This window comes from Hakea prostrata, chromosome 1 (genome assembly GCF_041222555.1).
Source record: "Hakea prostrata isolate BN-2017 chromosome 1, UWA_Hpros_2, whole genome shotgun sequence".
Lineage (NCBI taxonomy): Eukaryota > Viridiplantae > Streptophyta > Magnoliopsida > Proteales > Proteaceae > Hakea > Hakea prostrata.
In genome coordinates, this window is record NC_142600.1 from 16,777,825 (window position 1) to 16,920,048 (window position 142,224).

General features: G+C 37.8%; 11 protein-coding genes across 17 annotated transcripts; 5 read left to right on the forward strand and 6 right to left on the reverse strand.

Moving 5' to 3' along the window:
• Positions 1-526: 526 nt before the first annotated feature.
• LOC149027910 (BTB/POZ and MATH domain-containing protein 4-like) lies at positions 527-13,586 on the reverse strand. Its single transcript, XM_089167013.1, has 4 exons — positions 12,744-13,586; positions 11,324-11,669; positions 10,927-11,197; positions 527-984 (listed from the first exon to the last, which is right to left on the reverse strand). Exons 1-4 carry the CDS (start codon positions 13,136-13,138, stop codon positions 800-802), a joined length of 1,197 nt encoding a protein of 398 aa, XP_089023139.1. The 5' UTR covers positions 13,139-13,586; the 3' UTR covers positions 527-799.
• A 607-nt stretch (positions 13,587-14,193) lies between these two features.
• On the reverse strand, positions 14,194-20,415 carry LOC149027911 (uncharacterized). 2 transcript variants are annotated; one of them, XM_089167023.1, is made up of 9 exons: positions 20,243-20,415; positions 19,845-20,058; positions 19,588-19,745; positions 19,345-19,487; positions 18,194-18,259; positions 17,925-18,086; positions 16,756-16,850; positions 15,594-15,679; positions 14,194-14,821 (listed from the first exon to the last, which is right to left on the reverse strand). In XM_089167023.1, the coding sequence occupies exons 1-9, from the start codon at positions 20,328-20,330 to the stop codon at positions 14,505-14,507; spliced, it is 1,329 nt and encodes a 442-aa protein (XP_089023149.1). In that variant the 5' UTR covers positions 20,331-20,415; the 3' UTR covers positions 14,194-14,504. The 2 variants fall into 2 exon arrangements, with proteins under 2 accessions (XP_089023149.1, XP_089023154.1); XM_089167028.1 differs by lacking the exons at positions 17,925-18,086; positions 18,194-18,259.
• A 2,921-nt stretch (positions 20,416-23,336) lies between these two features.
• Positions 23,337-52,804, forward strand: EGY1 (Peptidase M50 family protein). The gene is made up of 10 exons (XM_089167032.1): positions 23,337-23,927; positions 24,407-24,871; positions 25,007-25,147; positions 27,383-27,484; positions 28,768-28,979; positions 50,063-50,113; positions 50,203-50,272; positions 50,682-50,750; positions 52,227-52,277; positions 52,392-52,804. The coding sequence occupies exons 1-10, from the start codon at positions 23,601-23,603 to the stop codon at positions 52,548-52,550; spliced, it is 1,647 nt and encodes a 548-aa protein (XP_089023158.1). The 5' UTR covers positions 23,337-23,600; the 3' UTR covers positions 52,551-52,804.
• Positions 52,805-53,217: 413 nt separating this feature from the next.
• On the forward strand, positions 53,218-53,691 carry LOC149027913 (uncharacterized). The gene has a single exon (XM_089144478.1). It carries the CDS (start codon positions 53,218-53,220, stop codon positions 53,689-53,691), a length of 474 nt encoding a protein of 157 aa, XP_089000604.1.
• Positions 53,692-56,415: 2,724 nt separating this feature from the next.
• SDG20 (SET domain protein 20) lies at positions 56,416-60,403 on the forward strand. Its single transcript, XM_089167041.1, has 2 exons — positions 56,416-57,155; positions 59,147-60,403. The coding sequence occupies exons 1-2, from the start codon at positions 56,465-56,467 to the stop codon at positions 59,533-59,535; spliced, it is 1,080 nt and encodes a 359-aa protein (XP_089023167.1). The 5' UTR covers positions 56,416-56,464; the 3' UTR covers positions 59,536-60,403.
• Positions 60,404-64,854: 4,451 nt separating this feature from the next.
• LOC149027915 (uncharacterized) lies at positions 64,855-65,737 on the reverse strand. The gene is made up of 2 exons (XM_089144596.1): positions 65,342-65,737; positions 64,855-65,199 (listed from the first exon to the last, which is right to left on the reverse strand). The coding sequence occupies exons 1-2, from the start codon at positions 65,735-65,737 to the stop codon at positions 64,855-64,857; spliced, it is 741 nt and encodes a 246-aa protein (XP_089000722.1).
• Positions 65,738-70,473: 4,736 nt separating this feature from the next.
• Positions 70,474-85,757, forward strand: LOC149027916 (ubiquitin-conjugating enzyme E2 2). The gene is made up of 5 exons (XM_089167047.1): positions 70,474-70,875; positions 70,993-71,018; positions 80,907-80,996; positions 81,145-81,233; positions 85,292-85,757. Exons 1-5 carry the CDS (start codon positions 70,751-70,753, stop codon positions 85,418-85,420), a joined length of 459 nt encoding a protein of 152 aa, XP_089023173.1. The 5' UTR covers positions 70,474-70,750; the 3' UTR covers positions 85,421-85,757.
• A 1,620-nt stretch (positions 85,758-87,377) lies between these two features.
• Positions 87,378-94,163, reverse strand: LOC149027917 (putative inactive leucine-rich repeat receptor-like protein kinase At3g03770). 5 transcript variants are annotated; one of them, XM_089167058.1, is made up of 9 exons: positions 93,839-94,163; positions 93,184-93,406; positions 91,407-92,894; positions 90,671-90,804; positions 90,006-90,246; positions 89,379-89,584; positions 89,232-89,284; positions 88,711-88,822; positions 87,378-88,508 (listed from the first exon to the last, which is right to left on the reverse strand). In XM_089167058.1, exons 3-9 carry the CDS (start codon positions 92,737-92,739, stop codon positions 88,239-88,241), a joined length of 2,349 nt encoding a protein of 782 aa, XP_089023184.1. In that variant the 5' UTR covers positions 92,740-92,894; positions 93,184-93,406; positions 93,839-94,163; the 3' UTR covers positions 87,378-88,238. The 5 variants fall into 5 exon arrangements, with proteins under 5 accessions (XP_089023184.1, XP_089023187.1, XP_089023191.1 ...); XM_089167061.1 differs by lacking the exon at positions 93,839-94,163 and adding an exon at positions 93,490-93,825; XM_089167065.1 differs by lacking the exon at positions 93,184-93,406.
• A 9,265-nt stretch (positions 94,164-103,428) lies between these two features.
• NOL (NYC1-like protein) lies at positions 103,429-112,495 on the reverse strand. Of its 2 annotated transcripts, none has more exons than XM_089167076.1 (14): positions 112,189-112,495; positions 110,661-110,729; positions 110,352-110,413; positions 110,131-110,217; positions 109,373-109,440; positions 109,247-109,295; positions 109,090-109,175; positions 108,396-108,453; positions 106,901-106,951; positions 105,964-106,014; positions 105,835-105,876; positions 104,598-104,708; positions 104,383-104,431; positions 103,429-104,291 (listed from the first exon to the last, which is right to left on the reverse strand). In XM_089167076.1, exons 1-13 carry the CDS (start codon positions 112,436-112,438, stop codon positions 104,384-104,386), a joined length of 1,032 nt encoding a protein of 343 aa, XP_089023202.1. In that variant the 5' UTR covers positions 112,439-112,495; the 3' UTR covers positions 103,429-104,291; position 104,383. The 2 variants fall into 2 exon arrangements, with proteins under 2 accessions (XP_089023202.1, XP_089023197.1); XM_089167071.1 differs by having other exon boundaries at positions 104,378-104,431.
• A 3,158-nt stretch (positions 112,496-115,653) lies between these two features.
• LOC149027919 (plant cysteine oxidase 2-like) lies at positions 115,654-119,268 on the reverse strand. Its single transcript, XM_089167082.1, has 5 exons — positions 118,589-119,268; positions 117,683-117,804; positions 117,414-117,573; positions 117,092-117,295; positions 115,654-116,423 (listed from the first exon to the last, which is right to left on the reverse strand). The coding sequence occupies exons 1-5, from the start codon at positions 118,812-118,814 to the stop codon at positions 116,293-116,295; spliced, it is 843 nt and encodes a 280-aa protein (XP_089023208.1). The 5' UTR covers positions 118,815-119,268; the 3' UTR covers positions 115,654-116,292.
• Positions 119,269-126,326: 7,058 nt separating this feature from the next.
• LOC149027920 (HSP20-like chaperones superfamily protein) lies at positions 126,327-140,457 on the forward strand. Its single transcript, XM_089167088.1, has 6 exons — positions 126,327-126,586; positions 128,385-128,568; positions 129,636-129,798; positions 139,172-139,203; positions 139,302-139,344; positions 139,566-140,457. The coding sequence occupies exons 1-6, from the start codon at positions 126,582-126,584 to the stop codon at positions 139,595-139,597; spliced, it is 459 nt and encodes a 152-aa protein (XP_089023214.1). The 5' UTR covers positions 126,327-126,581; the 3' UTR covers positions 139,598-140,457.
• Positions 140,458-142,224: the final 1,767 nt, after the last annotated feature.

Here is a 142,224-nt window from a genome sequence, read left to right on the forward strand (position 1 = left end):
CACTGAGAGCGGATTAAGGACAAAATATTCTAGATCCAACTAGGGCCAAGGATAGGCATGTAATTAATATTTGAAAATTAATAAAAAAAAATATACAAAGAAAATGTTATACACATCCCGAGGGAAGACGAGCCACACCATATTCATACGCCAGGGCGGGAATCAATGGGACGCACAAAAACAGTATTGACAGCAATGAACGTCTCATTTCCATTTCTATCAACAAACAAAAAAAACAATGAATTTTCAAATTTTCTAACCCACATCATGACGAAGGTTTTGGAAACCATATCAGTAAATTCACACACCCTGGAAACGAGGAAATGCGTAAAAGAGATTCAGAAAGAAAATAGACCGCTACCAACTTTACAACAAAGCTTGATTATAAAGAAAGAGCTTGGCCAATCCGGCTAACAAAGAGTTTCTTCGGTTCCTCTACCAGGTTCGCAGGGAGCTCCAGTGACGTGCACAACCCCCCCCCCCCGGCTCGGCAGCAAGCTTTGCTACCTCAACGAAGGAAGCAATAGAAAATCGCTAGTTTTCATCCCTAAATATCAGTATTTGTCAAAAACCTACCGCATCACAGCACAACCTTGTAACCGAACAAACACTTGACAAAGGATTCTCAGAGGAAGTAAAATTTTTCATTCTTTTCTTTTTCAAGTGCTCCTACCCCCTTTTCTTCCAAAAACACATAAAAACCCCCACATTTGACATCCCACGCCACCACCAAATTTTTTGGAAAATGATTCCATCATTTTACATTACAAAAACTAGACTTTGTGTTCTCAACCTAATATCAGGTCCGTTGCCTAACCCTCCTGCCATCCGTATCACCTCCATCTGAGAGCTGGGCCCACACACTGCGGCTCTTCCCGCCACTGCTACATTCCTCCTCGCACCCTGCAACTGTCTTCAGGAGCTCAGACTGCAAAGCTGGACAATTTTCTTTGAGATTCTTAAACCCATCTGATTGAATTACCGCTGCATCCAGATTTCGCAAATTAGAGCATGAAGAAGTGAAATTATTCACAAACATTGAAAACAATATCAATTGAAACCTCAGGCTCCATTCTTGGTTCCCGAATATTCAATTACTTGGGGGAGTTCCTGAAGAATGAAAAAATTCATAAACATAAAATGTAGCCAGTAACTAGTTCATGACTGTCAAAATTTATTTTCATGCCCATTCTTCAGACCTCCAACTTAAGAGCCACCCATTCCTAAAATAGATAGTACCAAACAAACAACAATCACAAAAGAAATGGAATGCCAAAATTACGAAATGAATCCAGCAACTGGATTAGGCTCAGATCAGGCATCCACTTCTTTTTTGGGGTCAATTATGAACTCTAGACAAAATCAATTCCAACCTTGTCATAGGAATAGGATGGAAGCATTATGTACAGAGCCTTCTAGAATCAAAAGCTGATCAGAATAAACGGAAATGACACCATATAAAGTATCAATCAACACAATGCAACTTGGCAAAATAAAAAGATCCGTCACCCGATTTCCCTGAGTAGGTGGCAAAACTGCAGAATAAAACAAACCTAACACGACAAGGATCCTGCTACTACAGTCAAAATAAAGGAGTTGTGATGTCTTCTGATAAAACCTAAGCATAGAATAAGAGTTGACTGTTGTTAATAACCTCTAAGAGTATTACTACAGACATAATCTTATGGGAATGCAGTTCCATGCTCATTATCTCCACATAAAGCATATGTTTTTGTTTTTAATATCCCAGCGGATTTGGTTCTAATTGCTGAATTCATAAATGCCCAATTGAAGTAGGCACAAAAGCTGTTTGTTCCAAAAAAGTGAGGTGCCACGATGTGCTTAGAAATGAAAGTCAAAATGTTAAAGGGATATTCAAGATCATTATCCATGCAAACCAGACCACCATATGTCTGCTGCAAGGTACGTGCTGAGGCAATCAGAAAATAATTCAACATTTAGCAGGTATTTTCTGTTTTTCATAAAATAGAACAGAGCAAGTAATTTTCATGCCTACGGTACTTAGATCTGGCGAATGGTCAATTGATCACTTAAGCCTTATGGTTCAAGTGGAGTAGATTACTTACATCATACTATCATATAAGTAAACCTCAAATCAGTTATGGAAAATCATTTACCGGACCAAAATACCCTTCATCCTAAACAACATACCTTTTCCTCATTGAACAAACCCTTTCAAGCCAGCCCAGTGTAATATTCATTAAATCACGCTACCAACAAAACATCTCACCTATCCTTAATGGGTTCTCCCAAGAGATACATCTCTTCAACTTACACCCCCCACCCACCCACCCCCTTTTACCTCAAACCTTATGTCTCTTCGCCCACCTCCTTATTTTTCTCCTCTAAATATTATTCACAACCAAGAAAAATACTCACTGTATTTCACCCCACGCCGAAAACCCACCCAATATTTTATTTTCAAAAAACAACTTTAAAGAAAGGGAGAAAAAAAGGTAAATCCCTAAACAATTAACACTTCAATCAACATTAATAATTCATAAGCCTTTAAATTTTTTTAAAATGATAATGGAAAAAGTTATAATTTAACCTTGACTCCTAATCTGTTCTCCTAAGAAAAGGTTGATATATTTAAATTATTTAAGGAAATAACTTGCTATAAGTGTCAGAAGCTTAATAGAATCTTAATTCACAAGACTAATATCCTCCCACCCATTAAAGTAAAAGTAGCTTACAGACTTTATTTATGTCCCAATAATCAGAAATTTTATAAAACCATAACAGACTACTGGATTAACACCCATACATTGAAGAAAAAGAGTAAAGTTCACAAGGAACTTTTTTACGAGTAACCAAGAGAACTTACCTTGACAGGATATTGAATGATCTGTCACTCCATGCAACCTCAAAACAAAAGAACAGAGAGGGGAAGGCAGAAGGCATGAGAAAAGAGGAGACTGATGTAACTGGAGAAAGCTGAGGTGAGCTCAGGAAGGTCTTAGTAAAACAAACACAACGCTACTTCATCCAAAAACCCTATTTAAAATAAAGTTGGCTAGAACCATGCTCTAACAACACACTGACAAGGAAGAAACATCAAATTAGTAATCATCAATTCTAATCTGTTCCAGCAAATGTATTTTGATAAACTGAAACGAAGTGATCACAATGAAATAATCACATTCACTAATCAAAGGGATTGAAATAGATACTGGCACTGCAAGTATTAGGGCATAAAACCATCAGAGTCATGCAAGATATCAGTTCATAATAGACCAGCCCTCGAGAAAACTGGTGTTCATTCAAGAAACCAAATCAAAGGATCATAAAGCCAATGCATTGGATGAATTCAAATTAAAGTATTGGGGAATGAATGAAGAAGAGTTAAGGTGGGCAAACTCATAATATAGAGCTGAAAATAGAAGAATAAGAAGTAACCCAAAAAAGAAGGGGCAAAATTGGAAATAGATCAGAAAAGGTAAATAAAGGGAATAGATGAAAGGGAGGGACAGTTTGGGAAAGGAAAGACATTTCCTTTTGAGTCTTTTAACAAAAGAAAATGGCAGCCATTTTAGAGCTTGACTTCAGCATACTTTTTCGAACCTTCATCAAGCGACACATCCAAGATCAAGGAATCAGGTAAGACAGACATGCTTCAATCAGTTGGTGGAACGTGAGAAAAGCATTGAGATAGCCGAGCTAAAGCTAAGAAGTTCTCTCGCTTTGCCAAATTGGTCACTTTACAGGTTGAAAGAGTAAAGACAGCAATGGAAATATCCCCAAACTGAGGAAAGTCCCCTCTACTTGTGGTACTGTCAACTGATGAAACGAAGATGTTCACTTCAACAGAGCTTGTTTATCCCAGGTATGTTTTCTTCAGACCTTTTCTTCGTCTGATCTATCCTTCTTTTTCTTTTCTCTTCTGATTTTGCCTCTCAATCTTTTCTCCACTGTTCTCCCCCTCCCCCTCTTATTCTGCTTATCTTGTCTTCTCCATTCTTTTTTTCTGGACTGCCTCTCTTGCTATTCTGTTAATCTTTTTTGTTTCTTCAGGATCTCGTCCCTCGCTTCTATTTTTATTTTTTCTGCTTCTTCTCCGCTTTTTTTCTTTTCCTTCCTCACTAGTCTTCTGCTTTCTTCTTTTCTGGACTTTGTGATGTAACCCTCAAATAGAGGGCCATTCTTCAAGATCAATTCAAGTGAACCACAAGTACAATAGGGCTTTCTGAACCCTGCAGTTATGGTATAAGGGCTGTTTTGCTGTACTTAGGTTTTAGGAAAGGGCAGGCAAGGATTTGGTTAGGGTTTCGGAGCTAGGGTTATGAAATTCATATCTAAACCCTTGCTGTAATCTAAAATTCAAAAAATTGAATTCCAAGTCTAGGTTTTAGAAAGTTAGGGTCCTAAGGGTAGCTCGGCTAGGGTTGAGGTCAAAAGTAAAAGGAGGTGTTGGGGATGATGATTCTAAAAGAAAATAGGATTTGGGTGATGGGTGATGGGTGATGGGTTTGAACGATGTAAGTAAAAGAAGGCTAGGATTTTTAGGATTTTGGGAATTTAGCACAGCAAGGTAATTAGGGTTTAGACTAGGGGTTGGCTGGTCAAATTGGGCTGAAATTGGGAGTGAAGGTCATCAACGTTAGGGGGTGATGTTCCTAAAGTTTGGGACAGATCTAATGATTAGATTGCTGTAGATCTGACCTTGAAATTTGGGTCCCTATAAAAGTTCGAAAATTCAAGAAAGGTAGAAAAGAGAGTGATAAGGGAGTTTTTCCTTTTTTGGGTCAAAGGGAGATGAGGGAGTTTTGCTTATGGTTTTAGGGTTTGGGGGGGTGAATAGGGCTGCTTCTAGTGTTCGAGGTATTAGGGAAGGGGGAGGGTGATGATTCCCTAAAGGAATTGGGTCTTGGAGAAGACTATGTCTGCCGCAAATTAGGGAGGGAGGAAGAGGGCTGCAATGGAGAAAGAGGAGGAGGAAGGGCAGGGGTGCTTTGTTTACTTGATGTAGAGCTTGAAGAAGACAATTCGCATGAACAAAGAGGCCACAACTAGGATGCCCCAGGCTTCCTCCATTGACATCCCACACTCCAATTGATGATCCTAAAGTTTGGGATAGGTCTAAAGGTTAGATTGCCGTAGATCTGACCTTGAAATTCGGGTCCCTATAAAAGTTCAAAAAATTCAAGAAAGGTAGAAAAGAGAGTGATAAGGGAGTTTTGCTTAAGATTTTAGGGTTTCGGGGGGTGAATAGGGCTGCTTCTAGTGTTCGAGGTATTAGGGAAGGGGAGGGTGATGATTCCCTAAAGGAATTGGGTCTTGCAGAAGACTATGTCTGCCGCAAATTAGGGAGGGGGGAAGAGGGCTGCAATGGGAAAAAGAGGAGGAAGGGCAGGGGTGCTTTGTTTACTTAACATAGAGCTTGAAGAAGACAATTCACATTAACAAGAGGCCACAACTTAGGTTGCCCCAGGCTTCCTCCATTGACAGCCCACACTCCAATTGATGATCCTAAAGTTTGGGACAGATCTAATGATTAGATTGCTGTAGATCTGACCTTGAAATTTGGGTCCCTATAAAAGTTCGAAAATTCAAGAAAGGTAGAAAAGAGAGTGATAAGGGAGTTTTTCCTTTTTTGGGTCAAAGGGAGATAAGGGAGTTCTGCTTATGGTTTTAGGGTTTTGGGGGATGAATAGGGTCGCTTCTAGTGTTTGAGGTATTAGGGAAGGGGAGGGTGATGATTCCCTAAAGGAATTGGGTCTTGGAGAAGACTATGTCTGCCGCAAATTAAGGAGGGGGGAAAAGGGCTGCAATGGAGAAAGAGGAGGAAGGGCAGGGGTGCTTTGTTTACTTGACGTAGAGCTTAAAGAAAACAATTCGCATGAACAAGAAGCCACAACTAGGCTGCCCCAGGCTTCCTCCATTGACAGCCCACACTCCAATTGATAATATGTCCTTTAATCAAATTTTATTAATCATCAAGACTGATTTCTTTACAAGAAATGGGCTATATTTATAGCATTACATGAAGGATTCATAATAGGAGTCAACATTAGAAAGTAAATCAAACTAGGACTTCTACTTAGATCAAATTAGAAAGCAAACAAACAAGGACTCTTAGCTAAATAAAAGTGCAAAGTTCTAATTAAAGAAGCATCCCTTTTAAGATGGGATTCCAACTTAGAAACACAAAGTGGGACTTCCACTTTACCTAGGACTCCCACATATCTGATCCTAGGATGATACAAATTACAAAACAAGAGCAGGACTTACTCCTTGTAGAAATTCACATACAGTAAAGGGAATCCCTCTCTAATTGGAAATTCTATCTTGAGAGGGACTCTTCAATAACTTGACCAAAACAAAAGTAGAACTAGTGTGCCAATAGAATTTGGGCTACTAATAGAGAAACCTCTTTCTAATTATGACTCCTAGCTAGACTAGGACTCTTTAATACCCTAAAAACCAAGGACTCAAATTCAATTCAAAAATAAAAGTAGATCTAAACTCCTAACAGGACTCTGAATTAAACTAGGTCAAATTGGGTTTGAGTAGGGGACCCAAATCACAAAAATACCCCTGCCCAGGTTTGGCTTTCCTGGGTTGGCCTTTCTGGTTATTCACTGTCTCTCATTACTCTGCTTTTTCCCCCTGGGCCTATGGTGGAATCAAGATGGATTCTGGATGCTGCCGAAACAATGATCTGTTATTTTATTTTATTTTTTGAACTGCAGCATTACACTGCTAAAACAATAAAGAAGGAGAAGGAATAGAGGAAGAAGAAAGTGGTTTTGGCTGACACCAAAGTCATGCAGGCCCTGAGATAGTGTTGCAATGGAGGTAATGTAGTATCGTATTTGAGTGATCAAAACAGTAGCCAATCAGGATCTTTCATAGGTAATAAATTTCAGATTTGGCACAGGATTCAGATGTAAAATAAGGTTGAAAACCAGAGTGACATTAAAAGGAAAATAACATAACAGTAAGGCTGAAGTAGGGGCAAAACTAGGAACCAGATTTGAGTTAGGCTGAAGTGTAGGTTACTGTTATATAAGAAAGATCCCCTGAGATCTGATGTTGAGTAGATGGCAGATCTGAATGGTAACTGACACATAAAATGGTCACAAAAGTAGGCTAGTTAATAGAAGAAGAAAAGAGATAATATGGGGGAATTGACAAAATAATAATAGCAAGAAAGCAACACCGAGCTTCAAACTGCAAGGTGGATCGATTGGATCGACCACCAACCTACCTTGATCAAACACAACAAATCTCCATATAGAAGAAAGGCTAACAAAACAACTTTAATTTCAAATCATAAGGGACTTCCACCCTCTTACATTAGTCTCTTTATATAGTAATTCTATAAGACAAACATAAAATACACACCATCTAACCACAAGCTAACACCCACCTAATAATGACTCAACTACTACCTAACTCTTGACAAAGGAAAACTCCTTTGACAATGAGTTTTTTATTTTCAAAGTACAACTCCTTTTGTTGACTTTCTCAATAATTAAACTTGGGCTTGGGTCTAGTCCATGGGATCATAATATGTCGGCTGACTTTGACCCACTAAAACAGCCTTAGCCCATGAAAGCCATGGGCTGATTTGGGTTATATCCTTAGGCCGTTAATGGACATGACCATTGGGATTTTCTTTCTAGTATACGTCTTCAGTTCTACATCAAGAGGCCTGCAAAAGAGGGAGAATTAGAAGAATAGAGAGGGGAAGAAAAGGAAAGTAGGGCACGGAAAGGAAATCTCAAAAAAAAAAACTTCAATCTATTCAATTCAAAATTTGTCCCCTAATACAAAGCTATTTAAAGAAAATAAAATGCAAATCCTAGTTGAGAACAAAATCCAAAACAAAGTCTAAAACCACATCTAGGAATACCAAAACAAATAGAAGATTAAGACTAAAAGTGAAATAAAATAATTATCTAAATCCAACTCCTGTTGGATCAAATCCCATGAACCGGTTCTTCTGGGTTAGATCGGAACCAGTTTAAACAGTTCGATGTTGCATCACCATAGGAGTCCTCCTAGGATTCAAACTCCTAATTAATATATTAGCCACATTTCACACCATATCATCCTTAGGACCTGCATACATATCCCTTCAGTTTCATTTAAATCCAAGAATCTGAAATACCCAGAATTTCCCTTTACAACCTAGTTCAAAAATCTAGTTTTGAACTGATTTCATCAAAGATCTTGGAAGTGTGCTGCCTTTTTAAGACTCACCAGTTGAGAGGCAGCATCAAGGAGATCTTGGGATTTCAGTAGGCCATGTGAGTCATCTGCCAGCAGTAAGCAAATAAACTTGGTGCAGCAGCTGTAATATTGTCATGAAGGGCAAGATGGTGGCATTTTATAATCCCCCTACCGTGGCAAAGTAGAGTGCAAGGGAGATGGGGATTTCAAGTTTCATGTCCACTGTAACTGGATGACAACAACAACAACAACAACAATAAGCCTTGTCCCAACTAAATGGGGTCGGCTACATGGATTCTTGCCCTCCAATCAGTTCTGTTCGAGGCCATGCTAGATACAAGGCCTAAGCTATACATATCCTTTCTCACCACTTCTCCTAAGGTTATCTTAGGTCTACCCCTAGCTCTTCTAGTTCCTTCAATATGGATTATATCACTTCTCCGAACAGGAGCATTTATAGGTCTCCGTTGAACGTGGCCGTGCCACCTCAAACGACTTTCTCTAAGCTTATCACTTATGGGAGCAACTCCCAGCCCAACTCTAATATGATCGTTTCTTATCTTATCCATCCTAGTTTTGCCACTCATCCATCTTAGCATCCTCATTTCTGCTACACTAAGTTTATCTATATGATTCTTTTTAACAGCCCAACATTCTGCTCCGTACATCATAGCTGATCGAACAACGGTCCTATAAAATTTTCCTTTAAGCTTTAATGGAATACGCCGATCACATAAGACCCCGGACGCACCTCTCCACTTCATCCACCCTATTTTAATTCTTTGGGAAACCTCATCTTCCAAATCACCTCTTTTACTTATGATTGAACCTAGGTACCTAAAACAATCACTCTGAGAAATCTCTTTATCGTCAAGTATCACCACCTCATCATCTAGCCGATCATGACTAAAGTTACAAACTAAATATTCTGTCTTCGATCTACTAAGTTTAAAGCCTTTTGATTCCAAAGCTAATCTTCATGATTCTAATTTGGTATTAATCCCCACTTGGGTCTCATCAATCAACACAATATCATCCGCAAAAAGCATACACCAGGGGACCTCATATTGAATGTCTTTGGTTAATTCATCCATTACCAGTGCAAATAGATATGGGCTTAAAGTTGACCCTTGATGTAGCCCAACTGATATCGGGAATTCATTACTTTGTCCCCCCACTGTTCTAACACTAGTCACCGAACCATCATACATATCCTTAACTATATCTATATATTTACATGCAACACTTCTTTTCTCTAGTACTTGCCAAATTAACGCTCTAGGGACTCTATCATAAGCTTTTTCTAGGTCAATAAATACCATATGAAGATCTTTCCTACATTCTCTATACCTTTCCATAAGTCTCCTAATTAAGTAAATAGCCTCCGTTGTAGATCTTCCTGGCATAAACCCAAATTGGTTCTCCGTAACTGTAGTTAAGTGTCTCAAACGGGTTTCAATTATTCTCTCCCATAATTTCATCGTATGGCTCATCAATTTAATGCCCCTATAGTTATTACAACTTTGAATATCTCCTTTATTTTTGTAAATTGGAACCACAACACTTCTCCTCCAATCATCTGGCATTTTCCCTGTGCTCATAATCTTATTAAACAACTTAGTCAACCAAACTAGTCCATGGGTTCCTAAGTTCTTCCATACTTCAATTGGGATTTCATCAGGACCTTGTGTCTTGCCGAGTTTCATCCTCCTTAAAGCTTCTTTTACTTCGGACATCGAAATTCTACATATATAAGTTCGGACCTTGGTGCCTTGGTGAAAAGTGTAACTGGATGACAATAGGGTATAATTGCATGGCCTGGTCGCAGTGGAACAATATTTTCAATCTCTCATTTATTTTAAAAATTAAATTCGCCTTAGATACAAAACTTACCTCAGATTCCAAGTGAGTTATTTCAGATTGTAAACAGATTATGGTATTTCTTTTATCCTTATTAAAAGAAAGGAAATGAATTCCATTTATTTAATTTTTGCCATCCACCAAAAACTAATACTCTACTTAATCAAAGTCTAGCATGTATTTTAGAATTTTCTTTAGCTCATCTAAATTTAAAATCCTATTTGAGCTTTGCCTTTTTCTCAAAGGCATTCCATTTCTATTCAAATTATATCAAAACCCACTCTATATATTGCACTCAACGTCTCAACCCAAAATATAAAGAGTGTGATAATTGTCAAGTTCGTGAGGGTATCTATGGTTGATGAGGCAACATCTGTTTATTTGGCCCAAAATAACCCACATGGATTAACCTTAAAACTATCCAACATCACAGTTTTTTCTTTGGGGGAAAAAAGGGTCGTTCCCAGTGAGTGCATTTAGCAGGTTGCAGGGAGGGTCAGCTGTACACTGCCTTATCCCTGTTCCTTAGAGAAACTGTTTCTAGAAATTGAACCCCTGACCAAGTGTTCAGTAAGTGAGAACTAGACCAACATGCCATGCATACCCTTAATCCAACATCAGAGTTTTAATCCTCTTAAAAATAAAATTTGTTAAATTAGTAAGAAATTGTAAATATAAATTTAATAAGAGCAGTCTCTAATGGGCAAAAGCAAGGGTTTCGCAATGTAGCTTAAAAATCATATGGGACACAACCGCATGCACATGTGAGACAAATAAATAGACAGGCTAGTTCCTCTACAGAGTTAAAAGTGAAAATGCGATTGCAAGACAAAAGAAGAATTTCTAAATGGCGGATTAAAAGCATACCTCCAAGATTTTCAGCAGCAAATTTCAGACACACAGCTTTTAGGTCCATGGCATGACAAGAGTCAGCCAAAGCAAGAGTATTGGCAACAGAGTTCACAGAGATATCCTTACACAAATACGACTCGCATATTACTCTCAGCCTTATCAAATCATACTTGGCAGCCGCAGCTAACAACTTTGCAGCTAGTGTTTCAGATACAGAAGATGAACTTGATGGGACCAACTCATCATCTTCTATTAGAGTATCCATGTAGATAAAATGTAGCATAGCCTGCCAATACATAGGAAGGATAAGTTCACACAAAAGGAACAAAACAATAAGGATATAGGCATCCGGCCAAAGTAAGCCAGACTATTTGTAATAGAACCACAAGCATAGGATGAGAGAATTAATCACCTTAAAGACCTTAGGTTCAATATCTGTAATGAAAATTTCATGCTTGTCTTCCTTTAACTCATCATAAAATTGTGCTCGGAATATAGGGGATCTCGCAGCCAAAACCAATTTATGAGCATGAAATTTCTCCCCAGAGACATCAAAAATAACATCTGAACCTTCCTCATTCTCCAGCAGCATACCAAAATGTTCTCCAATATCAGAATCAGGGACATGTATTGGATGTAAACTTGAACAATCTATTGCTGAAACTACAACACCAACAGTGCAATTAATTTTCAAACAGTCATCCTTGAGGAAATCTGATGTTTCAAGCATAGCTCTTCTGAAGAAGCGCTTGTAACCCCTAGGAGACAAATACAAACAGATTAACCTTCTAGTAATCGAAAATACGAAGTCAAGACATTTCTTTAGAAGGAGAAAAATGGGAAAATAAGTTAAAATGAAAAACAGACAAATTCAAAGGAAAACCATGTTGGATCTATTCTTCTATACCAAGCAAACATTCTATAAGAATTTCAGAAGAAAACAACAGTTATAAATATAATAATGATACTGGCAGAGGCTGTAATAATAATTATTACTTCTAGTATTTAGAAGTAGCATTGTTATTATTATCAGTCAAAGATTTTACCGAAATGCATAAAGAATGGTAAGAAACAAAATATGAAGGGCAAAAGCCAATGTAAGGGAAATCACTGAACAGACTCACATTGGGAAAGAATTCCCAAGAAACACATTCTCACTCTTCTTTTCATGGTCATATATATGGAGTTTTTCCTTCACGCGATGCACAGTAGTAGTCAATTTTCTGTTTCTCAACAAACCAGCAAAGCTTTGCCCCAAGTTTTTAACCCTGTCCTAAAGTAATAACAATAGTTTGCACATCTAATTAGTAAATGACCACTACATTCCAATACTTCAGCGAGAGAATGTGTATATAAAAAGAAAATAACTTAACAAAGTATGTACAATTTTCTCCAAAGACAACAAATCCTAAAAAGGATATGATCCCATATTATGACAATTCAAGACTTCATGAAAACTCAATTGTGAAAAGAACTGCAAATATCATAGGAAAAAGGAAATCCACAATGGCCTCTATTAAGAAGAGCCTGACATACAAACCAGGATATAGATACATTTTCTAGGATCAGTACGAAGGAGAAGTAGAAAGAGAAACTATGTTCTAAAAGAAAAATGAAAGCCCCACACCAGAAAGTGAAGCAGCGAAAAACCCCTGAACAACCTTAATCTTAGACCATATAAGAAGTAACTAAAAAGATCATACACGAAGCAGCCAATAAAAATAAAAAATAAAAATCAATAACAAAATCAACACAAATGACCAAAGACCTAAACTTTCTGAAATTCAGTTTCCAACATGGGATAGGGTAAATGGATGAGTGATGAAGCTCACCACATACTCCCTCGGTACTTCAAGGTATATGGCCCGCTCTCCAAAGACCGATCAAAATGACTATGCACCTTATGTTTTCCCTTTCCGCTTTGATCAACAAGCGTAAGCTCGAAGAGTGCTCGGACGTCCGTCCCCTCACTCGCCAGTGCAATGAAAACAGACACATAGGTCGAATTATCCTCGGGGTTTTTCCCATCGGGATAAAAATATATCGCCCATTGATATCCTCCGACGCTGAAATTATCGCTCGCAATGTGCTTGCCGATTCCCATCCCTTTCGCGAGGGAATAACCTTGGATCACAAACTTGTGGGAGCCATTAACGGTCTCGGTCACAGACCGAGAACTGGTAGGAGATATCGAGACGATATTATCCACAGTCGCACCCTCCAACATCTTTGAAGAGTATAACCGTTAATTTCATGGAATATACCGACGCATCTCAAAGAGAAACCCTAAGTCGACAAACCAGACCGACGAATTTATATATGCACAAAATTAATTTGTCGAAGCTTCAATCGACTGGTGGATTACGATCACTGCCTTGGTAAATTAGGAAAGAGTATAAACGAAAACCGAACCAACCGAGAGGAAATTGCACAGCTGAGATAAGAGATCGAATCAATTTCCCATGCAAGTGAAAGGATTTAAACTTCTGATCCTTCTCTGTCGTCTCTGCGTTTAAAATTCAAAGTTTCGTTTATGGAAAAGAGTTCCGCTCTCATACCTGATATCCCCAGTGCAAACGAGAACGGAACGAAAACACGAAAAACTGCTGGATTTTAAATACGAACGAAAAGTCTCAAATAGAGGAAATGTTATACGGGGTAGTTCACGTAGTATTAATAGTGTTCAGTGTGCCAGCTTCCTGTATTTAAAAAGGAATGTCTAACAGAGACATTTTTATTTTCTGGAAACCTCATTCCCGATTTCCCGTTGGTGTAGATACTAGAAAGTGGTGAGACGGAAAGGTAGTCTTAAGTAATAACGCACCGATACCGATACCGATACGAATAGGTGAAAGAATGGAAGAAATTAGGTACCTTATAGTAATTTGAAAAATTACAGTAATATAAGAGGTTGGTTCAGTTAACAAAAACATCAATGTCTATCAGGAGTTTGCATCTTTGTAGGATGAAGGACGAGATCCCACTGTATGTTTATATTTATATTTATAATAAAATTAATTCCACCATTACACGAGGGTTGATCAATTGATCATGGACAATACCTCTTAATGAAAAGGTTGTGAGCAACACCTTTATGATCAACAACTCCTAGAAGCCACCTTTTGTGGGCATCTCCTATTTTTGAAGAGGCACCTGCTTCAATTAAATTAGATATATTTGTTTCTTTAGAAATTGGAAGCTTTATAATAGAAAATAGGAACTATTACATATAGCACAAGAAGGGCTGTGGTCACAAAAAGCATCAACCCATGATCTATGTTTTGAGCATAAAGAAAGAAAACCTTAATTTCAATATTGGGTTGCCCATTTCCATGCACGTTGTTCCTCATCTTTCTCTATGGAGTTTCTTTGCTTTTCTCCTCTCCGGTCCTTCCCTTTCACTATGACATCGTCATTTCTAGATTAAAAATGCCATATTCTATTCTAAAACAATAAAGATGGTCTCTACCAAAAAAAAAAAAAAAAAAACAATGAAGATGGTCAAATTCGCCTTTCCTTTTGGATGATCTACAATCATGTTATCATTGTTCATCGGTTGTCACTGATTTATGTACGACATAGTTACCCACAGGTTAGTACCACTTGAAAAGGTTAAGCCCACCACCACCTTCTGCGACAGCCTCTTCTGAAGCCTCCGACTCACTCTCCGTGCTGTAATCTGGGCTGTCAGCTGGAAGAAGTTGTATTCGGCTAGCATTTTCAATGATCCAATTCGCGAAGTCTTGTGAAGATGCCAACTCTGTAAGGGCATCTCTAGTAGATCCACTGGTAAAATCTTCATACTCAACTTTTGAGTAACACTTACGATTTGGCACCTTGTGGAAGGTTGAATAGTAGTCCTGCTCCTGTTTGTGTGATGGTTCCTTAACAGAGGGTGATATAACCAGACCTGCAACACATAAAGTCAACCTATATTACTATATAAGAACAATAAGGATGCGAGTCCTCATTGCAGGAACAAGGACAATAGAAGGTAGTAAGAACAGACTATTTGGGGATGCCAAGTGCGATGAACCTATACTGATACTAGTTCCAGTTACAATAACTAAGAAGTAGAATGACTTCCAGAATCAGAAGAAGATACCAATTGGATTGACAACCATATCCGAATATGGATTTTAATCTAGTAGATGTTTGGGAATTGGGATTTTATTATTTATTTTCACAGGATATTTAAAAGTAAGCAGATTTGTATTTGGATAAGATGCATAGAGTGGTTCTAATCTATTTTAAATTGCTAACAGTCCATCAAAGTTTGTTTATTTTATTTCATTTGTTATAATCAATGTATTGATGATGACAGACTAAATTGAAACCTGAGCTTGTGTGTCTTCTTCCACCACCCTCTCTTCTTATGAGATTTCTTCTCTCTGTTCCCCAGCAAATGTGATTCTTCTCAGTTTTCCCCACTTTTCTATTTCTTCTTCACTTTCTGACCATGAGTTGCTCAAGCATTTTCATGTATTTTAGTACCATCCATGAATTCCTATGGTATATATATATATACATGACAATCCTCTAAAAAAAATGCTCCATCTGGTTGTCCATTCAATGTAGTTACACTTATATTTAAGTCCACCTTAAAGCCTTGTAAGCTCTAAAATACGTGTGGGAAAATCATACGAGATAGAACCACATCTACAGGAACTAGAAAAGTTTACCTTTAATCAAGCAGTTAGACAAAGCAAATGATGTGTGTTCAGCACTTCTTGACCACAAGCTGTTATTCCCAGGATATAAGTGCTTCCTGCATAAAGAAATAATGCTACACTCTCGTTTTGGGAATATTATAAAACTATGAAGGCAGTGAAGTGAATGAGATGAACAAAGGTACCTATTTTTTGGTCGCCTGCATAAGATTGTTTAATTACATCATGGTATGTGACATACAAGAGGCTACATGATTACAGTTAAGTGCTTCATGAATCCCTTTGGAGCCACCTAAAAAATTTGACTCCGCAGCCCCTTGTGAACTGTGACTGAGTCAGGTTTTGAGTTTTGTATATCTATGGTACTGGATATCTCTCAAAGCTTGGTTCCCTCTTAGAATGCTCTGGTACTTGCGGCAATTTTATTGCTGTACTTTTTATGTTCTGCTTCATTCAATTTTTTTGTTACTTCTTCAATTCTTTTACTTCCCGACACCTCAACCATTAATGGGAAATTTGACCAATCACTGTCAAGTTTCTCTTACATATCCTCCAAATATTTTTAAATTTGGGAAGATTGTATTGATAGACTGGACAGCCTGTATCACATAATCAAGTCAACCTCTGGGAAACATCCCACAGCTATGCTCAAAACCCAAGCTTGCCCAACTTAACTGATGGGTTGGGATTTCCAGCCCATGGGACTGCCTAGGGCTGATCTCTGCACCTTGATGCTCTATAGACTGGCTTAGGGGTGAGGCACTGGGCTAAGCCCTGCATGGCTTGAGTCTCTGGTTTACATACACTTTTACGTTACTGGGTGTAACATTACACATGTAAATGAGTATTCCTATACTATGAGAGATAACCTCTGTAGAGTGTAGACTACTATACCAAATCCAAGGTCAATACTTCCTTTTTTATCACCACAATGAATGTCTAATATTTAGCTCACTCAGGACCAGCCAGCTCAGGCATAGGTGATTTCAAGCTTGTTGGGTTTTCAATACCCCAGCTCTAGCCCAATCCACACTAGTTGCAACCTATGTATCCTGATTAAGAGCTCCTAAATAGTAGCAAGTGTGGTCACATATATGATGGACAAATATTCAGTAAAACTGGGTTGAAGAAAACAGAAAGCTGATGATAGAAATTTTGGTAATAATGAACTTACGGTGATGTTGAACCTTGCCACTTGAAAGAAGATATTAGGCAGATAGCCCAAGATGAAGCCAGTGCAGCCATAGCTAAAGATGTATCAGATGAGCTCTGATTAAGAAAACAAGATCAGAATCTTCAAATCACCAAAATTTTCATTACAGCAATATGATAACCATGCATGTCTGGTAAAGGAAACCAAGAGACTGCATTATTCAACATGTGTTAATCATAGGGACAAAGATGAGTACTGCAGCCAACCAACCTATTATTCAACATGTGTTAATCTTTCCAAAAAAAATTTGAAGTTTTAACTGGGGAAGAATAGGCATTACTGCCACAGGTTGGGCATCAAGTGGAATTGCATTGCAAGGTCCATAAACAAGGTCGCAAACCAAAACCAAGTCCAACAATGTACATTACACTATAAACATGTCCATAACAAACATCACCAACTTGATTATCAAATGTTGGAGATAGCTCTCCAGAAATGGTTATTTGTAGATACAAACTCTTATCATTAACAGATTCTCCAAAGAATTTGAACTTTACAACCTACTGTGAGCCTAACACCAACTAACCTTATCCAACCAAGTTTTGGTTGAGCAATCTGTAACTTTTCCTGATTTCCACAATTTCCATGCAATAAATTTTCCTAATTTCCACAAATTCCTTTTTGGGGCTGCGACTGGTAAGGCTGCATATTATTTGATTTCCTAGCTCCACCCAAAAGAAGCCAGATGTTGTACCATATGTGTCTCATGGGCAATAAAACCACAAAAAACTACATTTTGAAATAAACAAGTTTTTCTACTCGTACCCATTCAATGAAATTGCTGATGCAGCTCTATATGCATCTAAAGGACAATAAAATCATAAAGACCCACACTTTATTATAGTAGCAAATTTTCTCCGACTCCTACACATTTTTTTTGGTCATTATCAAACCAATCACAATGATTGGGGGCCCATAGACACAGGGGATGAGACATGGGGAGGTGTGGAGGGACAGAGGTTTGAAACTAAAACCTCCTTGGTCTTATTGCCTCTACATAGAAGGATGTCACCACTGTGCCAGAAGCACATCCACATCTCCTACAACATTTTATGCAATAGTATAACCTTTTCAATTTTCAATATGTATATTCAGTCTCAATCACTATGAATTTCAGAGAGAAATTATACCATTACAATAAATGTTGTTGCCACAATACGTATTGCCCGCTTTGCAAATTCAGCAACACCAACATCAACAGCTCCATCTTCTGAAATTAAAAATTTCTGCACAATCCAATAACCTAGTGCCGCTCCTGCAAGGACAATTGCAACTAATACCACCATTGCAACCTATCATCCAAATCACAACAGCAAATTGATGAAGTTTTAGTGTATGGTTGACCCAAAATCAACAGTAGAACCAGAGATTGTTCAACAATGGTCAACAAAGGACTTACAGGGTTGTGCATCTCCTCTCTAATCCCAAAACTCACAAGAATGGGATCCACCAGCATTGAGAAATACTGCACAGGCAAAGATCCAAAACTGAGCGGAAAACATCACCAGAGTGTAATGTCATAAAGCAGTAAATTATGCATGACTAACGAGAAATATGAATGGTTGCAAGCATATTGAGTAATTAGGAAATCCTAACACTGATCCATTAATAGTAATGTATATACATTGTTCCTGCTGGTTGATAATAACTTTACGCCCTATAAAACAGTGAAAAGGCAATGCTTGATAAGATGGTATTAATTAGATGAGATGAACGTTTAAGTAATAATGCAAAAAGCATAGGTGCAGGAAACAAATGTACAGGAGACCTAATGCACTGCAACAAAAAATACGCCAAATTGTATTTGATTTTCTTTCCTTCTTCCCTGATTGGCCCTCTAAAGGGCTCTCTGAAGGCAAACCAGTGACTGGATAAACAGCACGGTTTATAGCTCTAGCTAACACAACCAGGATACCCCTCCCTGAGGGGGGGAGAGCAGGGGGTGCGCAGGGGGGGGAGAAGAAAATCAGTTGCTGGCTCACAGTAAATCAAACACCTAACACCTATAATCATTCCACTACTAATGGCTGTAAAGAAGAGAATGTCGATAACATGTAGTCCTCTCAAAAATGAAGGTTATTTTCCATTTCTTTGAGTAATATTTGGCCCTATTTTCACCCTTTAGACAAGGCTCAGTTTTTTTTTTTTTTTTTTTTTTGTAGAATCAGACAAGGCTCAGTAAGCATAGCAGTTTATTGACCAACAAAATGATAAACTAATCTTGCACAGAGTTGCCAAAACAGCCCTTCCATTCAAACTCTGATGGGCATAATCCCCACATTTCAAATAGGCAGAAAACCATACACATTAGGTGGAGATTTCAGTATGATTGTGAGAGATATATACATGTGTGGAATTTTTTACGATGTTAATTATCTTCACCTGATTCATAGAACTGGACCAAGTACCCTCATATTGGACTCTCCAGATCCAAAGATCCAAATTAAACCATGGAATGGAAAACTTTGGAGTGCCTTGTGGGGTTTGGGGTGGGTGGAAGGGGTTACATGGAGAAACTGAGCAGTAAAAGCTACAAAGAGTAAAACTTACCTGAAGCAAAAGGATCAAAACTACAAGAAAGACTCCTGAGATTGAGCTGATATAATAGAATGGAGCCCAATTACTGATTACCGGTACCAATAGCAGTAAGATAAACCCAAAAACAAGAAGAATAAAACGCCATTGATGGTGCTCTGCACAATTAGTCAAACATTTTCTTACGAAATCCGTAGAGACACGATAGAGTAGAAAAGAGAAGAAGACTATGAAACCATCCTGCGAATAGGAACTAACCTTCTTTAATAGAAACTGCAATAAAACCTGTAACTTCACAGTTAAACTTTACGTCAATGTATCTGTCATCATATGGTGACATTGAAGTACTCCACAACCCCGTCTGGAAGGATTGCCATTCGTCCTTCTCACATTGGCATAACCCAAGAGAAGAATTCCTACATAGATTTTTGGAATTAGAAATGACTGTTGGTTTGTAGACGATGCAAAAGAAGCATGAAAAAGGGTAAAACGAAATCTATGACGTTAATACGCACCGGTGGGAACAAACCTCTATTTGGCTATACAGCATTTCAGGAATCAGCACTGAAGGAGTCAGATTGACCCGAAATGTAGTCGAATAACTACTGATTTTCCATCTTGAAAGACTAGCAACTCGCAAACGGTCACATGAGAAGATATATCCATCAAGACGAGAAGGTGTGAGGCGATTCAAAGAGAGTAACGACGAATGATCCCCTAAATGGATCTCTGTGAAGCAAAAAAGGAAACGATGAACAAGCTTCTAGCTAGACACTATTAAGAAGTCAAATTAAAGATAAAGAAAGTTTTTCTCCTTTTTCATTTGCTTTCATTAACTACGTAGTCTACATTGTCTATCTTGTAAACTAAACTGCACACATGCTTTCTTTTCTACAGGAACGAAAAAAAAAACCTTTAAAATTCGTATCTTCACAGGAAGAATGGAAGATGACCACTAAAAACGAGAGAGCAAACACAAGCAGAGACGTTGAAGGGCCCATCGCTATCCACAGATTCCAGCATCAAGTAAATGGAGGTAACTTGATACAGAGCTTCGTATTTTAAGTGAAGGAAGGAACTTTTCAAATTTCAAAAATCCTCTGGATGGAAAGAGGCCGCGTGAAAGTAGATTTTGTTCTCCGCAATCTTAAATGCCACGTGTTATTTTATATAATTAACCGTCTATCTACATTACTTTAATTAAATTAAAGAATTATTATCTTCATACGTTTCTTAATTGCTTACCAGATCATCTAGGCTGCTTTAACGCTTTGTTTGCTTTGTTTGGTTGTACGGGGAAGTTAAGTTTATTGAACAAAAATTTTCATACTATATAAGTCATAAATAGAGTTTGGGCGGGAAAAGAAAACGGAGGTCTTTATACCCCCCACCCAAAAAAATGGGTAATTTTCATATGGACCCTGAGGTTTGGTATATGTCATTTTTAGTCCAAAAAAATTATGACTTTGCATATGCCTCCCTCTCCTAGAGAAAAAATCAATTTAAGAACAAATTATCGTTTCTATGACCAATTTGCGCTTATTCATTTTTTTTTTCTTAGCAACTTTCATTTGGGGCCCCAGAGGTTTGGTTTATGTCATTTTTAATCTAAAAAAACTGAGATTTTGCATTTGCCTCCTTTATACTATATAAAATGTCAATTTAAAAACAAATTATCATTTTTATGACCAATTTGCCTTTATTCTTTCTTTTTTTTAATTTAATTTTTTTACATATACATCCTACCTGTCATAAAACTCATGACTCCCTCTTAGTCCAAAAATTATAGAAAAATCTTAAAATTTAAAATATGACCAGAATACCTTTATATGTTAAAATCACTCAAGTACCGCTTAGCTTAAATCTATTTTTGTACTAAAAGAGGAATCAAGAGTTTCGTGGAAGATAGGATGTATATGCAAAATTTTAAATAAGTAAATAAATAAATAAATAAATAAAAAAAAAAAGAAGGGCAAATTGACCATAAAAGTGATAATTTGTCCTTAAATTGACATTTTCTATAATACAGGGAATTTAAATACAAAGTCTCATTTTTTTTTTACTAAAAATGACATAAACCAAACCTCAAGGTGTCCAAATGAAATTTGCAAAAAAAAAGAATAAGGCAAATTGGTCATATAAACGATAATTTGTCCTTAAATTGACTTTTTCTATAGCACAGGGGAGGCATATGCAAAGTTTCAATTTTTTTGGACTAAAAATGACATAGACCAAACCTCAAGGGGCCCATATGAAATTACCAAAAAAAAAAACATCATACTAAAAAGATTCCCATCTCTCACTCATGTCTCCCCAATTTAGACTTCTCTCCGTTTCATCTTTAGAAATAAAAGAGAAAATTATAAGTGATAAGGGAATAATTATATCAAACCGGGTCTACTCTTGGTTCTGCCATTAACTTTGATCGAATGCAGCTCAACCACGATCGGGTTAGAAAATCCAATAAGGATTGGTCCGAAGTTTGAACCGGACAGTTACGTAAGAAGGAAGGAACCTTGCGGCTATGGAGACAAATGTGATCCTAAATAATCCGAGCTATGTGATTGAGTCATAACTGTTAACTACCATTAGTACGAAGTTGAGGATCGTGCCAGGGAAGGTAACTGCCTTCATCTTAAAAAAAAGGGTAAAACTCTATGATCGAACGGCCATCAGAAGGAGGCACAAACGAATCCAACAATCGAGCATTAAAGGTATAACTTATATAAACTATAAATCTATGCACGATGAAAGTATCTTAATCATTTTCCCCCATTACTATACTCAATTCAAGCTTTGCAACTCATCAAAGCTTTGTGATAAGTTCTATTATTAACTTAGTTTTCAAAGGTCGCCTCCCGACCCCACGATTGGGCCACACCTAACATTATGTTGCAGGTCATTCATCAAGGATCTAAAGGTTGAGTAGATTTTGGACGCATCAATAGGTTGCACGATTTTAGTAGGGCTTAAACTCTAGGTTGTACGCTCTAGTGCTCTAAATTAAAAATTACACGCTCTCAAAATTACAAGTTACACCCTCCTATGACTCCTATCATTCTGGTAAATTAGTGACCACATTACCCTTATTAAGTCATTAGTGACCACATTACCCTTATTAGAGTCAAATGACATAACTATCACATTTAAACCCTCCCATGCCCAACTTCACCCATCATCGACTCATACCTCATTGGAAACTGCCAAATACCATAGCTGAAAACTACCTGAACCTCTTCCCTTACTAGTGACCATCGCCTCACCTTCCCCTGCCTCTCTCTCTCTCACATTCTAGGATTACCATAAGCCTTGAGTAGGTGCGGGATCGAGATACTAGTCACACTCTTAACCTGAGCAATACCATGAGAGTCCCAAAGAATAACACCAATCTGTGACGGAGTTAACCCCTTCTTGGCGAACTTGTAAATGTCGTCATCCACCTGAAAACCCACGAATCATTAAGAAAATAAACAGTAAACTAATTGGCCTGTTTGGTTACATGAATCCAGAGATTTGAAATCTCTGGATTCATGAATCTGAGAATTATACCCGTTTGGTTGTAAAAATATCTAGATTCATGAAACCTAGAGATTTACCTTTTTACACTAAAAACGTGAATCTGTAGATTTATGGGTAAGGGGTGAAATCCAGATATTTTAAAAAAGCTATACGTTTGCACATTCACAAAAATCACGTCGATCAAATAGTTTTTTAGGATGAATCTACAGATTTTATTCCACAACCAAACATCTAATTTTATAAATTATAACTCCATAGATTTGAAATCTCCAGACTCATGTAACCAAACAGGCCCTTAGGTTTTTAGTGGCATCTACATTGAATATAATGGAGAGGAAAAAAATGAAGATTTTATGATTTATTACGTATTGGCCTAATATCTTAAACCTGTCTACTGGACTACTCGGTTTGATGTAAAGCCGATACGGTGAAAACCCGACCAAAAATGGACCAAACCTGCTGTTCTTTTGACACCCCTATCCGGTTATCCCCAAGCACTACTGCCCTCAGGGCTCATGCCACTCCACAGCCGAACGAGAAAAACGGTCGACGAACTTTCACCTTGTCAACGAAAACCTTAGCAACTTCTCTGCAAATTTTATTTAAATTCCCGTAATCTTTGTCGTAGAAATCTTTTTCTTTCTCCCCTGTTCTCAGTCCGATTCTATCCGTTTCAATACTCACTCTCAAAACAGCAAGTGAAGCGTCTTTGAATCTTTATTTTGAGAAGACATATTGGGTTTGTCCGAGCGATGGGAACCCTCACTAGCTGTTCACTCACTATTTTGAACTCCAGATTCCGTGTTTGTCATACAAAGGGAGCTTTCAGTGGGAGAATTCGACAATTGGAGCACAAGAGCTTGAAGAACATTTGCTTTTTGTGTACAGAAAGGTCGAAGAGGGAAATTTCTGGAAGGCGTGTTGATAGGTTTACTTGTTTTAGTTTAGACGAGAGTGAGGGAGAGGAAAGTAGGCCTAAAGGTTCCAATTTGACGACAACGACTTCTTCAGAAGAGGCGGAAGAGAGAAACACTGATGAATTAAAGTCAGAGCAAGCGCCTGCATCGGTTTCTTCCAGGGTATAGGAGCTGCTTTTTTTCTGTGTTTTTCTCCAAATTCAGTTTTATCTTTAAATGAGGTTGGTTTCCATGACACGAGCTGAAAAAAAATGAATTCGTTGGATGTCTCATGAAACATTCATTAATCTCTCCATCTCTAAGCTATCCATGTAAACTTTACATACTCTTAGGAGCAATTATTGCATTAGTAGGATGATTCTTAATGGAATATGTGTTATATCTATATTCTACATGCTAAAAATTTCGCGATAGAGAAAGACGAATAAGGAAAAATGAGATAGGTTAAGCTGAACGTATATGGTTGTGTCTATATTCTACATTCTAAGAATTCAATGTGGACGTGATAAAGAAAAACGAATAAGGAAAAATGAGATAGGTCAAGCTAAAACTGCTGCATTTTGGACTGAATCTGAGGCATAAATATAGTTCTGGGTAATCTCATTGCAACTTCCCATAATCTGTTACATTCTCTTTTTCAGTCACCAAATGTGGCTCCTATGGGACCAGCATATGATAACTTCCAGATTGATTCATTCAAACTCATGGAACTCATTGGGCCTGAAAAGGTTGATCCTGCTGATGTGAAGGTTATTAAGAAAAAGCTCTTTGGTTACTCTACTTTTTGGGTGACCAGGGAAGAACCATTTGGAGACCTTGGTGAGGGCACACTTTTTCTTGGAAATTTAAGAGGTAAGAAGGAAGAAGTTTTTGCGAAGCTCCAGCATCAGTTGGCTGAAGTCACTGGTGACAAGTACAACCTGTTTATGGTGGAGGAACCCAATTCGGAGGGACCAGACCCACGTGGTGGGCCTCGAGTAAGCTTTGGTTTGCTTCGGAAAGAGGTTTCTGAACCAGGACCCACTACACTTTGGCAATACGTGATTGCGCTACTGCTATTTGTTCTTTCCATTGGCTCCTGCGTGGAATTAGGAATTGCATCTCAGGTTTGCTAATATTAAATGGCACCGGGTCATGACTTCCAGTTCTTTTGTTACTACATCTTATATATAACTTGGATATTACCAAAAAACCATCTAGTTTGTTGATAATTTCTTAGTTTTTGTTTATTCCTCTATCAGATAAACAGGCTTCCACCAGAGGTTGTGAAATACTTCACGGATCCAAATGCTACCGAACCTCCTGATATGCAGCTGTTGCTCCCATTCGTGGAGTCAGCTTTGCCACTGGCATATGGTGTTTTGGGAGTTCAGCTATTTCATGTACTCACTTCTTTCTCCATATTGTGTTTTTAGTAGCATTATGTGTGCTTAGATTATAATCGACCCATAATATATCTTGGTTTACAACCTGCATTCCATGCAGATTGTATTATGCTTTAGCTTCTGCTATGAATGACTATTAATGAAAGAAATATTGCAACCATTCCAAACCGTCAATCTAGATTGGATTTCTTTTTAACTTATTTGTATATTGAATGCATTAATAACTTTTCTGAAATTTGAGACGGGATAGCCTAGTAGCTCAATATGCTCATGGCTGTCAAACTTGAGCTTTAACAAAAACAATTCATACTCCTGCTTCCGTCACACAACATATATAGATTATATCATAGTACATAACTCATGGATCCCTCACCTTTGTATCAACTTCTTTGTTTGTTCTTATTTTCCTTTAAATTCTCTGCTTCAGCAACACTAAGAATGCTAAAATAATACAGCATCATCATGTAAATAATACCAAACAACAGTGTGGCATTCCCACTATCATACAAATATAAGAAAAAATATATATTCCTTTTGATATAAAGGTCAATAAACTTATCATAAGATGCATGCAGGGTGTTACACCTTTGTTGTCACTTGCAGCGGCTATTATAGCAACCTCCCACCAAAGCAATCTACCTTGGGCACTCATGAAAGAGCACATATCTGAGTCAATCTGCTTGACCATTCTGAGTGCAAAGCTGATGGAAGGGGGGGGGGGGGAAGCAGTCCCCATTTTATTTGCTACACCACTGTGGAAGACGATCTATTTTATGCACTTTACAGCACATGAAAGATATGTTTACTATCAAGCCATTTTCTGCTTTATGTGGCACAAACGAGTCATTTTTCTCATCTATTACTCTCTTGAGATTAGGTGGTAAACCATAGGTCTTCTCCAATGTAGTTATTCAAACAAAAGATACCCCGCCCCTTCTTTTGAGGAATTGGGGCCTCCAAAGTCACAATTGCAAGCGGGCCTTAATCAACAAGAGTGTAGAAGACGAACCAGAGTCTCAAGAGGGCCTTATTAGCCCACGAGGCCAGTGAGAATATTGTCCTTCCAATTGGTTGAGTGTCTTCCAAGTTGAAGGTCCTGAGTTAGCATTATCTGTTACTACTCCAGACAGTCCCAAATGGGATAAATTTCATTTTTGACATCCTCTACAATGTTGTGAGAACTGTGAATGGGATGAACTTTCATTCAAAAAATCTGATCTATGGGCAACCTTCCACCTCTGTAGGGTTATTCTTGTATAGGTAGTCGAAGTGGTTGTTCTGGTTGGAGGTAGTTGCTTCTTAAATAGGAATGCTAATTTTACGTGGAAAATGATTTAAGAAAAATGCTGATAATTATTTTGAAGAATTTCAAATATCTATTATTAGGTAAGTTAGAAACTATGTAGTTAAAACTTTGTCTGGTCCTTTTCATATGCTTGTGATTGTCTCAGATACTCATTAGACAGTGTTCAAATTTGTTCTTCCTACAATCTACTGGTAAAAATTTATTAGTTGTTAGTCAAGTATTCTGTGTACGATTTACACATGATGTAGATACTTGGACTTTATGCTTCATGTTTTATATACATTCTTTTTTGTTGTCTAGTGGATATTTTCCTAAAAACTTTAGCATAAGATGGTAAATATTATTGCCCGTATTCATTATTTATTTGGTTTCTTGTCTATCATTTATCTCTCTCTAATGGGTATGTTTGCTAGAACGTGCCAAAGGTTTTAAAAAAAATTAAATTTTAGAATTGTTTAATCATGGAACTTCTGTGATTTTTGTAAACTAATGTTACAAGAATCTCTACTTCTTTTTTTTTTTTTTTAATAAATATATCAATGCTAGCTATTGGCCAGTCAGCTGTTGCCATAGAAAGGCAAGATGAATATTCATCAACTATCTTACTCTACTGCATTGGGTAGATATTGAAAGCAAGATAGCCAAATTGGAATTTATATTTTTGTGAGTTGCATTATGGATTCCTTTGTTTCAAACATTTTGGTTGCATGGTTTAGAATAGGAATACTGAAATGTAACTGCATAGGAATTTCTTCTGGGTGGTTGTGGCTGTTTTCATCAAAAGTTGTCTTTGTCAGTTTGGTGCCATTTTCCTAACTGAATTTCATTTATTCTTCTATGTCATCTTTTTTCATGGCTGTGCGGAGGCAAGCTTCCAGTTTATCATACGTCTCTTTACTTCCTCACACCTCCTTTTTCACATGCAGGAGGTGGGACATTTTCTGGCTGCTTTCCCTAAGAAAGTTAAACTGGGTATCCCGTACTTCATTCCTAACATTACACTTGGCAGCTTTGGTGCAATCACACAGGTGATTTCACTAACTGTGTATAAAAAGCGCATGTTTAACATTGAAACAGTTTAGTATTGATAGTTCTCTATAAGTGATATTTCCCCCTGAATGTTCTTAACTTTCTTTGTAGTCTAAACCTCTTGGTTCAGGATGAATGTCATATCAATTTTTTTTTTCTTTTTTTATTGTCACTTTTTGTTTCTGTTGGTATGATACTTTATTATTTCTGAAGTGGGATACTGGAAGCCTCTCAGGATGTTTATTGCTACACATGCAACAGACACAAACAGGGCCTATCATAGGGATATACTGGACCATATATTCTATCATATCATGAACGTAACCAGAACTGTAAAACCATTCTTATCTTTTTGATGTTAATTCTTATCTTTCTTGCTATCCTGAGAATCTAATGAGTTAAATGATTATTATCATTTGATTGGTTCATAGAAACTTAAGACTGACACATTAGATCTTCTTGCTGCATCTTTCTCATTTTTTTTTTGGAGGCGCGGGTTCTTGTTGTTCTTTATGGGTTTGTTTTTTTTCTTCTTTGGGGGCTGGGGAGGGGGAGGGGGTGAATAGCAAATTCGTTACCAAAAAAGGCTTTTGCATAGGGGGAGAGGCAACAAGAATTTTGACTAACCCCTATTTCCTTGGCAGACAACACTATGCCCAGGAGACCCGGAAATCTTGGATTTGACTTTGAAGATATTGAAGTTCCAAGTTTTCTGAAAGGATCTAGATTTGGATGTCTACCTTCTAGGGTTGCACTCAAACCACATATAGGAGATGGCAGCAATGAAACTGATTTCCCCACCAAATAACAATAGGATTTTCCTGCAGAGGACATGTCTCCATCAGAGGGTAGAATGATCTGGGTTGACATGGGGAGGTTTCAAGGTTTTATATATTCACCATGTAATTTCCCAAGGACTGGTGTAATTGATTTGAATGTCAGACATTCTTTTTGTTGGGAGTAGCTTGTCTATTGGTTTCCAGAGGGACTGATCTTTGTATTCTAAGAGTTGTACTGGTTTATGAATTTGAATGTCAGACATTCCTTTTTGTTTTATTATATGGGTTTGACCTACCACTACATTCTTTCAACTAATATTATTAGTGCTTAATTTCTAGCCCTAGACTGTTAAACTTCTTCTGTTTTAGTGCTGAGGGCAACCTGGGATAAAGAATCTTGTTGTTTCATCTACTCATGAGAATGCCATTGGTTGTCAAATTTTGAGAGAATTCCTATTTCTTTTTTCTGTTATATTGCTAATTTTTAAATATTTGCTGCTCAGTTCAAATCAATTCTTCCTGATCGAAAGACAAAGGTTGATGTTTCCCTTGCCGGTCCGTTTGCTGGTGCTGCACTTTCTTTTCCAATGTTCTTTGTTGGCCTGCTGCTTTCATCAAACTCAGGTGCTGCAGGAGATCTGGTACAAGTGCCTAGCATGCTATTCCAAGGTTCCTTGCTTCTTGGAATCATCAGCAGAGCCACACTTGGTTATGCGTATGTCTCCCCTTTATTTAAATTAAAATTCCTAATAAAGGATCTGCCCCAGCTCTTTCCTTTGTGTCCTGGTTTTATATGGTTTAGTGAGTCTCACCTCATTTTCTATCAAAGTGTTCTCACTGGGAACAAGTGGAAGCAAAACCTATCCAGCTCAGGGACTGTTGTTCTGTTAAGATGGACAAAAGTTGGGATTGCTGTACATAAGGTTCACATGCTGATGGTAATGTGATCCAGTTTATGTCCTCAATGGTCAAGGTGTCAAGTATAAGTATTGGCCACCATATCAGAAAGCTGTTTTTAGAGACATATTGGATAGATGCGTTTGCGTGAATATGCTTATCATACATGCAAAGTGTTTTAAGCTTTCTACACATAATAAGCAATAAATGCTGATATCCAACCAAAATCAGGTTATCTCTTTAATGCAATCTGGTTGATCTAAAAGTCAGTTAAGATGGAAGCCACAAGTAAGTATCACAGGACTAAGCCTAAGGTCCAGAATGAGAAATCTTATAATGCTGTAGTCCTTGGAACAGGGAAATAGACGCTCATGATATGGTTCCAATCCAAAGGTTGGATTTGGAGTTGGGGTAGTCACAGACATAGGAAGAATTCAATAAGAATTACGAACTATGGTGTAGCAGAAAATAATCCCAGACTTTAGAAAGTTCAGCTCTTTGATGATGTGCTGATGATTGAGAGTAGAATCCAAGCAGTAACCGTGGAAGTATGAGTAGAATTCTGGACCCAGTGATCAGCATGTGCAGGCCACTTTGAGAAACACTAGCTGATTTCTAGAAGGAAGGTATTGATTTTTGCATAAGCAGAATAGAAATCAGACCTGAGAAAAAGGTGAAACAGAACTGGAAATAGGAGATTAGTAGAATTCATTGTGTGAAACCAATAATAACCACCCAACAATATATGTTCCACAGCAAGAATCAATGAAGGAACTCTTTCCGATTGTGGGTCTGAAACCAGTGACTGATCTTTGATGATTAAAAAAGAGAGGAGTACATACTAAATAGAAGGATATGTTGGTCTCCTACCAACTGCTTAGAAGGGCTTCTCACCAGTCTCCGCTTGGTGTCCGGCAGATCTCCTGTCTCGTGCATGAATTGATTGCCTCTCACTACCAGAACTTGCACCAGCTAGAGGTTAGTAGTGCCTTCCTTTATGGCTGATTAGAAGACGAGGTGTAAGCCCTTGGGTTCATTCATGCTACTCATCCCAATCATGTCTTTCAGCTTCATTGTTCTTTATATTGGCTGAAACAAGCACCACAAACTTGGTTTCTGCACCTTTACCAGTTTTTTCACTGCATGGCTTCCATGGCTCCAAAACCGACAGATCTCTCTTTATTCATTGTCAGGGTGGCGTGGTTCGCTATGTATTGATCTATGTTAATAATATTTGCAAATTGGTAATGATCCCCGATTCCCCGTTAGTCTCCTCTCTTCTTAGATTATTGTCTCATGAGTTCTCTATTAAGGATTTGGGTGATTCGTATCTTTTTTCTTGGGTATTGAGGCATTACCCCCATCAAAGGACTTAGTTCTCTCTCAGTCTTGCTACATATCTGATTCTTTGGCTCACGGTATGCGTGAATGTAAGCCTGTTAACACTCCCATAGCCACTACTCTTGCTTCTGAATAAGGGGATGCTTTGCTCAAAAATCCAACTGAGTATCATTCTATTGTTGGTGCCCTCCAATAGGTAACCCTGTGATGGAAACCTAATTTTAGGGTTAGGGTTCCTAGGATGGTTTCCCTAAAATTAAGGGTTTGCCCAGGATAATCTTCTTTTGAACCAGCAAATAATTGTCAAGTCTGGATGGAATAGATAATATTGTTTAAATAAAAATGGGGATCTAAATGGGCAGCGTTTGGGCAAGATTTGGCTTAACAAAACTAAATTGGATGATAGGGAAAATTTTAGGGTTTTAACAAATTCCCATGGGATGATTTCGAGATATCCAGAATCAATATGGGATGTAACAAAGAGACATAGGGTGTATCAAAAGATTCCTAAGAAGTGTGTGGTTGGGTATGGCGAGGTTTAGGGATGGCTATGGGTTGTGGGATTTGGATAACATAAAGTGCAGAATTGTTAAAGAAAGTTTAGGGTTTTTTCAAATCAAAATAGAAGTGAATTTAAGAATGGATCTTGGGCAATCTTCTTGGACCTTTCCTTTCCTTTTCTTTTCTTCTTCTTCTTTTCTTCTTTTTTTCTTTTTCTTTTTTTCCTTCTGTTTTCAGACATGCTGCAAGTCAGAAAAGAGGAAGGGGAAGGTTGCGATGAAGGGAAAGAGAGAAAGGTGGCATCAGGGCAAAGAGAGGTGGGAGAGGGGCAGGCAGTGTTGTAGGGGGTCGGGGAAGGTTTTAGGGTGTCATGAGGGCCTGGGGGGGTGCTGCCAGTGGTGCAGCAGTAAGGGGAGGGGAAATCTAGGGCTGCACTGGTTAGGGGAAGAAGAGAAATTGAAGTGGGTCTGGGTTTGGGGAAGGGGATTACTTTTTGCAGAATTTCTTTGAGGGATTGTTGCTGGAATTTCTTGCTGGATCGCAGAAAAGGCTTGGCTGAAATAAGAGAGCTAGATAAGGTTCTACCCAATAGGACCTTGCCACACTTTTCTTGGCTGCAATTCTTTAATAAATTACAAAGAAAGAATGGGCTTATTTGTAACCTACTAAAAGACTTCATCCTAAGTGGGTTTCCTTTATAGATTAGGATCCCCTCACAAATAATCTCAGTCATCTAAATAAAGGCTTAAAGATCTAATATAATCTCCTTGAAAATAGATTCCGCCTAAGAATAAAGGAATTCTTCTTGTGAATAAAGACTTGCAAGAGTCTATCTTTAAAGAAGACTACGAAGGACTTAAGAACTCATCTTTCTCTTAACCAAAGATTCTAACTAAGCAAGACCTCTTTTTATTTTAAAAAAATATATGAAATTTAAAACCAGCAACTATTTAGGGCTGGATTTGACCAAACTACCCCTCTAAGAGGGGTTGGTCAGCCCTAGGTGCACCACTTTGGAGTGGTCTTGGGGCCCACTCCAGGGTTTCGGCCAGGGGTTGATTCTGGTTTACATTACCCTAACTCGTTTAGATTTTAACTTGGTTGTGAACTGGGCTTGTTAGTATTAGGCCTGTAAACGGACCGGATTCGGCTCGGATACACCAGTATCCGAATCCAATCAGCAAATCCGCTATCCGAATCCGAATCCAGCAAAATTTAGAGAAGGCATCCGAATTCGAATCCGAAACTTTATCGGATATCTGATAATAATCCGATCTGATAAAATATCCGATTATTGATTGATAATTGTCACTTTTTTACATTTTTATTATAAATTTCTAATTTTCGATTACTGAATACCTCTATCCGAATCCGATTACTAGTATCCGAATCCGATTATCATCTATTTTGAAAGAAAAAATGTTAAATACTTTACTCTATCCGGATAAAAATTTATCTGAATATTATCCGATCCGATAAGCAATTATCCGAATCCGAATCCGGTTGCTTAGCGGACGGATATGGATATTTTCCGGTAAGAAAATTTTCGGATACGGATACCCTTAAACGAATACGAATGCGAATTTGGAGGCGGATTTCGACTATCCATTTACAGGTCTAGTTAGTATATAATATGCATGCTCCTATATAAGCACGCTGGCAACTTGTTAAGCGCATCCTAAGGTACTTAAAGAGTAAACTGTCCCCTGATTTTTAAATTGAGCGGTCTTCTTCATCTTCTTTTCAGGCCTTCTCTGATGCTAACTAGGCTGGAGATAATCTTGATTGCAAATCTATAGGGAGCTTTGCTATTTTTCTTGGTCCAAATCTTATCTTCTAGACCTCTTGGAAGCAACGAACCGTAACCTGATCCTTGATTGAGGCTGACTATAAGGCCCATGTGGAGTTAATTTGGCTAGAATCTTCTTTGAGGAACTTTTTTTTTTTTTGGATGAATAAATAATTATACTAAAGAAACAAGGCCTTCAAGAAGGACACCGAAATGAAGAACTAAGACCCCAATAGACAACAATAAGCCTGTTCCTTAGGGTATCATCAAGCGGGGGATGGGGAATAGCTAACAATTTGGAAGAAACATAAAAATAGATGGCATTCCAAATCCTATCAATAGAGTGGGATTTGGAAGTCCACCTTCTAAGGTTACGCTCCCACCATAGGTGATGAATGCATGCGCAAAAAACTAGCTTGCCAATCCGATCACAGATAGAATTACCTGAGAAGGTTCTCAAAGTCCAAGACCAATCACGAGAAAAATTGAAAGACCATCTTGAAACATTCCAACAGAGGATGCAGTTGGGATTTGTAGGGATGTGGCAATTAATAAGGAAGGACTAGGTAGGGAGGGCAAGGTTAAGGGCTCTCCAAAGGGTAAGGGAATGACGGGGGATGAAGCCTTTGAACCAAACTAAGGGGGGCCAGGGGGTTTAGGGTTATGGGCTCTGAGGATGTTCCAGGCTGAGGCTATGGAGAAGGCTTTGGAGGGGGAGGGAAGCCAAATGGGGGTATCATTGGTGGAACCAGAAAGAGGGGGAAGAGATTCCCAAACCTGTGTAGAATGGGGAGAGGGGCTGGATTCCCGGATCCGTTTGTGATGAAACTGGACAAGGGGGTGGATTTGGGGATGCAGGAGTTGTAGACAGCACGGGGGCGGAAAAGATTATAGAGAACGCCCATTGGATGCCATAGGTAAAGCCAAAAGGAAGTGGAAGAGCCGGAAGAGATAGTGGTAGAGATTGCTGAGATGGTGCAGGGGCGCAACAAGAGGATTTTCCTCCAAACCCAAGAGGGGTTGGAGGGCATGGGGCAAGTCCAAAGGGAATCAGACCGGAGATAATAAGAATAAACCCATTTGACCCAGATGGAATCATGTTTTGAGGCAATTTTCGAAATGAGTTTAAGGATGCAAGCAAGGTTAACATCTATGATCCGGCGGATTCCAAGGCCTCCCTCAGAAGTAGGGCGGAAGATGGTCGACCAACTGGTCAGATGAAGGAAACACGAGGTTTCTTGCCCCTTCCAAAGGAAGGCACAAAACAAGGATTCTATAACATGGATGGTGGATTTGGGAATGGAAACGATCCCACACCAATAGAGATAGGAAGATTGTAGAATGGAGCGGATGAGGACCACTCTGCCAGCAAAGGATAGAAGCTTGCCCTTTTAGAGCTGGAGCTTCTTACGAATATGATCAAGCATAGGGAGGCGGTGGTGGCGGGTGAGCCTACCGGGGATGAGAGGGAGGCCAAGATAAACAACTGGGAAGGTGCCAGGCTTAAAGCCCGAGAGCTGGAGGAGGGAGGCACAAAGCTGATCAGGGATCCCTGCAAAAAAGATGGTGGATTTGTTGAGGTTAACCCGAAGGCCAGAGAGGGATTCGAATTGTGAGAGAGAGGAGAGAATGGAGGATATGGAGAGGTGATCTACTTTGGAGAAGATCATGAGATTATCATCAAAGGCGAGATGGGTAAGATTGGGGGATTTGCATTTGGGAATGGGAGAGATGAGAAGATGGTCAGTATTAGATTAGAGGATGTGGGAGAGGACCTCCAAGGCTAGGGAGAAGAGATAAGGGGAAAGGGGACAACCTTGGCGAATAACAACCCGAGAGGCGAAGAAACCCACAGGAATTCCGTTGGCGATGATGGAGAATCAGGAGAGGAGAATCTTGTATTCGATCCAGTGGATGAAGGGAGGGGGAATCCCATGGAAGAGGGACCTCGCTAATGAAGTCCCAGTGGATGGAATCAAAGGCTTTGTGGAGGTCAACCTTAAGGAGAGCAGCCGACGAGTGAGCTAATCAATCGAAGTCTTGGACAATTTCCACACAGAGAAGGATGTTATCCGCAATATTCCGGCCCGAGATAAAAGCGGATTGGTTCTGGCTCACGAGGGAGGGCATAACCTTCTTAAGCCTATTCGCTAGGACCTTGGAAATGAATTTGTAAAGGAGGTTATAGAGGGAGATGGGGTGGAAATCAAAAGAGAGGTGGCTCCTTGCTTTTTGGGAATGAGGCAAAGGAAAGTTTGGTTGATGGAAGAAATTTGAGAAGGGTTAAGAAAGAAGCTCCGGATGGCCCGGACGAGGTCATTCTCAATGAGGTCCCAAGAGGCAAGGAAGAAACCCATACTGAAGCCATCAGAACCCGGGGCCTTATTTGGCTTGTGGGAGCAGATAGCCAAGAGGATCTCTTCCGAGGAAGGGATAGCATTGAGCGAGGAGAGGATAAAAGGATCAACAAATTTATTAATGAGGTTGGGAGGGAGGGGGGCGAGGAGGGAGGGAAGAGGGGTAAAGGAGATTAGAGAAGGAAGAGACGATTTCAGCCTTGATGCTAGGGGGGGTCCAAAATCAGAGAGCCAATGGAAGAGATGAGAGAAGGGATGGAGTTGAAGATTTTCCGAGCTTTGAGCGATCTATGAAAATAGGCAGAATTGGAATCTCCAAGCTCGAGCCATTTGATTCTGGCTTTCTGGCAAAGAAAGCTTTCTTCCAAGGAGAGAAGGGATTGAAGCTTTGAGGAGAGAGATTTTTCATCATTAGCAAGGGAGGGATTGGAAGGATTAATTTGGAGGGATTGGATATGTAAAAGATTGGAGCGGCAAGTGGAGACCCTAGAAGAGATATTGTCGAAGGTGGCGGAATTCCAAGAACGAAGAGCTTCCTTGGTGTTGCGGAGCTTATGGGCAAAGGCAACTAGGGGAAGAGAGTGACAATGGACAGGTTTAGACCAAGCTTCAATGATTGTGGACATGAAAGAAGGACTTGAAGTCCACATGTCAAAAAATTTGAAAGGCTTTGGACCGAAGGAAACAGAGGGGGGGGCATATGGACAAAGCAAGGAGAATGATCTGAAATGATGGATTGGGAGAAAGAAGCATGGGAAGAAGGGAAAGAGGAGAGCCAAGAGTCATTCGCAAGAAAGCGGTCAAGCTTAGAGGTAATCCGGGAAGGACCCGCTTATGGTGTGATAACGTTGGCGCCACCTATCTCTCTGTAATCTGGTATTCCATGCAAGGACAAAACATGTAGAAATTAATTTTCATTTTGTCTGCAATCATGTTGCCAAGAAACAACTTCAAGTTCAATTTATTTTGACCAAGGACCAATTGATTGACACTTTCATTTAGGCTCTTGACTCCACTCGATTTGCATTTCTTCGCGACAAGCTAAAGATTCGCATTCCAGAATCTCTACCTTGAGGGGCTATGTTGAGGACATTATAGTGTTTTTTCTATAGTATCTCACTCATGATATAAAATCATCTATCAATGGAAAATGAAATTACAGAATCAGCAACACATGGAAACTTCAATTGATTTTGATATGGATCTATGCATATGTGCAAAGCAATCACTCTTAGCATAGCATGTTTAAACACTGTTTTGGAATTGCATATCACGTTTCCTCTTGACTTATGTTATCCACTTGGACCCCTAATATAGTACTGTATTTGAATGATCAAAACAGTAGCCAATCAAGATGTCTTCACAGAGAATGAATTTCAGATTTGACAGACTAAGTATGAAACAAAGTTCAGATGTTAAACAAAACTAAAACTTGATATCACAATGAAAATAACATAACAACAAGGACAAAATAGCTCTTCAAAGTAGAGGCAGAACTAGGACCCAGATTTGAGTTAGGTTGAAGTGTAGATTACCATATGAAATCATAAAGATACCCTCAGATCTTATATCCAGTTGATGTGTCCAGAAATTGTTAAGCCTCTGGATCTATGAAGATAACCTGCAAAATATGGTTAGACGTGGCCCAATCGCTAGGGTCGGGAGGCCACCTCCGAAGCTTAAGTCAGTTGCTGAACTGATCACAAAGCTCTGGCTAGATGCAGACGTAAATATGAATATGAGTATTAGGGAAACGATTCAGATACATTTGGAGTGAGTAAGTCACTTGTTTATATAGATTTTACCTCCAACTCTCGACCATGAGATGAGTTCGTGATCTTTGCGAATGACCATCCGATTGTAGGGTTCTTCCCTAGATGTTCGGGGTGCAGGTAGCTGCCGACCTTAGCACAATTCCCTCTCCGCCTTGACGATAGTTGCTTCCTATAAGTTAGCTTCGCCTAACGCAAGATTCGGGAGGTCTTTCGTGACTAGTAACAATAGTGCGGTGCCCTTATACGATCGTGAGATTAGGTTAAAGTGGGTCCCAATTATGGTCTAACCGGGACAGAGGGTGTGAACCCGGTTCGATGGATTTGGTGTAATTTCCTTTGTATCATTTGCCCTGTAGACTGAGCGTTCGAGCAAAGCCCTTGCTTGAATGCTTGGTCTAGCTTGCTTTTTTATCGAACATGAGTGGAGACAAAAAGTCTTTTCATGTTAAGATATCTTCGCATTTAATGCTTCTGACACCCACTTCCAGCGAGGTGCCATCGAGCCGTCTGAACTCCTCGCTCCCTGTGCGAAGTGCGCCACGTGGCAATTGGGGAGGCGCGGGCATTGCATCTTGTCGTTCGAACCGTCGTGTCTTAAATTTTTATCATCATTACTAAACCCTTCGAACCATCAGAGATTAAAGACCATTGATCGTCTTTGATCTGGGTCGTCCATTCGTTTCATTTGAACCGTCTTGGGCTCTCGTTGGTTGATTAAGTTTTAATCTCGTTCGTCCGTTTGAATTTTGAACCTATAGAAGGTTCCTCCTGCTTCATTTCTCCTTTCACTTCTCTGCACTTCTGCTTTCGCTCAGGAAATTGCTCTTGCTTTGAAGTATTCCTGCTTGTGTTCGTTTCATTCACGATTCAATCTTTGCTCTTTCAGTTTTTCTGAGATCACAAGTTTATTTTCCTTGCTTTTGTTATATCTTCATTCTCGTTCTTCTTTGTATTCGGGCTATCTACTTCGTTTCTGCTAGTTTTCTTTTTCCTTTTTCGCTCCAAATCCTTCGCGTTCTGTGTTTTCTTTCTTTGAAAATGGGTAGTGGTAGGACTTCAAACGACGATTCTATTGATTGTATGGTCGAGGGAGAGGGTTCTGCTGAGCAAAGACCTCCCACTGCCTCAGTTGAGCTTTCCAGTGATCGGGACTACAAGGTAACCGATCACTGGCTGCGATCTGCTCCTGCTAGCCCTAGGGATCCACCTGAGAATGCACCTGAGATTCAAAGGACTTCCTCTAAGAAGAGGAAAGCTCATAAGAAATCGACGGTTGGGAGTTCCCGACCTTCAAAAAGACCTTCTACCAGCCCCTCAGACTATGTATCTGAGATTCGCCCAGCTGACCTTAAAGGTCTTTATTTTGATTATTCGATTCCGCCTTCCTACATTCTTTGTGTCTTGAACCTGGATGAGAGAGTTAACTCCAATCCTCCAGGGGAGTTCTCTATTTATGTCGAGTCCTTTAAGAGTGGGATTCGGCTTCCTTTTTATTCTTCCTTAATCGCCGAAATCCTCGACCATTGGGAGATTTGCCCTGGTATGCTTCTCCCGAATAGCTGGAGGCATATCATTGGTTACCTGGGGCTCTGTCATGAACTTGGGTTAACCCCCTCCTTAGGCGTTTTCTGTGATTTTTATAATCTGAGAAGTCGAATCCTCCCAAATTGGTGTTCTTTTCCAAGCGCCCGAAGAATGACTTGAAGTGGCAAAGGGGAATTCTTGCCGAAGGCACCTGCCCTTCCAATCATAAGGGATGACGGAACGGATTTGTCTTCTGTAAGGCTCTTAAATCCAATTTGAACTTCCCGATCGGGTGGACCAACCTGGACTCCTTTACTAGCATCAACCGCCCTTCTTTTCTTTATGATTTCGATAAAGATGCGGTTTGGGTCATTAAAGCTATTCCTTCGCGCATGGAAATCCATGGGTACACCATGGAATACAAAGCAATGCTCCGTTACTGGGGCTTGAGTCGCGGTGAGCTCTCGAAGCCCTTATCTTTTTTGCTCCATATTCCCTTATTGTTCTTATGATAATTCTGACTCTCCCCTTTGATCTTGCAGTGCCTCCCAAGTTTAACTCGAGCGCTGTGAGGGCCTTGGCGCAACAGAAATTTGCTGCTGCGGAGGAGAGGGTTCCCCAAAAGGGGAAAGATAAAGACGCTCCCGAGGGTTCTCCTATCCCCAAGGGGGATTCTTCTGCTGCTGCCCTGAAGGGAGTTTCTCCCGGCCCCGAAGGGGCTCTGAAAACAAGGCAGGACCGTGCTGCCAAAGGGAAAGAAACGGTGGAAGTCGAGGAGTTCACCCGTGACGATGCTGCTCTCGTTAAGAGGAAACGGGAGTTGATAGATGATGCTACTTCCAAAAGAAGCAAAATTAACCAAGGAAAAATTTATGTCCCCAAATGAAAAGTGAACATTCGGGACCTGATCCTTCTGGATATAGAGGCGTCAGTTGACTGGGCAGTTAATGCTTGGGCCCCAAGTGATTTGAAGGCCTTGAACAAGGTGTCTGATGATGAGTTGGTGAATTCCAACAACAGGTATATCTCGAATCCTATTCTTCTTGATAAAATTCACTGTCCTTTACCGACCCATTCTCGAATGTTTCTTTAATGCAGGGTCCTTACTGAGAACTTCCATCGCGAGATAGTAGCGAATTTGAGGGTTGGCCGCCTCAGCGCTCGGGCCAAACGTAGGTATGCTAGTGCCGATAAAAGGCAAGAAGAGGTCTCCAAGCTGAAGGAGGAGATCGTTCGACTCCGTACTGCTGCTGGGGAACTTGTGGTGGCCAAGTCCCGAATTGAAGAGATGGATAAGTAGCTAGGACAGCTAAGGAACGTCGTCTCGACCTCAGAGTCCAAGATTGGTAATCTCATTCGGGAGAGGCAAGAATTGGAGGACAAGCTGGGCTGCGCTGTTACTCCCAAGGGTCCTGAAGATCTGAGACCAGAGGTTCGAAAGGCTTGCGTCAACAAATATCTGAATAGTAAGCTGTTCTGTGATCTGCTCAACCTGTATAACTTAGTGCCGTATCGGGAGGGCATCCATGACATTTGGAAGAGCATACTGGCGGCTGATCCTGCTTTCCCGATCGAGGAGCACAAAGATTTTATTTATGAAGAAGTCTTTGAGACGTTGCAGCTGCCTACCCCCAGTTGGGTTTTGGAGAAGGATAACCCTGCTCCAACCAATCCGAACGTTGAGGGGTATCTTAGCGATTCTCCTCTCATGACTTCTGAACGAGAGGGTACGGAGGAGAACGTTGCTCAGCTGAACGCCCAGAATCAAGCCCCTGAAGACCAGACTCCTGAAGCCGTCGGTGATCAAATCCCCTATCCTTTAGCTGACTTGTAATAATTTTAAAATTCTTATAAGAATTCTTGTATTTTCTTCTCTTTCTGTAAGGGTTGGCCCTCCCTTTCAAGCCTTTTGTGTTAATGAAACTGTCTTTCTGGGATTTCTTTTCCTTGTCGTAATCAACTTAAAACGTAACCATAAGATTTTGGAGGACTCATTCGTGCATGCACTCCCGATGCCTTGTTGTTAATGTGTTCGTGGAATTCCTTTCCAAAGGAATCCGTTGGCTTTCGGTAAACGTTACTTAGCTGCTCGTCCTTGAATTTTCTTTGATCATGTACCTGATCCCTTCAACAACGAGTGAACTTTTGGGATTTCCTTATCGAATTCGTTCCTTGGTGTATCGTTCGTGTATTTTGCGGTTGAGAATTCCGAACCTTTGATTTCCCGAACGGCCTATTTGCGTAATCTTCCCTAGGAAGTTTAAATGTTGCCTTGCATTAATTGCTCTGATTGACGATTCACTTCTCGAGTCAGCTGTCTTCGTAACCGGCGCCGGAACCACCACGTGGCTGGATTTGACAGGTTTAGATTCTTTTTTCGAAATTTGAAGGGTTGCTCATTGGCCACCATTGATCTTTTAGCATTTGAACCGTCATTGATTCTCCACCCTTGATTTGCTTGGTGCGAGCCTCCTCATTTCTTCCCTTGAGATTATTTAAACCCTCTTCTTCTTATTATTTTTCTCCTTTCTTCATTCTTCTTACTTGCCAGTTGTACGAAGTTCCAAAACTTTTCTTCCTCAATGACTGAAAATTTGCAGAATCGTAGAAGAATTGGTCCTTAGCGATTGAAGAAGTAAGTTTGTTCCTTGGTTCTCTAAGATTGCGTTCCTGATTTTCTTTTAAAAGTTGCAAAGGTTTTCTTCCTCCGCCAACTGGTTCTGTCGTTTTGCTTCAAGAGGGTTGTAGGCTCTATTAACCCTTTACGAATTTTAGAGTATAAGGTTCTCCTTCTTCGTAGACCAGCGAACTGCTTGGGAATACCTTAAAAAGAGCATTGGAAAGTTCTTTTGATCTGAAATCTGACTTCGTAATGCTTTTTACTTCTTTTGCACCGTCTTCGAAGCGTAATCCAGAAGATGTTCGGGAAAGCGCTTCCAAAGAAGCTTTTACCCCGAAGATGTCAGCTTCCTCTGCACCAAAAAGGCGTTCGTGTTCTAACAAAGAAATTTTTAGGCCCTCTTGGAAGTTGAAGAGGTCCGACCGTGTGACAGGTGACTTTGACAAAGCGCTAGAATGGTGCACCTTTGCCCAAACGCCAGCTGAAAGCAGAGCCTTCAATTCTGTTCCCGACGAAGCATTCGTGAACTCATTAGTAATGTAAGTTTTGATTTGAACTTCCTTACTTTTTTTTTTTGTATTTCCTACTCCCGAACGACTCTCTCGATGCTACAGGAGTACTGTTGATAACTTCCACAAACAAGTGGAGGCGTCTTTTGACTCTTTTTGGATCGGGAGAATGAATTCTGATCTTTCAAGGCTTCGGGCAGAGGTTGCTACTAAAGATCGGGAGATTGAGCACGTTCGGGACAGACTTTGGGAGGAGGTCAAGGTAAGGAATATCGAGATCAAGCGTCTTTCCAAGGATCTGGATGTTGCTAAGGGGATCATCCGTGGTTTCGAGTGGAGGATTGTGAGGCTTTCGGGGGAATTGAATGATTCCGAAGCGAAGGTCGCCGAACTACGGAATCAAATAGTTCCTCTTGATCTCGAGTGTATTCCTACCGACACCCGGAAGTCTTGCATTCTCAAGTATTTGAACAGTAAGCCTTTTTATAACTTGTTGGACATTTTCAATACTCAAGCTTATCAAGATGGTCAGAACGAGGTTTTAAATCAATTCTGAAGAGAGACCCGAACTTTGATACGGCTCCTCATCAGAAGCATTGTCATCGCCAAGTCTTCTCCAAATTACAACTCCCCCTTCCTGATTGGGCTTAGGACTTTGTAGATCCGCCCATTCCCGATCTGGATGTAACGCTCTATTGTGATGATTCTCCTCCCATGTCTCCGATTGAGGAAGAGGTTAAAGAAGAAAGGGAAGAAGAAGCCGTCCCGAACGCCAATCCTACGAGTGCCAATCTTTCTTCCACATCGATTGAAGAGGTCGCGGAAGACAAGGTCTAGAGTTCGTCGTTCGTCACGTTCTTCATTCTTCTTACCTTTAGTTGGCGGGAGCTTACAGAACTCTTCGCAGCGACTGAAGATGAAATTTTTACGCCAGATGAAGGGTATGGAACCTGGAAAAGCTAGACAAAGGGTATGGAATTGTTCCTCCCAGAGAAATGTTCCTCTTTCAAGATACTATATCCTTGCCCGAACAAAGCATCCTTAACGACATTCGTTTTTGCATCAGAAGCATCTCGTACCGACCAAAGAAGCTAACTTGTTGACATTCGTCTTTGCATTAGAAGCACTTTGTAATTGAGATACAAAAGTATCCTTAGTTTTGTTAAGGTTGGCCCCTATTGGCTCTTCTATGAATAAAAAGAACTTATTAAAGAACTTTTATTTTCGTTTTACTATTGCCCGATTGTGACAAATGTCTTTTACCCTTCGGGAAGTCAGATTGACCGAACTCTATTATTGGTTTTCCAACCCAAGACTTCGGTCTAACAATTCCTTAGAATTTTTGTGTTTGAAGGACTCATTTAGTGTTACACGAAGCCTTTTACCTAAAAAGTTCCTTAGAATTTTTTCGAGGCATTCGAAGGATCCATTCAGCGTTACCCGAAGCCTTTTACCTAAAAAATTCCTTGAATTTTCTAGGCGTTCGAAAGTTCTGTTCGGTGTTACCCGAAGCCCTTTACCTTAAAAAATTCCTCATAATTTTTTTCGAGGCGTTCGAAGGACTTATTTATTGTTACCCGAAGCCTTGTACCTAGTGAATTCCTTAATATTTTTGTAGGCGTTCGAAGGTCTCATTCGGTGTTACCCGAAGCCTTTTACCCGAAAATTCGTGGGAATTTTTCTAGGTGTTCAAAGGTCTCATTCAGTGTTACCCGAAGCCTTTTGATTCTAAATATCATTCCTTATGCTTATATATTGCCCCCAATCAAAAGATTTGGTAGTAAAAAAAACTTGAATTTGCATTAAATAACTGTAGATCTTTTACATCAAAATTGAATCACTTAAGAAAAATATTTCTTCAAATGTCTTGCATTCCACGATCGATCAAGTTTGCGATCAGTTGCCAAATGTTTTAACTTGTAAGCTCCCGAACCTGCCTTCTTGACAATCATGTACGGTCCTTCCCACGCTGGGTCCAGCTTTTTTTTGATGACGTGGGTCTGATGCTTGAGTATTTCTTAGAATCAAATCTCCTGCTCGGAATTGTCGATGCTTTACTCGAGCATTAGAATGAGATGCTATCTTCTGATGATATTGCTGAGTTCAAGCAACCGCCTTTGTGCGAACTTCATCCAATAATTCGAGGCTAACTGACAAAACTTGTTTGTTCGCCTTTTCTTCAAATTTCCTTTCCCGAAGGGTTTCTGCCATTACCTCGACTAGTGCTAGCGCTTCTAAACCATACGTTAATTTGAACAGAGTCTCTCCAGTGGGTGTCCGGACAGTGGTTCGGTATGCCAGAGGACATTTGGTAATTCTTCTACCCATAAAGTTTTATTGGCTTCGAGCCTTTTCTTTATTCCGTCCAGCAATGTTCGGTTCGTCACCTCCACTTGGCCGTTACTCCGAGGATATGCTGCTGATGACATTCGGTGTTCAATCATGTAAGTATTGCAGAAGAGCTCAAACTGGGGATTATCAAATTGTGTTCCGTGATTGGTTACAAGTATTTTTGGAATCCCGAACCGATGGATGATTGATTCCAACACGAATTTTTCCATCTTTTTCTCTGTGATTAAGGCCAAAGGAGCTGCTTCCACCCACTTGGTGAAATAATCGATTGCTACGACTAGGTATTCTCTTCCTCCAGATGCTTTCAGGAACTTTCCCATTAAGTCAATTCCCCACATTGCGAATGGAATTGGGTTAAGAATTGATGTTAGGGTCGTGGTAGGCAGCTTTGGCACGTTCGAATGCATTTGACATTTATTGCAAAACCGAACGTACCTCATGGCATCCTCTTGTATCTTGGGCCAATATAACCTATGCCGGAGGATCTTATAACGCCCGACCACCCATATGCGCTCCGCAGATTCCTTCGTGAACCTCTACCAGGGCAGTTTCGGCTCCTTCTTGTCCAATACACCTAAGTAAAGGTCCAGCGCAAAGGACCTTCGGTATAGCCTCCCATTCTGAATTGTGAATCTTGCCGCCCGAATTCTAATGGATCGAGCTTCTTTTATATCTTCGGGAAGTTTGTTATCTCGAATGTACTCAACGATCGGGTCCATCCAGCATCTTTTAGTTTCTATATAGGAGATCTCGTTTGCCCGAGCACTCGGGAAGCTCAATTCCTTGATGTAGACCGATGGCCCTAAGGTCTTTTCCTTAGCATTGGCCAATCTGGAAAGCTCATCCGCATTAGTGTTTTCCTTCCTCGGTATCTGTGAGACCTTAACATCTTTGAATTCTTTTCGGAGAGTCTGGATTAGCTCTTGATACTTCTAGAATCAAGGCTCTTTTATCCCGTACTCTCCTTCCACCTGGTTGACTATGAGCTGGGAATCGCTATATATAGTCATTTCGGTTATTGCTCGAGCTTTTGCAAGTTGAAGGTCAGCTATGAAGGCCTCATATTCCGCCTTGTTGTTACTTGCCTCAAACCCGAACCGCAGAGCATATCGAATAAGAAAGCCTCAGGGGCTCTTTAATAAGACGCCTGCCCCAGATCCATATTTATTGCTAGAACTGCCAACGTAAATATGCCACATACTCGAGAGAGTAGGTTCGTCTTCTTCCTCGATCGAGGTCATAGATTCCACTATAAAATCGGCCGGGCCTTGTGCTTTTATAACGGTTCGGGATTTGACGTCCACTTGGAATTCCCCCAGTTCTACCGACCATGTAACCATTCTTCCAGATAAATCAGGTTTAAAAAGAACCTTTTTGAGAGGGAAATTGGTCAATACCTTAATCACATGAGCTTGGAAGTATGTTCTTAGCTTTCAAGCTGCTGTCATAAGTGCCAAAGCCTACTTCTCGATTGTCGAATATCTCGTTTCCGCATCCAAGAGTACATGACTGACATAATAAATGGGCCATTGCTTCTTTTCTTTTTCCCGAACGAGGACAACGCTTACTGCCGATCGTGAAGATGCCTGATATATCTGTAAGGTTTCTCCTTTCTCAAGTCGAGAGAGTAAGGGTGGTTACCCCAGCCTGATCTTTAATTCCTTGAACGCTTTTTGACATTCGTTTGCCCATCGAGCTTCTTTATTCCCCCTCAGGTCTTTTAAAGCTTTAAAGAATGGCTAGCACTTGTCTCCCGATTGAGAGATGAATCGATTCAAAGCAGGGATTCGTCCTGTTAGGCATTGCACATCCCGAATGGTCTTTGGAGGCTCCATGTTGATCAGGGCTTGTATCTTGATAGGGTTAGCTTCGATTCCTCTATGAGAAACCATAAACCCTAGGAATTTACCCGAAGATACCCCGAAGGCACATTTATCTGAGTTCAGCTTCATATGGTATTTTCTTAAAACATAAAATACTTTATTGAGATCGGTGATGTGCCCCGTTCTTTTGAGACTTTTTACTAGCATATCGTCTACATACGCTTCCATATTTTTCCCGATCAAGTCATTAAAGATCTTGTTCACTGCCCTTTGGTAAGTAGCTCCTGCATTCTTTAACCCAAACAACATGACTTTGTAGAAATAACTTTCCCGATCGGTTATGAAGGCCGTGAATCTCTCATTTTCCTTGCTCATCAGGATTTGATTGTATCCTGAATAAGCATCCATAAAACTTAACGTTTCATATCCTGCGGTCCCGTCGATTAAAAGATCTATTTAGGGAGGCGGATAACAGTCCTTCGGGCATCCCTTGTTAAGATCTGTGTAATTAGTACACATTCTCCACTTCCTATTCGATTTCTTTAGCATCACAACGTTTGCCAGCCACGTAGGGCACTCTATGGTTTTAATAAAACCCGAACTTCTTAATTTCTCACCTCTCCTCTGAATGCTTCGTGTTTTTCAATCGAGAAGTTTCTTCTTCTCTGAATTACTGGCTTAATGTTTGGGTTGATCCAGAGCTTGTGTTTGGCTACCGCTCGATCAATACCTGGCATATCATCGGCTGACCATGCAAACACATCGATGTTTTTCCGAAGAAAAGCCCTTAATTCTTCCTTGAAATCTTCTGGTTGCTCAGACCCAATATGGGTTGCTTTTGCTTCATCTCTTGACTGCAACAGAATTCGTTCTAACTTTTCCATGGGTTCGGGTCTTTGCATGGCGTCCTCATCCCGATCATCCTTTACCTCAATTGGTAAGACCGTGGCCTTTTCGGGTCCAATTTTATCTTTGAGATATGCAACATAGCATTGTCGGGAAAGCCTTTGATCCAAAGTTACTTGGCCAATTCCCTTTTCAGTTGGAAACTTTATCTTCATATGTTTCGGTGAGACTATTGCGCCCAACTTTGTTAAGGAAGGCCTGCCGAGAATGACATTGTAAGTAGGAAGATCCCGAACAACTAGGAAATTAACCCGAATAGTAGCTTTTTTGGGAAATTTCCTACCGAAATGTCCAATTGGACAGATCCTTCGGCTATAGTTGACGAACCAGTGAATCCGTAGAGATGCATAGACAATGGCTTCATTAAATCTTCTTCAACTTTCAGCTTTTGATAAGCTTCATAAGACAAGAGGTCAGTTGAAGATCCTATGTCAACCAAAACTCTATGCACTTCTCGACGCCCAATCTCCACTTTGATTACTATTGCATTGTCGTGAGGCTTACACACACCCTGTTCATCTTCTTCACTGAACGTGATAGGATTCTCTTCTAATTTCTTCCGTTTCTGGGATTCTCCCAATCCCACGAATTTGGACCTTGCCTTCAGCTTTTTAAGGGATTCGGGTTCGGGGCCGCCGAATATCGTAAGAATGGGAGACTGGCTAGGCCCGACCACATCTTTCCCCTTTTTCGACTTGGGAACTTCAACCCGGCGTTCTCTATTTCCTGAACGATCTCTCTTTTCAGCGTTCGTCCTCTATTCGTTTTCCCGACCTTTAACATAACTGCCCAAGTGTCCCTAGTTTATCAATCTTTCGATATCAGCCTTCAAGTGTCTACACTCATTCGTGTAATGCTTGTAATCTTTGTGAAAACGGCAGTATTTCTCCATATTCTTTTCTCCCGATTTTGCTACTATTTTTTGTGGCCATTTCAAAATGTTTTGGTTCTTGATTTGCATCAAGATTTCCAATTGGGGAGCGTTCAATGGCGTGTAGTCATCCTGGTCGAGAGAACAATGCATCCATGTCGAATGTGGTTTTCTTGCCCGATCGTGGATGGGCAGCTTCTTCTCTTGGCTCCTTTCGGGAACCTTCGGCTCTTTGCTAGGAGTCTTTGACTCTCCTTGATGTGCGTCAAGTATCTCTGTTACTTATGCTTGTTTTTGACACCGTTGCACCAACTCTGAGTAGGTGGAAGGCATATCTTGAAGTAGTAACTCCAGCAGCTTCCGGTTAGTAAGCCTAATGCATAAAGCGGTTTTAGCAACCTGTTCGTCCAAATTTTCGATCTCCATGGTGACCTTGTTGAATCTCTTCAGGTATTCCTGAATCAACTCGTTCTTTCCTTGCTTGATTGTGAAAAGTGTTTCCTCCGTCTTCTTGATTTGGATGCCACTTTGGAAACGACCAATAAATTTTCAGGCCAATTCCTCAAAATCGACAATTCTTCCCGAAGGAAGATTTGAGAACCACTTCTAGGCTGCCCCAGTTAGGGAGGAACCGAACACTCTGCAAAGAATTTCGTCAGAGTTTCCCGCTACTGCCATAGTCTGCTGGTAGTAACTAATATGGGCGATGGGATCTCCCGAACCATCGAACGAGGTAAACGTTGGGAGTTGAAAATTATGTGGAAACTCGAACCCGGCAATAGCCTCAACAAATGGAGTCTTTCTAATGACCGAATAGATGTCATTGGTCCTTCTTCTTCGGGAAAGTTGTCCCAGCCTCTGATTTATATCAACAAGTTCTCGACCTAAATGCACTGATTGTCCTCCAGCGGTTCGGATGCTTTCTCTTCCCGAATGTCTAGAGGTTGGAGAGTGAGTTCGAACCCCTCTGCCCAACCTCGTTATTGTTCCGGTTCGGCTTGCTTGCGGCCGATCATGCTGATCGTCCCTTCTGGGTAGCTCCCCAGTTCTCAATCCTCGGGTTCACCCTCGGAGATCCTTTTGAGTGTTCTGGCCATAATTCTAGCATTCGGCTGGTTGTCTATCTCCTTCGTAGGAACGTGCTCGTGCGGGAGGTATAATCCCATCTACTTCCCCTACACGTCTTCTAGCCTCCACTTGATTAAGAGGCTGAGGAGCAACCATTTGTCTGACCAAAGTACGGAGTGTTTGCTGCATCTCTAAGAACTGAATCTGCATTTGTTCCAATTGCTGTTGAAGAGGATTCGAATGGTCTTGGTGTTCGTTACCACCTACTCCTTTGTCTTCGTGAACCTCTCGAGCACGACTTCCTTCAGGATATCCAACGGATTATTCCCCTTTGAAGGACGAATGCTCAATTCTCGTTGAGCTGCCGCAGCTGCTACTGCTGATCTGGTTACTATGACTTCTCGAAGCGTTTCCCATAGACGGCATCAAATGATGTGTCCAGAAATTGTTAAGCCTCCGGATCTATGAAGATAACCTGCAAAAGATGGTTAGACGTGGCCCGACGCTGGGGTCGAGAGGCCACCTCCAAAGCTTAAGTCAATCGCTGAACTGATCACAAAGCTTTGGCTAGATGCAGAGCGTAAATATGAATACGAGTATTAGGGAAACGATTCAGATACCTCTGGAGTGAGTGAGTCACTCGTTTATATAGATTTTACCTCCAACTCTTGACCGTGAGATGAGTTCGTGATCTTTGCAAATGATTGTCCGATTGTAAGGTTCTTCCCTAGATGTTCGGGGCTGCAGGTAGTTACCGACCTTAAGCACGATTCCCTCTCCACCTTGACAATAGTTGCTTCCTATAAGTTAGCTTTGCCTACCGCAAGATTCAAGAGGTCGTTCGTGATTCATGGGATACTTGGCAAAAACAAGCAAGAAAAATCAAGGAAAAGAATGGCAATGCCCAGTGGATGAGGATGAACTTCAAAAAAAAAAAGAAGGGGTTTTAGGGTTTGGTGGCGTCCATGTTGAGTGCATTGGCGTATCAGATTGTATCACTACAGTATCTGTTTGTATCGGTTCTGTACATAATCTTTTATGTATCAGTTATATATTATATTGACACGGCTAGTCTCGAAATTGATCTTCCTTATTGGTCTGCATAATAGTGGTACATGATAACATGGGTCCCATTTGTGCTGGCATGTGCATCCTATTTGTGGCTGTTTGCTAGTCCTAGGACATTATAGTTACGGTCCCTTGGATTTTCAAGGTTTTTCAACACCAAAATTTTTGTTGCTAGTGGTTTTAACTTCATGTTGGAAATTCATCTAATTATTTGGAGATCAAGCATTTTGAGGAATGTCTTATATACTAGAAATGCATTCTTCTTTCTTTCCATTTGGGGCATTGGTATTTGGAAATGACATTCTTCATTCGTCCAAAAAAATAAAAAAATTGGAGTTAGTTTGCCTTAAGTTTATGTCCAAATTTTGTTTATTCTTTTTTAAATGTACATGTGCAGGGCCATGCATGCAGCAACAGTCTCGATCCACCCTCTTGTGATTGCAGGCTGGTGGCGTATTCTTCTTTTTCTCTTTTTTTATCTTCATCCCTGTTGATTGGGCTACATGTCAAATTCATGACATATGTTTTTATTTGCAGGTGTGGTTTAACAACATCAGCCTTTAATATGCTTCCTGTTGGGTGCCTTGATGGTGGAAGAGCTGTGCAGGTTTCCCCTTTGCTTTATTTCCACTGTATGAAGGAAGGAGAGAGAGAGAGGGGTGGGGGTATACATCTTTAGGCCTTAGCATGTCAAATGTATTTATACTCCTACAGATCAAGCGTATTTGCTTACTATCAATGCCCCACCCCCAAAAAAAATAATAATAATCTTGGAATGTATGATAACTTTTAATGAATTGATAGCTCTTTTATTCTGCGGGGGGTTATAAGAACCAAAATTGTGAATCTTTTTATCTGGACTCTGCTAACAATATATGTGAAATTTTCACCAAATTATTGTATCATCATTAATTTTCCAGAAGAATTTCGTGTTGGATGGGTGAACTGGGAGTATGTTGGCACACCTTTGCAAGATATATATTGATTATTAGCTCTTCGCTTCTATTTGTTAACAGGGTGCTTTTGGAAAGAATGCTCTGATCGGCTTTGGTTTCGCAACTTACACATTGCTTGGACTGGGAGTGGTATGCATCTTTATCCTTCAGTGCATTGTTTTCTCGTTAATAGAACTCAATAGCATTCAACTTTTATGTTTGCTACCAGTTGTTTTTAGGTTATTGCTTATCTTATGAAGAAATAGCCATTTACATTAGTGATGGCTTTTGAAGATGCCTTTACTGTCATTGTCAGAATGCTTGAATTTTGGGTTTTCAAAAGTAAACTGTACCTCTGCTCTTCTTCTTCTTTTCCTTCCTTCTTTTCTTGGGTTGGGGGGTGGAGGTGGATAATTTTCCAAAGATTACTTTTTTGAAAAGAGTTCAAAAGATTTCTGATAATTTTTAGGATTGTTTTGGCGTAGTTGTGAGTGAGTTGTGTAAAGTCACTACACACTGGCTTTGTTTTATTATTATTATTATTATTATTATTTTTTTTTTTTTGGGGGGGGGGGGGGGTGTCGGGGGTTGGGGAGTTTGGAAGCAAGAAAGTACTTAATTGACTAGTTGTTAATTGTCATGAATGTCTTTATCTTGATATGTGAAGTCATTTTGGTTTGGTTTTTGGAAGTTCTATTAAAGGAGTTATTTGATTCAAATAGAATGAATTAAAAAGGGCTTGGGGAAGACCTAAACTGACCTTGGAGAAGTGTTGAACAAAGATATGCATAGCCTTTAGTCGGTATATCAAGTCTGACCTTGAATAGAGTTGATTGGAGGGAAGGGTCCATGTAGCCACCCCCGCCTAGTTGGGATACGGCTGTTGTTACTATAGATATTCCTTTGCCAATTAAAATGTTTGGACTTCTCTTACTGGATACTAAAGTTCCCCTGCTATGTCAGGGACATTCTTCTTTAGAATTATTTAGATGTAATTGATAAGGCTCACAAGATTGAGTTCCAAAGATATGTAATAATGAAGGGAAAAAGACCCCTGCCAGGCATCATGGTGCCAACTCCCAGAGTCAGGGAGGGGCAAAAAACCAACCCCCCCCCCCCCCCCCAAAAAAAAAAAAATCAAAAAAAAAAAGATAAAGTTTGACCCCTGTTGACACACCCATGCATGCTCTCATTGGCCCCACCACTTGTGCAGGGACCATGCAGGGACCACACAGCCTCGCAGCAACTTGATCCAATACTTAATTAGTCCCAGAAATGACCTTCAAAATTTTCAGAATATCCCATAGATACCATTCTCCTGTTAATTCGAAACATAGAAAGAAATTTCCTTTAGGCCATAGATAGCCATGACGAAGAAATAAAAAATTTATCCATAGGGTAAATGACTTAATATCTTGCCCCTGTATTCCTTCTAAAACAAAATTTATCAAGTTTTAAAATGCTTTCTATAATGCGACAATGCTATAGATATCTGTTTATTGGGTTTACCAGTTGCAGCGCATTCTGCTTAGGCTATGAAAAAAGGGAAGAAAAAAACAAGAGAAACACTTTTAGGGGAAATGTGGGTATACACAGCGTTGCTATTGACCTTTAAATTTTATGCAGCTTGGTGGACCTTTATCACTTCCATGGGGGCTTTATGTACTGATATGTCAGGTATGCAAATAATAACCCTGAAGGTGAAGAAAAAAATCCACTGTACCACTATATGGTATAGTTTAGTATTTACTTTTATATTTTACTAATTTTTCTTGTGAATCAAATATTCAGAGGACCCCAGAGAAACCATGCTTAAATGACGTATCTGAGGTAGGAACGTGGAGGAGAACAGCATTGACTGTTGCAATACTTCTTGTTGTGTTGACACTCCTTCCTTTGTGGGATGAACTTGCTGAGGAACTGGGTATAGGTCTTGTAAGCACATTTTGATGTATAATTCTAACATAGGCATACAAATCTCTAGAATAACCAACTTTATTTTTCAATTTTCTTTTCCAAGTTCTGTTACATAATAATTGATCATTGAGATGAGTTGGTCATTTTTATTTCTTCCCCATTATATCTGTAATGTCAAGGTAATGATTCTTTACCATTCTATATAGAGAAAAATGTACCACTTCAGAAGTGCATTTGTGTTCAGTGTATCAGATTATTGGTATTCATGCAAGTTGATCGCCTTCTTAAGGTGAATTTTAACTCTACAGACATAGCCATTAAACAGGTTTAAGTTATCACACTGAATCAGCCACTTTAGGCGTTCTGGTCTGTGTTGATCTTCAAATGATGCTCATCATATAACTTTTATTTAGGTTGATTAATGGGTGAGAAATGAGAATCAAATTAAGCACACACTTTACAGCCAAAAACCGCTAGCCATTTTTATTTCTGAATCGACATATTGCCTTACAGCTTCAATTATAACTTTAGAATCAGACTTTTTATCAGAGGCAAAACAAGAGTCTGAGATTCCCTGAGAAAGTTGATGCGTTGAACCTCTATGTTATCGATGTTGTGGAAGTTCAACTGTCTCGTATATATGAAGGATATAACTTGTCCAAGATGTGGATTATCTGAAGAAACAGAAGATCATATAATTATGGATTGTGCATTTGCAAGAGCTGTTTGGTTTGGGTCAGATTTCTCATATATCCCTCCATTATTGAAACCTGAGTTTACTAAATTTGTGTCAAATTGGTTAAAATTGGATATTGAAGCTCAAAAGAAAGGGCACCGAGCTGGTTTAGCCGCACTAATTTGTTGGAACTTATGGCTGTCTCGTAATGATCTCATCTTCAATGGAATGAATTCGACACCATCCCAGGTGTTCACGAAGGCTCTCGCTCAGTTTGAAGATCTTTGTAGTTCCCAGCTTCTCTCAGTTAAGCCTTCGATATTGGGTGATGAGAGAGGAAAAAAGAAGGAAGTAAGGTGGTCTAAGCCTTTGAGTGGGGTTGTTAAACTGAATTTGGATGCAGCTAAGGTAGGATCAAAAGGGGGACTGGGGTTTATTATCCGAGATTGTAGAGGGTTGTCGTTGGTAGCGGTGTCTATTTCAACGAGCTTCACCTAGGCAGGGGCGGACCTATGAAGGGGCCGGAGGGGGCCATGGCCCCCCCCCCGGATTTTTAAAAATTTTATCCATATTCCCCTAATATTGTGAAATGTCACTATTTGGCCCCCCCCAATATTGTGAACAATTTTAAAAAGTAAAATGATGGGTATAAATGTCATTCCTAATAAAAAACTAATCTATCAATCCCTATTTATTCTCCCCTCTCTTCTCTCTCATTTTTTATTCCTATTTATTCTCTTCTCTATAAACGTGGGTTAAAGGAAATTTTTGAAAAAAAAAATCTTATTAGATATTTAAAAATCAAAATGTTATTTCTAATTAAAAACTAACTCTTCAATCCCTATTTATTCTCTTATCTCCTCTCCTCTATCCTCTTTTTTTCCTATTTATTCTCTTCCCCTTCTATAAGCGTGGCTTAAGAAAATTTGAAAAACAATCTACTCCACAATTAAGTTTCTTTCTCTTTCTCAATTTATTCATTGTTTCTTTTTTTTCTTTTCTTTTGTTATTCTTTTTAACTTGATTTTATATTCTATGTTAAGAATGAGAGTAAGTGAATAAAATGCATAAAGAGGAAAAAAGATGCACTACCAAAAAATTTTGGTTGATAACAGGGTGAAGAGGTATATTTTAATTGTGCTTAAACAATGGGAAAAAAATATCATATAAAATTTATCATTTTCAAAGTGGGGCCCCACAAAATATATGTGGGTCTATTTTTAATTTAATAAAATAATTTAGCGGTGGGACCCAAATAGGAAGGTTATAGTTTCTCTGCCCCATATTGCATCTGGGTCCGGCACCTAGGTGCTTGAAGGAGAAGCTCTAGCGCTAAGAGAAGGATTACTTCAGTGTTTGGCTGAGGGGTTCGAGATGATTGAAGCTGAGATCGATTGTTTGCAACTTTACAATGCTCTTGAAGACAAGACTCCAACCCCTATTTGTGTGGACAATTTAAAATGGGATATTAAGTACTTAGCTAGAAAATTTGTAGGTTGCAAATTTCTTTTCTCTCCAAGGGAGACTAACAGCGTAGTTGACTCTCTGGCACGGAAGGCTGTCTCCTCACCGGGGAGGTTGACTGGCCTATTTCCACTACCTGGATTTTCAGGCTTTGTAGCTCGGATATATCTCCTTTTGTTTCAGTTGAATGAAATGTGGTTTACCAAAAAAAAAAACCTGTCAGATTTGTCAACCAAATACACTATGGTATACAATTATGATTGTTTATCAAGAAAAATAGAGATTTTTACGTGTGTGGTTTTCGAATCCCTTCGGGGCAAGGGTGAAGTTCAGCCTATATTAATTATATAAAAAGCGTATTGAGGAGAAGAGACTTCGGGATGAATCTCATTCAAAAAAAAAAAGGGAAAAAGTTGCCCCCTACTTGGATTTTATTACTGATAAAACCTTTTTCTTCGTAGAAAATTCACGTTGCCCCCTTCCTTATAGCGGTGTTAAGTAGCCGTTAAGTTTGAATATGTAATGTCCACTTTGTCCTTCATTAAAATTAAGAAATCAAAAGACGATACTACCCCCATTTATAAAAACCAAATTAAATGTCAATTTTACCCTAACTTCATTTATTTTGAATTAAAAAATATTGGTTTTCCACCTTCACTAAACTTATTTATTTTGAATTAAAGAAATTGACAAAATTCAAATTCGATTTGGTTTCCCACCTCTCCTCAGCAACGAGGGAAGGAAACCACAATTTTTTTTTGGGGACGTGCTTTTAATATTGGAAACGAACGAACACCTCCCCATGGGAGTTTAGACTTTAACCGCTTTACAACCCACCATTGACGAAACCACAAAATCTGCCAAAGAAGGAACGAAGTAGGTGATATTCGGTTTCCAAATTTGAGTTGAATTATATCTTCCCTCCTCTTGGTTTCTATTTAATTTTATTCAATTATTATTTCTTTATTTTGGTGATTTTTTAGAGTAAAACAGATATGATTATTTTTCTCACAATTAATTAAGGGTATTACAGAACTTGACAAAAGGTAAATAAGTAAAGAGATAAGTAAAAGGGTATTTTGGGATTTTTAAAAAATATGGAGATGCCACATCATCAGTAGACTAACGGAACGTAACAGTAGGGGGGCATTAGTAATTATAGACAAAGTTAAAGGTTGGATTAGTAATTTTGCAAAATACAGGGGATACATTAGTAATAAAATCAAAGCACAGGGGGGCAATAGTAATTATCCCAAAAAAAAAACTAATGTTGGGTTCTCTTTTAGTGCAATGTATTACATGTGGGTCCTAACCAAACTAACACTGTGAATTGCCGTTAAATGTATTCAAATTTCAAACCTAGAGGGGCCAAAATACTCTGTAGGTTATTTAATATAATGTGTTATGATTAAAATGTCATTTTACTATTCACAATATAATTTTTCTTAGAATATATATATTAATAACCTTTTTTTTTTAGATATATTAATTTATTAATGTTTTTTTATCATTAAGTGTTAATTAACCCATTGAAGGGTATTTTAGTTCCTTCAGGTTTAAATTTTAAATACACTTAACGTCTAGTTGGGATATAAATTTAATATATTGCATTAAGGGACAGACCCAACATTAATTTATGGTCCACTAAGAAAACCCACATGTAAAAATCGCATATATTAGTCGGACCTGAATCAACCCAAGCACAATACCGAAACGCCGGTCCTAAATTTTAACCCAAAAAGGCCAAAAAAAAAACCCCAAAATATCGGTCCAAAGCACACTTCCTGGTTCCCTCGTCCTCCATGAGATGTTGCAAGGGGCGAAGCGGATTTGTGAGCGTTCACGAACCGCAGACGAAGCGGAACTGCTACTCGAATGCGCAGAGCTAATCCTTCCATGGCTTTCACCGCCCGATCTTGCTTCCGTCTCATCAACCTGCAAAACCCTCCACCAAATATCCCGAATCATCAACGCCAGGAGAATTTCAGATGCAGCGAGAAGCTTCGAATTGAATCCCATCCCATTCCTCAACTCTGTCGATGAGCAACCCTACTCCTATTTCATTTACTCCCGTTCTCAAATTCTAGGTTTACCAGACTCTTCTCCCTCATTCCAACAACCATGGGGATTCTGTCTGAATCCATCTTCAGATACAGGTTTCGGTCTGAATCCGATGTGTCTCATCTCAACAACGCTCAAAATTGATTCTGGTTGTGACTGCCGAAGCTGTTCTCAGTCTCATCAAGGGAAAGAAACTGGGCATTTGGAATACTGTCCATGTTCGACTATCAGGCCCGAACTTTGTGGCTCGAGTCCGGATACGGAGATGGTGATGACCGAGTGTGGACCGAGTTGCGGTTGCGGATTGGATTGCAAATACCGCTCGACCCTGCGAGGAACTGCAGTTCGGCTAGCAATCGTTAAGGACCGGAAGAAAGGTTGGGGCTTGCACGCCGCTCAGTTCATTGGGCGCGGAGAATTCATCTGCGAGTACGCTGGTATGTTTTGTACTGAAATTTTGGATTCACCGTCTCTGTTTCTGTAAATTTTGTTATTACCTGAAGCACTGGTTTAGTTCAGCATGTTGTGTTTTTGCATTCCAGCCCTTTTATTCAACTGAAAAAGTCTATTTGAGGGTGGGTTCACGGCTAGGTCATGCTAGACCATTACTTATATTAGGAGCCTTGAAGATCGAATTTTGCAATACTGTATATAATGAATTTTCTCTGATAAATAATATTAAATCTAACAGCATGGGTAGTCACTCAATTGAGTTAGGAAAGAATGGTTTTGAATTATTAACAAGGCAAATATACATAAAAGCGACATAGTCTAATTATATTATCATTCTTATGGTGCTTATCGTTGGGTCTAATGCTCTTGTACTCAGGAAAGTTGTATAAATATGGTAATTAGCAGTGAGTGCAATTGTGTTATATAGAGAACAAGCGAGAAGTGTTGAAACTCAGATGTTGGAAAGATGCAAGATAAAAATTGAAGTGGGCTTGAATGGCTAAAAATCGTACTTGGCCACCTATTTCGAAAACTTATATTTGCATGGCATTTTTGACCACCCTTCTCTCTCATGGATTGTCTCCCATGCATTTGTTCTACCCTATGCAGTAAGCAACAACAATTATCTTCATTAAAATCTTACCGCCCATGAATTACATGGCCCTGATTAAAAATGGGTATTTTCCCTTTTCATATCTTGTGTTGTGTTACTGAATTGAGTTTCTTTATTGTACTTACTAATTTTCCTCTGTAAATAAAAGCAACTCCCGGCCTCACTAAATATATCTTTTTAGTAGATCGATTTCACATAAAAAAAAAATTCACCTGCTTGACTTTCTCTGTCCATAAGCATATAAACGTAGGCTAATCACAGGCACAAAACACAAGCAATTCTTCCAACCATTGGCACAGATGTACAAACAAGGTTGAGAGCACAAACAGACACAATCTTCCTAGTACATCTCTACAACTCCCCACCCCCATGGAAAAAAAAAAAAAAAGGAGCAAGAGAAAAGAAGGTTTCTCTTCTCTTCTGTAATCAAGTTTGTCACACCAAGAACAATAACACAAATATTTTCATTTTGTCTGGAATCTCTCTCCAAAATTGAACTTTGTTGAAAGCTCAGACAGATCCCTGTAGCCAATACCAATAAAATCGAATGAAGTATTTTGGTTTAATATTCAATATTGAACTTTCTGCATGGCATATCACAGGGACCCCAAATTTTGTGGACAGGTAGCTCTAGAGGTTCCTTGCTCACAGGTCAACTTTTAACAGATTCAGAGTTGAAAGATAAATAGAACTTCAAAATCCAGGAGTATGGGAGAGTGCACATAGTGGTCAAGAGTACTATATATGTGTGTGTGACATACATGTGAGGGTAATTGACTAAATTAGGAGAAAAAATATATAAGGTGTAATTTATCCATACCCTTTCCCTCTATCCAGTGGTTAAAATTGTGGCATCATCTATCCATGTGGCTCAATATGCTGGATCACTGGATCATTTAGGAAGCAATACCAAAACAGGTGCGTGTAAGTGCAATTTTCTCTTTTAATTATTGCCTTTTATGAGTTTTAAAATATAATTATTAACATCAATAGCAGTTCAGCCCATATAATATAGATTTTCATAAGATGCTTTATGATGTATATTTGAAGTAAACACTAAATATAGTTGTATTTTGATCCATTTAGCATAAGCAATCACTGAAGAATTTGTCCTAGGACCTTGTCAATGGCCGATATTTTTAGTCTTTTCTTCTGTTCCCTGTTTTTTTGGTCAAAATTCTCCCTGTTGCTTCCTGTCCAGACAGAGCAATCACCCTTTCAAGGTCAGTTTGGTTTTCATCTCAAAGCTGACTGACTTCATTTGATACCTGATGGATGTCTGTGTTAGACATTGTTTATATTGTTCTATAACTTCTGTAGGATCATTGCATTCAGTGTAACACATGAAACTATTCTGCTTAGGTGAAGTATTGACGACTGAGGAAGCCAGAAGGCGACAGCAGAAGTATGATGAACTTGCTTCAATTAGTCAATTTTTTTCTGCCCTTTTGGTTGTGCGTGAGCATCTACCTTCTAGAAAAGCATGTTTGAGGGTGAACATTGACGCCACCAGAATTGGAAATGTCGCACGCTTTATTAATCATTCTTGTGATGGCGGCAATCTTTCAACAGTCTTGGTGAGAAACTCCGGATTGTTGCTACCTCGTCTTTGTTTTTTTGCTTCTAGGAACATACAAGAAGGTGAAGAGCTTTCATTTAGTTATGGAGATGCTAGACTCAGGCCTAATGGCTTACGATGTTTTTGTGGTAGCTCTGATTGTTTTGGGGTGCTGCCTTCAGAACAGACATGATGGTCTTCCTCAAAGTTATTCCTCTAATCATCTGTAGCTAATCTATGAACATTTCATGTATCAATAAACAATCAATCATTAACACAGATTGTAGGACCATTAGTTCACAGTTCAAGATTTAGGGGTTGTTTAACCGATGTAGGTCTTGGGCTGTTGTGAGTTTACTGATAGTTTTGTGTTGAATGTGTATGAAGTTCATTAAGACCATCTTGATGTTGGATATACATGTTTAGAGTAGTTTTGGACCGTAGACTAGAATGTGTAGGACATAAGAGCACTGCACTGATTTTGTTCAGGATGGAAATCTGTTCTTCACTAGCTGAGGTAAATCCACTTTTAGTTAGTATATAAAGAAGCTGGTGCATGGTCATTTGCATAATTAACGTATGTTATGCAATTCTTTTCAGTCCTTGTTCCACGTTAATGACCATTTCTTCGCATTTCCCGAAGGTTTATGATTGGAAAAACCATCTAACCAGCAAGTGCTTTCTCGAAACAATTTTGAAAGATACATGGTCTTTTGAACACCCCCAGCACATCACGGAAAATCGAGTCATATGTCCTCTGTGGTTGCCTATTTTTAAGAATTAAATTGTTTCTTTGGTACAACCGTACAAAAGTCGTTTTTTTATATAGGGGATGTGAATGTTATATACACTATAATGAAGAGTTGAAGCTACGACTTCTTCACTAATGTTGGGTGCAATATATTACGTGTAGGTTCCAATTATATTAACACCATTAATCGTTGTTAAGTATATTCAAATTTCAAAAGTGAAGGGATCAAAGTGAGCTTTAGGTTATTTAATACATCGTGTTAATATTTGATTTTAAAAAGAGATAATTGATCATTAAGTAGTGAAGGGATCAAAGTGCGCTTTAGGTTATTTAATACATCGTGTTAATATTTGATTTTAAAAAGAGATAATTGATCATTAAGCGTTAATTATAGGTTATATATATATACTAGTTAGAAATTGCACATGCAAATGCGTTGCTTGTTTTGTTTTATCTATTAAATAGATAATGTTATAATAATGAAATAAATATATTTGGTTGAAATAGTACATTCAAATAAAAATTGACATTGAAAGAAAAAAGAAAAAAAAATCTTAATATTTAATACATATGAAGATTAATTAAACTTATCATATGTAATTTTTCTTTATTTTGATTTTTTCACATTTTATGTCCATTGTACATTGTAAAAATCTTGAAAAAAATATAAATATTATGATATTGTAATTTTTCAGTAAAAAAAAAATTAAGTCATAAATTCATTTTACCTATATAAGAAGATGCAATTAGTGAGGAAAAACCCACAGTTGAAAATTTCAATATAGTCTTTATTAAGTTATATCCTTCTTTTATAGCATATTCACTCCCACAACGTTAACATGATAGGGTTAGACCTAATAATAAACAATAATAAAAAAATAAATTAATTGTTAACTTTATAGATAATTGTATAACATTATTAATAATGAAGAAAAAACTTATTTCAACTCATAATTTCAAATTTTCTTTTTTTCCTTCTCGTTTGTTTATGTTGTGATTATTATAGCCAAATATTTAACATTGACTATAATACCAATGAAATTTGAAAATTAAAAGATAAATAAATGACAATTATTAGTGAATTTATTTAGTAGCTAAATAATTAAATAATATTTCAATTTTCAAATAAAGCATAAGTACTTATTAAATACTTGTTTTTCTTTGATATCAATTTTGATCTTTAAATCAACAAGTTCAATGAAGTTGTAAATATAATATTATCCTACCGTCCTTATCTTGCTCTTGAACTTCTTGTATAACTGAAGTATTGTTTAAGAGGATTTCATATAGTTTATTGACAATACTGAAAATTGTACCTATCGGTTTTACCATTACGAAACTTATAACATATGATTTTCTAAGGATAAATTTGTCTTCAAACTTGTTGACAAACTTATCAACAATGTCATCAAACATGACGCTTCAAACATGACCTGCTTGAATGTTGGTACTCTAGAAAACGAAAAATAAATCTTCAATTATTTGAGTAAACGTTTGATCATAAAAAGTAATTTTGTCTTTTAACTATTTCATCCTTCATCATCAATCAAAGTTAGATTTTGTACTTTTTCATACTCTTAATTATTTTGATAATGTTTAGTGAAACTTTTGTGCAATAATACAACCTTTATTTTCCATTTAGTTTCATAACTTGTCAAATGATTTTATTTTAACAATGTCCATTATATTTTCTACAAAAAAATAATTAGTAAATAAAATTGTCGTTATTTTAATTTAAAAAGCATAAAAAAAATTAATGATACAAATAAATTATTATTGTTCATCTATTATACCCTCATAAGGGTTCCCTGTTACCTCATATCTGTTAGTCAGACTCATACCTTAATTCACATTCTTGATCTATTTCATTTATTAAGAACCATACCTTCAAAAGGATTCTAGTGCATGAATTATTTATTCAATTAAAATTTCAGATTGTTAGAAACTTATGATTGTTTACGTTGAGTTATATGTTTTTGTCATACCTGATCAGTCGTCAAGCTGAACTCTTGTTGCAATCTAATCTTTCGTTGGTTTCTCTTGTTTGAGTCTACCACTGCATTATCAAAAAAAAAAAAAAAAGAGCAAGAATTTTAGAAGCATATAAGAATGACCAAAAATCAAATTTTGACATAATATATATTAAAGGTTGGTATTAATTATGAGAGTCGAACTGCACTCAAATGCTCTACTTTTGAATTGATATCGGCAACGATGAGTAATCCAAAACTACGTAAGTTATACTCCAGCCAAGCCAACTAAATCTATAATATAAATAGAAGCCAAACGTCAAACTCCACAACATTAGGTGGATATCTACATTCTTATTGGTTGTTGGAATTGAAGCAGGAGGATTCAATAGTGACTACTATAGATCAAACAATTCTTTATTTACTTCATTGAGCAAAAAAAAAAAGAAAAATAAGGGTACCATTTGTGAAAATTAAATTCACATTTGAAATTTGAATATACTTAACGGTGACTAACGATGTTAGTCTGGTTGGGATGGACACGTAATATATTGCACCCAACATTAGTTTGTAATACATTAAGGGGACCTATAGGTAAAAAACTCTAAATTAAATAAAAATACAAAAGATATCACAATAATTGGTATATTAATTGGTGATGACAAGAAAAACAACCAAAGAGAAAAATGATATTCAAATTTAAAAAAAAAATAATAATAATAACTAAGGGAAAAGTTGCCAAAAGTATGATATGATATGATTTTTTTTTTTTTTTTTTTGGGGATAGGATATACGATATGAAATGGCAGATGGCAGTCACACAGGGTTGAAGCTAGCTGTTCCAGATTTTACTGGATTAGTTTTGACGGTTTCCGTAATCTTGGTCTTGCTTATTTTCTCCTTGATCAATAACCCATAGCCACCTCAACCTCAATCTCACCTCCATTATCACTTCTTTTTCACAAGGAATTATGCAATATTCCACTAGTTGATATTAACCATGCTTTGGAAAAGTTATAGGTTTTGGGGGATTATTTTTTATGGTTGTTTGAGCTTATGTTCTCCCCCCCCCCCCCCCCACCACCCCCTCCATTTTTTTTGGGCAGACTTGAAGCTCTCAAATCTTCATATAGTGGTTTAAAAAGGGTTTAAGATGAATGGTAAGGAGAATTTGGGTTTTAAAGCACAAATGCCAAGATCATTCAAGCTCAATCTGTCACAAATGGAAAGTAGCATTAGTAAAAAGAAACTTCATAAATTTTTGGTAATAATATCACCTTAATGGATTTTCCAAAAAAATCTTCAAAGAAAGAATGTGACTTAAGTTTTTACCAATTAAGAGAATTCTTTTTTGCGTATAAAGAAAAGTTTAGATGGAGCCCAAATAAAAGCTCTAAATTTTTATTTTTTTATTTTTAGTGGTAGAAAAGACTCTAATCTATTGTGTTTTAAGGGGAGAGATGGTGTGAACCATGAACTCTACAATGGAAGCTATCAAGTACTAGGTACTTAGTCCATATTTCGTCCACATTCTAAATTGATTTCTTGCATTGCTTTGGAATGCAAGGATGTGAAGGTTTTCATTAAAAACAGTAATAGTAATAATAATAAATAATAATAATAATAATTTAAAATAAATGAAGAGAGAGAAAAGGATTCAAAGGTATACTGAACCTCTTCCCTGGGATATGGGATATTAATAGAAGGATATAAAAAGAAAAAAAAAATTAATCTCATTAATTAAGATGTACCTTCACCAAAAATATATTTTGAAAAGTTATTTAATACCCAAATAAATTCTGCAACAGATTTTGGTAAGGATAGAACTGACTGACCATTTTACAAAAAAAATATAAATAAATAAAATTGACTGACCATGACTTGCAACGACTAGGATGCAAGTGATTTCCAAGTGCTAATCAGATTAACTTTAGGGCTTGTTTGGTTTCGTGAATCTAAAGATTTGAAATCTCTGGATTCACAACTGGGAGATTTTTACCCGTTTGGTTGTGTGAATCCTTAGATTCATGAAATCTAGAGATTCACCTTTCTGCACTAAAAACGTGAATCTATAGATTTATGGGTATGAGGTGAAATCCAGAGATTTCACTCTTACTATCAAAATGTTAAAAATTTGAACCATAATTCAATAAATATTCTTTTAGGATAAATCTACAAATTTCGTTCAAAAAATTCAAGATAACCAAACAGTTAATTTTATGAACCATAGACTCCAGAGATTTGAAGACTATAAATTTGAAATCTCTAGATTTTTGAAATCTACACACTCAAGTAACCAAACAAGCCCTAATCATTCTTATATAACTTGAGATGCACTTGCTTATTTGATCAACATTCAAGATTTGCGCTTCCATCTACCTGAGCCAGCGAAGCTAATTATATGCAAAAACACCCTTGACGTGCTCAAACTTAAAGAATAAAAGTAGTTTAATTTCCTCCACAGTTCCCCAATTATTCAGGATTCAAGACAATATTTTCTTTTCAGATTCTTGACAACCAGAACATGTATTACTAATGATACTTCAATTACTTATATTTATACCTAATGGGTCGCTTACATTATTTATTATATATATATATAGTACTCTCCCTTCTGCATGCATATATAAGATAGATAACAGGTGCTTCTACTACTACTAATGATCTCACACACCATGAAAACCCACCCATAACTACGAACTCCACCCCCTAAAACTATTACAATATCATTATTACTCTACTAATGATCTAGCACAGCATGAAAACCACCCTTAGGTATGAACTCCACTCCCTAATTCTTTCCAAGAATCTGATCGGCGAAAGCAGCTGGGTCATCGATCTCTGCCTGAGCAGCCTCATCGTCCGGTGTAAGCTGGGAGTACTGAAGAGGATCAAAGCCCGAGGATGGTGCAGCCTCAACTGGAACATTTGTAGTAGAGGGTAAGTTGCTGAAGTCGAAAATGTTGTTGGAAGCTGACGAATTGTTCGACAAAGCCGGTTGAAGCACTCCGAAATTCTGATGGAGAACATTCGGGTTCTGTTGATTCTGCATGTTCTGAAGAGCATTCATCAAGGCTAATCTGCTGTTCATCAATTGGGCTTGCACCATAGAGAGCTCAGCTTGCAGCGATGCCACCTGAAAATAACGTTTTTTACATAAAATACTAGGCATGGACGTCATTGAAGAATCAAAAAAATGGAAATCCCAAACACAAATCTCACAACCCAATAAAAGAAAAAAAATTTAAGATTACACCCATGCATGGCGGAGAAAGGACCTGTTGCTGTAACGACATTATGGTAGCGACACAGCCATGAATAGGATCAGCCAACCTAGCTTGAGCCTCATAGCAGATGCTGAAAATTGCATCTTGTCGATGCATGGGATCTAGACTATTCAAATGCTTCGATACATTGCTTGCACCAAAAACCTTGTGGACAGCTGCGAAGAGAGCTGCACCTTGTTCAGATCGGAAATACGGTGCAAAGTTGCAATCAGTACTGCATTTTCTCCTTAAAAACTTGCATGCACCGCATGGTGGAGCCGGCGACGATGCAATATTAGCCTGAAAAACGACAGGTCGCTTGCCGTTGGCAATACCACGACGCCGACCATCAACAGAGAACCCGCCATTGATGGGTGGGTCATCGCCTTGCTGGAAATGATGAGCCATAGGCAAAGAAGGAAGCGGCGGACCTGCGGAGAAGAGGGTGTTGGTTTGGTGTTTATATAAAGATCCAAAGAGTGCTGAGGCCTGAGAGGAACGTTAGTCGCGTGTTCGGGGTTGGCGAGGTGAATGAGGTAGGAGTGCATTTATGACTGGTTTTTTTTTCTTGAAAAATAATTTTGAGAAAGGGTGGGCGTGTGAGCTAGTGCACAGTATTTGTGCTGCTCCGTCGCGTGTGGAATGGATGTGGATTGCAGTGGTAGACGTGAGTGCACACTGTTCTAGGGATAGTTCACCAATCACATTCCAAAATGACAAACCTCAATCAAAATAGATTGAAACAGTGTTAAATGGTATCAAGAGTAGGTGAAGATCTTTTTTATTTTGCATAAACTTGTAGATATAACCATAAGAGGTAGCTTAACCTGCTTGGTAAGTGTTTAAGAAGGGAGGGGGGTGAGAAAGGATCATGGAAGATCTAAGTGTATTCATGGTCGATTCCAAATGGATGTCAAGATTTGAATGATAAACAGTTTATCGGTTTTGATGCGGATGTACATGATATAATCTCTATTAGATTATAATCTTATATTCTTCCCGAGTTGCGGTATGATTAACACGTGACTGCAAGCTACCCTCTATCAGATTATAACCCTGCCGAACCTAGGCACGGTAGAAACGTGACAAAAAGCTTGTTTAAAGACACGTCGGATTCAATTACAACGACCACGATATAAATCTCCTGTTGATAAACTCAAAACTCAATACACCTAGAACTCAGTGATAAATATTTAAAAAAGATAGGATTCAAATGTAACAATCACAATGTATGAAGGTTAGAATATCAAACTCATGAGAGCAATACACCTCGGACATGAACCAAATCGATGTTATTATTACATCCCTAAATCAAATGACATTATAAACTATGACAACCTAACAACAAACCCATAATTGACTCAAAACTTTGACTAAAATCAAACATTGAAGGTAGGCTACATCTTATGGTTTGAATCCAAAATCATTTGGTGATTTTGGTTTGGAACACTCTAATCTGGAATCATGAATAAAAGATATTTATGCATATATTTGAATTTTTGAAAATTTTAAAGTCTTGTAGGTATAACAATAAGAGGTAGTTTTCATTGTTTTTTATATATTTTTTTTATGTTGCAATATTTTCTAAGGCCCAACAAACTGGCCTACTAAGCAAACAAGCCTAAACAAAAAATCTATAAGCAATAAGAGATTGAATAGTCACCAGTTTAGGTCAAATTTGCAATGAATCCTATGTGAAACTAGGGGGACTTGGCATGATCTTTTTATAAGAATAGAAATGTCTGAAAGTTTATTTTCCAGTGCAAAAAAATAGTAAGTCATTTGCTATTTCCTAGAGGTAGTTATGACCATTTTGGTGAACAATATCTAGTTTGCCTACCTTATGAGATTTCTAGTCCTAATCAGTTTTCAAGGCCACTTCCAACCACATTGAAACAAGTCAATCTTAGAGGGCTTATAATCCACTAAGTCTTCATATTTTCAATGTCTTGTAAATGTCATTCTTCGGTTTCAAAAGTCATTATTCATTGTGGAAGTTATCTAAGCAAACTAGTATGTCATTTTCAAAGAATTTAGGGAGTTGTCTAAGCTTGGAACGGTGTTCCAATACTCATCTATTTAAAATTCCTGACTGACTCAAAAATTAGACCAAAATAAACACTAAAGGTAGCAAGGCTACATTGTATGGATTGAGTCCAAAATCATTTGGGTTGAAACACTAATATGAAATCATGACCACCAAATGATTGGCTTAGTTGACAATGACCAACACCTCTTAGTGAAGAAATCATAAGTTTGACTCTCCTCGGTATTATATTCAATAATCTCCCCAATGTATAGAAGCTCACTTGTACAAAAAGAAAAATATAATATGGAATCTTAAATAAGTGAAGACTTTTATACATACATTCAAATCTCTAAAATTTTAAAATCTAATAAGTATAACAATACGAGGTAGTTTTCATTGATTTTCTAACACCAATTTTTATGCCAAAGCATTTTGAAAAGCCAGGAAAATAGCCCACAAGGATTTTTTGCATCCACAAGGATTCGATATTAGAACCTTGCTTAAGCGAATCAAGCTGCTTACCGCTTGGACCAACTCCTATTGGTTACAAAATTTAAGCTTTCCTATCAGAACTTGATGCATAAAAAAATAGTTGAGATTATTGTTAATGGTTGAGCTTCTTCCAAGCAATAATTTCAAATATGACAATAAAATAAAATAAAATAAATAGTGGAATACAATGAATTCTATTTGTATTAGCTACAGTCACAACTAGTTGATGATACATATATAGGTTGTACGCTTTAGTAAGGCTTAAATTCTAGGTTGTACGCTTTAGTAAGGCTTAAACTCTAATGCCCTAGTAAGATTGTACGCTTTAGTACCCTAAGTTACAGATTGCACACTCTTAAAATTACAACTTACACGCTCACGGCTAATCACTTTCCATCTAATATTATGTTAAGTTATGAGTGATTGTCCATATTATCCTTATTATGGTATAATGACCAATCTACCCCCATTTAAACCTTTGTACACCCAACCCTTTAGGTGGATGAAGGGATTCTTCCTTCACCCATCTTCTACCAACACTTTGCCGAAATTTCCACTTTCGTCATAAACCACCATGCCTTGCTGGAGAATCTCTCCACCCATCTTCCCTCCGTTGGAAAATCTCTCTTGCTGAAAAATTACATAACTACCCCATCTAACCTCACTCTCTCCGCCTGCTGCCAACGTTATTGAATTTCTCCCTGCAGTTACTGGCAGCACCAGCAAGAATGTCATATTCGTCTTCCTCTCAAGGGCATATACACAATCCTTCAAGATGAGCTTGCTCTGCTCCTCAGCTTGACGTTGTTTGATTTGAAACTCTTCCTCTCACTGCCTTGTAGCACAGGCCTGCCCTATGGCTAATTGATCTAAATTCTGACTAACGATTTGGATCTCAACAAGCCATTCGCCAAATTCCTTATTCACTCTTTTCTCTATATGCGAGCGGATGGCTGGGATCTACTTCTTGAGCATCTTTTGAAGCGTGAAAGATGGGGTTTTCTTTAGAAAATGCCTCTCGATCATATCAACACACTTCAAGGTCATGTAAAGTGGTTTATGGAGAGGACGTTGGGTTTGGAACAGAGTTCCATAAATTGAACGCAAACTTGAACGGGCTTGAGTGCAAGAGAGACGTTGCGGCTAACACTCTTAAGTCTCAACGGAGGCGTCGAGAGAGGTGAGGAGAGGAGAGGATAGCGACGGACTGTAAGACTTCATTGGAGTGATCGAGAGAGGACTTGAGAGAATCAGCATCGGAGATCACCGTCGGCTTTAATAAAGTCATGGTAGTGTTCCTTGTAGAGTTCCTCAATCTCGGACATGATCTCAATGAGGAGGTTTCTGTCAATTCTGATAATCCGAGCTGGATTGATCCCAGTTTGGAGCCTAGATATGGAGAAGTGATGGTAGAAGTGGTTCTTTTCTATTCACCATACTCCCTCTTTCTGCTCTTCTACTATTATCGGTTTGGATCTTGGTCGTCATCATCAAACATAACGATAACAAAAACATGGAAAAGCAGGGCTTCTTCTTTTGTTAATATTCCTGGCTCATTGTCATCTCGAGAAACAAATAGGTGGTGAGCAATTGTTGTTCCATAGAGTAACAACAATGGAGAAGAAAGAAAATGGTGTTTTCCTCGGATGTGAACGCTCTCTAGGCTTCTCTAAAGCAAGGAGCAGAGAGATTTTCCGCCAGGGTCAGGGATGAGGGCAGTGGTTGTAGGCAGGGGAGGTTGGGTGGTTTTCAGCAGTGGTGGTGGATAATTTATGGTGAGGTGTAGGTGTAGAAGATAGGTCACCCACCTAAGGGTTGGGTGTGAGACACTGAGACAGTTTAAATGGGGTAGATTGGTCATTATACCATAAAGAGGGTAATATGAACATTTCACTTCTAACTTAATAGAATCTTGGATAGAAAGTGAATGTGCAACTTGTATTTTGAGAGTGTGCATTAAAACATGCAACCTAGAGTTTAAGGTGATGCAGAGTTTAGACCCAAAACAAAACAAAACAAATGGGCCTGGGCTTTGTGGCATATAGTGCGAATGGACTCGTTTTGAAGGCGATCTCAAAAAATGAATGTTTCGAGTTGGCGATAGTGGGTGAGGCTTTGGCTCTTAGATATGCCATTCTAGACTGCTTGGGAGAATGTCGGGAGAAAGTCCTCTTCATATTGACTGTGCTGAACTAATCAAGCTACTGCACCACCCAAACCATCACCCTAGTATGGAGCTGGAACCTATCCTTGCGGATATCAACACCTTAAAGTTCTATTTTCTGGATTCTAATTTCGTTGTAATTCCTAGGTCACGCAATACCATTGCACATGATTTAGCCCGGATGGCTTGGTAGATTTAGGGCTCAACAACTTGGCCGCTTTCCTCTCCTTGGTTGACATCCTCAGCCTTGGCCTTTGCCCTAAATTAATGAAAGTTTCTACAAAAAAAAAAAAAAGTTTCAAAATCTCGAAGAGAAGCTAATTCATTTTTTTTTTTGATAAAAGTTAATTCATATTTTCAAAAGAAAAAAAAGAGAGAGAAAATACTGTATGCCACCATGTGGAATCTTCTATATTAGATTTCAACCAAAAAAAAAAAATAAGAAGACGTAAGTGTAACCTTCTATATTACATCGCCAGATTGCGTAATTTCCGCGGCGATTTCGGTCTTCTGCAGAGAGCAGCGGAAGAACAATTATCTAGTTATCCATTGAAATTATTGTAAAACGATCCATTAATTTAAACTATAAGTGAGAAATCCCACCACTTTGGCTTAGGTTTTCGTTTTTGGGTTTTCCAGATTTCCCTCAGTTTGCTTCACCCTCGAACTCCTCGCTTTGTTATCGGAACCCTAAATTCCTACAGGAAAAGGGACTAAATTTCCAACGAAGGAATCGATGTCAACGCCGGCGAGGAAGAGGTTGATGAGGGATTTCAAAAGGTTGCAGCAAGATCCGCCTGCGGGGATTAGTGGAGCTCCTCAGGACAACAACATCATGTTGTGGAATGCTGTGATTTTTGGGTATTTCTTCTTTTCTGGTTATAATTTTAGTTTTGATTTAGCTCTATCTTTTATTATTTTTTGCCGAGTCCATATGATGTTTATTGGAACTGTGTGCTTTGCTTTTTTGACTTGCAGACCTGATGATACCCCATGGGATGGAGGTAAGTGATTACTTCTTCTCCTGATGGCCTCCTTTCTCTCCTTGGAAATATCTGTAGAACTTGGCTGTCTAAATTGTATTTAAGAATTATTTTTGGGAGTTATCTTTCTTCTTGTGCATGAATATGCTTATGTTTCTGCTTGTTAGGGAGTTGACAGCCTTTCTGCCTTTTCTGGTAGCTTATGACTTGTGAGGTCTAGGAGTTAGTTTATCCTTTTTTTTGGTTGTATTGAAATTGACTTCTTTCTTTCTTTTTTTTTATTATTATTATTATTTTTTAATGTGCTTGGTTCTCAAATTACAGTGAGGTTATGCTGCTTCCTGAGCTCGGGGGAGGGGAATTGTCAGGTGGTTGTATCATTTCTTTCGTTAGAAGTATTTTCCCATCTTCCCTCATCACGTCTTAGATGTTCAGATTGGGGGGGGGGGGGGGTTGTTTAGGCAGCTAGTTAGAAGAAAGGAGGACGTTGAGATGGATGGGTGACATAACTAGGAAGGATAATGTAATGACCATATAAGAACTAAGTTCGTAATAACTCCTGTACATGATAAGCTATGACTGAGTCAGTTGAGGTGGCATGACATGTTCAATAGAGGCCTTGGAATGCTCAAGTATGGAGAATGACTTGATTCACATTGAAGGAACTAAAAAAGGCAAGGACATCCCTTAATTAATCCTGGGAGAAATTGTGAGGATAGACAAGTGTAGTTTAGACCTTGTCCTTGTTGACTTTGCTTTGGAGTTGATTGGAGAGCAAGGATCCATTGCTAAACTGATGCATGGCCAATTTCTTGTACTGGGCTAGATTTGTTGAGGCCTGGTGTACTGTATGAAGATGAACTAGGTCAAATTAAGATTTTTGGGTTTAGAAGGGTATTTAGCTGTTATGTATTTAGATTTGTTGTTGAGATTTTTCCTGCAATCTATTACTTTTGTTGAAGTTTTGGCTGTTACTGTTCACGTGAACAGTGTTATGCCATTATTCTTTGTTTCTTTTTTAGATATGCTACTCTTTCTAATGTAGGAATCTTGCTACACGAGTTTTGGTAGTTTCTAGAAAGCATAGTTTCTATTTTCTATTAGTTACTAGTTTTAGAACTCTCATTTTTCAGTACTTTCTATTTTGGACAGATTTCAAGAGTTAGTTTTACTAGAAAATTATGTCCAAGTTGCACTCTTTATTATTTCTTTTAGAGGGCAAGATGGCTTGCTTCTCAAGTTGTAATCTAGACTATTGATATCTATAAATAAGAGGCTATGATTCTGGGAGTGTTAAGCTAGAATCGCAGGGTTATGTGATTCTTATCAATTTTTCTTCTTTCTTCTTCTCTTCTCTTCTTTTTTCTTCTTCTTAATTCTTCTTGTTATTGCACTATTTTGGTTGATTAAAGTTTATTTTTCTAACATGGCAACAAAGATTTTTTAATCAAAACAATGTTGTTCTCAAGTATTTTCTTCTAAAGCTCTCTTTCAGTGTTCCTTTCTTTGGTGCACAACCACTTACTGCTGTACTTATTTTATAGTTAGATCAGATGAATGTATAAATTGATCTATTCTATTACTTACCTCTTACTTATCCCATAACTTGATTGATTACTTTGATTTATTATTTTTTACAGTTTTACATCCTTTTGCAAATCTGTTTTTCTCTGCAAACACCTATTCGATTCTGTGTTGCAGAATTTTTCTGTTATTTTTCTTCAAGTTTTGGTGCGTAACCACCTGCTGCTGCAAATAATGTGCTACTTAGATCAGGTTTGATTATGTAAACTAATCTCGTCTATCTATTATCTGTATTTATATTCTAGAACTTGGATCAGATTTATAAATAGCTACATCTTCTTTTCACTTTTCAGTTTCGCATTATGCAGATTTTTTTTCTTCTACTTGTTCTGCATACTGCAGAATTTTATTTTGCCATATCATGATTTCGTTTGGTGTGATTCATAGCTGGTTCAGTCTTGGTTCAGTTCTGGCTCAAGTTTAATTGGTTCAGTCTTTGTCAGTTTATTTCTATTTCTTACCTCCTATTAAAGTCTTATTCAATTTTGGGTTCGATTCTTGTTTTGTTCCTGATTGACATTATTCCCTCTGCCCTATCTTTAATTCCACATTCTATATCCTTGTTTTTTTTAATTACTCATCTCTGTTATACTATATTATAATCTTGCTGTCAAGTGTTTTCCCTTTCAAGACTTTCATTTATAAATCCAGTTTCTTTCATGTCCATCACTTCCTTATTTACAAATAGCCTCTTGAAAAATCTGATTTTATTATAGAATTGCCATTGGGCTTATATATTTACCAATGACCCCTTGAAAAATTCTGGTTTATTACAATGTTGTCTTTATCTTAATTCACCATGGAGAGAGTTTGGAACATGTTTCTTGGATTCAGAATTGCTAGACGAATGAAGATTATATATATAATAAATGTTTTATTGGAAATTGTTGCTTGGGATGTTTTTATACTGGATATCAATTGTCATTAATTGTCTACGTGTAATGTTACACGTGAGGGGGATAATGGTACCTTATTCTATATCTACTCAAGATGTGCTGATGGATATTATTAGTAAAGATCTTTGTCTTCAACTTATGGCATTTTACAACAATATCATTACCTACCTTTGTTTATATTGTCCTTTACCTAACTACTTTGTTCGTAGTAACCCATACTACCTTATCTACTTAGACTGCAGTAATTGATACTGTCTTTTACTTTACCTACTTGTTCCGCAATAATCGATATTGTCTTTTACCTTACCCACTTGGTCTGCAATAACTCATACTGTCTTTTACAGTTTGACCTACCTACTTGGTCCGTAGTAACCCATACTACCTTACCTTACCTTACCTACTTGGTCCATAGTAACTTATATTGTCTTTTACCTACCTACTTGGTCCACAGTAATCAATATTGCTTTTTACTTACCCATACTTTACCTACTACTTGCAAAGCATTTATATGGACATTGGAGTTGCAATTTTGAAGATTTAGTGTGGATATGTTTTCCCTACTACCAGCATTATGTGGATAATGCCTTTTACCTACCCATAATTTACCTAATACTTGCCTTCTTGCGAAGCATTTATATGGACTTTGGAGTTACAAGTTTGAAGATTTAGTGTGGATATTTTCCCATAATGTCGGCATAATGCCTTTTACTTATTCATAATTTACCTAGTACTTGCCTTCTTGCGAAGCATTTATATGGACTTTCGAGTTACAAGTTTGAAGATTTAGTGTGGATATTTTTCCATACTACCGGCATTATGGGGATAGTTTCTTTGATCTTGCTATACTCATGGACTTTGTTCGTCTTCAACATCATAGATTGTTCTCATTATTGGATGGTTCTTTCGACATGAAGAATTAAAGTTTTTTTTTAAGTTGGTGTTAATTATCTCCTAGGTGAAGTTTTCTCAGTGTTTATCAACGTCTGCTATTGCTATACGATTCAAGATTGGTGCTACCTTTCAATTTTATTCTTATTGTGCAAGCTGAAATTTTTTTTGTGTATACTCCAGCTTGAGGGGGATTGTTGAAGTTTGGGCTGTTACTGTTCACGTGAACAGTAATATGCCATTATTCCTTGTTTCCTTTTTAGATATGCTACTCTTTCTAATGTAGGAATCTTGCTACACAAGTGTTGGTAGTTTCTAGAAAGCATAATTTCTATTTTTTGTTAGTTACTAATTTCATAACTTTATATTTTGGACAGATTTTAGGAGTTAGTTTTACTAGAAAATTCTGTCCAAGTTGTGCTATTTATTTCCTTTTTTAGAAGGCAAGATGACTTGCTTCTCAAGTTGTAATCTAGACTATTGATATAAGCTAGAATCGCAGTCTTATGTAGTTCCTATCAATTCTTCTTCTTTTTCTTCTTCTTTTTAGTCTTCTTGTTATTGCACTATTTTGGTTGTTTAAAGTTTATTTTCTAACAACTTTGATTGGATAATGTATTAGCAGTAGAGTCCTTTCTATGTTTCATAGGATAGTTAAAGATAGAGTTGATTCAGAATTTGTGACAGTTTGTAGTCTTGTTAGAGTTAAGGTTAATTCAGTTTTAGAGCTTAATTAGGTACTTTTAATTTTTTTTTTATTTAAATTCCAGTGTAGTTAAATGATGAACATATTACAATGGAATTGGTTCATTTGATTGAAACCTCTTGTGGTTTTGATTGCTCTTGTGAGACCCTCTTCTTTTTTTTCTTCAACTTCTTGTATCATGTTCTCTCTTCTATTATTACCTTCCTACTTAATCCCACCTTATATATTACATGTTTTGTTCCCCTGGTTGCTGATTTGATGTTTGTTGGCTGTTCTAATAGGTAACCAGTCTCGACCTTTACCAAACTGGTAGAGATTTGTTGGTTTAAAGAAATCCCAAGGTCTGTCTTTTGCAACCCATCTGCTAGAGACTATATCCGGAATTTAGGATTAAGTTGCAAACTTTGATTTTTACCTGTCTATTTGATCCGTCGGTTCAGTTGTTGATAATCTCATAGAACAAGTGGTTGCCATATTCTTCTTCAATCCTCTACTCCATCCAACTTTTATTGGGGGAGGTTATCTCCATATCGAGACGGTCTTCCAATTTTGTTGGATAAGCATTTTGGAAAGTAAGACGAGTTCTGTATTCCACAATTATTAGGTTCCTTTTTTTTTTTCCGATTATCTCACTTTCCCATGTTATCCCGTGCTTTACCCCCTAAATATATTTCTTTGCTTCCTTCCATATCCCCCACGAACATTCAAACTATCAATTACCCTTTTGTTGTTCCATTTGGTTTCAAACTTGCCGCTGCTTCTTTTAGTTGGATCGTAATTGTTTGAGCAAGTCCACAAGTGATTCTAAACGGGTCTTAGAGCCCCTGTTCCACATCATGACCCCATTTAGTTGGGATAAGACTATAATGATGATGAGGGATGGGCTTGGCGTAATGGTCGGTGGACCACACTTTTAGCTTGAGATTAAGGCAATATAATAGCCTTTCAACAAAAATTGTTGGGGTAAGGCAGCAAAGGAAAATTGCCCCCAGACTCTGCTTCTGCAGAAGCCGTCGGCACCGGGGTTACCTAGGACTATAATGATGAGGAAAGACATGCATAGTTTAGGACTTGTATTTTGTATGACTTCGAATAGAGCTGATTGGAATGCAAGGTTGATGCAGACTCATCACAGGCAAGGGTTCTGTACATGCTAGCTTCAATCCCATGGGTTTATGTACTAAGCCGCATGTATGGGCCTAAAATATGGGCAATTAGGTTATGTCCGGATTGTATTAGTTAAACTGAACCAGTCCAAACCTGGTTGAATTGTAGAAGGTATTGTTTAGATCTTTTATTCGATTTGGGCAGGAGAAAAGACAAAAAGGGGGGGGGGGTTCAGTTTCTCCTCTACCCTAATTAGAACTTTGGGCTTTCAAGCCCTATTTGGACAATATATGTGGGGGCCCTTCTTTACCTACTTTTGAAAATTTTTGCTTTTGCAAGCTGCTGTCTCCAACTTTTTGTTCTCAAGAAGATGCTACCTTGTGTTTGATAGGGGCTGGTGTAATTGGTGCTTTTGCATTTGACATTTTGCGGTGTGAAGCCTAGGTGGTTTTTTGAAGCTTTCATTTGGTGTTCTATGTGCAATTTCAAATTTTTATTGAAGTTTTCCATTCAAACAAGCTGCTGTCAAAGGATTTCTTCGTCAACAATTAGTTTGATTCATCCCAACCCCAATCATTCTTATATATGCAAAGCTTGTGCGGCAAGAAGTGGAGTCTGGCCATTTTCCCCAACACACAATAGAGAGGGCATCTACGACAGCAGAATGAAGTGGAGGCAAAGCAAAGTGAAATACAATCAAAGGAGGCGAAGAGGAGCTTCACACCTTGTAAGATTATGACCAGCTCCAGAGCTGGGCGCTTCAGTGAGCCTCCCAGATGATTGATCACCTCTCCATTGTAGTTGTCAAGGCATTGTTAGGCACTGCCTAGGCATCCAGGCACTTCTATGGCGCCTAGGTGTTGCCTTGATTTTTACCACCCTTGGACACCTTGCTTGTCTAGACATCGTGACAACTATGCTCTTCATTATTTGATTAACCTTGGAGGCTGGCATGTCCTTTTGTGAGAGCATAAATTATTGTCCTGGGAATCCGTCTAGCTATAGCTTGCAGTAAATTGGTGTGACGATGTGTAAGAGAAGTACTCTCACTTACTATCCCCAATGGTCATTGTAGATTCAACTTGACCTGCTTTTGGATGTTCAACAAGGAAAAGCAATGATGCAGTTTACTTTGATGGTCCTTCTTGGTGGGGGCTTTTAGGTGCTTGGTGCCATAGGGTCTCAAGTGCCTGATGGGAGATTGCTATGGGATGGAATGGAAGAGAAGTCTAATACACTTTCTTGACCGTTTTTCTAATGTTCTAAACAACCAAAACCTATAATTCCCTACCCCCCCCCCCCCCCCCCCAAAAAAAAAAAAAAAAGAGAAAAAAGTTTTATACCTTTTCCCCAGAACCTACATGCTTTTCAGACCGAAACAAGCCCATACTTGAATTGGATTGTGCCCTTAGCCCCTTACCATTGGGAACTTGATCCAAGCATGGTCCTATCCGATCATCCTAAACCTAGCCTCTCTATTCTTCCTCTTTACAAAAATTAGAACCTTATGCCTAATACTTGCTTTGGATGCTGGTTGATTCTATCTTGTTAAAGCTTAACAAATTTTATGTGGCCAAGTTCTCTAAGGACAATATTGAAAAGAGAGATAATAGGGAGGGAGGGAGGGAGAGAAACACTACTACACTAAAGGATCATATAGTTTATCCCATTTAGTTGGGACAAATGCTGCTTTCTTGTTTCTTTTTTCCTATGATTACTAGATGAACATGAAAAATGCTTGGTATATAGGTGGAAGGAGAAAAAAAAAAAATGGAAGGTACATAAGTGATAGAGATGAAATAGGATGAATATGAAATTTTGGGGGTATGGAGATTTCAACTTGATGTTTCTCTTAATTCATTTGCACAGTTGCAATGATGAATTTGTTATGGTAATCTATTATGAGCAGATATTGAGGCCTACCCCAAAATTGACATTCCAAACCACAATTGTGTTGGATTTCCATTGCTTAATTTGGTTATCTTCTAGATTATGTTGGATTGCTGTCTTGTAGAGAACTATGGTTGTGTTAGTTATGGTTCAAGAACTCGGCGATATCTCTTTTTTTAACAGTCAGGATGAGATTACAGGTGAAATAGAAAAAATAGAAAACCCAACCGAGATCTCAATCAAGTGAGATCTTGGTTCAATTAAAATCTCGATCGAGCCATCATTATAAGATTCTCAGTTCTAATCGAGATTGAGTTGAAAGTCCATCTCGATCGAGATCTCACTCCTCTTACAGTCTTACCCAACTTCTACGACTCCTTTAACTAGCTTGTTCTGGATTTGTTCCTAATAACTTGGTCATAACACATCTATCACTTGATCAACTACACTTCTACAACATTTATGTGCAAAAATCAAGGTGGTTCTCGACTGAGTCTTTAAGAAATGTGCGATTTCATCCCTAATTCAAAATTTTATATTAAATGGTGTTGGCTATACTTATAGCTCGAGGACGTAGATGAGCTAGTGGAGTAGGTGGAGCTGGTTCTAGTGCTGATGAAGCCGGGGTTTGAGGAGCTGCTTAGTGTTTTCAATCTTGTACTCTCGTCGTGTAACTTATAACTATTCCCATCTTGTTGTGTGAACTTACTAACTTGAACATTGATGATGAACATGTGTGATGTACAATATATCAGAGTTGTTTGAGTTTGAACCTTAATGTAAGTAAATCATGTGTACAATACATTTTATACATTTGCATCTTCACTTATTCACCGTTGTGGTTTGAAACTTAGGGTAAGAATGGCTGGCGAGATCAAGTTCTCGATCCATGGTGTTGGGATCCCTAAATGCAAAAGTAATGTAGTACTGTATTTGATTGATCAAAATAGTAGCCAAATAGGATCTTTCACAGGGGATAATTTCAGATTTAATAGACTTAAGATAAACATAATTTAGAAATGAAGGTAGGCTGAAAACCGGAGTGGCAGTACAAGGATATTAGCTTAACAACATGAACTGAATAAGTCTTCAAAATAGGGGCAGAACTATGAAGAAGACATGGAAGGAACAATATAAGAGACTCGAGAGAAAAATAAGAACAACAAAGTACACTCGGGCTTCACACTGGAAGGTGGATTGATTGGATCAAACACCAATCTTCCTTCATCAAACACAAGGATTCTCTATAGAGAAGGAATGCTAACAAAACAATTTGATTTCATATAGTGAGTTGAGTTGTGTCCTCGCCTTCTTACATAAATTTCTTTATATAACTTTCTAAAGAGACATAAACATTAATTGTAACATCCAACCACTAGTTAACACCATGTACCTATTAATAACTTAACTACTACCTAACTCTTGACAAAGGAAAACTCTTTTGATAATAGGATCTTTTATTTTCAAAGCACAACCCCTTTTATTGACTTTTCAAGAACTGAACTTGGGCTTTGGTCTAGTCCACGGAGATCAAAATATGTGGGCTAATTTTAACCCACTAAAACAGTCTTAGCCCATGAAAGCAATGGGCTGATTTGGGTGATAGCTTTAGGCCTTTGATGGGCTTGATCCATTGGGCTTTTCTTTCTTATATATGCCTTGAATTCTGCATCACAGAGTCTTTGATTTTTTCTTCTTCTTTGAACAGTTCTATTGAATTATTTCTGATATAGAGTTGCAGTAATAGGCATGGTTGAAGAGCGAGATCTTGGCCCTTCCAAAATTTGAGATCTTGATTGAGTTGGCGAGATCTCGGTCGAGATATGGTCTTTTTTTAGGGACCAACTCAATGGCCCATCTGGGTGGGTTTTAGGGTCCAGGTTGGGCTCTAACTTGGTAGTTAACCTAATTTAGGCCTTTTGAACATGTTGGTGGCCTTGGATTTTGTGTGAAAACAACCCTAAATATGAGTTCTAAGTCTACCCTAAATGTGAAAGGATTGAGGAATGCAAGGTTATACAAATGTAATATAGACTCTTTAAGGCATATAAATGAAAAGAAAGTGTATCAAATATGTCAATTAACTTAAACGTTATCAAAATTCCATCCATATTAGTACCGCAATCTTGACTCTCAAGAATAAATAATAAAATTATACAACCATTAGAAGTTCTATATAAGTCATAACTCATAAGTTCTAGCGAGATATGGTGAGATCTCGAGTGAGATGTGGGAATCTCGCCTTCTTAAAAAAGCGAGATATCTAGTGAGATCTTGCGATTTCTCAAACCATGGTAATAGGTAATGAACAATACTGGTGTCATGGTGCTTCATGTGTAGGAGCTTTTGTGAATCCAAAGCTTTTCTTCATTTTTGCCCCTGTGCACGTCATGGGCTGAATGGGATTATCAAAATTTCCATGACTGAGCTTCGTAGTCCTATATCTGAATTAGCATTTATTTCCCCACATTATGTCCCTAATTCCCATAGGACAAGCAACTCTAATCATGTTTTTTTTTTGGGGGTGGTGGTTGAGATGAAAATAACATTCAATTTGAAAGAAGGGAGGGTGCAGAAGGCTTCTTGGATTACCTTAGAGATATAGATTTCTGTCGTAATGAAAAGAAAGCAAGTTCCAAAACATAAAATAAAGGTCATGTAATTTTCTTCCAAAACATAAAATAAAGGTCACGTAATTTTCTTCCAAAACGTAAAATAAAGGTCACGTAGTTTTCTTTAATCAATACAGTTCTGTATTATGTTGTGGTATGTGGTGGTTTTCTTTTACAATATCTTCTGTCAGTTTTTGTGTGTCTAAGTCCTTTTGAGTTTCCTCAGGTACGTTTAAATTGACACTGCAGTTCACTGAGGATTACCCCAACAAGCCTCCTACAGTTCGATTTGTTTCACGGATGTTTCATCCAAACAGTATGTCAATTCTTGACCTGATTCTACCCCCCACACCCCCCCCCCCCCAAAAAAAAAAAAAAAAAAAAACTTGTCCTGAAGTGTTGTTTTTTGTTCATTACCTAGCTTGATGATTAGGCTCTGACCGTGTTTTATCAAATTTGTCCAGTTTATGCAGATGGAAGTATATGCTTGGATATTTTACAGAATCAGTGGAGTCCTATATATGATGTTGCAGCTATTTTAACTTCTATTCAGGTGTGGCATTTTTTGCAATCCATTATATTTTCTAGCGTAGGAAATGGCAAGTGCTGTTGTATTTGGAGGAACATGTTGCTTATGTATTTGTTTTTCAAATTTTGTGTGTTGTAGTGTTGTGCAAAGTTATGATTTGAAAATTATTCTTGAATGGGAAGTGCCAACAACTGATAATTTATTAGGACTCTTTTTAGAATTTTTGTAGTCTGTACAATCTTAATATATTGACTTTTTCCTTGCTATGAGTGGCGTTTAGTTTTTAGTCAGCGGTACAAGGCTGGAGATTATGTGATGCAGATCAGGTAGCAAAGAGGCTTTTCCCCTTAAAGTAAGCCTAGGTTGTACGTATTTAGGTTATGGGCCTTTAATCCCATAGGTCTTAAGTTGAAATGGGCCTCATCTAGCGGTCCAAAATTAGGGTCCAAACCATAACTACGAGAATAGCGTAGTAATTAGATCAATTTTGGATCAATGGGCTTATTTTAATCTAATCCTGGCTCATTTTAAGTTGTAAGGACATGAGGGTTTTTTGCAGTATTTTTAGTTTATTAGTGTTTAAAGAAGGCCTCCACATTTAGGTTGAGAAGTCCTCTTTAAAGTTGGTAGTAAGTTAGGTTTTAGGGAGTAGTTGGTTATACTAGGATTAGGTAGGGAGTTTTCCTAATTGACCTTGGTTTTGGTAGGCTGATTAGTAAATAAATCCAATCATCAGATGCATTTTTCAGTTGGAGAATTATCAAAAGTGTGTTATTTGTTATTGTTTTCTTCTTTGGGGGAGTTTGATCAAGGGGAGTGGGAGTCCATTATTTGTTGGTCTGAGACCCCTACACACCCTGTTAGGCAGTATCCCTTGGTTCAATAAGTAGGAATAGGGCTGCAACTGGACCGGGCTTTTGCAATCCCAAGCCCAACCCTATATGTTCTAATTTGAGCCCATTCTCGCCCTGACCCTAGTTTAGGGCCAAGGACAATAATCCTTGGCCCTAAGCCCTACAAGGCCAAGCCAAGCCCATTCCTGCCCTAATTGGACCGGGTCGGGATGGGTTGGCCCTGTCCCTGTCCCTAATTGGCCCTGACCCTGATTAGCCTTGTCTTGGCCCTAGCCTTAATTGGTCCTATCCTTGGACCTAAAATATCAAATGTAAATTCATAAAAAATAATAAAAATAAAAATATCATAAATAAACTAAAAATAAAATTTATAGAAATATAAGATGACTCAAGCTCATACAAAATGATAAAATAGTCAATAAGTTGATAGTGTTGCTTTAAACATAAATAAATTCGTACTCCTTAATTCTATATTGATCTCAAAAAGTTTTTCATTGTTTTGATGATTGAAATTGAAAACCTCTCTGATATGACCCTAATAATATTTCCCAAAAATTCATATAAGAATGCAAGAAATAACAAGATAACACTGGTTTCAATGGTCCCAGTCACCCCCCACACCGCACGGTGTTCCCTCAGCCTACGGCTACCCACAAGACTCTCCAAAATATTCCATTCCTCTCTTCCCCCTTTCCCTCTATTTATTATCTTAAATAACCCTAACTAACCCTCATTCCACATGGCCTCATCCGTAGGGTAACCCTAACTAACCCTCATTCCACATGGCCTCATCTGTAGGGTAACCCTAACTAACCCTCATTCCACATGGCCTCATCCCTAGGGTCCTAACACTACTGACCCCTCGAAAATCACCTTGTCCCCAAGGTGATGGAATTGTTGAAGTTTAGTCGTATGATGGTGCCGCATAACCGTAGTAATTCAATATCGTTCTCCTAGGCTGGATAACACACCCACTGCTCAAAATCTCCACACATTCTCTCTCTCTCTCTCTCTCTCTCTCTCTCTCTCTCTCTCTCTCTTTATTTCTAATGAATTTTGCTCTTTTTTTATTTGTTTTTCTTTTTCTATTTTACTTTTATTAGTATTAGTAGTATTATTATGTATCACCAATATTATTTTATTTCCTTGTTTGTAAATTATTCTCCTTCTCCTATAAATATTACCTCCCTCTTAGGTCTAGACAATATATTTTTCTCTTTAGTTTACTTTAATCTTACACTTTATTTTCTCTTTAGTTTATTTTAGTTTTGCACCTTCTATTCTCTTTGTCTTACTCTAGGTTTTCTCTAGTTCTTTGATTATTTTGTGGGTTCTAGTTTTTTAGATTGAATGTTTAGGAAGATTGAAGTTGTGTAATTTATTTTATGCAACTGTAATTCCTTTAGTTTTATCAATGCAATTTCAAGTTCAAATTCAAGTTTCAAGTTTGAGGATTCGTTTTCTCTCTAGGTCTAGCAATTGCAGATCTAGATTATTTTAGATCTGGTTGTTAGGGTTGGTTGAGATTCGAATCGTTTATTCAAGTTTTGTTTGGAAGATGCAAGTAAGTAAGATTCTTCAATAATCTTCTCTCCCCCTTCCATTCCCGCTTCTATCTACCCCTCCATATTCTTAATTTAGGATTTATTTTTCAGCACTTACTTACTGTTCTCCCTTCCCCCTGGATCCTTGATCAAAGATGCCTACAGTTGTGCCTCTCTTTGATTAAGTTTTCCATTTTCCTTTTATTGCTTTTATTTTTATTGTTCGCATTTTTTTTCCTGCCTTTTATTTATGTGTTGGTTATGTTTGCTTTATTTTTCGTTTTAATTCGATTGCATTAGATGTATGAATTAGGATCGTTGGTTTAGTTTAATTAATTAGTTAACAAAATTGAATCATTCCACTCTCGCATTACTATTAAGATGTTGAATTCTAGGTGGCATATCTCCCTTAGATCGACCCGTTAGCTACACAATACTGTGCGCTTGCGGTTATTTTACTTTGCAAACAGACATAATAATTGGGAATGGAAGAGAGGACAGCCTTTACTAGAATTGCTCTCCCAGCATAACTCAGCTTTGATGAAGTCCAAGAGTGCAACTTTGATTGGACCCTATCCAACGTGAACTTGAAGTCTTTGTTTGGGGATCTACTGGGTATTAAATATGTACCCAAGTGTTTGCAGGAGTCGTCTGAAGGTTTAAACCTAGAATATGACCATAGAGATTCTCTATGGAAGGGTTTAACATTGGCACTGAAATAAAGACTTCTTTTTCCCAAATTAAGTTATTTCCAGAGAGGCTAGAAAAGAGATCCAAAGCAGTGTTGATGTAAGTCAAGTTTTCAGAGGTTGCTTGAGAAAAGATAAATACATCATCCGCAAGGAAAAGTTGTGTGATTTCTGGGGCATGTCGAGCAACATTGATACCTCTGAAAAGATTAAGGGATCGGTACTCTTCAGTGATAAACAAGAAAAGGTAGGGGCTAAGGAGGGCATCGTTGTCTGAGCCTTCATGAGGGGGAAAACCAGCCAAAACGAGTACTATTCGGTTTCACAGAGAAAGAAGAAGAGGATACAAGGAGTTAAAGACATTGATCATTTTACAACAATGGTGGGGAAAGCCTAATAGATGTAAGATTCTAGGAATTAGGCCCCATTCAACATGATCATAAGCCTTTGACAGATCCAATTTAAAAGCTATATTCCCCAGTTTTCCAGATTTTTTTCTTCTTTTTCAATGTTGAGAAGCTTAGGTGGGAGTCACCCCAAATGCAGTAAGAGGTAGGTAGTTCTGCTTGGAAGGCTTTGGTGATTGAATTTCAGATTCTTGGCCTCGAGTAATTCTAGTGATGAAGTCCAAACTGTTAAGGTTGTGGGAATTCAAAATGATGTTGAAATGGTAGACAAAGCTAATTATTGCTGTCTTGCCCAGAATCAAAATACTAGCTGTACCTGTGTTTTCGTGATATAGTAGTATTAAATGTGGTTCTGAAGTGTTGCATGATGCTTTCTAATTATCAAATAGGGTTCAAATTTCATACTCTGTTGCTCCTTTCTTGTATAAGTTCCCATTCTTTTAAAAAAAATAGAGTAAGTCAAGTCACAGATACCCATAGAGTAAGTACTCAAAAGAGAGTAATAAATAAATTTATTCTCTTTGTACCTTCCCCCTCTCTCTCATAATGAGTTACAAGTGCTAATAATAATTGTGCATGTCTTCTCAGTCCCTGCTGTGTGATCCAAACCCAAACTCACCTGCAAATTCGGAGGCAGCTCGGATGTTCAGTGAGAACAAACGAGAATACAACAGAAGAGTGCGTGAAATAGTGGAGCAGAGCTGGACAGCAGACTAGAAGGCAAACAACAGCCACTCTCCCACCACTGTATGTCTTAAAGCAGACTGAAAGGTTATGCTTTGGATGTGGGTTTGAAGAAACTTATGTTTGGCAAGACTTAAATACATAGTTATTGGAAGACTACTATTTTCAAATTCTTGTTTGCCTTTAAACCATGCTTTCTTGGAATTGCTTTGAGATTCCTCTGTTTCCCTAATTTTTCTCGGTTGTAGTGCATGTAATATGAATATTTCAGGTTCCTTCAGTATCTGTGAATACGTAAATAGGCTTCCGGCAACATTGATGTTACAGGTGTTTTACCCAAAGAAAATGTTATAGGTGAATGTTAGCTTTAGTTTGTTGTGTGATAATCAGGTAAGCTTTCCAAATGCCAATTACTGTTATTGAAGAGCTCATATGCTTTTCAAATGTAATTGAGCTTCCATCTGTCCTTATTATGCTTTGGTTATTTGTATTGCTTAACTACTCCCAACGGATCTAATTTCATTTGCTGATTATGTTCCTTGTAATTTTTTTACTGGAGGAGACCTTGATTCGTGAATTGTGTCTGATTGTGATTCATACAACAAATAGAGAGCAGTGACCTTCACAGGCGACTATTAGTATTGAACTGGAAATATATTTTTCCCCCTGGCCTGTTGATAGCTTGGCGCTTTGGCTGCCTGGGTGTCATAGAGTGAGGAACCTAGTTTTTGAACGGTGGGAATCACTATTATTGATTATAGGTGCCAGCGGGAGCCTGCCATTGATCTAATGGAGTGGCTCTGTGCCCCCGTTACCATGGGCCTGACTGGTTTTTAATGTCTTGCAGGTTCACCCCAGTTATGTTATTTGAGGATAATTTGGAGGCCCCAGCCCCTACTGTAGTACTGTGTGGTTCAAAACCATCAAAGGAGAACAATGTTCTCCCTGACAGGCAGCTGATCTGGACTCGAAAACTTGTTCCTCTGTCCCACAGTTGCTCTAATGGGTCTCTGCATTAGCAATCACAGTTGTTTTCTTTCCTTTTTTTTTTTCTCTGTTCCATATTTGCTGGGTATTGGGTATGGTGATGGAATTTCGACTTGGAAACACATTGCTGTGAACAACACCGTAATTTAGGCCATACACCTTGTACTATCGTTTAGGATGATGGACAACTGAAAATGGGGGCGAGGCAAAATGCTGATTACGCGAACTCCAACGTTCCAGAGAATCATCTCTAAACTTATTACCGAGAAAGGGAATACTTACAAGCTTCTGGTAAGGATTAAAGATCATGTTGAAGGCTTGGCTCTGAAGTAACGGGATTGGCGAGGGTGACGAGTTTTTATCATTAGGGCCTCCTAGCAGATAAGAAAGCAGCCATTGTCACATAAAGCTGGTGGAGGTAGGGGAATGGTTGACACTTTTGACAGCATTAAAGAATTGTATTCAACACCCTCCCTAACATGGGGTTCATGTTCAAGCCTGGACTCGGCTTGGTCTGCTCGACTCGAATTGGATCTGCATAGTTGCCAACCAACCTGCCAACCCTGATTTTTCTGTTATTTGTTCCAAACCCACTCTGGTGTCTTCTTCTTTTGGGGGGATAAGAAATAAAAAATCATTAAACAGAGAAGCAGAAATACACCCTAAAATTCTTATTGTAACCTGAAGGACAAAGTCTAGATAAAGAGGGTCATAAGAAAATCTAACAGATAGTCCAAGTTTTATCATCCTATTGGTCAGCTGTAAAATTAGGATCTGTTTGGTTACATGAATTCAGGGATTTAAAATGGGATTAGGTTTTAAGTCTATGGATTCATGGTGAAAAAAGATTAATTATTTGTTTAGCCTCAAATCTATTGAAGTCCATAGAGTTTTGTTAGGTTACTCTGCATGAATTTGTAAATCTATCCATGGATTTTATTCAAAACCCAAGAATGGCTTAATTCACGTTGTTAGGCGAAAAAGTGAAATTCCTGAATTTCATGCATTTATAGATGTTTTACAACCAAATAGGTATAAATCTTCAATTCATATCATAACTCCAGGGATTTAAAATCTCTGGATTTAGTTAATCAAACAGGCCCTAAAATGATGGAAACTAAATTAAAAGGCCATGGTTGAACTGTTACTGGTAGAAATCTAGAAAAATAAGGTCCTAAGGATAATCAGAAACCACAGATCTTATCATAAAACCCATATCTACCAGTTCCTGCATTCTTTTGCGCAAGGCTACTGCTAAAACCTCTAGATGGTTTGAGAAGACCGTATTCCCCTTCGCATCATCTTCCTTCATGGATGATGCAGTATCCCCATTTATTACCTACATGCGCTACGGTTCCTGTAATAACCAGAGAATTAAATTAGGAATTTTTGACCAGTCAGGCATCTAATTCGTTGGACATGAATCTCTTTCCTCGTTTGAATTGATGGGAAAAAAAGAAGCAGCAGCTTTCCTCTTCTTCTAACTGGAGCTGTAAGACTGAAAAACTTCAGAAATAAGTCAAATATTTGTGTACATTTTTTTGCTATTTCTCTATTTTAGTCTGCTATTACTCCATTGTTCCCGAGTTTTAAAACCTTACAGCCAAGATATGCTCAAGAAGATCGAATAGGAGATACCAGGGTAGCCTAGTCTTAATTCACCCAAAAAAAAAAAAACCTTATATTTAGAAGAAGGAATGATTGTAATGAATTTGAAGCAATTACTGGATCGGACACTATTTCGAGGAGACTTTCTAGATCCTTTGATTTTTAGAAAGTTGCTCTTCTTTTCCTGCTTTGAACAGCAAAGAAGAGTGACTTGGTCGATTGAGACCATAGCTCTGAAAATGCGTTTAGAACCCCATTATCGGAAGGCAAGGTTCAACGCTGGGGGCGAGAAAGGTGAGCCTTCACTGCTCTGGGAGTCTCCTCTCCATGAGTCCTGAACTTGAGCAGCAAACTGGAAATTCCATAGGACATCGTCAACAGAAGGTCTATCAGCAGGTTCTTTAGACAAACATCTGATACATATCTGGGTAGCTGTCTTTAATGATTCGTATACGCATGTCTTGCGGACTTCTGGATCGATGATGCTCCTTCGAGCCACATCATCAGTCAGAATGCTGTCTTGTAACTGCAGTAAGAAAAGGAAGAGGATCTGTCATGATGAATGCATCGGTGAAGGAAAAATCACTTTAAAGTGAAAATCTAGGACAACGTTTCAGACTTTCAGTACAGGTTAGTCAAGCAACCAGATGCCCAAGTTCTAACATAAATTAATGCAACGAAAAGAAACGTTAAAAGAAAAGGTAATAGTGATAGAATGGGGCATCTACCTGATCTTTTAAAACATCAATTTCTTCCGGCGAAGTGATTGGTCTTCCCACAATGATTTCCATCAAGATTACCCCGAAGTCATAAACATCAACCATGTCCCCATGTTTTGAGCTGCAGCGAGTGAAGATCAACCAAGCAGATTAGTGAGGGAAGTCCCATAAATATCCATACTTAACACAGTTTAATCAAAACATGATGGATCAAGAACGAACAAAGTGAAATAGTTTTATTTAAGGTAGAAGAAGTAAAGAAGCAAGAGTAAAACCATGTGAAGGATGGGTTTGTTTTGTTTTTGGAAAGTTTAAAGAAGAGTATTAGACTTATGTCCTCTTTGTACAAGCAGTAAAGATCTTAGTAAGTATATTTAATTTCTTGTTCATCTTTTATTTATTTTTTGGTACAAGCCTCATCCTTCATTCATCATATCATTCAAGGATGCCAGCAGTAGACAACTGTCTACCATATTATATATATGAACATTGCATGTGTTGAGATAATTAAAAAAGAAACAATTGCAAACCTTCGGGCAATGCTAAGTTCTTTTGCTCCACTGGAAGAAATTCCCATCTCAGCCTGCAAAATTTGCCAAAGAAGAACGTAAATGCAAGCAAAATATGTTTAATCCCAGAAAAACGTTATCTTGAGTAGGAGGCTATTTCTTTTTCACCTTCCCCAAATTCTCTGTTAACAAAGGCAAATTATAATTTCTAATCTTGGCAACAAGGTTTTGATCTAACAGAACATCTGTTATTCTCAAACTATATGAGAATACACCGGGCAGAATTCCCATATGCAGGAACTGTATCCCTTTTGCAACGCCAATTGCAGCTCCAATCCTTTGTGCCCATGTAAGTGTCTGTCCTGCAAGACTCTCTGCAAAATGAACTGTGAGATGCAGAAATCAACAGCTGAAAGTAAAGAAGAATACTCGAGTCTGGATAGGAGGATAGGAGGAAGGTGCCTTCCGTGTCTATGCAGTTGATTTGGTATACTTGGATGGACATTAGGCTCTCTAATTAAAGGATTCCTCCCAGGATATCTCCAGAGAAGTGAATATAAATATGGAGATGCTGAGAACCTGATCTACCACTTTACATGGATGACCAAGATCATGAGGAGTGATAGCATAATCGTTTAGAGGTCACGTTTAACCTATAAGAACTATAATGTACTCCACAAACCAACGGATTCAACCAGCATTAACATGGAAACGGTCTTCTCCAATCCCCCTTCCTGACTAGGTACTGTTGGATGCAGTTAACTGATCGTAGTAATGCATGGACAGTCCATTTACCTGAAAGGTAGCTTCTCAGTGTCCTGTTTGATACATATTCAAAGACAAGAAATATTCTGCTAACACTTGAATCATCCAGATAATACTCAAAGCAGTGTCCAAGAACACTGACCAAATGCCGATGTCTGAGTTTTGAAATTAGTTCAATGTCGTGCATAAAGTGCTGAGTGCTGTATCTCTTTTTCAATTTCAAGCATCTAATAGCGACGAGGGAATCATCACTCAGCCTGCCTCTGTATGTCTGCGATCATAAGAGAGGAAACACGTATTGTTAGGTTTCACTGTTTCAGTCAAGAAATGTTAAACCTATTCGTCAGTAGGTAAACTGAATGAAAGTCCACAAGAAACAGTAAACATGTGAAAGGGCCTCAGCTGGCCATCGTGAGGTTTAGGAACCATCCCACCTTCACCCAGCATATATCCACATACGTATAAAATGTTGCGAATTGTATTACTCTGGATTTTCAATAAAAAAGCTAGCATAGTCTCATATCATTTATAGGCAACATTGATCTTTAACATACATAACATATACCCACATACATATAAAATGTTGCGAATTGTATTACAAAAAAAAGGTCTTGCATGCTAATAAAGGAGAGGCAGATAGTTCTTTGACTGGTAAAGTTCAGTACCAGAAAACAACAGTGATGGAGGGGGCATACCTGACCATAAGAACCTTCGCTCATGAAAGTTGATGAATCAAAATAATGTGTAGCCTCTTCAAGCTCCTCCAAAGAGAAAGTCCGATAAGCAGGAAGGCCAAGGCTTCCTAGCTTTGTTGTTTGAGATATATACCCTTCAGGCAAGCATGCAAAAAAGCCTTCAGTATAAATGATTGTGTACATGACAGGACAATTAAGTAGATGGCATTCAGAAAAAAATTCCTTTCTACTTCTAAACGTTTTGCTTTTCTAATGCCATTTAGTTGCGTCCAAGTTATAAAGGTTTGTGAGCAGAACCAGATATACTCTTTGCATATTCGATAAATTAACAAAAACTAGCTAGACTACATAACTGCATAGAAGAAGGCAAACAAAAATGGAAATAAATGGGAAGTCGAGAAAATTGATTAACTTCTTGTCTGATATGAATTTGATGAAGCTTCAACAATAAAACATAACAAATTTCTGAAATTAATATCCTAGACCATTTAATCAAGTAAAATTCAACAATATTCACCTTAAACAAAAGAAAAGGTAAATGTTTACATCCAGAAAGGAGGCAGGGGAGGTTGAAAATACTTCTCAATAAGCAGCATCGAGATGTACTGGGAAGGGGAAAAACAGAAGAAGAGCAAGTTATGGGTCTCTAGATCAATTATAGCATATCTAACATTTGGAATTTATTAGTTTCCATATTCTACTCACACCTGCAGTACAATATGAATCCGGAACTTACTTGCATCAGAGAGAAGCTTTGAGGTGTACCCAGTTGAGGCATTCACTGTTATTAATTTTGTTGGAGGCACTTTGGTAACCTTCTGAACCCTTCTATGAACCATTAAAATCAGACCAACCAGCAAAACTCCCCCAAAAATCCCTCCGGTAATACCTAATGCAAGAATTACCTTAGAAGCTTTCCCTGGCTCCTTTTGTTTGCGAGGTAATATTCCCACAGCTAACGCTTCATTTCGGCAAAATGAATACGGATGCTGATTTTGTTTTCCAGTATTCAAACAATTCCTAGCATACAGAACAGCTCTCTTCTTTGAATCCGACAGCATAGAGTCCGGCAAACTTCCAGTTAAGAGATTAGAAGACAAATCCACAAAGATCAGTTCAGTATTGCAAGACATATTTACAGTAAGTAATCCAGTTAACTTGTTGTCGGCGACATTCAGGTAAGTAATGGAAGGCAAAGATAACAATGAAGGTGGGAATGGCCCCATAAATCTGTTGAAAGAGATGTCGAGCCGTTGAAGCTGATAATAGGAGCTTACTTCAGAAGGGATGCCTGAGCTAAACCGATTCTTCTTCAGTACAAGCGTGACTAGCTTGCTTCCCAGACTAGGAAACAGGGGTCCCAAATGATTATCTTCCAAATCAAGCACCTGAAGGTTTGTCAAACTGCTAAGATCAGGAACTTGCCCAGATAGCCGATTCATTGCAAAGTTAAGAACTCGAAGATTTTTCATTGTTCCTAACGATTTTGGCAGAGGTCCACTCAGAGAATTGTTCTTCAAACTGAGAACAGCCAAAACTGGAAGGACACCAACCCAATCAGGAACATGGCCAGTAAACATATTATTATCTAGAATAAGCGTCTGTAGCTTCTCCATAGTCGAAATCTCTTGAGGAATCATACCGGAGAAGAAGTTTGAACCAATGTTGAATATCTCCAATGAAGAAAGGCGATTGATTTTACCAGACAACGGACCCCATAAGCCCAGAGACACCAAAGACAAGACTTTCAAGCTCGGAAGTCTGACAAGTGTGGTGAAGAAAGAATCTATCGAGAAATTCCGAGGCAGTGGTGGAGTTCCATTCTTGCCAATTATATGCAGTTGGGTTATGCTATCTTCGAAGCAAACAACAGTTAGATTCGGACTTGGGTTGGTGTTGCAGAAGTCCGTGCTTTCATTCCAGCTGCTTAAAACAGCTGGAAAATTCAAAAGCCCCTGAATTCTGAGAAGAGTCTGAGCATGAGAGGATTCCAGTTGATTTGAATAACGAAATAAAAGAAGAACACAGAAAAGAACAAAAGGGTATGAAGTATAGAATCCCTTAGCCATAGAGAAGAATGAACAAGCAGCTGAGCAGACTAACTGAGCTTAAACACGATTTAAGAATGAAAACGAGACCTAGCTACAAATGCACCCATCAAAAGATAAAATTGAAACTACGAACATCTCCATTACTGGAACTCAACAGTCCCACGAACAGAAGCCTGTCACACAAAAAATAAATAGGTTAATCAAAGTGCCAAAAATAAGGTATAAATTAACAAATTTCTGTTCCCTAGTACAAGGAGTAACGCAAAATTGTGATATTTCGACCAGAAGCTAATGAAAACCTTTTTCAGTTGCTTCAAGCCTGATGTTATCTACAAGGGCTGTGTCCGTGATAATCAGGGAAATATCTTTCTTAGAATCATCCTCTTCAACAAGGAACGGACAACAGAGACACTGGCAAGAGTAAAAAAAATTTGTGTGGTGTGGAGTGGGTTTGCCACTTACGAGCTTAGTTCATGGTCCACGGTATCCATAAAGCGAAAAGGAAGGTAATCCAGATTTGCAGTCACAATCATTTTCAAGAGCACTCGAGAATGATAAGAGATCAGCAAGATGAATTAAAGATTTCTAGCAGGAGATGGATCAAACGAGTTGAACTTCACAAGTGTGTTTCCAATCGATTTCTCAACTCTTCCCTTGAGTTCAGCAAAAGATCATGTAAACGAAGCTGGAAAAAGAGATGACTCACGTTACTTCAACGAGATTCCCAATAAGCTATCGAGATGAGAATAATAAACATGAAAAACCCACACAAAAAAGCCAACTCCAGCAACTAGTATCGCTATACTCTCATGCTGAAATCTTCAGAAGCTTCTCAGATACCAAACCATCTCCCAAATCCCAAAGAAATCACGACTACAGAAACGGCATCTACGCGTTTCCCAGTCAATGATCCCAGGTTTTTGTCAGACGTGTCACGGATGGCATGAGACAAGAATCCAACAATAAATGATTTGATGCTAGACGAGGGCATTAAAAAATGAGGGATTTAAGAAGACTGAGAAAATCTTCCCTGAAGTGGAGCCAGAAGTTCACGGCATCGGAACTTGGAAATTAGAATGCGAAAAAGTGATAATTATATATACTCTCTTTGTCTTACTTTCGTTCATTCGGTGATGGTCCATTCTATTATTTGCTCCTTCGTGATCATCATTTCTAAAGTTGAGACTCGGAGAGATTCCACTGTTGGAGAAAACTGGCGAAAGCAAAAGCAAGATTCTCTAGCAGAAGAGAAGAAGAATCGTCTTCTTTCTTTCCTCTCTGAAATATCTGTGAACACTGTTTTGGTCCTCCACTTTTATAATTTTTGACAAGATGTCTGTAATAGTTGTGGAGATCTTACTGCGCGAGTTATAATTTGATCTGCAGTAGTTTGAGAATTCAAAAAAGAAGATTTGGAAAGAACTCGAAGAAATGAGTAAATACAACTTCTTTTCAGTTTTCAGATTTGTGTCTCACTTTTCCCTTTCGCTTTCGCTTTCTCTTTCTGGTTGCTACGTCTACGGTTCTCATGCTCTCTTCAGGCCCCATCGATACTCTTGCCACTTCTGTATTGGCGCGCTAATGGCTATTCCTTACTCCTTGCTGGTTTAAACTCAGCAACGAAATTATTACAGAACCTGTTCCATAGCTTATCCGATACGTCACGGTTTAAGCGGGGGAGTTCGAATAGTCCGGGTCCGCAGACCGCGACCCGACGCACGGACGGTCACCTGTGCCTAAATACAGAGGATAAGACCAAGAAAGTCATGGGTTCAAACCTCCAACAAAAAAATATATATTTGACAAATCCCTACATTGATTGAATGGATTGGAGCTAGGTTTAAAGCATCGTGCTTCGGCAATGGTCGGACAGTTTTAAGAGACATCTCAGTTCATAAGTTATCATATCCAAGATATGTATCTATGGTTGAATAATAGAATAGAAATAATCAAAATGCTTATGAAAGTAATTTAATTTAAATAGAAAACATTAGATTCTATCACGAGAAAAAAGGAAAAATGGCCATAAGAACAAAAAGTCATCTTTCAATTGAGATTCTTGTATGTCCAACCCATTATCTTACAACTGCTAGTCATATGGCTTGTAAATTGCCTTGAAGTAGTTCATGCCTTCAAAAATTCAAGGTTTCACCTCACATCTTTGCTCAAATTGGTGCCAAACACATCTTCTAGAATATATTCAAACCCTAAAGGGTTTGGAAGTTGTTCTCTTCTACATAACACATTCTTCAGTCCAAACATTAAATTCTCCTAAGTTTTGGGACGTGCAAATTCAAGAAATTTCTCCCTATGTACAAGATTCAGTGTCAATAGGCAAACTAATCACAAATAATAAGAAATGTAAGATTCTACAGCTCATCAGAAGATCATGCTTTTTCCCTTTTTTTAAACTGGATCTATACTTATAGGTATGTATAATGTATCATTGTGTATTGCTATGTATCGTGTGTGTCGCTATGCATCGATGTATATTGCAGTGTTTTAGCACGAATATACCGATACATTGAGAGCCCAATAAACAATTTGGAAAAACAAAAGTTTAGATATGTATCGGCCTTCTATTGTGATAACATACGTATCGACCTGTATGGTATCGCCCGATACTTTACAATATGATACGAAGTGATAGTTTAAACCTCAGATAGGAGATTACCATATCCCAACATAATTAGTTTTGGAACACATTTGGATTCTATAGAATTGATTGGAATGCATATTTCAATGTCAATGACAGAAAAAAATCTTCAACAAGGACAATAACTAAATTCACCATGGTTAGAAAACAAAAGGAATTGATCGATCATAGTTAGTATTGTTTTCACCTAACCATACACTTGCAATTCCAATTATACAATAAGCATTTATTTAACTCGAATGAACAATTTCCCATGGACTGACTAATACCATTCGAACTGGGTCGTGTTTTAAACCCTAATCTTAATCCAAGTCCCCTAATTAAATTTTGATTCCGACCCTACATAACTATATTTGCTTGAATACCCAAACCCTAACCCTAATGCTACACAAAGGGTTTACGTTCAAACACTCAATCTTAACCCAATCCTAACCTTACATCAAGACCTCCCAAGCCGTCCTAAAGACAACTAATCTAAGTTAGACTTGTAACCCCACTTAGAACTAAGGTTTAAAGTATCCCACGATGCCATATGATACTAGCCGATACCTATCCATATTTGACCCAACCGATACGATACATCTCGATACATGTTTCCATTGAATTACACTAAAATACATTAGTCAATGTGATACAATACTTGATATAGGACGATATGTATCTTAAAATCACCTGATCGATACGATACTCGATTCCAATACTTTAAACCTTGCTTAGAACAACAAATTAGCCTCTTTTTGACAAGACACTCAAGCTCATCAATGAAGCTTGGAAAAACTTTCTTTCCAAAAAATTCACCGTGATATAACAATTCTTTTGACAAATTTGCTTTGAAAACAAGACATTCAGAATGTAACCGAATTTAGTAGAACAGAATTGATTAGGACGAACTACCCTCTCGTGATAACAGAGGGTTTGTCCAATTACTCAACTTCGATGATACTCTATTCAATTAATACATAATTCTTATGTGGAAAAATTGATTGCAAATCTGTTTTTTTGTTTTCAATGGGTGGGTTAGATGAAAAATTGCATTGAGTTTTCCTTCACCAATTACTAGGAGTTAAACCAATAGCTATGTTATTTGAAGGAAATTTTTTTATTTTTCCTATATTTATTCTTAATTTATTTTTATTCTTCTCTCAAGAATTTCTTCTTTCATTTAACCAAACTTTTATGTCTTCTTCTCCTCTTATATTTTAAAATGATTAAATTACTTTTATTTTTGTCTCTTTAATCGGTTATGTTGATTTCTTAATATTATTTTTCCTTGTATTTTCTTCCTTTGCTTCCTCTTTATAGGAATTCATATTTGAATGTATAAAAATCAACCATTATTCATCAATACTTTACTTAGAATTTTTTTTTTTTTTTTTTGAGGTTCATCCGGGCCAGCACCTCGATTACATAGGGAGCTTTTGTCATCTGCCAGAGTCGAACTCATGACCTCTCCACTGAGAAGTATGAATCTTATCACTCTACCAACCCTGCATTGACAAACTTTTACAATAGGGTTCATTACAAAATTCAATCATAGCATCAGGTCACTTGTCTCCACCATCAATTATTCATGTTTAAACAACAAAATTTTCTTTAAAAGGACACATTCAAGAGGTCCCATGGTCCCTCCATTTTGGACTCACATCTTTGACCCTTGCTTTGAACTACGAAAGTTGGGCGTAGACTCTTTCTAATGTTCATGGACTATAGGGGAAGGACCCTCATTCTGCTTAGGCTTTAGATGGAATGATAATATGAGTACTCCAACCATTAGATAATTAGAGAATGACTTTGATTTAGAGGTTAAGAATTCAAATTTCTTTCGAATTGAACCTCTCATTTATATATGTTTTATCTCATTTGAGAATCAATCAAAGTGCGTGAGGGCCTGTTTGGTTACATGAATCTGGAGATTTCAAGTCTATGGAGTCATAATTTATAAAATTAAATGTTTGTTTGTGGAATGAAATTTGTCGATTCATCCTAAAAACTATTTGATCGACGTGAATTTTGTGAATGTGCAAATGTATAGCTTTTTTGAAATCTCTGGATTTCACCCCTTACCCATAAATCTACAGATTCACGCTTTCAGTGGAGAAAGATGAATCTCTAGATTTCATGAATCTGAAGACTTTTACAATCAAACGGGTATAATTCTCAGATTCATGAATCCAGAGATTTGATATTACGGATCTAAACTAAACATTGTATGCAACTTTTGTTTTTGGTCAAATTAGAGGATGAGAGAGAGAGGGGGGGGGGGGTATGAAGTTGAATGGCAGATATGAATCTCATTATCTGGTTCGTATCAAATCAGATAGAAAAACATCACTATCTCACAATAAATAAAGTGATAAAGAGAGAAAGTGATGGTGTCGCCTGGAGAAAGGACGAGAGCTAGAGCTGAGGAAACCCAGCTGGACCAGCCCACCCTGTCTTTTCAGTTTTTTTCACCATTAACACCACCCAAGGGTTGGTTGCTTGAAACCTCCTAAGCAGGAAATTCAAAATTCATAATCGCTTAATCATAATTTCTTCAAAAGCCAACATGTACGTTTTACTGTATTTGAAGGAAGAAAGCTAAACAGGTATTGTTTTATCTTAGTCGGTGGGTTTTTTCCTTCTTTTTTTTTCTTCTTAATTTGTTGCAATAACTATGCTACAAGTTGTGGAATCAAACATAGAAAATAAAAAAGAAAGAGGATAGAAAGATTAATAAACATAAGAACCCCAAATTCAAGATGCAGAGGTGCAATTTGTGTATAAATAAAGCATAAGGATGTAGAAGAAGTTCAGAGCTGTTGGTTGTTCCGTTGATATTGGCTATTCAAGTTTTTGTATTGGCATTTCGTCTTGAGGAACAAGAGATGATCTAACAATGGAAGATTTGCATCAAAAGATTTGTTTCAAGATTGTATAAATAGTAACAAGATTTATGTAAATGCTCGTAGTTAAAATGGATTTCAACAACTTGGCTTCTTTATGTTCTACCATTAACTTGAGGGGAAAAAAAAAGCCTGAAAAAATAATAATCTGGGGATTGCTTCATCTGAGTTCTTTTCAGCATGAATTTCAAATGAGTTTACACAATGTTTCAATTGTTTCATTCGAAAAAAATTACAGAGTGTTTTAGGCTTCAATGATGAAAGAAGACTAAATTTGAACAAATGTAATAAAATAAAAAAAACATTTTTACCTTTAATTTTGTACTATTAAAACGATGCTAACTCAAGTCTCCAGGAAGCATAAATAACATTAAACATTTATCTTAATAAATTATAATCAGCTCTCCCCACTTCAACGATATTGTATTATAGTAAATAGAAATAAGGCCAATAAATCATACCAAATAATTCTATTTATGTTTATTGATCCAATAAGTATAAATTTAAATTACACCAAAAAGAGGCTTCATTAATGTCTAGAGTTCAACGTCTGATTAAAAAAAATTCTTTAGATCTGAAGTTTCTTTAAAATAAAAAAGAAGGGGCAAAAAGCTCTAAATATAAAAGATAACAAAAAAAAAAGTTCTGGTTGAACGAATTTATGTCATTGCATGAAATTTATTTTGTGCATTTCTTTCTTTTATTTAAATTAACGGTCATGTTTCATAATATTATTGTTCAAAAATTCTTTGCTATATGATTGTGCAAAAATTTTAATTGGCATTTGTACCTCCCACGGCAATTTAGATATTTGATTCACTCCATTTGTTGGATGCAAATTTGATCTCTTACAAACAAACCATAGAAACTCATTTGTTTTTCTTGAAAGAAATCATGTTTGGTGCTAATATAATAACAAATTTTATGTATGTATGTTAGAGTTGATATTTGAAAGTGATGCAAAATGTGGTACACACTAGTAGTGTTTGGTAAGATTCTTTGAGATATAACTAAAGGGTTGTACAACACTACGCATCATAATCCTAACTGACTAGTGCATTAGAAGTTCCAAATTTGGATTCCTTTGGTGGGACTCATGCACACTCATATGTATGGTGCAATTATGTGATTGGAGATATCAAGTCCTCCACTATATACATTATTGAAATAATAAAAATTAATTATTTTTAATAAATAACTAGTGGGGTTTAACGTCCAACAATGTAAGATGATTAACTCCACAATATGGATTTATGATAATTAAATTTGATAGAGTTTCAATGAGTGGTGAAAAAAATATACTAATTATGTCATTTTGCATTCTGGATGTAGTCTAGATGGCCATTAAAAATGTGATTGCTAACCTACTCATGGGGTGAGAAACTTCTCGATTATGAGAACTATCAAAAGTGGAAAAAAAGTCCAATACTATCTTAATAACCAAGATTGCCTAGAATATCTAACCACGGAAACGTCTTAACTAACTAATCCCCCCCCCCCCAAAGGAAGAGAGATTGCCTAGTCTTGTAAAGACAAAGATTTGTATGATGATTGGGTCAAGAAAGACCAAAATGTGCAACTTTTCATGCTAAGTGTCATTCTAGATGTAATCTAGATGGCTTTTGAAAATGTGATCGCTAACCTACTCATGGGAAATAAGCTTTTTAGTCATGAGAACTATAAGTGGCAAAAAAAAATCCAGTATTACCTTAATGACCAAGATTGTCTAAAGCATTTTACCACGGAAATGTCTGAACCAAATAATCCCCCCCTCCTCCCCAGGAAGAGAAACTACGTAGTCTCGTAGAGACAAGGATTTGTATGATGCTTGGGTCAAGAATGACCAATATGCGTGATTTTTCATGCTAAGTGTCATGCAAGATGACCTAAACGAGGGATGTGAGGTTTTTTCCCACAACTAAGTCCATATGGGACAAGTTGAAACGTACTTTTGGTGGTACATCCACAACCAGACTATGAACTATAATCCTTAAGTTTGAAATGTACTTAATAGACCCCAGCATACAATGTGTGAGCACATCAAAACTGTTAAAGAAATGATTCACAAATTGAGAGATGTTGGACATGACCTTTTTTATGAGCAACAAATCTAGCCCTTGATTGTAACCCTACCTGATTCCTAGGCGTCAATGAAACAAATGTTTGCTTATCTTGAAAGCATCAAGACAAATGCTGATCTAATTCAACAACTTAAGATGAAAATAAAACGCCTAGAGATACTTGCATGTTGGGGGTAATCTCGTAATTATACTTCTTTTAGTCATGAACCGAACTGGTTGGGTTCTTATGGTTCATAGCTATTTGTATTAGAGGGCTAGGTTGGTTCGTAGGAAGGTATGCAAATCGATTTCTCCATTTGGGGATTTCTCTGTTCTACGGTTCTTGGAGCTTTCTGGAGATTCTTCCATGGTTGTCGTCTTCGATCACCTGTAGCTCTGATCTTCCTTGGTTCTTGATAGAGATGATAGAGGGCTTTTGACATAGAGAACTGATGGTACTGGAGACATGGGCGTACGACGAATAAAAACCCAAAGAGTAATTGAAATAAATAGGAATAAAAATCATATCCCAATAAGAAACCCACAGTTGGCCAACGTCTTAGGGCATGAGGTATTATACGGTCACAGGTTGTTAGGGTTTTAGGCTACATTTCTTTTCTTAATTCAATTGATAATTCGTATGATTTAATCACCTAATGATATCATGAATTAAGACCTGGGAACATCATTGCACCATTGTTCTTATTGCTCATGCAAGTACATGTAAGGGCAAATGACCCAAGCGTAAACGACATAAAGAGAGAAAATGGTCAAATAAAAACGTAAAAAAAAAATATAGGAATAAAAATTATATGTCCAAAATCACGTGCAAGTACTGCTAAAAGAAAAAAAGACTTTGCTTTTAAATAAAAATTTCCAGATATACTGGTCTGAACTAAATATCGTATGCAACTTTTGCTTTTGGTCAAATTAGAGAGAGAGAGGGGGGGAGGTACGAAGTTGTATCATGGATGGCAGATCTGAATGTCATTATTTCGTTCGCATCAAATAATAAAGAAAAACATCATTATCTCACAATAAATATAAATAAAGTGATAAACAGAGAAGGTGATGGTGTCGCCTGGAGAGGGGAGATGAGGAAAGCAGGACCCCAATTTTTCACCATTAACACCACCCAAGGGTTGGTGGCTCGAAGCCTCCCTAGCATTAAATTCAAAACTCATAATCGCCAAATCATGATTGCTTCAAAAGCCAACACGTACATTTAAGCAAGGTTCTGACATGTGGACTCGTGTTGCCGTGTCGGACCCTGGCGACACGGTGACTCGGGCGACATGTCACCAAAAGTCGAGCGAGACAGAGGGAGACGATGATTACTTTCTTCTCTTCAACAGGTGGGAAAGACAAGGAGACGGTGCAGAGCAGCAGAGCCAGAGAGCTGGAGAGAGATTAGAGGATATAGTGAGACTGTGAGACAGAGGGAGAGAGATAGAGAGAAGAATTGCAGGTTGCAGCAGAGGCGTCATCATCGGAGTCGGAAAAAGACTCAGTTTTTTATGGTGGGACTGTGGGAGAGACCGAGAGATGGTGCAGAGGCCAAAGAGCAGGACAGAGATTAGAGGGCGTAGAGAGACAGAGAAATCAGAGTTGCAGACTTGCAGCAGCATTTCTGTTGCCGCCTGTCGGAGTCGGAGAAGGAGTGAAGGAGAAGGACACTCACTGCCCTGGTCAACATCGATGACAACATCATCGTCATCATCCATTCTCAGGTGATTCAGATCTCTGCATTCTGCCCCAAGTTTCTTCTCTGCATCCGGCGACTTGTTGGAGACCAAAGGGAACTCATACCGCCAGCAGAAACACTCAGTTTCAGCTGTATTCAACAGCACTAGCAGTGGCCGAACTCACACCGCCGGTAGAAAAAATCTTCATTTTTCGCTGGTTCGGTGACAAATAGCCGATTTTTCGTCGACTTTTAGACAATTTGTGGTTCTGTCGATGTCGCTGGAGGGTGTCATGTGGCCCCAGCGACAGGTTGAAATATCGCCTCGTGTATATCGCCAACACGAGGAACCGTGCATTTAAGTAAAGAAAAGGGCAAAAAAAAAAAGGCCAAATGGGATCAGAATGAATAAGATATCTCTCTCCATCCATCAAACCCTTGTGCAATAAACACATCATAGTATATTTAAGATTAATAAAAAATACTTATTAATAAATTTAAATTTCCAGTTTCCATATTTTATGATGTGTGATAAAAAAATATACTTTTTCATCATTAAAAAATTATTCAATTTGTAACAACCGACACCTCTTCACTTCTTAGCGAAGAGGGCACATGGTCGACTTTCCCAACTCTCCTAATAATATATAATAATTTTATTTTTTTAATATAAAATTACTAATTCCAAAAAAACAAAAACAAAATTATGTATTTTATTAATTTCACAATAATTTATCAAAATTAATACAATAAAAAAGAATATTGCAAATTTGCAATTGCTATTTTCCAGAAAACGTATCGTTTTATAAAGAAATCCAAACAAAATCAAACCCGATACATATTTCGATTGTTCCCATAGAACCACTGATCTAATAAACAAGTCAAACCTGTAGGCATTGTCGGCTGAAAAGTAAAAGGGCAAAGGCAATTCGATACTTCGATTGTTCCTATCTTTTGTGATTCCAAATTTTGATTATCTTGAGAAATTTTTAAGACCATGGTTTTGACGGTAAAAACCAAAACTAGCCACTGGTTTGATGCGTGGTGTGGTTCTGAAAAGGGTAAGAAAGGACATAACCCAACACAATAATCCAAATAATGGCATTGGTAAGGATCGAATTCAACTTGAATATGCTAATATTCGAATCCGAAATCTGATTATTAAACACATTATTCGAATTCGAATTCGATATCCGTCGAATATGCATATTTATAACCGAATTCAAATTTATTTAGTTAATCGAATTTACAAATAATATTTTATCCGAATAATTCGAAGTAATTAGATGGATAAAAATATATGAACATAGTTCGAAATATCCAACATCCGATTAGAATAACTATTGGTAGTTTAATGTAATTAGTTACTATTAATAAATATCAATAAAGAAATAATGATGTATTTTCTACAATTAAACTTTAATCGGATAAGGATAGTATCTGTCAAATATCTAATCAAATCGGATAGTATCCAACTCAAAATTAACATACCCGAGTTCGAATCCGATTATTAATCGGATCATCCAAATTGGATACTCTTAAAACAAATACGAATCGAATTAAAAGATAAAGTAAAGTGGACTTAGTGGAGTCTTGATAATAATATCTGAGCAACATATACAGAAAAGATTACTTCCATGTAACAAGTAAAGCATACAGAGATGCATTTACAAACATGGTAAAAGTAACCTGCAACTCATGTATACTTGTGATTGCCCTGTGGTCAGATATAATCTCATCCACCTGTGTTTCTTCCATGTTAATTATATAGAAACTATAAACTAGACACATAATCAAATTTTACTCGCGAAGAACCACTTCAACAGCCTCTTCGAGAAGGGCTTCTAAACAGCCCACCTAGACAGAAGATTTGGCTATTCTGACCGTTTAGGATATCGTTTGCAGTCTGAACTAGCTACATGCCAAATTCCATAGCTTACTTCAATCAAATACTCTCCTCTATTGGCATGGATCCTCATGTATGTCCACACAAGTCTACAGTACTCTGACCACTTCTATGCACTCTACCATTGCCCTAGATTTTGAAGTTCTATTTGGCCACTTGCCGACCTGGGCTGAAACTTGACATATGAGCATGGACCTTGAGATCTACCTGTTCATCAAGAGACTTGAGATCTACCCATTCATCAAAAGTTGCCTCACCCCACCTGATCTGCAATTTGGCAGCTTTTTAGGTTGTCCGGGAAGTAAACTGCCCCTAATTTACTTTTGGCTAATTTTGATGAACTTAGAAACTGTAGCTACTTCCAATTTAGCAAAAGTCCCTAAATTTAAGGAAGGATGTTCAATTAATAAGAGAATAAGGTTACAACATAATCAGAAAAGTTCAAAATAAATTCATGTAACTTACAATACCTCAATCTTCAAGCAGGTATCTGTTTCTTCTGGCACCAAAAGCGAATCTCTGGGCACAAGAAATTCAAAAGAAAGGAAAAGGGGGAGGGAGAGAACAATAGAATCAATCAGCAAAAACTATCAATAAATTTAAGATAATGACTGCAGAGTGCAGACGCTTTTTTGAGTCACCAAAAACAAGTCTGTGCAAAAGAAATAGATGACTTTTTCTTAACTGAGAATATTTGGGAATAGGCCTTCAACCCAGTAAGAAAACGAATGTAGGTTGGTTTCGTAGAACCATTGGTTGGGATGGTTCTGATGCTTGGAACGAGGGATTCTGCAACCTGAGTAAAGTAACATGAACAAAGTAAGATAACTTGAATTTAATAGGTGCTCGCAAATATGATAAGGTGAATTAATTTACAGATGCTGGTATGCATGTAAGTTACTGATAATGTATTAAAATAACTTGAATTTAATAGTTGCTACCAATCAGTTCTGTTTGAGGCCATACTAGATACAAGGCCTGAGCTATGCATATCATTTATCACCACTTCTCTTAAGGTAATCTTAAGTATGCCCCTAATTCTTCTAATTCCTTCAATCTAGATTAAATAACTTCTCCATACAGGGGCATTTAAGCCTCCGTTGAACCTGTCCATGCCATCTCAATTGACTTTCTCATAGATTATCACTTATCAGAGTTACTCGCAGACTAGCTCTAATATGATCATTTCTTACCTTATCTTTCCTAGTTTTGCTAATCAGCCATCTTAGCATCCTCATTTATGCTACATTGAGTTTTTCTATATATACTTCTTAATAGCCCAACACTCCGCACTATACATCAAAGCTAAGAGACACCTAGCCCAAATAAGAACCAAAGTACTAACCAAAGAAAAATGCCAGGCAAAGGACTGAAAATTATCCATCCACCCAAGGGGGTAAACTGAGCAACATAGATTTGACTCCAACTATTCTTTCAAAAAATAAATTATTTGTTAATGGCATGAAAAGGTCATATTATCCACTGAAGGATAATATGGTCATTTAAAATTATTGCCTTCAACTAGTGGCTTCAATTTAAATACAGGACTCAGTCGTAAGTCATGCCAAACAACATAGGGTGCAATCAAGGGCACTGAATGCTTCAATTTAAATACAGGACTCAGTCATAAGCCATGCCAAACAACAGAGGGTGCAATCAAGAGCACAAAAAGCAGGGGAGTGCATATAATTTGGTCTTTCATATTTTACCTAACCTGACAGAGCCCTCATCATGACCAACTACTAAACTAAACCTCATACCAACTAACCAGTGTCTAAATTATGATCAAATGCTATCATTTCATATAAAGTTTAGATCAGGAAGCTCATGGACAACTTAAATTCCTCCAAATAGGTTGAAGGAATCCCATAGAACTATGTCTATGTTCCATAATTAGCGAATGATGACAACCAACATCTTACCACTTCTGCTGGTTCTGCTAAGACATTAATGAAAAATTTGGCCTGCAGTTGAATTGTTGTGTTAGTTATATGCTAAAAAGTGAGAAGAAATAACCAAATGATATGGGGCATTTAGTTTTTTCATTTAACCTGCTTTGAAGTAGCCCCAGCCATGAGAAGATCAGTTGTAACCATACCAGGCTGTAACAGACAGAAAGCAACAATCTAAATGAGAATATGCACATGTTAACTAAGACACGAGATGTTTGACAAGGTGAATTTGAAAACTCAGCAAGTTGAGGATACTCAGCTACACATCTTAAAAAATCGAAATGCATGAAAGCTATTCACCAAAAGAAAAGATCCACGAAAGCAAGTTATGAGGGGAAGGATCTAGATTAAGATATATAGGAAAACCACAATATGAGGAAACTGCTAGATAGAAATGTAGGAAGATTTCATGATGTTCATGTATACATTCCATTAGTAACCAGAATACCTCAGCCATGCATTTTCTGTCAATAATACTCCAAGAAGTCTTTTTTTCTGGCCGAGGGCTTGGGGGGGTCATTTGGGGTGCATGTTGGGGTGTGTTGAGGTGAGGTGGGGTAGGCAGCAAAGTCAACAATGGAAGATACATAAAAAATGAGTAAAAGAATTAAAAAAATGTTAGGTATAATATGTTATGAGAATATTTGGCTTTAAGTTATGTATTTATACTAGTAAGGAGTAGCTAACAACCAGCTTCCATGCAAGAGAGGAGAGAAGAGAGAACTGCGGAAGAAGAGGATGAAACTTATGGAAAATAAAAAGCTAACTGCAGACTTAAATGTATTTAAACACATGTCCCTAAGTAAAAACTGAGATTACAATATATCCCCTAGAACTTTGTGTTGATACACATTGTTACCTTTACTTAACAGCTCAAGCTTTTTGGGATAACCAGTGGTAATAGGTATAAAAGCTAGGAAGGTTTGGGATAATGGTTTCAACAAAAAGAGCAGAAGATAACTTAATAGAAAATAAAAAATTGACAAGAGAGACAAAGTACAAAGTACAAAGAACAGAGAAAAGAAATACAACATACCGATAGGTTATGTACCAGCACGTTTTTAACATCTTGCATCTGTAATTCTGCCTGTGGACATATCATAAAATTCTTTGCATAAAAAAGAATTCCATCCGAACCTCATAGTTTTGCACAATCCTTCTCCCGCAGAGTTGCACCAAATGTAGATAAAATATCTGATGTCATATGCAATATGATCTTAATTCTTGAACAATAGTTGATACGTCTAGGCATCAAGGTTCCCTAGCCACCTTGCAACATGGTTTGAGATCTCGCGAGATATCTCACTTTTTTCAAATGGCGAGACAAGATAAAGGGCGAGATTCCCACAACTTATTTGAGATCTCGCCTATCTCACCATATCTTGCTAGATCTCTCGCTAGATCTCGCCATATCTTGCCGGAACTTTCAATTTTCACCATATTTTTTCCTAATTTCAGCTGGATTTTCACTTGTGACTACTCTTAGCACATCTACAACACCAAAGGAAGATCAATCATTCTACGCTTGTCTTATGAATAAAACTTCTAATGGTTATATAATTTTATTATTCTATTCACGAGAGTCGAGATTGTGATACTCATATAGATGGAATTTTGATGATATTTAAGTTATTTTATGTGTTTGATACACTTGCTTTTCATTTATATGTATTAAAGGTTCTAGATTACATGTTGTTTAGCCTTGCATTCCCCAATCCTGCAGCATTTCAGTCACACACTTAGGGTCGACTTAAAACTCATACTTAGGGTTTTTTTTCACAAATCCAACGCCACAAGTGTGTTCAAAGGGCCTAGATTAGGCTAACTATCAAGTTTGCTAAAACTCACCAAGATGGGCCATCGAGTAGGCCAAAATAAAAGAGCATAACTCGACCAAGATCTCACCAACTCAGTCAAGATCTCAGTTTTTTGAAGGGGTGAGATCCCTGGCGAGAGCAAGTTCTTGAACCATGCCTTACAAGGCCCCATCCAGTGCCTTGGGCCACCTGGACTCCGTGACATTTATTGTGTTCAAGTACAAAATCTTTGTAAACCAAAGGTCTTTGAGCAATCAAAATAAAAATTATCATCAATAATATCGACATTGGAAGTTAAAATGTTGCATGGAGAAACCACTGAATGGTTCTCAGTACAAATGATACAAATTGAAACCAAACTGACAGAAATTATCAATAGGTGAAAATTTTTATGACAATTGTTTCTTTTTCATCAAGAACATGAAATAACAAGCTTTTCTAGCCAATGCAATTGTTGAAAATAGGCCTGACAGGCCTGTTAGGGCATCCAATTGATGGAGCTAAAAACATAGGCAAGTGACAATGTGGATTTGCTCAAGTTAAAGAAAGAACCATCAAGCATAAACAGAATCTCAGTCTGCAAAATTTATGAATGCCTTGAACAGCATAAATTGATATAAGGAAGCATGTGACCTTCCCTACCAAGAGTTCTCAACAGTAACCACCCCACCCCAACGAAACCAATAAAAAGTATATGTACCAATCTGACAATACCTGTAATGACTTCGTCAGGTGAACTACACTGCGTTTTGTTGCCCCATACGCGGCAAATCTAGAAGATAAAGAGAAAGACATTCAACAATGATCAACCAATATAGAAGATAGACAAGAGATCACCCAGCTAACTAAAGATTTTGACTTTTAAGAAAAAATGAGACATCATAATGTGCAGACAATGGAACCATGATATTGAAAATGACATACAGATTTGATGTTGCAAAACTGTTACAGGCAAAGCACATAGGATTGGATTTTACTAATTGTGGGGTGTATCTATATCTGTAGTGTCTCAGCACAATAGTACTATTACTCCATCACAACCTAGTGGTCATGGGTTCAAGTGGGAAAACAGCCTCTCTATACAGCAGGGTTAGGGCAGCAAGGCTGTGTACATTATGAACCTCCTCAGTCCCCACAGAGGCATGAGTCTCACTCACTGGAAACACCCTTCCTTGTTTGTTTTCTCTTTTTCTTTTTCTTTTTTTCCTTTTTTTTTTTTGGGTGTACAGATATTTCTACACTAAGCAACACATTATGGCACAGCAGGACAATATTAGAAGATAACAAAATAAACTACCTCGATTTCCCTGAGTCACAAAAACTGAAAAAGTATTTCAGGGAAACAAGATCAAAGGATGGTTAGGAGTACAGAGGATGAGTTCAGCTATAGTTGAATGCATCACAGCACCTTGGAGTTGGTCTTCCATCTGAACCAGCACCATCAATGTTGAAAATATGACCTCCTCGAGGCTGGTCTAACATCATTTTCATTGCCTATAGATCACAACCATGAGAGAAATAGACCCTTTACTGATTAGATTAAAACAGAAGAGACTGCTTATTACCTCTCGGCAACATATCATTAGACCAAGTGTGTTTGTTGTAACAACCTCTCTGCCAAAGGAACAAAACTCAGAGGTTTAGATATATGGATGGAACATCACAATTAAAGATATGTCACTGAGACTTACATAAGATCTTCATCTGAAGTTTCTGATAATGGTTTAAAACTGTATGCATTAGATCCTGCATTGTTAATCTGCATCCTTTCACAAAATACAGTAGCATAGGAGTAAGAAAACAAACTTGACATTGTGACATCTAAAACATTAAAATCGAGAAAAATACATGCAAATCAAAGCTAATAATCAACCACCAGCAAACATGTGGAAAAAGCTCATAGAAGGCAAAACACAAACTTAATACTCAACTGAATTAGGGCTTATTCCAACTGGTAGGGGTGGCTCTCTGAATACCTTTTTCCCCTTCCCCCTATAAACTTGAGTTGTCAAATTATGGTGATCCATACTAAAAGGATCTGACATAGACCTTTAGATGCCAAGCACTAAGAAACTCAACAAAAATGCATGCCAACTTTACGGCTTGGTTTAAATAAGGGTCAGGTTCTAGTATAAGTATGGATTGAGCAGTAACTTTGGGTTTTATTATTGTACTATATGTCTAGTTTATAGCTGAATGCAAGGGTTTTAAAGGGAATCGAGGATAAATGGAAGTTATATACTATTTTACTTGTTCCCATGCTACTAATCGATAAGGTAAATTACTGGGTCTTCCTTTAGTTTTAGAAGTTGCTAAGGTTAATTATCTAGTGAAGTCTACAAAGAATAATAAGCAGTGCAAAGGGAGTAGCCAGTCAGACCACAACTACAAACATGATAGCTATCAGTTCCAATTGGTACATTTGTGTAGAAGGTCATGAGTTACATACCCATATATCAATGTATTTGAGCTTGTCACGGGCAAATGCAACTAATTCCTTGACATCACTCCCTTCTCTAACATCACATGTAGTACCCTGAAGGAAAAGATCCATCAGAGTACAATACAAGAAAATACATTCAACAATACCAAGACAAGGTAAAAATGGACAACAAAGAAGAGATAAAATGGGAAGCAGAAAAATAAAAGAAAATGCCACATAATGGGTACCCACACACGGTGCTCCCCAAACTCGTTTCTCAAGTTTTGAACAGCTGACTCCACCCGTTGACCTGCAAAGGATCACCTAAGAAAACATAAGCATTAAGTGCAGTTTTTTCAAGTAGCCTGTAAAATTTTCATATTTTTTAGCAATTTATGAAGTTCCGGCAAGTGGTAATGCAGAAAACCTTAAGTAACAAGTAAAGAACCAATAAATGAATATAAAGCCAAACAAAAATATACAAATGAAAACAATGGATTACAACAATTAAAAATATAATAAAGAACAATGAACACATTAAGAACTACATCCCTCACCTGATCTTGAGCATATTAAAACATTGTCGCCTGCTTTTAGGAACTCTGTAGCAAGCGCATAACCTATCCCTGTTGGCATACATAATACAATACACTGAAATTTAGTAAAAGAAATGAAAAGTAATGACCCTTATTCACTTTTTGTACTCATGTGAGGGTGAAAAACACGACAAATGTTCTACTGATAGTGTGTTTGATTAAAGAGTTTGAATTATTTGTCTGCTAAGAAACCCAAATAGCATAAACATTAAGTTCAAAGGCTCCTTGCACGTTTGAATTATGAGCAAATTGTACTAGCACCCTAAAATGGAGGCCTTAAAGCACTGACACCCCCACTTTATGTTTAAAAATCACAGAGACCCCAAAATTGAATTTTCATTGGATATATTTGTCCAATTTATCACTGAAAACCTTTTGAACACAGTTTATTATAGGGATATTTTTTATAATAAATAGTAATTTAACTGTTTTTAGTGATAAATTTGACAAATATATCCAAAGAAAAATCAATTTTGGGGTCTCTGTGATTTTTAAACATAAAGTGGGGTGTCAGTGCTTTAAGGCCTCCATTTTGGGGTGCCAGTGCAATTTGCTCTTGAATTATTTGTCTGATAAGAAACCCAAATAGCATAAACATTAAGTTCAAAAGGCTTCATTTGCAAGGATTAGATATACAAGCTAACTTTACGTATAGAATGTATACAAGTCCCTTATTTGTAGTTTGCCAAAAGAAAGAAAATGGGATCTTGGGCCCTTAATAACTTATAATTCATCTATTCAAAATTTTAAACTAGAAATAAAAAATTGAAGTATCCGATCAGAGAAAACTTGCTGGACCCTTAATGAAGATTACTCTAAGATTATGCGGGAAACCCCATCACTGTTCTAGCTAATGCTTTTGGATAAATATAGAATATCATCAGGCAACCAATCTGATCTTCAGTACATTTTCACACAAGGGAAGTGGCTGTAGGGTTCAAACCCTCCCCCGCCCCCACCCCCCTCTTTCTTCCTTGTTGGAATTCTTGACATTAAACTTAAGTTAACTAGACGAGTAAAAGTGATTTCTTATATAGATGCCCTGAACCAGGATTATAAGGGATTTGCAATTCAATGGGCGAAAAGGAATGTGCTTACTTGTTTCGAGAAGGATAAACATCCACATTTCTGTAGTCCAACAAAACACCATTCTTATAAGAACTGTCTATAATAGACAGAAGTGACTCTCCAAATTCCAAAACAACAATGACAATTAACTGGGGAGTGAATTTGTTGAGAATTTTCATTTGTAGTACTTCAACAATTAATTAAGCTCCAATCATTTCAAGCTTTCTAAAGTATTCAAGAACAAATAACGAAGACAATCATGGGAATCAGTGTTTCATACCATTATTAATCCAGGAATCTGATTAAGTAGGACAATATATATGATCGCCAAAGGAATTGAAACTGCATTGAATTACACAAGTAGGTACAAGAACTAATTTACAATGAGATAGAACGCCCAAAGGTGGGAGTGTAAACTGACCTTTCGTAGATCCAGTGATTAACACATTATAAGGAGGAATCATAGGGCTTCTTGTGGCAGAATATTCCGCCGTAATTCGGGGAAAACTCAGACTCGATAAGCGAATTCCGAGTTTCAAACCTCGCCGGTGTAAGGCATGGGTCGATAGAAGAGAGCGGTTGACGCGACATTGATCCAGCGAAACGATATGAGCTTCAGTTTTCTTGAGAATAGGAGAAAATGAAATGGCGGGAAAGATAAGAGAGGCCATCAGCAGGAAGTAATCAGCTGAACCGATGAGTGGATAAAGGGAAAGAGTTTTCCGAGCGCGGGGATTTTTATAGTGATTTTTTTTTATTTTTCGCGCTGCGGAAAAGGGAGGGCAAAAGAGGGATCGTAACCCACGCAACACTCGCGTCAATCTTCCGCTTCCTGTGTGAAAAGACATTTCCACCCTTCGATCTTAGATAATCATATATTTGACGTGCATTTACTCAAAATTTGAACTTTTTCTAATTTCCACATGTACAATTTATTCTGTGTCCAACCTTTCTTCTTCTTGTTTTTTTTTTCAAGAAAGGAGATGCAATAGTGGGTCCCATTTAGACAACATTTAGACTTTTGAGTTCGACCTATGCAAACATTAGCCTTACGAATTATCAGCGCAAGCACTGGTCCCATTATTGTAGCACCCCAAGAGGCCTAGTATAATTCACAGAAGCTAGTAGTGAACCCATGCCTAGGCCAAAGAGCACATATACCGAACGTAAGAAACAGAGGAACATATAGGATTCTAACCTAGAACATCGGAGCTACCAAACAAATTGGGAGTGAGCTTAGGACCATTATTTTTTCTTTGAAGTTTTTTCCCTCTTTCGGTGGGAGTGAGCAGAGGGGATTCGAACCTCCGATGGTTCCTTTTTAGCTTTCTCCCTCTATTTTTTCTTCAAAGCTTTTCCCCTCTTTTTGAAATGGTAACTCTATAGGGAGATAATATAATTTCATATAAACAGTTTTAAGGCAACCTAGAGGGGGGTCAATAGGTTGTAACTAGTGGACTTGCCTAATTTATCGGTTTAATGCAAATACAAAGTAAATTGTAGATTTCAATGATAATTAAGAAATGCAATCAATCCACAAGATAAATATTTAATAGTGGTTCAACTTTGCAAGTCTACGTTCACTCCTCTCTTAGCCTCAAGAGAGTATTCCACTAGTGATTCTCTTTCAATACAACGGGTAGAGATCAAACTTTCTACAATCTATGTTTTATAGGGCAAGAACACCCTTTACAATATTTGTTCTAAGTAGGGCAAAAGTATTATTTACAATATTTATTCTAAATAGGGAAAAGCACCATCTACCAATTCTAATCAACCTAGACTATAATTGAACAATCAATATAATTTGTAGAATTTGAAGATATTTCCTAACAAGGGTTGTGACACATTACCCCTTGTGTGAATGTGATGCAATGAAGAAATAATGTTCAAGAAATGATGTGCACCCCTAATGAAGTTCCAATGGCCTTAAATAACTTCAAGCTCGACTCTAATGAGCTTGCTTGACAACTTTGGAATGACCTTCAAAGTTGGATGCAGTTGGAAGATAAGTGATCAATGCTAGTTCACCTATTTTAGAGCTTTAAGAGTTGTGAGGTAATAAATGCTCAATACGCATGGTAGAACCTCTCAAATGGGGGTGGTTAGGCTTATAAAAATGGCATTCAATTGCTTGGCCCAACCTCCCAACGGATAGAAATTTATGTGAAATTTCAGTCCAGACGGACGTTTGCCTGGATCAGACGAAGATCCGTATAAAAAATTTAGCCGTTAAAATAGCCATTGGGCTTAAGTTGTACTAGACAAGTGATCGTATGATCCAAACAAATTATGGGCTTCTTCGTGACCAGAAGGACGACTGTTTGGTTCCAAACGGACGTCCATCTAGAGCATAGAAGCAAAGATGGGGAATTCAGGGACTTTAGGGGGGTTTGGGACTCTCTAGCCAACCCTAAGTTACATACACCTTCGTAACATGTCATAGGTCAATTTAATTATAAGATATGTATATAATTAAGTACAATCTCATATGAGTAACTCGTAGGAGTGTCCTAAATCCTGAATTCTTTTAAGTCTTAATATTTACTTGACTTTCGCATCTTCTTGTGCTTTGATCTTGATACTTATCTTAACTTTGGTTTCTTGTCCAAGTTCACTTGATCTTGACTTTGGCTTGAGTATCCGGTGAGTTTGGTCTAATGAGTTGGATTTGGTCCACTTGTTTTCGTATGAGCTGGATAATCACAACTCGATATAAACATTAGTAATTTGTGTTTGTCATCATCAAAATTAATGGAGGCTAATGTGGCAATGTTGATATGACATTTCCCAACAAACAATACTTGAATTGCAAAGTAGATACAAATTCCTAACTTCATACTATGATCTTATGAAGTGAATTAATTTTTTAAGATTATATTCTTTGTTTTCAAAAACATCATTATAATAAACTTTACCTACAAAATTGATTATGAGACAAGATTATTTTAGAATTAGTAACTAAAGGGGATTTACATATAAAGGGGACTACTAACACATACGTAGAACTTCGCCCTTGATCTCCTGAAAAGTGATAGATAAATTTACAAACAAAACCTGTTTTTTCTACTATTTAGTGAAATTTTCATGTTCAAATTCGAAACACAATATGTAGATGTAAATTTTATTATTTTATTTTTTTTGGTAAGAGTAGATGTAAGTTTTTCCATCCTTCCACTTCAGTTACTCTACGGTTTTTTTGCTAGTCTTAATGCTAAACTATATAAGTGGTAGACATGTAAACGGATCGGATTCGACTTTGGACACACCTGTTTTGGAATACGACTAGTAAGACCCAATCTGAATCCGAATCTAACAGAAATTTAGAGAAGGCATCCAAATTCGAATTCGAACTTTATCGGATATTCGATAATAATTCGATCCGATAGACTATCCAATTATTGATTGGTGATGTCCATTTTTTTTTTTTTCTTTTCTTTAATTTCCAATTTCCCATTTTCCATTTCCGCATCCGATTATTAGCCTCTTTTTTCAGAGAAAAATGTTTAATATTTTATTTTCAATTATCTGATTACCGGTTCCGATCTTATTACCATCCATTTTTAGAGGAAAAAAATGTTGAATACTTTACTCTATTTGAATATTATTTGATCCATGAGTAATTATTCAAATCCCAAATCCGGTTGCTTAAAGGATACATACAAATATTTTATGGTAAGAAAAATTCTAGATACGAACACCCTTAAACAAATACAAATGTGAGTTCAGATGTGTATTTCAATTATCCATTTACAGGTCTATAACAAGATCAACTGACACCATCTTGGAAGATAACAGGTTAGATCTCAGCCATGTAGAAAATAAGGGCTTTGCACACTTGTTTACCGATGGCTCTTGGGAAATGTCCAGAAAACTAGCAGGCCGTGATGTCATCCTTTGCTGGTTTTGTGGTGGCACAGTCTAAGATTAGTAAGAGTATGTCTGCATAAATTTTTGAAGTAGAAGCAATGTGAGATGGTCTACTGCTTGTTAGAATAGTTCAAGTTTCTCAGCTGGTGTTGCCTTTAGATTGCCAACAGGTCATTTGCACTTTATCTCATAAACACAACTCACTAAATTGTTTTTGTCTCAAGTTTGATCTAAAAGACAAAAAACTTAATAGTTCAGTTTGATTGTGGTGTGTTTGAATTTGTGAATAGAAATTCGAACTTTTTACCTCGTGGTGCCAGATTGCTCAGTCTTCATAGTTAGGGTTTAGTAGTATGTTCCACCACTTTTTGTAATTGACAATACTTGTCCTTTAGTCTGGAGTGCTTTATATAAATTTTCATTTGAACAAAAATAAATAAATAAATATTATCAAGGTTAATAAAAGGACTAAACATAGATTAGTTTAAGCCCTAACTATACAGATGGAACCTTTTTTTTTTTTTCCTACAACAGATGGAACCATAGAGTAAAGCTAAACCTAGATAGATTGAGGGTGGGCCCCGAACTGAGTAGGGGAAAAATTAACTTGTATGAATGGTCAACTTCAATTAGCAACAAAAGTATTCTCAAGAATCTAGTCAACATCTTCAATTATCCGTGGGCCTAAGTATGGAACCCCTTCCATCTCTACATCCTTGGGCATGACAATCTCTTCTAGCCATCCATAACAGCCTTCTCCCTCTTTGTATTCCTCTAAGTTAGAATCTGTAATCAGAAGAGGGAAAACAAAAAAAAAAAAGCACAAGAACATAAGCTTTTGCATGATAAACCCTATTTAGCTATAGTTAAAAACTGAACACAAACACATGCGAATTGGGATCCTCATAAGCCTCCTTAAAGCTAGTTTTTCACTACACATTCAAGAAGAGACTCACTTATAATCACTGACAAAGTAAACTTGGAGAGTCTATGGTGATAAAAATGAGTTCAACTTGAATGTTGCGCATTAAAAGCATAACACCTGCTGTCTACGGTTGAGATCGAAATCTTGACCATCATTTTCACAAAGAATCCGGATCATCGCCCCTGACGGGGAGCACAGATCGTCGGGTTTACCACCACAAATTCGGTGGGACCCACAGGTAAAAAATAAAAAAATAAAAAAACCCTTCCATCCCCAAACCCTGGTCCCCCTTGTATTTATGGTGGTAAAGCCGTGCTTTGTGCTCCCCGACGGGTAGCTGATCCGAACTCTTTCACAAGTGGGTTAAAAGGCAAACAGAAGGTCGAGATTTCGATATCGATCGTAGGCGGCACAGAATGGGCAGGAGTGAAGTGAAACCGGATAAAATTATCTCCTACCCAAAAGAGAAAGTGAGAGGGAGAAAAAATGAAAGGATATTAGATGAAAATATAAAAGGGAGGTTTATTACCTGACTGACTTGGATAGGGCAGATCCTTATAGTACGTGCAGTCTCGCCCATCTTCTTTTGAATAAGGAGGTCCAATAACATCAAGTACAGCACATGGTGTAACTGCCGTGAAAGCATGAATATTTCCTCCAGATGTGGGATACAGAACTGATGAATCACACGGGGCTGTGAATACTGTGTTCGCCTTCAACTTCGCTAGCCTCACTGCACATTTATCCGCTATTGGGTCAATCACAAAAACCTTTTGGTTTCTTTCCACATCTGATTCACAAAGTAAAGAAAACGGAGGAGATCCAGAGAGGTTGGAAAATGGAATACTAACTGTTCGAAGAAGGCGAGGAACAGGACTCAAACTCGACAGGATCAACCCAATCATATGCCTTGATATGCATTGATCCTAAAAGAAGTTTGCTGAAGACAGTCATCTCTGGGTGGTTGTGGAGTGGGATAACTGCATTACGTGGAAGAAAGAAAATACAAAGCTGCAAGAAAAAGTAGAAAACAACTAAAAATTAGACCTCGAATTGATTCTGATAAAAAATAATAATAGATAAATAAATGAGGATATTATTTTCCTCTCGTTTTCCTTACCGAAAATTTTTTGCAGTTGTATATGGTTGTGCATTTCACCCTAGGAGTTCCTTCCATAACTCTCTCTGGCTTAAAGAATAGGAGATCTCCGCTTAACCCTAGATCTTCTGGCTTCACACTGTCTGGTAATATGAGAAAAAATCAACCATATTATCCACCGGTGCTTGTATTCAAAGTTCCAAACAACCATAAAGTCGAGCAGACAATACCTGCTCCAAGGGAAGGTGAAAGTGATCTATACTAACACAATTTTGTTTCTCTTTTTTTCAATCAATATCAAACCATAGACAGCAGGGCCCACAGGCCTCGAAGAGGGGGAAAAGAATGACCTCTGAATTCAGAAGAAAAATCAGAAGTGGATTTTTTTTGGTGGACCCTCTTACTGTGGGGAAAAAAATGAGGGAAACAAACACAGGTAGAGGATCGCACTAGTGGGAGTTATTTATAATGGACAAGACACACACGGTCCAGTTTCTAGGTGCATTCCTTTCGTCACCATCTGGTGTTTTGAGTTTTGAGGGGCACTATTAATTGATCATCTCCAAAATGGGAATAAGGCAAGCATAGATAAAAGGGAGAACTGAAGGCATTCTGTGATACAGCATTTAGCCTTCCGCAGGAAAGACAAAAGAACTAAGATCAAGCAAGGAGATCACGAAAATCTTATAAATAGAAATGCAAAACAGATGAATCAAGATCCATGATCCATGTAAGAAAAGCAGAAACCCTCATTTGAAATGAGAATAAAGAAGTAATATAAGCGTATAAACAACTCAAGAATGAATGAAAGAAAGAAAACAAAATAGCCTTCCCGAATCTCGAAAACAGGAAGGAAGTATTCTGTATTCAGATTCAGTTTCATGACGAGAGAACAGATCGAGCAATGAAATTGGCAGATAAACTCACCGAGAATCTGACGCAGATTCTGGACATCTTGAGGAGAAGGAACGGAGCCTGGATCTTTGAACACGTCTCTGCAGCAATGGTAGAGTTTCTGAAGCACTTGTGAGACTTTAGGTTCGCGACGGCGAACCGTCGTCTTACATCTCTTCTTCTTGATAAGTTTACGGACAGTCCCAGCGTTTTCTCTCTTCATCTTCTTCTCCTCGATCGAACCAACCTCTTGAGTCATCCGGTTTCAAAATCTCTCTTTTCCAGTTTCCACTGTCCTTAGATCAAAATCCCCTTCTTCACCAATATGGAAGAAAAAAATGTCTGCTCCGAAGTCTGCAGATCTGGTAAGATCAAAGGGAAGATCAAGACGCAGTTGAGTCGGATAACGTTGTTGAGGTAAGTAGTTGAGAAAGACTAGATGGGGGAAAGTGAACAAAGACTGAAGTCTATATGCAACGCATAGATGTTGAGGAAAACCAGGGGCCATGAAAAGAAAACCAGATAACAGCACAAGGATGATGATTAGATTATTAGCTTGTTATTCTTTTGGAAAAACCGAACCACGCAAAGCAAAACCATGCACTCTTCCGCCCCCAATATACAGAAAAACCGTCCCTGGTTTTGTTTCGAAGTACTGATTTTATTTACCAAAACCACCAGCAAACGTCTACCGTGTTGTGACCGTTGGATGTCAACATCTTAACTTTTAGTCAGGTCCCACTTAAATTGGACTGTCGAGATCGTTACAGGTGGAAGCCAATTTTACATCCTATTTAATGCTGCGTTTGTGTAGACACGTCAAAGAAGCTGAAAGTGAAATTAGTGAATGTTTTGTACAGTGTGAAACGTGGAAAAGGCTTTAGATCCCGTTGAGAATTAGACTTCAGCTACCGCCATGTGGCGTCTTCGTTGTTAAGAACAGAAAGAACCTATGTGGCCTGTTTGGCTTCTAACGCAAATGCTTTGGTGACGTTAGCATACCAGGGTTATTTTAGGCATTATGTGTTGCTCGTGGAAACTCGTGTCATTCTCGTGGATGCACGCGTATGTTTAACACAGTTGGATGCACGCGGTGGTCCCTACTCCCAGTCTCCCCTGCAATAAGTACCAATCTTGCAATTCCCCGTGGTCTTAAAAATATCTAATGAATATCAAAATTAGACCAAATTACTTCGACACCCAAAAGAAAGCTCGTAATGCACTGAGACCCCCATTTTAAGTTTCATAAACATGGGCGCCCTAAGGTTGGACTTACGTTAGACACCTTACTCCAATCCGCTAGTATTTTCTGTGAAATCACTGTTTGAATTATTTTAATTTCGCAACTACCCCTATTGTACATTATTACCTTATTTTGTTTGGTTAAAATTATCTTTACGATTATATTTTTCAGATGGTATCAGTCTGAACAGACGGTAATCTGCTAAAATTTCATAAAATATTCTATCAATTGAGAGGTTGAGCTAAACAATTGAATGACATCTTTATAAGCTCATCTTTATAAGTTTAGCCAATCCTATTTGAGAGTTTTTACTTTGCTAATTGAGTTATTGCTGCCCAATTACTATAAAGCTTCTCAAAATTTGTCAAGATTGACTTGTTATTGCTTTTCATCATTTCTCGTCCTTGAAGAACATGCTAAGGAGTTAAGCGAACTTGTGAAAGCTAAGTTTGAGGTAATTGAAGGTTTTGAAGGTGCATTCATTTTTATTTGAGCATACACTCTCATTGCATCACACTCACACTAGTGATAATGTGTCATAACTCTTTTTAAAGTAATATTCTTTCATTTATTGTATACAGTTTGTTCAATTATAGTCTATGTTTATTAAAACTAGTTAGAGATGTTATTGTCCTAGTTAAACAAATATTGTAACTGGGAGTCCAGATCATCTCCCCGTCTTCCCGTCAGGAGTACACTCTATGCTCCCCGAATGCTTTACAACCACACATTACATAAGCCCACAAGTGAAGGTGGTGATATATATTTTTTAATGTTTTATTGTTTTTTACCTGTGGGCCCCACCATAATGTGTGGTTGTAAAGCCGTCAGGGAGCACAGAGTGCACCTACGATGGGGAGATGATCTGAACTCTATACATGGTGCTATTGAACATATATTGTAAGGGTTTGACTTTCTACCTATCGTATTAAAAAAAACCATTATTGGAATACTCTTTTGAGACCAATCGAGGAGTAGATGTAAACTTGTAAAGTCGAACCACTATAAAACCCTTGCGTATGGTTTAAAGTATCCCACGATATTATACGATACTTGCCGATACGTATCCATATTTGATTCAACCGATACGATACATCTCGATACGTCTCTCAATTGAATTACAGTAAAATAAATTAGCCAGAGCGCTACAATACTCGATACATGATGATACGTCTCTTAAAATCACATGACCGATACGATACTCGATACTGATGCTTTAAACCTTGCCCTTGCGTTGTAGTGACTGCAATTGTTCACTTTTATTTTAGTTCATAATTAATATTTAATTTGTAATTAAAATAAAAAATTAGGTAAATACACTAGTGGCAACTTATTTACCCTCCTATAGGTTGCATTAGGACCTGTTTGGTTACATGAATCCAGATATTTGAAATCTCTGGATTCATGAATTTAAGAATTATACCAGTTTGGTTGTAAAAATCTCTAGATTCATGAATCTAGAGATTCACCTTTTTACACTAAAAACGTGAATATGTAGATTTATGGGTAAGGGGTGAAATCCAGAGATTTCAAAAAAGCTATACATTTGCACATTCACAAAAATCACATCAATCAAATAGTTTTTTTAGGATGAATCCACAGATTTCATTCCACAACCAAACATTTAATTTTATAAATTATAACTCCATAGATTTGAAATCTCCAGACTCATGTAATCAAACAGACCCTTAACAAATCTCATAATTTTTTTTCCCTAATGAAATCAAAAGTTTGTTTGGTTACAAAGGAAAGTGAAATTTTACAACACCCCCCCCCCCCAAAAAAAAAAAAAAAAAAAAAAAAAAAAAAGAAAGAAAAAGAAGAAGAAGAAGAAGAAAAAAGAAAGAAGAAAAGAAAAGAAAAGAAAAGAAAAGAGTTTTATGTGTATGCCACGGATTCACATCCTCTGTAATTCCTTTTCCTGCAATTACTTACAATTCCTTCTTAGGATTGTGCCATGTGGCATTTAAGTAATCCAGTGGTTACCCAATTCAAATTAAATTTGAATTTTATTTAAACCCACCTATAAATTTTAATTTTATTTAAACTCTAGTTTGTTGGGTGACTGTTGGATTACTTAAATGTCACATGGCACAATCCTAAGAAGGAATTGTAGATAATTGCAGGGAAAGGAATTACAGAGGATGTGAATCCGTATGCCACTTAAGTTGTGCCAAAACTCTTGTTGGCTCCCTTAAGTGTCTTAAAGTATCTGTAATCCAAAACAAAATTACACATAGCCTATAACTAATTGTCGAATTAGTGTCCACTTAAATCCGAGAATGAAATGACCAAAATATCCTCTTAATATTAATTTATTAAACTACCATTGTGTCTCATCGGATTCACATCTCTGTAATTCTTTTCCCTACAATTCCATCCTAGGATTGTGCCATGTGGCATTTAAGTAATCTAATGGTTACCCAATTCAAACTAAATTTGAATTTTATTTGAACTCTAGTTTGTTGGGTTATCGTTGGATTATTTAAATGCCACATGGCACACAATCCTAAGAGGGAATTTTATGGAATTGTAAGGAAAGGAATTACAAAGGATGTGGATCCCGTGTCTCATCCCATATCCAAAACTAGGTGGCTTCATCCATCTTCTTCATACACTTGACCAGAAACTACCCATCATTGCCATGCATAAACCACCACACACCCTCCCACTGCCTAGCCACCACAACCCTACCTTCCTCCCTCCCCCTGTCAGAAATCACCCACCCCCTTTGATTGATAGCACTGATGTTACTATCTAAGTTCTTGAAAATCCCAGAGATTCGCTTATACCAGATTCGGTATATTACACAATGCAAAGAAAACCGCCGAACTTGCAATTTTAAATCTGCGCCACGGAAATGGTCTAGCACCCAATGAAGTTCATCTGTCTAGGAGTTACTTGGAGCATACAGGAACATGTGAAGACTAAAAATGACCTCCCCACTTGTTGAGTGAACCTGCACTTGCAAAAGATATGACATTGTGTTTCTTCCTTGTTAGAAACACATATAGAATCAGCTGCATGTTTCCAATAAGTAGTCTTCGACTTAGTTGGAAGCCTCTCCAAAGGCACAAAGCCAAGTGAAGAAGCTAAAACGAGGAGGCACATATGAGGACTTAGCCACCTCTGATGATGTCTCTTGAGCAGCATCATATGCAAGACTAAGAGAAAAAACACCAGAAGTTGTAGGTGCCCAAACTATGTATCCTTTTAGAAGATTCAGATGGAGTTCATTTTTTTCTAAATCTCCTTCCACTTGACATAAACAACTGAATTAAACCGGTCCATTGACCATGAGTTACCATCACCACAGAGCCGGCTAACTCGGTCGCCATGTAGCCTCTCGATAGCTTCTACGATACTAGTATCCAAAGATTTTAGATTACTTTCATCAAGTCAGGGACCATGCCAAACCCATATATGCTTGACATGTTTAATCAAATACTTAATGCATTTTGTTCACAGTATCATCACAACAAGAATACCTTTAAAAGTGGCTGAACACCTATTAGGCATTTGGAAACAGGGGTGGAACCACGAATTGAATATTGGAGCAATCACTCCTCTGAATTATTTTATTATATTCGGACGTGGGGTTCACATTAAAAATTTAAGTAAATAAATATGATGACTAAAATATAGATAACACATTTATAAGTAATTATAAAAAAAATTATTAAAATAAAGCTTAGGTGCTAAAATTGTGGGAGAGAGACTTTAAAAAAACCACGAAAGAGAAAGGGGGAAAGAAATTGTAAGAGAAATTATAGGAAAAAAGATAGATTTGAAGTCTATTATTTTTTTTTTGTAATGAAGTCTATTAACTAAATATGAGAAAAATAGTCAATTGCCATAAATTAAGTAAAAAAAATAAAATTCAATGATTATAATTAAATCTAATAATATTAATGGCTGATACTAATAAAATTTAAAATTTAAATTGCTATTAGTAGGAATCAAAAGTTTATGGATTCAAAAACAAAAGTAAATGATTATGAATAGATCTAATAAAATTGATGGCTGGAATTCTAAACAATATTTAAATTTCTAATAATAGGAATTGAAATTTTAGGAAAAAAATTTAGGGATTAAAAAAAAAAATCATGATTATGATTAGATCTGATAAAATCAATGGTTAAATTCTAATGAGATTTAAATTACTATTAGTATAATCGAAATTTTAGAAGAAATAAATAACAACCAAATAAAAAAATGAGAATGAGAGAGTGATACCTTATAACATTGGAGAAGATTTAGGAAAACTCCAATGTTTGGTGACTATTCTAATGTTTTGTGAGACGTGAGATAAACAAAAAAAAAGAAGAAAAAAAAAAAAGATAAGGAATAAATCCTTTCCCATCGTTAAGAATGACATCTATCCCCATAATCTTTATCTTAAACTTTTATTTTTAATTTTAGGGGGTCACATAGTAGTATTTCATATGTGAAGTGAAAAAAAATAAGAAAATTTTATATTATTAATCAAATTTAAAAAAAAATCTTGGGGGGCATGGCCCTCCAGCCCGAATGTGGCTTTGCCACTCTTTCCAAAGACCAACCATTTGTGGTGAACGAAGAAATCCCAACAACACTCTAAATATGTCGAGATAAGGTAGCTTTATTCTCTTACCTAAAAAAAAAGAAGTAGCTTTATTCCAAATTTTCAATTGGCCAAGCTTTGAAACCCTGACCAACCTTCTAATTTGGGCATACAAATATATTATGGCAGGGCTTTCTATGGGATTTTTGTTCAATCATGTGCGGATATCTCTTGTGCAGGCATGGAAATGTGACATATACCGTTTCCTTCATCTAATGAATGAAACAAAAGGGCAGTTTTGTAATTATATAATTTTGGTTAGAAAAATTTTAGAATTTACAAAATTCATCCTTAATAATAATGAGATTCACCTAGTGAGGGCCAAATAACCTGACGACACCAAAGACAAATTGCGTGAATCTAACACAACTCGCATAAGAAAAATCCTAGAAGCTGTTAGAGATCTCCAAATATGTTTTCTCTTCTATAAGATTTTCATTAGTTGTGAAAGGAAAATGACCAGTTGGTGACTAATCTAAAAAGCACACGGAAAGACGGAAACAAATTTAGAAAATAGGGATGAGAGATTATCGACATAGAAGGAGAGGGAAAACAACGATAGAAGGGAGAGAAGAAGAAGAGCTATCTCTGCAAACATGTACTCATGTTGGTTGAAACATTAGTAGTTTGAGGTGGTTTACAACTTTGTTGAAAGAAAAATAAACAGAAATTTGAGCATTGTTTTGACATACAAATCTTGAGGAAACAAATGGATTGTTCATGTATTTTTTGTTCCTCTCGTATCAGTAATGATCCAGTAAACGCCAAAGAAACTAGAGTTAGAATTTTAGTTCTAACATAGTAAGATCCAAAACAGAAAACAACAAAAGGGAGAAGAAAAAAAAATCCACCATGCAAAATAGGGATTTTGTCATGCTTTCTAAATGTCAAAACCGAGGATTTCAAAGAAGAAATGCGAAAAAGGAGGAAAATTCCAAAACCTGAAGGAAAAAAAATAAAATTCAAAAGCTATTTCCTGTTTACGACTTTGAATTACATTTAGGGACGCACTTAATACAAATGTTTTATTTATTTATTAATTTCTTCAAAAATTTGGAAAAATTAGTTTAGCATTGAAAATTCCTTCTTATGTGCTCAACCATAGAAACCTTCTAACCCAAAATCAGTGGTGCCATGGTGAGCATATTTTTAGGTTAGGGTTTATATACAAAATCTAGTTTTTGGTTCCGTTCGGTATTTGGCCTCTTTACATAATTTAATTAATAACATGAATGAGTTTTGTAAATCTGAAGAGTTCTTTAACCTAAATGATGTAACACTAAGACTATCTTTATTCTAGCTGTTGGATAAAAGAAACGACACGTGTACCAATTGTTGTGCTTACGTGGATGATATCTGCAAAGGCGCAAACAAAAATCACTCCATGTGCTGGTGGGAGTTGTGACATGTTATGGTTGCACAAAAAGTTTCATTCATCAAGCTCAAATTATAAGTACCCACACCAATATAAGGATAGTGCAGTGGTTGAGAACCTCACCTCTCAGTGGAGAGATTGTGTGTTACAAAAAAATTATCAGTACCTACTACCCAGGCAGCCGAGAGGAAATGGCTAAAACACCCCTCTCTTTCAATTGAGGCAACAGTCATTTTGTATTGGCTGTGTCTGGAGCCTCGACGCAGATGCAGGGGTTGTGCTTTAGTGCTGCACATTTAATGCGCAGCACGGTGAAGCCAACGGTTGAGATCGAAATCTCGACCGTTCGCTGCATGTGCTGCGTATATAAGTCACAGCGCAGATGCAGTCTACGGTGCACAAAGGCATTCCTTCTCCCTATCCATAAACCACACAACAAAATCAGGGTTTGGGCATTGTCAGGTGGGCCCGGGTGGCCTCTTGTTAGGTGAGTTGTGAGACAAAACGGTTGTGTAGAGAGTGGGCGTGAAAAAAAATCCAAATCCTTGGGCCTTACTTGGTCAAGACTCAAAGACTGTACTCAAGCGTCGCACCTTTTCGGCTATGCATTTCTGCTCAGCGTTAGTAACGGGAGCGGCGGAGCGAAAACAAATGAATGGGGTTTCCATGAACTCTAGGGTCCTTCCTGTGGTTTTTCCTTGACTGTATCGTGTTTAGGGTGCCTTACCGAGTCTCCGACTTTCCACTGCTGCAGCTGCTTCATTAATCACTTTTCTTCGAAAGCTATTCTCCGCAGTTTCTCGTGATGAGGTATATGTTTTTTTTTCTCTCCTTCTTTGATCCTTTCCCTTTCATCTCCTCGCTTATGGCGTCGACAATCCAACCTGTATCATAATAGAAAATAGATGTACTGAATTCTATACAATGTGCTATTTAGATTCTTTTTCCTCTTATAAGTTGTTTTGCATGCGGTTTTCAATGTCTAGTTGATGGTTGCTGAAAAAAAACAAGTTTAGACGTTGACTTCAAAACTAGTGGCTCTCATATTTTGAGCTGGAATCTTGATTCTATAGAAACTGATAATAATTAGTTCACATCTGTTATTACCTTGCTGGCATTGTTTAATTTTTAGCCCTGAAGAAGGGAGAGGTCTATTCGATTTAGCATATCATCTCTGATGTGTTGGATTTTCATTATTGGAGATCTATTGATTAATGTTGCCAAGAGCATTTCAGGCCATGAGTTTGGGACTAGATGCAATGGAGACACTTCTTTTTCATCTTCATCTACAAAGTTGAAATTTCAAATCCTCAGCAATTTAAAACCTATGTATTGTCCTTCTCTTTCGAAAGCATTATAAAAGTCCCTCTAACTTGGAATAATGTTGATTTTTTTGAATCTGGGATTACAATGGGTGCTATTATGTGTGATGTCTGAGAAATATCTCAAGTTAGCCATTTCTAATATATTTCCTGATAGTGGAAGGCTGGGAAAGATCGAAGAGGAGCTTTCAGTGTGGTGTGTGTTTTTAGCATGTCATTAAATCTCTGGATAAGAATTGAGTTGAATGCTGGAGAAAGAAAGAGAACATGGATATGTTAACATTAGTTTACCTAAAATGACGATGTTGATATTCATGTCCAACTAGAAATTGAAGCATAAAGTTAGAAGTAACTCAAGGGAGTATGTGAGAACATAATCAGGTGTTAACAGCATGGAGGGGTCTGAGCAGGTTTAGTCTCCTGGGCCTCACGTGTAGTCTAAACCTGCTCATTAATAAATGGGTAAGTCCAAAACTAGGTTGATCCATACAGTTTGTATTCTAAAGCACTACCTTACTTACATTAAAAAAGGCATTTTATTAGACTGGTTAACAGGGATTCAGTGGTATTTTGGCTGCAATCAAGAGAGCTTGGGTAGTTTCATTTTGGAATGGAGTGTATGCTAACCTTTTTGGTTCCACATGTATGAATGATTTGGCTATTTTCATAAATTGTGAGCAGGTCACAGCCTGCATATAGTCAGCCTGGTTCAAGACTGCCTCTCTTGTTGAAGTAGCATCAGTGGATAACATGATGACGGACAGTTGTCTGAAATGGTTCAGCAATTTTCTATGATGACCAATCACTGCTGAATGAATGTTGCGGTGTGAATTGGATGTTTTAAATGGACAAGTAATTGAGGAAAAGGACCTGGTTTACAGAATTAAGATAAGGCATGAATTACTTAAAAATCAACAAAGATTTCTGTGAATGACCTTTTCAGTTGAGATTAGAGTTAAATGAGCTAACTTGAGTTGATATTGTTTTTCATATTTGTTTATTGGCTAATGATTTACATTCTTTCTTCTTCTTTTTTTGGGGGGGTGGGGTTGGGGGACGGGTGTTGGAGGTTGGAGTTATTGTATTGATATTAACTTGTAGATATTTATTTTGGGGGTTCTCCTACACCTAGAAGGCTAGAACCTTCACTATTAAGTATTTGATGAAAAGAAGGGTATTAAGTTGTTCAATTTGTTACCGTGTAACTACTTTTACATAAAATATTTGGTAACTTACGTATTTTTGTTTACTTTGGAATGATAAAAGTTGCTTTTGTCTCTATACAGTCGACATCCAGAAGTTCTTTGGGCACAGCGTTCTGATAAGGTTTACCTCACTGTTGCTCTGCCTGATGCAAAGAATGTCTCTGTGAAAAGTGAATCTCAGGGGTCTTTTAGTTTCTCTGCCACTGGTCTACAGGGTGAACCATTTGACTTGAGTCTGGAACTCTATGGAACAATTGTTCCTGCGGTAAGCTTCTTATGACCGTTCGAAAGAGTGCCTTTTTTATTTATTTTGGTTTTTAAGCTTTCTCAATTGACACCAGATGTCTTACCCAGGATTTAATTTTAATCATTTTTTGCTTCCATCTAGTTGAATATTATTAAGGTTTTTCATCATTGTTCATCTCATCCCCTGTCTCTCCCACTATCTTTTATTTTGTGAAAGCATGCAATATAGATGTTGATGATCGGTTTCCATACTAAAGAGAAATATGGATTATGTGAATGGATTACTATGAAGAAACACTTTTGTGCAAATTGTCATTTTACGCCCTTAACGGTGTTCTTGTTGTATGGCTTCCTGTTTACTTAGCATAGCCATTAGCACCAGCCCACTGGTTCAGTTAATCATGATAGGTATGGAAAGTCGTTACTTGCAAGCATAGGTTTGCTTCATAGCACCTCCGGGACTCTCGTTTGATGTCATAAAAAGGCAAGGTAGTGAGCAGATTTTCTAGTTTTTGAGAATCATCCCATCCGATGGTTTATCTGGAGTTTATTGAAGTTGATTGATGTAGAATGCTCTCAGTGTTTATCTATTAGATACTGTGTCACCTTAGATGGCTTTCAGCCAATTCTGTTGATATCATTAAAACAAGGGTGCTTATAGCAGCTTGGTAAAATTGCTTCTGGCTAGAGTAGTGCAGAATCTAGGTTATGTACAATCAAAAAGAGTAAAATGCTTAAGTAAAATGTTACTCCAGATCTAGAAATTAGCCTTCTTTGGTCCTTGACATCTATTAGCAATCTGATTTGCTTTTAGTTAGTGAAAACAAGTATCTTTCTAAATTTTGGAGTTTCTGGATTTTTTTTTGGTGGATCTTATCTATGTTATGAAATTATATAAAATGAAAAGCAAGCACTTATTTTTGAAAGATCACAAAACCTAGTCTAGTCACTTTTAATTTCAGGAAATCAGTTCCATAGGTGTTGTGGAGTATGCTGAGTACAATGAAATCTTTTTTATTCTTTTATGGTACATGGACTAGATATCTACTACACCTTATGGTTGGAGCTCTGTAAATTCTGTTACAGGGTAGTAAAGTTAATGTTGGACTCAGAAACATAATTTGCTCAATCCAGAAAGAGCAGAAGGGCTGGTGGAAGAGACTGTTAAAGTCTGATGAAAAGCCTGCTCCTTACATCAAGGTTGATTGGAACAAGTGGTGTGATGAGGACGATGAAGAGTCGACAAAATGTAAGTTGCTTCACTTTCTGTTAGATCCAAGGCGAAATGCTATGAATAAAGCCTTGGGGGTTGGGATCATCATTAAGCTCAAAAGGGATAAAGATTCCAGCATGTATTGACCAAATAAACCATTACTATTTGCTTACTGACATGTGATTAATTGTGAAATGAGTATTCCAGTTTTAAATTCATCATAAGGTGGATCTTGTTATTTTGACTAGTGGCCTGAACAAATTTGGATTGCTGAGCTTGATTCTGGGAAGTCATTCAAAGCCCTGCTTAGCATGTGGTTGAATATTTTTGTGTTTGGGGTGTTTCAAACTAAAATGTATAATGCACCGAATATCTGATCTCTTGATTATATACACTATGGTAGTATGTCTATTCTTGTAGCTAAGTTTTGTTACACTACTGCAATTTTTGAAATGCTCATGTCAATATTGTGTGAATGGAAATGTATGACAGAGTCGAAGACTAGATGAGCAACTCCCCCCCCCCCCCCAAAAAAAAAAAAAAAAAAAAAAAAAAGGGCCTAAAGCTCAGCTTTTCACTTGAACTTTTAAAATTTTGGCTTCTATTTGAGGGCCACAAGATAAAAAGGACGCTTAAACACATTGTATTAAAGTTTTATGGACTCTGGTAAGTCTATAGGTATTAAAAACCACAAACCTATTAGCGTAAACAAATATAACAGTGAAAATACTAAACATTTCCTAGTATACAACATTACAACCTTATCTCTTCAATCCACTGAATGATCAATGTCTAGAAATGTCATGGGGATGCTCCTTTGTCCCTTCATTAAACACTCAATTTGACCCTTCGTTAAACATTCTATTTGATCAGTCATCTTTTGGGCCACAAAGAAAGAGAAGGGGGGCGGGGGGGACTCGATTTGATCACTCAAACTGAAGCTTTTAGCCTGGACAAGTGTACTTTCCTAAGAGATTGCTTTAATCATGAAAGACAGAAAACCGACCTAGAAATCTAAACTTTGATCAGAAGCCTTCTTATCCTTCCATTTACCTGCTTAAAAGCCAAATCCTATGCCTTCACAAGATGACACCCCTATCAACTTTGTTGCCATCAATTTTAACCTTAAAAGTTTTTTTTTTTTGTCGTGCAACTACTTTTAAGCAGCTTCAATGCTTGGTTCAAACTCAGTTAGCCAAAATATTCCGAGTTAATGCACTTTTTTGGTTAAGTTGAAACCAGGATTCAGTGAGGAGCACACAATTGTGGTGAAATACCTGAGATCTTGCCAAGATACCAAAATATTACCTTAGAATCATACCAAAAAGAGATATTACCGAGTTCTTGATCTTATGCTTCAATGTGAGCTTCAAACCTTCAGTCTTGGGTTCCAAAGTTCCTTTCCTCTACTGCCTGGATAAGCTCTATTCTACTTTGGCTGGTGAAACCCTTACCTTTATTATCGTCTATTTTCTTTGAATATTTTGTTAAGGGTGTTTTACATCCATCCTCTCGGTTTATTGTTTTTTTACATGCACTCCGATAATCACACCTTGCATGTACCCCCAAAAGTTCCAAACTAAATGGTCCAAACAGTTATATGATGGCTGTTTAAATTCACTTTTTTTTTCTTTCCAAAATGGTCATAGTACCCCCTATACTTCAATCAAGTTGCTTGACGATTGACATGGTGATTCGGCAAGACAGATTCGTTCGGCTTGATGCAAAAGGTGGGCTATGAGTGGAGCTAGACCTGCAAAGAAAGGCTCCTAAGATATCCTTACAAATGGCCATACTATTCTTATAGGGGTACTATGACCATTTTATCTGTGTTTTGAGGTTTAGTTGAAAAGGTAAAAAGACGTACCTAAGCTCTATATGTAATCACTTATACCTTCTTATCAATTTAGAGGGTTGTCTTGGAAAGGAAAGAAAGGATCCAGCACTAACTCGAGAATGCTGGGTTTCCATATTTGGTTGTGATATGTTTCTTCATTCTCTTTTTTTGAGATTTGTAATCAGATGTTAAGTTCTATATATAAAGTCTAAGGCCAGGGAGGAAAACATGACACTGTGCAGCCTCCTTGGCTCTTTTACTTCTTCTTCTTCCTCTGTCCATCGCCTGCCCTCTTTCTTCTTCTTATTCTTCCCCCCCCCCCCCCCCCCCCCGTCAAACCTGCTTTCTGACTTACAGACCTACCTTTCATTCTAGACTCTTCATCTATTTGCATTGTGGTGTGTGGTCATATGAGTGGTGTTTTCTTGTGAAACCTTACGGCAATGGTGGTGATAAATACAGCAACTTTGTAAACCTTGGCTCAACCTCATTGGGATATCAATTCTCTTACAGGTTTCTGCTTTTCCTTGCAACATTTGTTAGTTTTTGTTGATAAATCTGCTCTGTAATGGTGTCTATGGAGTTCTCATTAATCTTTAGAAGGCGGATTCTTTTCTTCAATAACTGAGCTTTGCTGGTGGTAGATTAGAGATGCTCATGATTCTTCAATGTTTAGCGGTAATGGTCTGAATTCAGAAGGGTCAGGCCTTATGTGGGCTGGCAGTACTGCATTGGTAGAATGAGAGTTGATTTCGGTTCTTTATCCAATAAGTTGGTGAAACTGTGGGCAGAATGTGATGATCATGGGCTTTCTCAGAAAATTGATTTGTATATCTCAGAATATAGGCTCTAGGAATGTTGCACATGAGAGGCATGCAAAGCAGCAAGGAGGTGGAGGTGAGTGGGAGAAAATACAAATGCTAATGGAGGTATGAGAGGCAGTGTTGGGGCCATTCCTTTGTGGTCATTTGCGTTGGTAGACAATGAATGTTGAGCTTGAAGCAGCGCCCAGCAAGCTTGGGGCTGTGAAGGTGGTGTGTTCTTTGATGAAAGGTGAGTGCTAAATCGATGTTCAGCAAGTTGAGGAAGTATAGGTCTGTGAAGCAGGAAGTACTAGCTATATTGTATGCTCAGCTAGCTGAGCATCAGAAATTGAAAGACAAACTAGTATGTTCAGCTAGCTGAGCATCAGAAATTAAAAGACAAACTAGGTGTGAAGGTAAGCAATCTATTAGTGTTCTTAGGATTTTGAATACATTATCTGATTGACTGGATGAAAGATGAGAGATCATCTAACTAGGTGGAGGATTAGGAGTGATGATGATCATGAGGATCTGTCAGTAGTACAATAGGAAGATTTGTTGATCAACAGGGAGAGACCAAAACCCCTTGTTCTTCTGTTTCACATTCTCAACCCCTCTCTTCCTCCTCCTTAAGACTAACAGTTGGTTCAGATCACTGTGCTTAACAAGTGTTTTCTACAAACTTTGATCACCTCAATAGCTAGATTGGAGGAGCAAACTATGAGAAACCTATCTGGGGCTTGGAATAAAGGAGGAAGGTGTTGTGTACCGGTGATATGACCTGCTGGAATGGAAGAGGAAGCACTTGTGAGGGTTATTCATCTGAGTTAGGACTTGGGAGGAAACAAAGCAAGCAAGAGATAGGAATGACATAACTGTAATTTCATGAAGGGCCCTAATTGGTAAGGTAAAATGGTCAACTTTGTTATCCATAACAAGGTATCTCATAACAATCAAGGCTTTGAAGGTCATTTTAAACCAATCCTTGACTGAAAAACTTAATACAATCAGCTTTGAGGCGGATAAATGTAAGGTGCCATTTTCTGAGGGATGCATGTAGAAGGGCTGTAATCCGAGGGGGTGCGTATAAGAAACACTTCTTCTTAATGTTCTTGTGTTCATTTTAACGTATATTTATGTTTCTACAAGTTCTTTTTGGCTTTGTTTCATTGTATAATTTACTTTTCCTACCCAGAACTCTAACCAGAGTTAAATGAAGGTCGTGCTTAGCATGTTGTCAAGTGCTCACCTGCTGAATGCTTATTAACTGTTTCAGGTCCTTTTAACATTTTTTTAAACAGGGATGGTGCTACGTATTGAACACATAATCCACCCTCCCCAGACCTTGTTAAATATAGATGCCTTGTGCATTCGGCCTTTTGAACTCTAGCTAGAGTTTTACCTCCTGCAAACCTCAAATTTACCTTTACTTTGATGTGTTTCTTAGTTACTGGGTTTTGTTTTTTTCTTTTTCTTTTTTTGGGGTGAAAATTGAAGTCTCAAGACTTAATACTTGTCCATAATGAGCACCTGAATGGATTCAGGTTATACGTCACCTTAAACCCAAGTTTAATTTCTTTCATATGATGCGTTTCCTTCTTTAGCGCCTGAATGGATTTCAGGTTGTGCTCCATTCTTGAATTCTTAGGCGAGAGAATGGGTTCTAAGTTGGAACTTCATCAAGTAATTCGTATAGCCTTGCTATTTGCTGGTTTCATCCATCATCCAATCCACAAGAAACCGGCGAAAAATAAGCATTAAAAGCAAGACATGGTCTACAATCACCCTGATGTCTTGAGTTCAACCCCTTATATCATTATGGTCACTCACACGAGTCCGGCTTGGGTAGAGGAAATAAATACCCTGACACCCCACCATATGTGCAGGGAGGGGTCCACCTTGTCAATGTTCGGTGGTGGGCTTCCCTCCTGAATGTGGTAGAGGGGGCGTCAAGTTAGCAGTTATTCTACTCTCATGGGTAGAAGATCCCAGTTCCACCCACACACTGGTGTTTGGTGCTCTTCACTATTTTCAATAAAAGGTGGATGCTTCTCATCAACCCTAGTATGACCTGGTTCATGTACTTTTGGGGTTAGTGTGGACCTGCAAGAATAGTTGGGTCATAGGCCTAGAGATAGTGTTAGCCCCAAAAAAAGAGAGAAAAAAGAAAAGAAAACAGTCTTGTGAACAATTCTGAATTCTTTTTTTATTTTTTGGATAAATAACTACTTTGAATTAACTAACCAGCGTTTTTAACTTGAAAAAATATTAAACAACCAAAGCCATGTGGGAATGGAGCCATGGATGGGCTTGCTGTATGTCAACTCTTCTGTTTGTTCGTGGGCTTGGTGGAAAGGTCAAGGTGTATGGACAGCCATGAATAGGCCACATGTATCTTGATGCTGTCTGCCCTGTCCCAGTTGAGGATTTTTATCCCTTTTTTTTTTACCTGTCTAATAGAGAGCCCATGATTGCTCATTCAAGCTTTCTTTATTGCATTTGTCAAGCTCAAGCTTATGTTCCTAGGATTTTGCTCTTGCATTAAATTTCCTTTGTATGTCTGAGGATTATTAACCCGTCTGTACAAGCCTTTCCTTCTCTAGGCTGATCTTCTGATGGATGATGGATTGCAAGCATGGACACCGTTTAATCTGGTCATTGAAACATGAAGAAAAAGAGGCCAAAACACTGTTCATATGAACAATGTCAGCACTTCTTATTTTCTCCTTTTCTCGTGCTATTTGCTTCTCTACTTTTACTGCACCTTTTTGGCTGCAGCAAACTTCAGCAGAGGGCCTGCAACAATCCACAATCAACACCAAGTATTGCTTCTGCTGTTTCCACAATCAAGTGATAGGCTGTTGAACCTTGCTGCTCTGTTTCTCTGCTGATTTTGCTGCAACCTGTCATCAATCATGCTTTAGTGTTGTTTTAATTCAACTTCTCCTACGTTAGTTATTGTTAACAGTTTGTTAACATCCAATAGGTGTTATTGCTAGATTGTCCAATAAGATCCCCAAGCCTGCTTATTTATAGCAAAAGAGAAGTCAAAATTACAATACTGCCCTTCTCATAGCTTGGTTTTATTTACTGGTCAAGCTATTAGAGAGAAGGGGAGGGGGGACCAATATACCTGTTGTAATTCTGAGTATATTGCGTAGAATTGTGATGTGAACACGGTGACCCCCCCTTTGCCGAATCCTAAAAGTGGGCCCCTATTGGGCTGGCCGAACACTCTAGGAGGGGTATTTTGGTCACTTTAGCCCTAATTTAGTGGTTGGCTTTTAATTTCAGAATTTTATCTTTATTTTCTGAAGGTTTCAGTTAGTTAGGAAGTCCAATTTGAGTTGGTTGTGTATAAGATAAGACTCTTTTACAAAGAGGGTTCCTATCTTTAGGAGGGTTCTTGTCTTTTAGGAGTTTCTTTTTCATTAGAATTTGTTTTGAGTTAGTTATTGAGTCCTCGGTTATTTTAAACTCTATCACGTGGGCCATTAGAATTTTAATTGAGATAGATTCAGGCATGTGCTTATTAGAGTCTGAGATAATGTAAAGTTTTATTTTTAGCATGTGTCTTTTTTAGATTCCAATTCAAGAGTTCAGATTATGTGGTGGATTCCTAGTTTGTTAAGGAATCCACTTGGAGTTAAGCGTCTTTTAAATTTTAATAGGCTATAATTAAGCATATTGTTTCTTTGTAATGTCAAGTTTGATTGAATAAAATTAAAGTATTTGTGACTTGTGAGACACAAGGTTGTGGTTCCCTTTGGGAGGGCCACGGCGGATTTTTGAAGTCTTCTTCATCAACAATAAGCAATCAATCTTAAGTTCCAGCAGCCTACAAGTAAGTACAGTAGATCCCCTTCCCCTTCCTACCCTCCCTACACCCATCAAATCCCTTCCCCAGCGCCTCCCCTGTTCTGCGCAGTGCGCACTACTCCAGTCCCCTTCCCCTTGCTGCCACAACACAGCAGCAACCCTCCCCACTCCCTGCAACTCCCCTATCCCCTTCCCCCACCTCTCCCAAACCCTATGGCAACCCCCACCCACTTTTCTCTCTCTTGGACTCTCTTTCTCTCCCCTCTCTGACTTGCAGTATAAACTGTTGGGGGGGGGGGGAGAGAGAAAGAAAAAAAGATAGAAAAGAAAGAATAAATACCAGAAAAAGAGTTCAAAATTCTGCCCAAGATCTTTTCCCCTTTCTAAGACTCAACCCATAAATATTAGTTAATTCCTAACTTGTCTCTAGGATCCTCCCATAAACCCTTAGGGATCCACAAGCCTTCCCCTATATTCTACCATTATTTGCTGGAAGATTTTGGGCAAATCCTAAATTCTAGGGAGATTCTTTTAGAAACCCTAACCTTAGAATTGGATTTAGATTAACTTGTCTCTAGGATTTTATTATGTAATATCTCACATTGGAAATTTCTATTCTTTTTGTATTGTGTTATTATTTTAAATAAAGATTGACTGTGTTTTCCTTAGACATTGAATCATTTGGCAAAATTTGGGAAGGAGAAAGACTATAGGGCTAAGAGGAGCTTGGCATATATGATTAGTTTGATAGGAAGACTGGGCCCGCCCCATCTCTGCATTCCCATTCTGGATTCGTCAATCGGATTCGCCATTCCCTTTTCGGTCGATAATTCAACGATAATAGTTCTTAGACTATTCAATGTGATATCAAAGCCGATGAATTTTGGAATTTGATATTGTGCATGTTTGAGGACAAATATGCAAAAACCTAATTTTCTTGGAGATAGAAACACCACCATCCACCTCAAATCTACAGCCAGCCACCATGAGCCACCCTAGTCTCCCACCAGCCTATCGTGTGGAGCCTAGGGTATCGCCTCCCTCTTGCGATCCCTTTAGGGTCGCACCTCTCTCCTGCCAGCCTGCCGGGACCCCTCTAGGGTCCTCTAAAGCTCACACCTCCTCTTCTTGACTTCTTTAATCTTCTCCTACCCTCCTTTATGTCAATCCCTTGGTGGTGAGCACTTTTTTCTCACACCAAGGGTCCTCTATACCCGTCAATGGTGTAAGTCCTTCTGTAATGAAGGATCTGTGAGTTTGATTTTCTATTGGAGTTTTCCAATGATGACTGTCTTGAAATGGGATTTCTGCTCTACTCCATTGAGCCTGCTTTTGCAGAAACTTGTCTTCTTTTTGTTGATGTTGTTGCTCTGTGGAAGTTGCCAAGGATACATACGCTAAAGTTAGAAATGATGCACAATGTTTGGAGATTAGGAGAAAAATCCACCAGTTACTGCAGAAGGATCTTACTCTCTCTCTCAGTATTAGAATACTCTACATGGGTACCATCATACCTTAGATTTCTATGGGGAATTTTCCTTTAACTTGTGGGAGATATTGCTGCCTATCAGGAGTGGGAAGAAAAGCTCCATGTCTGTAGACTTTCTAGCAGGTCTAAATGTGGAGTATGATCAAATCCGTGCCTAGGTTCTCTCCTGTGAGCCTTTTCTTTCTCTTGAACTAGCCTATGCTATGGTTGATACAGAAGAAAGTGAATGGAGTGTCGTGATTAGTACTATTGATCCACCCAATCAGTGTAGGCTTACAAAGATGATCATGTGGAGAAAAACGAACCCCTTTTTCTTGGAGCTGACTTAAAGTAATGAAGAATCCGAAGCACAACTGCTATATGAGTTTAATGGGGGATCATGCATGACTTGACTGACCAAATTTTCTAGTCCACTGTGTGAGATAGACCAACTTTCCAATTAGTCTTTGATAGTGGCCTTTGTTGACCAGTTCATCATCATGCTCTATCCTTCAGCCGGGTGGTACTTTCATAGGTGTATCACAAGGATGGCAGCCCAAGAGACAAGTCTCAAAAGATCCATGACATACTTTAAGAGAGAAATATCCTTTTGAAGAACAAGCAGCATCAATGCCAAGAAAGTACCCTAAATTTCCTAGATCCTTCAATTTAAAATCAAGTCCTAGAATATCTTTAAATAAGAGATTTCTTCGCTTCACCATCGCTTCCGGTCACCACAATTCATCCACATAAACTATGAGAATAGTGACCTTGTTACCAACCCATCTGATGAATAGAGTGTATTAATGTTTTTCTGTTCATAAAGTGCATGCTTCAGCTTGTAAACTTCTCCATGGGTTTTATTTAATGAAAAACCTAGAGGAATCTTCATATAGATTTGGAATGCACTATTAACATCAAGCTGCTGCAAATCTCACCCCAAGTTTACCACACGTGTATTAAAACACGGACAGTGTTCAACTTTGCTATGTGGGTAAAGTTTCCTGGCAGTCAATTCTATAACTCTTAGGTAAATTCTCTTGGCAGTTGGTGTTGCTTTGTATCTACTATACCATCCATTGTCATTACACAGTGCTCCTTGTTTCTGATAGCATTCTTTTGACTTTTTTAAGTTTTCTAATCATCTCTGATGTTTCTGGATATTAATTCGAAAGCTCCTTAGTAAATATCATACCCAAGGTGAAAGGCTCCTGCAATTAACATAACAGAGATCCTCCTTCGGACTAATACATTATACACTTTTCTTGATAAAGAACTCAGTTTCTCCTATTCTCTTATTGGCCTTTTCCGTTTATGGTTCCCCTTTATAGTGTTGCAATGGCCCTGTATTGGGCTCTTGGCAGCGCAACTTTTCCTAGTAAACCTTGGTTTGAAAAGCTTATTCAATATACAGACATGTGGTTTACAATCAGATTAAATGATTGATTATCACCTTGCTAATAGGTTTTTATTTGTTTGCAGCTGACCTTGCCTCAGATGATGACCAAGCTGCGGTAATTGAATTTGAATTGAATAGCCTCCTGTTTGTTTTCCCTAGTAATGAATAACCCCTACTTGTGTATTTACTTTACAAATCTCTTACTCCTTGTAGGAAATTGGAGACGATGAGAGCAGTGATGATGATGGATTGCTCTGTGAGTTCCCCTAAATTGAGTTTCTTTGATGGTGTTTTTTAGTGTTGGTAGACCTTGCATGGTTTTTTTTGGTTTAAATTAATTCCAGTCTCTTACATGCCAGTAGTCATTTTGATTTAGATTATTTTTGGGGGGGGGGGGGGGGGGGGGGGTTGGAATGTAATGTGAGTGGAATTGGATGGTGTGGGTGTTTACCATGACCATTATTCATCACTCTGCAGATCTTCCTGATTTGGAGAAGGCTAGCCGCTAATCGCAAGGACGCAGAACTAACCAATACACTGGAATTCAGGCATAACCTTTCACATCTCTTAGAAGATATACACCTCTGGATTTGAAATGGAGAAAAAAAAATCCAGGAAATTTGATCGAGTTATTGTATATATAAACCCTTAACCTTGATAAACTTTACTGATAATGGTTGTTGCGTGAATTTCTGATGACAAATCTTTTTTTTTTCTTTCCCTTCATCTGGTGAAAGATGACAAACCAATGAACCATGTTGGCCATTGCTGATGATGCAAAACCAACTTAAATGTCTTAGGGGACATGGAGCCTTGCCCTCCAAGTCATATCTCATATACTTCGACTTAAATGCCTTTGGTCAATCTCGTCTTTCTTCACTTGTCCATTTATGTTTCACCCAAAATTGAACAGCACCTACCATCATCAAGACAACCCAATTGATTGACCGCAGGTGGAAATGTATCCAACCTAGGGCTAACCTGGAATGGGTCTTACAATTATCAATATACAAGTGGTAAAAGAGACATTAGTGGATGAAATTTATTACAAGTGGATGGTCATATAGCCTGATGGCCTACTGACGCAGCTGTGAATCTCTCCATAAAACACTGCAACAAGTGATCCGTTACCGTGTTACTATCTCCAATTATTAGTGAGAGGTCCTGGTGGTAATTTGGAGCAAAGTAAACCCTAAAGAGGGTTTGTGAGTTCTTTATGATGTTTGAACGTTGCGGTCAACTAAAGCTTACCCCATAAGAAAACGTTTTCTACGGTCGCAGAATTCTTATAAATTTTGTTATGATTTGAATTAAAATCAAACGAAAACTTTATCAGAACAATATGGGAAAAAAATTGAATGTGTCGCTAATAACAAACACGACAGAGGCCAAAAATAACCAATCATCCCTTCAAAGGTTGAAAGTTGAAATCTCTAAATTAAGTAGTTTGTTTAGGATCTATTTGGTTACTTGAGTCTGAAGGTTTAAAAAATTTAGAGATTTAAAATCTATGGAGTCATGTTTATAAAATTAACTGTTTGGTTAGCTTGAATCTTTGGAATGAAATTATAGATTCATCCTTAAAAAATATTTATGAAGTCATTGTTCAAATGTTTAACACTTTTATAGTAGAGATGAAATTTATGGATTTCACCTTATACCCATAAATCTACAGATTCACGTTTTTAGTGTAAAAAAGTGAATCTCTAGATTTCATGAATTCAGAGATTCACATAACCAAACGGGTATAAATCCCCCACTTGTGAATCCAGAGATTTGAATTCTTTGGATTCATGTAACCAAACAGACCCTTATAGTAATTTTCTATAAATACCCAATCTAGAAAAGAATTTCGCTTTCAATGGATTTCCTTTCTTAAAATAAATTATTTAATCCTATCTATCAGAAGAAGAAAAAACACTTCTCTAGTTACATTACATTTGATTTTTTTTTCTTCTTTTTTATCATATTCAACATGGGGCTTATAATAAAAATATAACTAAATTAATAAAAAAAATAAAAAACTATATAATACAATTACAAATAAATTATTAAAAATACATTGAGATAAAGCATAGAGGCGAAAACTATACGATTAGATTTGTTACCATTTAAAACTTTTATGTAGGGGAGAAATTGTAGGAGAAAAGATAGGTTTGAAGTGTATAAACTAAATATGGGGAAAAGAGTCAATTTTCATAAAATTAAATAGAAAGAAATTCAATTGTTATGCTTAGATCTGTCAAAATCAATGGCTAAAATTCTTAATGTCCAACTAATAAAAAAAAAAATCTTAAAGGAATAAAAAATTTAGGAAAAACTTTGGGGATTCTTGGGAAGGAGAGGGGGGCAAATATTTTATTTCACATATAGAAAGAGAAAATTAAGGTAAAAATAAAGGGAAAATGGAAACTTTTAAAAAAATTAAGGGGGCCATGGCCCACCTCAACCCTATAGGCACGTTTGGCAATGGGCTAAGGAACAGTTTTTTGTGTTCTTTCATTCTTAGAATGCCGAAGAATGCCAAAAAACATTTGGTAAAATGGATTGTTCTTTCATTTTCAGGAACGAACTGGTCCAAGTTTTGTGCTCAATAAGGCTTTTGCAAAACAACTTTGATTTGTGTTTGTCATTCTCAAAAACAAAAAATACATCAAAATTACTTCAAAGAGGGACATTCAACTCAAACTTCATTCACACGCAAATTCTAACCCCTTCCTGCCTTCATAAGATTTTTGTTTTTTTAAAAAGCCTCAATCTTCTCACACGTTTTCAACACAAAATTTACCAAAACGTTCAAAATTGTGTACACACCACCGTTGTTTGATAAAAATGCTAAAAAATGATTATCGTAAAGAATATCATTCTCATAAAAGACCATTGCCAAACATGCACTTAGTAGCTCCGACTCTGACTGACCTCGAGGATGCACTCAAGTGCGCATAAATTGGTCAAAAATGGACCTCAAAAAAAAAAACAATATGTTCTAAACTTACTGTTGCCCCATTGTACTGTATTTTAATTACTAAAAGGACCCTATTTTTTATGAAATTACTGTTACCCCCTCAGTTATAACAACGTTAAGAAACTATTATAGTTGAATGTTCAATGTCTATTTTGTCTTTCTAAATTTAAA

Excerpts from the sequence above, each read along its gene's own strand:
- LOC149027915 (XM_089144596.1), bottom strand. The coding sequence starts at position 65,737 with ATGGCTCATCATTTCCAGCAAGGCGATGACCCACCCATCAATGGCGGG. Across the intron at positions 65,200-65,341 it reads TAATGTCGTTACAGCAACAG|GTGGCATCGCTGCAAGCTGA; the intron begins GTCCTTTCTCCG and ends CGTTATTTTCAG.
- LOC149027910 (XM_089167013.1), bottom strand. The coding sequence starts at position 13,138 with ATGTTGGAGGGTGCGACTGTGGATAATATCGTCTCGATATCTCCTACC. Across the intron at positions 11,198-11,323 it reads TTGAACCTAAGGTCTTTAAG|GCTATGCTACATTTTATCTA; the intron begins GTGATTAATTCT and ends ATGTATTGGCAG. Across the intron at positions 985-10,926 it reads TGCTGCTGAAAATCTTGGAG|CGGTAATTCAATCAGATGGG; the intron begins GTATGCTTTTAA and ends ATCTGGATGCAG.
- LOC149027920 (XM_089167088.1), top strand. Across the intron at positions 128,569-129,635 it reads ATGGAACAATTGTTCCTGCG|GGTAGTAAAGTTAATGTTGG; the intron begins GTAAGCTTCTTA and ends ATTCTGTTACAG. Across the intron at positions 139,345-139,565 it reads TGATGATGATGGATTGCTCT|ATCTTCCTGATTTGGAGAAG; the intron begins GTGAGTTCCCCT and ends ATCACTCTGCAG.
- LOC149027913 (XM_089144478.1), top strand. The coding sequence starts at position 53,218 with ATGGATTGTGCATTTGCAAGAGCTGTTTGGTTTGGGTCAGATTTCTCA.
- SDG20 (XM_089167041.1), top strand. The coding sequence starts at position 56,465 with ATGTTGCAAGGGGCGAAGCGGATTTGTGAGCGTTCACGAACCGCAGAC. Across the intron at positions 57,156-59,146 it reads ATTCATCTGCGAGTACGCTG|GTGAAGTATTGACGACTGAG; the intron begins GTATGTTTTGTA and ends TATTCTGCTTAG.
- LOC149027911 (XM_089167023.1), bottom strand. The coding sequence starts at position 20,330 with ATGGGCCCTTCAACGTCTCTGCTTGTGTTTGCTCTCTCGTTTTTAGTG. Across the intron at positions 19,746-19,844 it reads ATAGAGGTTTGTTCCCACCG|GAATTCTTCTCTTGGGTTAT; the intron begins GTGCGTATTAAC and ends AAATCTATGTAG. Across the intron at positions 18,087-18,193 it reads GAGAGGAGATGCACAACCCT|GTTGCAATGGTGGTATTAGT; the intron begins GTAAGTCCTTTG and ends TTTGGATGATAG.
- NOL (XM_089167076.1), bottom strand. The coding sequence starts at position 112,438 with ATGGCCTCTCTTATCTTTCCCGCCATTTCATTTTCTCCTATTCTCAAG. Across the intron at positions 109,296-109,372 it reads ACTTCAGATGAAGATCTTAT|AGAGGTTGTTACAACAAACA; the intron begins GTAAGTCTCAGT and ends TTCCTTTGGCAG. Across the intron at positions 108,454-109,089 it reads GATGGAAGACCAACTCCAAG|ATTTGCCGCGTATGGGGCAA; the intron begins GTGCTGTGATGC and ends TTTATCTTCTAG.
- LOC149027916 (XM_089167047.1), top strand. The coding sequence starts at position 70,751 with ATGTCAACGCCGGCGAGGAAGAGGTTGATGAGGGATTTCAAAAGGTTG. Across the intron at positions 71,019-80,906 it reads TGATACCCCATGGGATGGAG|GTACGTTTAAATTGACACTG; the intron begins GTAAGTGATTAC and ends GAGTTTCCTCAG. Across the intron at positions 81,234-85,291 it reads CTATTTTAACTTCTATTCAG|TCCCTGCTGTGTGATCCAAA; the intron begins GTGTGGCATTTT and ends ATGTCTTCTCAG.
- LOC149027917 (XM_089167065.1), bottom strand. The coding sequence starts at position 92,739 with ATGGCTAAGGGATTCTATACTTCATACCCTTTTGTTCTTTTCTGTGTT. Across the intron at positions 89,285-89,378 it reads TAACAGAGAATTTGGGGAAG|GCTGAGATGGGAATTTCTTC; the intron begins GTGAAAAAGAAA and ends CAAATTTTGCAG. Across the intron at positions 88,823-89,231 it reads GAACTTAGCATTGCCCGAAG|CTCAAAACATGGGGACATGG; the intron begins GTTTGCAATTGT and ends CACTCGCTGCAG.
- LOC149027919 (XM_089167082.1), bottom strand. The coding sequence starts at position 118,814 with ATGACTCAAGAGGTTGGTTCGATCGAGGAGAAGAAGATGAAGAGAGAA. Across the intron at positions 117,574-117,682 it reads ACAACTGCAAAAAATTTTCG|CTTTGTATTTTCTTTCTTCC; the intron begins GTAAGGAAAACG and ends TTTTTCTTGCAG. Across the intron at positions 116,424-117,091 it reads GCCCTATCCAAGTCAGTCAG|ATTCTAACTTAGAGGAATAC; the intron begins GTAATAAACCTC and ends TTCTGATTACAG.
- EGY1 (XM_089167032.1), top strand. The coding sequence starts at position 23,601 with ATGGGAACCCTCACTAGCTGTTCACTCACTATTTTGAACTCCAGATTC. Across the intron at positions 27,485-28,767 it reads GCTTTGGTGCAATCACACAG|TTCAAATCAATTCTTCCTGA; the intron begins GTGATTTCACTA and ends TTTGCTGCTCAG. Across the intron at positions 28,980-50,062 it reads AGAGCCACACTTGGTTATGC|GGCCATGCATGCAGCAACAG; the intron begins GTATGTCTCCCC and ends GTACATGTGCAG.